The sequence below is a fragment of the Hoplias malabaricus genome, chromosome 13, assembly GCF_029633855.1.
Source record: "Hoplias malabaricus isolate fHopMal1 chromosome 13, fHopMal1.hap1, whole genome shotgun sequence".
Taxonomy (NCBI): Eukaryota; Metazoa; Chordata; class Actinopteri; order Characiformes; family Erythrinidae; genus Hoplias; species Hoplias malabaricus.
The window spans coordinates 21464079-21600911 of NC_089812.1; the positions used below are offsets into that span (position 1 = coordinate 21464079).

Consider the following 136833-nt stretch of genomic DNA (forward strand, 5'->3'; position numbering starts at 1 on the left):
TCTGTTTCTGTTTCTCTTTGAGTTTCTTTCTGTATCACCCTCGATTTTTTCACCACCTCTCTCTTCTTTCTTTCTTTCTTTCTTTCTTTCTTTCTTTTATCCCCTCTTTTTTCTTCCTTTTCAGTCTCTTTTCCTTTCTCCATTCCTCTTTTACTTGATGTGCTCTCTTCGTTCATTCATTTGTTCTTTTTATTTCATTTCTTTCATTCATTCTTGCTTTTTAATTTCTTTTACATTTTTTCTTTTATTCTTCCTTTCTTTCTTTCTATTTTTCATTCTTTTTTCTTTCTATCATTCATTCTTTCTTTCATTCTTTTTTGTTCTTTCTGTCTTTCATTCTTTCATTCTTTTTTTCATTCATTTTCTTTCTTTCTTCATTCTTTCATTCTTTCTTCCATTCATTCTTTCTATTTTTTTATTCTTTAATTCTTACCTGTACTCAGTGCCTACAAAAGGTACTTAAAACTTTGCACATGCCCAGTTTGGGTCCAGTTTGAGTACTATACTAGTCACAAACTACAACAAAGTTTTCTGGGTATGGACTGAGTTTTGATGTGAACACAGATCCCTTTGGGGCCAGATTCCCAGGTAAGGATTAGGTCCAGACTCGGACTACACCGGGGGATGGAGGTGCAGTGGGTTTGGGATCAGAACGAATCATCTATCATCAGCACCTCACAACACTGATGCTCTCATGGCTGCCATGATTCCACATCTAGTGTGAGCCCCTCTGTAATTGCCGCAAAGGAGGAAGTAGCTCCCAGCTGGTCTGTCCACTTCGGATGAACCTGCTCCTGCTGCTGCAGCAGCAGCCCACCACAGTGAACACACACGCATGCACATTTATCAGAGCAATTATGATGGAGCGGCAGCTCATTAGCAGCGCAGTCTACTCTCCCCTGAAGGCTGTTTGTGTTTTAAACACAGGCCCAGGAGACGGGTGGGGGCACAGTGCGGGTCGAGTGTGTTAATGAGGGAACCCCTGACCCTGACTGCTATTAAAAACTAATGCATAACAATAACATTCGCTCCTACTGTCAGCTACAACTGCTGTCACTCAAAAAGACACTGGAGGTGAATAAAGTCCCATCTACTGACTATTATTTAAACAAGTAACCACTGTGTGTGTGTGTGTGTGTGTGTGTGTGTGTGTGTGTGTTTGTGTGTGAGTGTGTGTGTGTGTGTGTGTTTGTGTGAGTGTGTGTGTGTGTGTGTGTGTGTGTGTGTGTGTGTGTGTGTTCGTGTGAGTGTGTGTGTCTTTGTGTGAGTGTGTGTGTGTGCGCGTGCGCACCAGGGCTGTGGGTTTGGAGCCTACCTGGAATGTGTGCACACACTCACCCAGTCACTCACACCTGTGGACAGTTTCACACACTCACCCAGTCACTCACACACTCACACCTGTGGACAGTTTCACACACTCACCCAGTCACTCACACACTCACACCTGTGGACAGTTTCACACACTCACCCAGTCACTCACACACTCACACCTGTGGACAGTTTCACACACTCACCCAGTCACTCACACACTCACACCTGTGGACAGTTACACACACTCACCCAGTCACTCACACACTCACACCTGTGGACAGTTTCACACACTCACCCAGTCACTCACACACTCACTCAGTCACTCACACCTGTGGACAGTTACACACACTCACCCAGTCACTCACACACTCACACCTGTGGACAGTTTCACACACTCACCCAGTCACTCACACACTCACCCAGTCACTCACACCTGTGGACAGTTACACACACTCACACACTCACACTTGTGGACTGTTTCACACACTCACCTAGTCACTCACACACACACCTGTGGACAGTTTCACCCAGTCACTCACACCCACACCTGTGGAAAGTTTCACCCAGTCACTCACACACACACCTGTGGACAGTTTCACACCCTCACCCAGTCACTCACACACACACCTGTGGACAGTTTCACACACTCACCCAGTCACTCACACACACACCTGTGGAAAGTTTCACCCAGTCACTCACACACATACCTGTGGACAGTTTCACACACTCACCCAGTCACTCACACCTGTGGACAGTTACACACACTCACCCAGTCACTCACACCTGTGGACTGTTTCACACACTCACCCAGTCACTCACATACTCACATCTGTGGACAGTTTCACACACTCACCCAGTCACTCACACACACCTGTGGAAAGTTTCACCCAGTCACTCACACACACACACACACCTGTGGAAAATTTCACCCAGTCTCTCTCACACACACACACACCTGTGGACAGTTTCACACACTCATCCAGTCACTCATACACACACCTGTGGACAGTTTCACACACTCACCCAGTCACTCATACACACACCTGTGGACAGTTTCACACACTCACCCAGTCACTCATACACACACGTGTGGACAGTTTCACACACTCACCCAGTCACTCATACACACACCTGTGGACAGTTTCACACACTCACCCAGTCACTCATTCACACACGTGTGGACAGTTTCACACACTCACCCAGTCACTCATACACACACCTGTGGACAGTTTCACACACTCACCCAGTCACTCATACACACACGTGTGGACAGTTTCACACACTCACCCAGTCACTCATACACACACCTGTGGACAGTTTCACACACTCATCCAGTCATTCATACACACACCTGTGGACAGTTTCACACACTCACCCAGACAGTGACCCGAGGTAAAGATCGTGCCCAGGACCCCGAGACCCTGCCCCTAACTTATCTATCACGATAAAATGGTGGGTGTCTTCATATAACATAATCAATCCAGATGTGACATGATGTTCTTATCAACTTCAAAACTATTTTAAAGGCTTCCTGCACTTGTTGTGTCCAATCACATTGCGAGGCTAATAATACACAAGGGGAGAGTTCAGTCCTTCACCATCATCTACTGCCACTGACTTTGACTGTGTAAGAGCTGTGTACAGGGCGAATGGTAACTAAAACAGGCCACCAGAGGGCGCTGTTAGATTGTACTGTACTGTTACAGTCATTGTTCCTCAGGGGGTCCATACAGAAAAGAATGGGCATGTCTCTCGCTTTCTCTCTCTGACACACACACACACACATACACACACAGTGTAGCAGTGGCCACACATGCTGCTGGAGATTTGCCCTTGTTCAGTTCTGATCTAACACACCTGGCTCTCATGCTCAGATACTCTGGAACACACGGGTTATTGGTCCGGACCCCTGTGTAATCCTGGGACACACTATGGGATAATCGGAGCAGTTTTAAAGCTGGAGTCCCCCCTGAGCCTCAAAACAGGAACCATGGGCAACTTCTGGATCCATTTTAAGGCTCATTTCTGCTCAATGTCAAATCCATATGTGGCATCTCCTCCGTGTTTTCTGACAGCTCATGGATGTGGTCAAAGCAGAGCAGTAACTCTGGATATTGTTGGAGCAAGGTCTGATTCTTATTTGGGGGGGGGGGGGTCTCTAGGCGGAGCAGGGTATGGAAAGCCCTTGTCTGAAAGAGCTAGACATTTTGAGGTCAGTCTCTCCAGGCCTCACAGACCACCGACTCCTCCACTGGCACCATGTTTTTGTCTGAAACTTTAGACTCTGAGCTGCGCCCTCTAGTGGATGTACTGCTCATCATCCATGCCAATGTACAGGGTGCATGGACCTACGTGGGCAGTGGTGTTTGAAACAGATGTCTTCCTTTTTTAACTGATGGGAGCAGACATTAGTGTAATTCACTTGTACAGCACTGTCCTGAAATCAAGACAGAGGGGGAGGTAAAGGAGGTGGTTTCCTACCCTCCTCCAGAAGTTACATAGTGCAGTTTATGCAGTGCTGAGCCCGGAGCAGCAATCACAGAGGCTTTGTCCTCCCTGTCACAGCTCAGCTGAGCATCACAGTCATTTTGAACTTGTGTTATTAAAGTAAAAATACTACCCAAAGTTCCTTTAAACAAAAAACCTTCTATGGTGCAGCTCGGGTCCAATTTGGACAGTCAGTGGTGTGGTTCTGGTTGAGTTGGATTCACATCTAAATGTTGATGATATGGTTGGGTCCAGTTTGTCAAGATAAAGCCTGATTCAGGTTCAGAACTCCGTCATACCCGATTTGGACTTGACCCTTTGTGGTGTGGTTGTGGACCAATCTGAATCAGGTCACATTCAGACCTGTGATGTTTCATGACGCTATTTAGACTCAGAGTTTGTGAACTGATTAGAGTCGGGTCAGGGTTAGACTCAAAACTCGATGGTGCTGTGTGGGTCAGGTTGGATTTGGACACAGTTCTTGCGGACTTGAAATGTAACAATGTAATTCAGGTCCGATTCAAACAGAATTTGGTGGGACTTTGGTCTAACTCGGACTGGAACTCTGAGGCTGAATATCAGGTACAGAGTTTATCTGGGATTCGATCCACGTTTCAGACCCAGTCACAGCTGTACAGCTGTAGAGTCTCGCTGTGTTGGGAACTCCATGCTGTAGAGTAAACACCCACAAGCCCCCGAGTGCATTTGTGTGTGTGTGTGTGTGTGTATGTGTGTGTGGTGTGTGTGTGTGTGTGTGTGTGCAGAGCCATGACTCACACCCTCCTCCACTGAGACTAAGAGCAGACAAACAGTTCACCAGCCTGTCAGTCATTCTGCAGTCTGTGTGTGTGTGTGTGAGCATGTGGGTGTGTGTAGGGGTGACAGTGAGGCAGATTGTGTGTGTGTGTGTGTGTGTTTTGGAGCAGATTCTGCATGTATTCTTATTTAAATTGTTATTTATGCCTTTTGATCTTGCACAAAGCCTAAAAACAAGTGCGCACCGTCTCTTTACGAGTGACCAAACCCTCCCACGATAATCGAAAAATAGAAGAGTCGGACTCTGAGTGGGCATTTATCTGCACCCATGAGGAACATGTGCAGTCGCTCTCATTCAAAAACACTGAAAGGTTTAAAAGACTCATATCATATGCTCTGCTTCACTCTAACTTTGTTAAGTTTAGATTTCCTGGAACAAAGCGGCTTTATTACTGTGCCTTTAGACCTGGACCTTTTCTCAAATGGAGGGAATTCATAAGTGTGTTGTTCTCTTTTTGGAGCAGTAACAGCTTCCACTCCTCTGGGAAGTCTGTTACACTAGATACCAGAACACTGCTGTGAGGATTGGATGGTATTCAGCCACAATAACTATAGTGAGATCAGGTGATGATGTTGAATGATTAGTTCAGACTTTTCCCAAAAGTAATACCAGAGAACACAGTTCCACTGCTCCACAGCCTTAAGCTCCATTAGTCAACACTGGCATTGGACGTGACGGCCGTAAACTCAAGTGAAGCTGCTCTAGAGTGTCAACAATGGGCAAGTGTTAAAAAAAAAGTAACTAAATTAATTCATTATGAAGGGTGTCTACAAACATTTGGACATCATCGTGGATAGTAGTACACACCCATCACTCATAAACAAATCTGAAATTAAAAATCTAAAATTTTAATTGTTTTATTGTTTCTGTCAACACTTGTAGTCCTCACTTAGACATAAAACAGGAAATATAAGCACAGATCCTTGCCCCATTTACCTGTTTGTCTTTGTCAGTAGAAGAGGAATTCGGGCCGTGTCCCAAACTAGCGCCATACTCCCTAACATAGTGCACATCACAAATAAATAAAACTAAAAATACTGAATACTAATTTGAATGCTAATTAATAGATTTTAATTAATATATTTCTTCTGTGCTTCTGAGTGCTGTGAAACTCTCTCCAGTGCAGGGAGAGGAGCTGTGTTTGAGATACGTTTATCCATCTTTCCAATCTGTTTACATTAGTGCTGTGCTCTGAATCCAGAAAATCATTCCCCAATATGGTGCCCACAAAATGAGCTTTTTTAATCAGTTGTGTCTTCCTGAAAAGGCAGCACACTCTGCAACACCCTAACATTAATATGAACAAATATGACTAAACTGCTGTTGGCCAATCAGATTAAATGAGTTTTGTGATGTCACAAAACATACTGAATGCCAATGTGGTGTTTGTATGTGGACTGTATGGACTGAGAAATGTGTTTTTAAATATGTTTTTATGTTTACGATGATTGAAAATATGTTTTTCTAAGATAAGAGTCTCATAAGGTTATGTTTAACTGTATGTGTGTGTTGTTAATAATGTTGTTTACTTCCCTATGACTCACAAAAGAGAGGAACATATAGGATAAAGAATGTGTATTATTATGTGTGCGCTAATCTCTAATGCTCCTAAGCCTCAATCTTTAATGCTGTGAATGAAGGTGCTACTGAATGCGGGGGAGAAGCAGCAGAGATGAAAGAAGTCTTACATTATAAACAGGAAACAGACTTCTGCTATCAGTTGAGCTCAACAGACTCCACTCTTGTGATCACAGAATACTTATAAATACTCCTCTATATATCAAAGCCCCAGCACAGATGAAGGGAAACTGCAACAGTCCCAGAAATCAAGGATTTTACCTTCACTACCGATGACATTATTATAAAGACTGTTATTCTGTTTGAATTGTTCAAGTTTTCTCTCTGCAAACTTTTTCCCTCATTAATAATGCATGATGTAACCAACTAATATTTATTTTGGTTTGTTTGGGTTCTTGTTTTAATGCTTTGTCTGCATTTTGCAGGTGTAACAACCGCAGTGAATAAAATGTTAACCGCAGTTAACAAAGAGTAAAATGCAAAACCAATATTTTAAAGCATAGTTAAAGCAACATTAGGTAGTGGTTTTACTTTTAAATTACAGCTTCAAAGTAATTAAAAGTAATTGTGATGCTTCACAGATCTATAAAAGGGTGAATCCTCTGTCTTTCGTAGTTTGGGCTCAGCACTGCAGAGACTGCATTATGTAGCTTTTGGAGGTGGTGCATGATTCTAGCCCGAACAAAACAAGACAAAAATTCTCCTAATATTGCTTTTAAAATGTTCAAGTAGAACTTGCTTTTTATCATTTTCTGTCATTTTGTCACTCTTGTTTAGCAGTTTGGAGATTCTCCAGAAGGGGGAGCTACTATTCCTCAAATTTGCTTTGTGTGCAACATTTTAAGAGAAGAAAATGTCAGGAACACACACCAGCAGGGCTCACAAAAAGTAATTTGTATGTGAAATAAAAGGGCTACAACACAATTTACATTAACACACAAACACTGACTACGAAGAAAGGACACATTCACTTGACCAGAGTGAACACATTTCAGCTGTGAATGTGATGAACAAATGATTCTTGACATCAGTGACATTGTCTTGGTTTTCCACTAAGTATTTTTTGAAAATTGCTAACTGGCTAAAATGAGATGGCACAGTGCAAAAACAGATGGATTGGTGACTCAAAAATGTAAATAGGTGTGAGTGTGTGAGTGAATGTGTGAGTGTGTGTCACCCTGCCAAGAACTGGTGCCCAACCAAGGCTGTGTTCCCGCCTTGTGCCCAGTGATTCCGGGTAGGCTCCAGACCTACTGCCGCCCTGAACTGGATAAGGGTTACAGACAATGAATGAATAAAAGTTTATTTTAAATTGCTAAAGGGATTTACATGCCTTAAATCCTAGAAGTTACTCAAAGTAGACATAAAACATTGATTAGCTAGATAACTAACATTAGAACACGGACATGCTCTTGTTTTTAGCTATGAAGGAAACTTATGTCTGTTTACAAAACACAGAAACTCATACAGTTTCTGAGTACAGTTTCATGGGGCAGCAGTGGCCTGGTGGTTAGGAATTGGGCTTGTAATCCGAGAGCTACCCACCGCTCCAGACATGTGTGCTCACTGCCCCCTAGTGTTCACTAATGTGTGTATAAATGTATGTTTCACTGCACAGATTGAGCAAAATGTGGAGAACAAATTCCTCTGTGTGCAGCACAGGGGCCAATAGAGTGATTCTGAGTCTGATTCCGAATTAGATACAGAGTCAGAAACTATTAGAAATGACTGAACATCTGAGTGTGTGATGATTTAGGCAAAGTGCTAACAAACAGTACATTAACTGCCACTACTTTTTAGCAACAATAGCCTCGTAGTGTAAATGCAAAGCTAAAACAATTATACTTCATACACTAAGCATGTGTGAGCTTTGAGGCAAATTGGATCATTTTCATTTTAAAAATAAAAGTTACAGTAATGTTTGACTACACTGCTCTTCAGAAACAACTCTGTTATCCTTCACTGGGGCCCATTTACACACTTCACTGCTCCTGCTTTGGGACACGCTCAGAAACAGTCGACTAGAGCTGTGAGAAACCAGGACGGGGCTTTGTGTTCTGCTCTAAAGTTACATCACTCTGAGACGATGTAACACACAACAGAGCGCTAGCTGAGAAACCGCAGCTCTGAACACAATCGCTTCCCTCTTAAACATCCCTGTAAGCAGAGAGTAGCATCGCCTGATGGAGGCTGTAAAATGCAAACTACACACCGGAGCAGTGCTAAAAATCTGATTTACTCCTCAAATCATTTCTGGTGCAGCAGAAGTAATAAAACTCACTGACGGCAGGGAAGACCAACAAGATCTACAACAAACTTCAAACCAAAAACTAGGGGCTGTGTCTAGAACATAGGCCTAGCTTAGAAAATAACTGATAATGAAATAATAATGACAATAATAAATATTTTCAACAATTTTTTTAACTTGGGTTGTGAGTGCACTCACAAATATGGATATATATTGCACAGCTAATCCACCTTAACGATGATATACACCCTAAGACTTATTTCTAATCAACAAAACCATAAATTTAAGACCCCCCCAATTCAGCCAATAGAAAAGTGTTTCACTGAATTCTCTCCCCATTTTTCCCCAAGTCACCTAGGTCTCCCCTAATCACACATGCTGCGATACTGAGAGAGAGGAGAGTTGTGCCCTCCTGGATCCAGTTTACAGATGGCTGTGGCATCACCAGGGATCGTGTTCCTGATCTGGTTATGATACGGTGTGTGTGTGTGTGTGTGTGTGTAAGGAAGATATCACACTGTGGAGACCAAAACCTGTTTATACTCATGTTACACTCAAGTTGTGGTTATTGCCTTCCCTGTGGGGAGAATGTAATACAGTACATTTTAAGGTGGACTGGTTTTAACGCTAGGGCCAGTGTTAAGTTTAAGGTACCATTAAGAAAATTTAATGGTAAGTCTCCACAAAATTAATGGAAGTTGATTTTGAACTACGGCATGTCCCCGTAATTCACAGGTACAGCATTTTGTGTGTGTGTGTGTGTGTGTGTGTGTGTGTAAATGACTATAAATGTAATGAAGGGAGATCCTGTTTCATCTGCTTTCTCAGTTTTTCATGTCAGACTCCAGAATATTGAGCAATCAAGAAAATGACTACACGAGCTTCTCAATTAGGCTAATTAAATAAGAGGCTGGCAGACTACTCTGACAGCTTAGAACACTAAGTGTGTGTGTGTGTGTGTGTGTGTGTGTGTGTGTGTGTGTGTGTGTGTGTGTGTCAGAATGTATCACTGTTGTTTACAAACTCACATTATGGGGACGTCTCTTCCTCGTGAGGACCACAAGCAAGTCCCCTGTGAATCCAAAGGTGTGTTTGTAAACAAGATTTGGGGTTAGGGTTCAAATTAAGGTTTAGATTAGGGTTAGGGTTACAGTTAGACAGTTAGCAGTATTTATGAATAAGGCAAGGATACATCGAATGGAAATGAATGGAAGTCTTTATAATGGTCCCACAATGCATAAAAACAAGTGTGTGTGTGTGTGTGTGTGTGTGCACGCCCCTTAGCCAGGCTTAAATGTAAGTATAAATATAGTCTCCTAATGTGTTCATATGCGTAAGTGCATGCAGTCGCCATAAGCCTCTGAACGTTTGTGTAGTCACAGACTATAAACATCTCCATCTCATTATCCTCAGGTATGAGAGAGAGAGAGAGAGAGAGAGAGAGAGAGAGGGAGAGAGAGAGAGAGAGTCTCTATCCTTCTTGCCTTCCATCCTTCATCCTCCATCCTCTTTCCTTCTCACACATCTCCATCCATTTCTTCATTATTTATCCTTCTTTTCCTCTACTCCATCCATGTATTCTCCTTCCCTCTGTCCCTCTATTCTCCATCCCTATGTCCTTACTCCCTCCTCTGTTCTCTACCCCCTCTCGTCTTTCGTGGTGTAGTAAAGCGCTGTCAGATTAGCGCTGAACGTTTTAATGCAGTGTGTTGGTGTAGTTCAGGAGGTGAACTGTCACTGAATCATTTCTAAATCCTCACACTCTCATCACGCAGCGCTGCTCCTAGTCAGGTGGCTTTACTCCAGCAGGGAAACACACCACAAAAAAATGTAAATATAAACAGAATGCAGTTATTTGAAAATAATTTACACCCTATATTTAACTGAAATAGCACAAAACAATATTTCAAATGTAGAAGCTGAGAAATTTCATGTTTTTAAAATAATTTTAAATAAATATTCAGATTTCTTTTTTTTTAATCTTGATACCAGTGTCCTATTCCAAAAAGTTTGGAATGGGGAACAAATGACTGGTGAGACTGTGTGATTCTACAAAAAAAAAATATATATATATTAATTGGCACAGGTCAGTAATATGCTTGGGTTTAAATGAGCATCACAGAGAGGCAGAGTCTTTCAGAGGAAAAGAATATATAGAGGTGTTCACAACTCTGTATAGTGCAACAATTCAAGAATAAAGTTACTTGACTTAAAAGAGGACAAAATGTGGGGATTTCATCATTTACGACACATAATATCATTGAAAGTTTCAGAGAATCTGAATCTCTAGGGACACGGGTCAAACCCAGTATTAGCTAGCTGTCCCAAAGACTTACAGAGTGTAATATTAAACATAGCGCAACAAAGATTTGCATATCATGTATTTATTTACATTTTGCCCAGCAAATTGTGTTTAAACATTCATTCATTCATTCTCTGTAACCAGTTCTTACAGTTTGCAAAGTAGGTGGGGTCAAAGCCAGGCCCGGAGGTATTCCACACTGCACTGAATTTTAGTTAGCCAGTTAACTTAAGCACAATAGGAACTGTCCAATAGGAACAGGGCTGAGGGAGATTCCTATTGGACAGTCCTTAAATTTGGGCTTAAGTTAACTGGCTAAACGGAGAAATCCTGCTTTGTGGAACCAAACAGACAAGTCAGTGCCACCTTAAGAAAGGCCTGGGTGTGGATGAGGAGGGTCAGAGGAGGTTTGGAGATGCACTTATGAACAAAGTGGTTGTCTATTGACGTATGGTGTCTGTTAGCAACGTTAGCTTGTAGCTGGAGTGCCAGTGCTAAGCTACAGAAGCTAACTATGTTCTGGCTGAACAAATACATCCAGGGTGAGTGGAAAAATGATCTTTGGATGAACTGTGGTTTTAAAAGAGACAATGGATGCACAGTGGAGATGGCTAGTGAGAAGTTGGAGAGAGAGAGAGAGAGGATTACTGTGTGAGTAGTGGGTATTATTCAGAGCTGTAGCACAGCAGGAGTTAATGATTACTGCAGCTTCACTTCCTCCACTGAGAGCCAGATGGTGAGAGCAGCTATAACAGAGGGACTCAGTACAGCACCCCCTGCTGGAGCAGTACATTCTCTCTCTCTCTCTCTCTCTCTCTCTCTCTCTCTCTCTCTCTCTCTCTCTCTCACACACACACACACGCACACACACACTTCACACCACTTCATTCTCATTTCTCTATTCTCCTTCCTCCAATTAATTCTCCATAGCGCCATCCTTCTATTCTCTAACAGAGACTTAGTACATCGCCCCCTGCTGGAGAACACTCACACACTCATACCCATTTATCACTCCTTTCTTGTCTTTCCATCCTGTATCACTTCATCTTTCATCCTCTATCACTGCTTCCTCCATCTTTCCCTTCTCTATCCATCATTCTCTACTCTATCTCTTCATTCTCTATCCTTCCATCATGTCCCCTCACTCTTCCATTCTGTATTCATTTATTCCTTCCCCTTTTTCTTTCTTCATACCTCCATCCTCATTCTTTTTGATTTCTCTTTTATATTTCTCTCCAACCCTTGCCTTTCCATCCGCTATCTCTCCACCCTCACTTCTTCAATCTCCCTCTTTCTCTTGCTCTTCTATCATCCCTCCATTCTCTATCATTTTACATTTCATCCCTAAATTCTCTATAGCTCCATCCTTCCATTCTTCATCCATCCATCCCACTCATACATGAGCATGAACCCACACACACACTCACATATGCATATGAATATGTGTGTGTATAGAACATACTGATGGCCAAAGGCAGACACATACACACACACACACGCATGCTTACACATGGGCAAACATGCATGCCTGCACACATACATGAACCCTGGCACATACAGTGGACACAGGTGCACACACGCACACACACACACACACAATCTCTCTCTCTCTCTCTCTCTATTTCTCCCTCTTCACATTGTGAGGCATCACACTTTACACACTGAGCAGTGCGTGTGTGTGTGTGTGTTTTGGCTCAGTTTCTGATTTGGACTGTCTGGGAGCTATGTCCAGCATACATACTGTTTCATAACTTTGAGTTTTTAAACCCTGTGTCCACTCACTGTCCACTATGTAGATGTACCTCTGCATATTTTGAGTCGGCAGTGACACTGATGTGTTTAAATCTCCAGCAGCACTTCTGTGTCTGATCCACTCACACCGCACAACACACACCACCACCACATCAGTGTCACTGCAGCACTGAGAATGATCCACCACCACAGTGTAGGAAAGGGGGGGGGGGGGGTAACAAAGTATGCAGAGCAACCGATGGACTACTGTCTGTAGCTTAGAATTACAGAGTGCTCCTGTAGTCAGCGGAGCTGAGAGAATGGCAAATATTTTTAATTACCTTAATTGTTTGATAAATTCAAAGCCCCTTTGTTCATACTGGGCATATCTAACATATACTGCATGCTCTGATTCCCTCTCTCTCTCTCTCTCTCTCTCTCTCTCTCTCTCTCTCTCTCTCTCAGTCTCTCGCCTGTTGTCTCAGTTTACACTCCACTGCTCGTGTTTAATTAGCAGATGTTTAATTCTTTCTCATTAATTTGTGAAGCCACAGCCACGGACACAACAAATAAACAGTTTTTCCTTTCAGTCCCAAAAGTTTCGCTCCTTCTATTCCTCTGCACCTGCTGACTCCCTCCTTTCATCTTCTTTTCTTATATCTACACAATTTCCAGCAGACTCTTCAATTATAATTTACTCTTTCACAGGGTATGGCTGGATTCAGATCAGTTCAAATGCAGTATGACTGGATTCAGTTCAGCTCAGTTGGAGTATGACTGGATTCAGATCAGTTCTGTTGGAGTATAACTTGATTCAGTTCAGTTCAGTTGGAGTATGACTGGATTCAGATCAGTTCAGTTGGAGTATGACTGGATTCAGTTCAGCTCAGTTGGAGTATGACTGGATTCAGATCAGTTCCGTTGGAGTATAACTTGATTCAGTTCAGTTCAGTTGGAGTATGACTGGATTCAGATCAGTTCAGTTCAGTTGGAGTATGACTGGATTCAGATCAGTTCAATTCAGTTGGAGTATGACTGGATTCAGATCAGTTCAGTTGGAGTATGACTGGATTCAGATCAGTTCAATTCAGTTGGAATATGACTGGATTCAGATCAGTTCCGTTGGAGTATAACTGGATTCAGTTCAGTTCAGTTGCAGTATGACTGGATTCAGATCAGTTCAGTTCAGTTGCAGTATGACTGGATTCAGATCAGTTCCGTTGGAGTATAACTGGATTCAGTTCAATTCAGTTGCAGTTGGAGTATAACTGGATTCAGATCAGTTCCGTTGGAGTATAACTGGATTCAGTTCAGTTCAGTTGCAGTTGGAGTATAACTGGATTCAGATCAGTTCCGTTGCAGTATAATTGGATTCAGTTCAATTCAGTTGGAGTATGACTGGATTCAGATCAGTTAAATTGCAGTATGACTGGATTCAGTTCAGCTGGAGTATGACTGGATTCAGACCATTTCAATTCAGTTGCAGTATGACTGGATTCAGATCAGTTCAGCTGCAGTATGACTGCATTTAGATCAGTTCAGTTCAGCTGGAGTATGACTGGATTCAGATCAGTTCAGTTTGGTGTCGTATAATAAAACTGTAGTAAAAGTTTAAATGATTCTGATGAGGTTTAAATCAAGTGAAGGGTTTGTTTAATAGTTATTTGCTGACAGAGAAAACCTGAGTGAACTCGATTCCCTCTCCCTGAGAAACAAAGATTTTTCAACAGTGTGGAGCTGAGCGCACTTTGGTTTGTTTGTTTGTTTGTTTATTGGTTTCCTTGAGCTAGTTTCATTTCCCTCTAATGTTGCTCTGAATATTTAATTTTCTGTTTGTGAATCCAGTCCCCCCCCCCCTCTCTCTCTCTCTCTTTCAATCACTACCACAGAAAGCTAAGAGCTCTTGATTTTCTCCTCTGAGCTTGCGGTTTTTTGCAAAGTGATTTCTATTTCTAAATGTGTGTGTGTGTGTGTGTGTATATATATATATATACAAACATGGCTAGAACCACATTACAAATTTGGGGACGAGGACTCATAGAGTCAATAATTCAAGGAATAAATAGCACCCCCTTGTGGAGCATCTTCTAAATGTGAGTGAGTGAGTGAGTGAGTGAGTGAGTGAGTGAGTGAGTTAAAGTCCGTTCAGTGAGGTGATTCACATGGAAAAATGTAAAACATGGGCCCTTTAAATGCATGGATTATCAGTTCTTTAAGAGATACATTATATTAGTAACTCATAGTCTGGATGTTAACTGCTTAAACATTGCAGTCCTCATGTGGGTGACCCACTCTATGGAGCATAAACTGGTTCATTCAGAGACTGCATGCAGTTTGATACATCATCTCCACTGAGCAGCACTTTATAGAAAAGTTATAAAATCATAAATAATGACCTTCATACCAAGAAATATTGTTCACTACTTTTTGGTGGTAAAAATGACTGATTGCTCATTTAAGTGCATTCTCTCTCTCTCTCTCTCTCTCTCTCTCTCTCTCTCTCTCTCTCTCTCTCTCTCTCTCTCTCTCGCTCTCGCTCTCCCTGCAGTTAGCACCTCCCACTTGGACCGTTCTCCTGCCTGTAATTCCTGTCCAAAAGTAGAGTGCTTTACGGGAGCGCCTGCCAAAGGCAAAGCTGTATCCAAGCAGTGCATCAGCTTTTCAGACGGACGTGAGCACGCCAGGTCGGCTCAGCTGAAGAGGCGTGATGTATAGCACACAGCATGTGATGGGGAAGGGAGGAAAGAGGGCTGAAAGAGGGAGGAAAGAGGGCAGGATGGAGAAGAGTGCATCAGAGCACCTGCCCTTGTGAACAACTGCCGAGAGAAACGTCAAAACACACACACACACACACACACACATGCTTTAGTTTTCTTGCATTGTGATGCCATTAAATAGAGTTGAGTTAATTCTGTGGAAGCAGGGTCCTGGGTTTGACACTCTCCTTGTTTCACTGTCTGTGAGGAGTTGGTGTGTTCTCCCCGTGTCCGCGTGGGTTTCCTCCGAATGCTCCAGTTCACGCCCACACTCCAAAAACACTCTTTGGTAGGTGGATTTGTGACTCAAAAGTGTCCGTAGATGTGAATGTGTGTGTGTGTGTGTGTGTGTTGCCCTGTGAAGGACTGGCGTCCCCTCCAGGGTGTGTTCCCACCTTGCACCCAGTGATTCTGGGCAGGCTCCGAACCCACCGCCGCCCAGAACAGTATAAGGGTAACAGACAATGAATGAATGAATGAATCAACACTTCATTTGCTACATGCTAACCATTTTTCTTTTTAAACTGTGAGTCATTTAAGGGCAGGTTGAGTCACAGACCTTATGAGATATGAGTCTGACACAAGTTATCTATTGGCTAATGCCTTTTTTTCCAGCAATTTTACAGTCACACACAAAGTTCCAGTGTTGGAATAAAACTGAGATTGTTTGTGGGTAAGAGGTCAGGAAAGCTATCTTACACCTGTCTTTTTCTGCTCTTGAAGTTCTGAGAGAGTATACAGTGTTTAATGTTGTTAAAATTAAGTTTTTATTCTTGGCTCATGCACCCTGCGAGATCTCCAGCCTATAGTCTGTGACTAAACAGTAACATTGTCTTTGGATGTGAGAGGGTGTCAGCTTTAGTTTTTTAAACGTCCTTTCGCTGCCTTTTCAAAGTCTTCTAGTGATTCAATCAAATAAGGTGGTGGTGCAGCTGGCAGTGAGTAGATATTTGATTTGAGATAAAGCTACTGTGAAAATGTCCAGTCCCTAGATAGTAAAGCACAGAGCATATGAAACAAGAACAGGGGCATAGTGTCTGAACTCAGACACATTATGATACACACACACACACACACACACACACAGACTCGCAAAGCCTTAAAGACTCCTCATGATCATCCCTAGCTATGGGCTGATAAGAAATAATCAGGTCATACTGGTGCGAGAGATTGAGGATCCAATTGCTGCTGCTGGAATGCAAATAGGATAAGGATAATGACAGTCCACAGCCTTACTGCATATCCAAACACACACACACACACACACACACTCACATGTACGGCACCTTTGCTCTCTTTGGAAGCAGCAGTTGTATCTCCCTGTCATGCCGAGGCTTTTCGCTTTGCCCACAGCAAGGAGAAGCTCATGGTTCGATGCTGATTTGGACAGTGTTTGATGTCTAATTTGTAGCGAACTCCATGCGACACTTGCTGGTTACTGATTTGCAGGGAGCTTTCCCATGAGCCTGAGCCACAGCTACAGAATCCCATTCTCCGAGAGCCGAGCCTGAGTCTGCCCAGAGTTATGATTGTTGAGTTATGTTGGCTCGTGTTCCAGGTGCTTTCCTGGGGAGTAATTGCTTCAAGGTAAAAAGGTTTGAAGGCAGAAAATCTGAGTGGGCCATACCGCCTCTGCAGAGTGGAAAACTCAGAGTCCAAGTCAGCACAAGTCAGTCCAGGTCAGCCATCCTGAAGATCCAAACACAAGTTAGTCCAAACCAAACTCTCCATTAGATCTGAGTTTGAATCCATTTGAGTCAAGCAACGCTATAGACACAGCTTTGACCCATCTGAGTCTAATCAGTCCACCTCCAGCAGTTCCACAGAGTCAAGACCATTCCACACATCCCCAGTGACAGACATAAAGTCAGTTTAGTTTGGGAGTCAGGGAGTCTTAGAAATCTCAGTCAGGCATCTACGGGGAATTGAGTCAGAGTCAGGCTACGTTACAAGTCTCATTCGGTTACGATTGTTGTTTAGATCGGATTTGTTTAGATCGTTCTTGACAGTTCATATTCAGTTCATGGTGCATCACATTTTGTTCAGGAGAACTGCAAACAGTTCCTTAATTGTACATGATCAAGTCGAGAAGGTGAAAAAAGTGAGGGCTGACTTGCTTTTACTGCTGCGCTGAGAGATACGCTGAATCACAAATATCTTCCTACACCCTTTAAGGTCATAACATAACAGCTTCTACATTCACTTAGTGCATTGGGTTTCGAATTATAACAGTATTTCAACACAGCTCTCTCCACTCATCCACTTCCTTTCTCTCCTTGATTCCTTCACACCATTCAGGGAAGGAGAGGAGCAGTAGGAAGGGAGTGGGAAGAGACGATAAGTAGCAAAAGTTTTTGGAAGCACCCACGGATAGAATGAGCAGTAACTGATTCCTGTTAGATATGATCTTGATACTGATGACCTGAACCAATCACAACGCTCGCTTTAAGTTTAACCCTAATACTCCAGAGCCAATCCGAGCTGCTGCACAGAGCCAGCAGTTATACTTGTGTGTAACTGTGTATGTTGTGTTTAAGATGTTTGACACCTGTTAATATTTGCTTATCTGCATATACCTGTTTCATATGTATGACTCTCTGGGCGGCGTGCAGTGATGTCACTCCTGAACATTTAAAATACTTCCTGGGTGGCATACTCTGGTGTATCCTCCACTGGAAGCCATTTAGAAGTGGCTTCTTTCACAGGGGGAGACACGGCATCACAAAATAAGTTTCCGGGTCACGAAAAAGCAGTAACTTTTAGGGTATTTGGACTCACCCCTGGACTCAGTACAAATCAGTGCAACTCAATAGACCACCGAGAACCAGTCCAAGAGAATTCACCTCAGTAGACCTCACATAGTGCTTTTCCACCAACGAAGAAAGGGAACAGTTCCTGTTTGCAAACTAAATTTGGAACCGTTCGGCACGTTTTCACCGACATAAACTGGTTCATGAAACAGAAAGCTTAATTCCTAGCTGGATCCAAAGAAGAGTTAGTTCTTCAGTGCAAGCTGTGATGTCATTTGTGGGCATGTCAAAGTTCGGTAACTCAAGAAAGAGGTCAGAGCCTCAAATACAGCGTTATCGCCCAGTGGAGATGGACGGGGTCAATTACAATGTTTTAAATAAATAAATAATAGGAAATAAACGCTCCCTTTGTATGTATTTCTGGGGCTGTGTTGGTTACATTTCGCCGCTGTTCACAAGCTCAGCAAGATGCCTCTGAACTCAACATTTACACAGTATTATATCTCATTCTGACTAGAAGATGTGTTGATGTGGTACAGTAGTAACACCATTGGCTCCCATGTAAGAGACCTGGGCTCGACTCCCGGTCTGGGCAAGCAGTCTGTGCTACACCAATAAGATTTCTTGGGTAAGACTCCTACCTGTACTACCAGTAAGCTTGTAAGTAGCTCTGGATAAGAGCGTCCGCCAAAATACCATAAATGTAAATGATCTGACTCCATGGTAAACAAAGAATAAACAATGACCTTGTCATGACTCTGACAGTTTATCTGTGACACTGGTGCTATATTCAGCCACAGCGATGCCCCCTGCTGATGACGTGTCCTCGAACCAAGGTTCCAAGAAACAGGAATGGAACCGGTTCAAGAGCCTGAATTCTTATGGTGCTGATAGACTCAATCCAAGTCTGTCTGACTCAGTAATTCACCTACACCCAATCCAAGTCTGTCTGACTCAGTAGATCACTTAGACCCAATCCAAGTCTGTCTGACTCAGTAATTCACCTAGACCCAATCCAAGTTGGTCTGACTCAGTAGATCACCTAGACCCAATCCAAGTTGGTCTGACTCAGTAGATCACCTAGACCCAGTCCAAGTCTCTCTGACTAAGCAGATTACCAAGACCCAACTCAAGTCTGTCTGACTCAGTAGATCACCTAGACCTAATCCAAGCCTGTCCACCTCAGGTTTTTTCATACACCCAAATGATCTTAATCTGATGTTCAAGTCACCACAGGAGAGTGATCTAAACTGAAGTCACTGTGTGTAAGATTGAGTTCTATTAATTCCAAGTTAAACAGCACATACAAACATGTCAGGAAGCCTTGGGAATCAGACTTTATGAGTCCAAGTCATTTCATTTCAGGCAGGCTCATAAACTCAAATCTGAGTCAATCCAGTTCAGGCAGTTCTAGACCCTGCAGTTTTCTCCAGGCAACTTTACTTTGGTTGGAGATTTCCATTTGAAATTGGGCATAAATATTTTACACCCAACTCTAATGAGGAAGGAAATGAGTCTGCTTCTCGTGCATCGACAAGTGGAAAGAAATAAAAGAGAAAGAGGAGAGAATCGGACTGAGAAAAAAACAAGAGACAGCTGCAGCTGAGCAAATGAGCGCAAGGAAGAAAACGAGAGCAGGTGGGGTGAGGGGGTGAGGCGTGTAGCAGGAGGGTTAAAAAAAGAGAGTCCCAGCAAGGAAACTGCAAAGAAACAAAACAGGAAAATGAACAGAGAGAGGTGTAGGCGACAGTCGTCATGGTAACAGGACGAAAAATGAAATGAAACCAACTGTTGCGGTTTCTGGAGAGGAATACGGTTGACCTGGACCAGCAGACTGTCGTCACGGTGATGCCTCTCTCAGCACCATCCTCTTCCCCCTCATGCCAGCTTCATTGGCCCAGAACTGCGTTACTCAACTCCACAGTCGCCCAGAAAACAGATCAGTCTGCTGGGGTCACAGGTCGTGGTCTGCTGTGGTCTGCAGACCCTGAGGATGCCAGAGAGAGGGAGTCATGCCAAAGAAGGTATACAGGCAAAAAGGCAACCATTTTGGGGGCCAAAGGGCAATATCCATGCTGGCCATAGGGCTCCCTCTCTCTCTTTCTCTCTCTCTCTCTCTCTCTCTCTCTCTCTCTCTCTCTCTCTCTCTCTCTCTCTCTCTCTATCTATCTATCTATCTATCTATCTATCTATCTATCTCTCACACACACACTCTCTCTATCCCTCTCTCACTCATTCTCATTTCTTTCATTTGCCCACTTGGTCATCTTTCTCTTCTGCCTTCTTTCCTCCCCATCCCCCACTCTCTTTATCCTTTATTTTCTACTTTTCTCTCTCACTTTGTACCCATGCTCAATGCCCTCATTCTGTCTCTGCACTTTTTTTGTTCTCCCTTCCTCTCTCCCTCTCTCTCTCTCTCTGCCCCATCATGCTCATTCTATAATTCTTCTCTTTCTCTGACTTCCTGCTACATCCCTCTGTCCCCTCCTGCACTCTCTCTCTCTCTCTCTCTCTCTCTCTCCTCTCTCTCTCTCTCTCTCTCTCTCTCTCTCTCTCTCTCTCTCTCTCTCTCTCTCTCTGCCCAATCCTCTTGTGTTTTCTCTCTGTTTCTTTCTCTGCCCTGTCCCCTTGTGTTCTCTCTCACGCGCTCCGTTGTGCTCTGCGGTGACAGTTAACAGAAGCAGCTGTTTGCACTCATTTATGTGTCAATCATTCCTCGCTCGCGGCAGCTCTCTGCTCCTCTGCTCTCTTTGTTTCTCCTCTTCTCTCTCGTTCGTCCTCCACTCCACACACCCACCAGCATTCATCAGCATCCACCGCCCTCCAAATGGCTTCCACCAGCACCCAACAGAGCATCAGCATCCAGCACCAACCCACCAGCAACCATTACCATACACCAACACCCACCAGCATCCAACACCCTCTAAATTACTTCCACTAGCAGTTCCAGAAGAATGCAGCATTCTCTAGCACCCAACAGAACCCATCAGAATCCACCAACATCCTCCACCATCCACCAGCATCCTCCACCATCTACCAGCATCCTCCACTATCCACCAGCATCCTCCACCATCCACCAGCATCCTCCACCATCCACCAGCATCCTCCACCATCCACCGGCGTCCTCCACCATCCACCGGCATCCTCTACCATCCACCGGCATCCTCCACCATCCACCAGCATCCTCCACCATCCACCAGCATCCTCCACTCTCCACCAGCATCCTCCACCATCCACCAGCATCCTCCACCATCCACCAGCATCCTCCACCATCCACCAGCATCCTCCACCATCCACCAGCATCTTCCACCATCCATCAGCACCCACCAGCATCCTCCACCATCCACCAGCACCCACCAGCACCCTCCACCATCCATCAGCATCCTCCACCATCCATCAGCATCCTCCACCACCCATCAGCACCGACCTGCATCCTCCACCATCCACCAGCATCCTCCACCATCCATCAGCATCTTCCACCATCCATCAGCACCCACCAGCATCCTCCACCATCCACCAGCATCCTCTACCATCTACCAGCATCCTCCACTATCCACCAGCATCCTCCACCATCCACCAGCACCCACCAGCATCCTCCACCATCCATCAGCACCCTCCACCATCCATCAGCATCCTCCACCATCCATCAGCATCCTCCACCACCCATCAGCACCGACCTGCATCCTCCACCATCCACCAGCATCCTCCACCATCCATCAGCATCTTCCACCATCCACCAGCATCCTCCACCAACCACCAGCACCCACCAGCATCCTCCACCATCTACCAGCATCCTCCACCATTCACCAGCACCCACCAGCATCCTCCACCATCCACCAGCACCTATTAGCATCCTCCACCATCCATCAGCACCTACCAACATACTCCACCATACATCAGCACCCATCAGCATCTTCCACCATCCATCAGCACCCATCAGCATCCTCCACCATCCATCAGTGTCCTTCACCATCCACCAGCACCCACCAGCATCCTCCACCATCCATCAGCACACATCAGCATCCTCCACCATCCATCAGCATCCTCCACCATCCACCAGCACCCACCTGCATCATCCACCATCCATCAGTCCCCACCAGAATCATCCACCAATACCAACAAGAATTCACCAGCAATAACCAGAACCAACCAGGGTCCAACAGCACTCACCAGCATCCATCAGCATGCACCAGCATCAAACAACATCCACTAATTTCCATCAACATCTCACACCACTTAATATCACTCATTAGTACTCAATGCCAACTTGTGCCAGCCACCATTAACACCTATCACCACCCTCCAGCACCACTAGCTAATACAGAGCACTGCACATCAGCACCATGGTAAAGCTGCACTGGTTTAAAAAGCAATCATTTGGTGAGTAATCATTTAGAGCACAGGGATTATTTTCAGTGACCTATTGCTTTAAATCCTTTGTTGTTCAGCTTTGACATCCTGTCAGTTTCGATAGGTTTATGTGCGTTATATAACATTCAAGACAGATATTTGGCAAAAGGAGAGTAGGAAAGAGCCTAGCGTCTGGAGCGGAGACAACAGTAGAGAGTCGATCAGCCTCAGGTGGATGAGAGAGAAAGCAGTAAAGCATGGAGGCAGACAGATGGAGGGGGCAAATCTGGCTGTGGGTGGTAACAGTGGGGGCCTGAATCATACAAAAGCAAATAGAGCAAAGTTAGTGAAGTGTATAAAAAGTCCAATCAATATGTGTGTACTAATTCTGTACAGGTATTCGGCCAAGATGTATGACTCACTACTATGAATTATTGAGTAACTACTATGAAATGTTCAGTATCTATTATTCAACACCACTATGGTGTTGGAGACAGTAAACTCAGGGTCTCAGTGTCTACAACACAAATAGAGCATTGTATTTAGTTTCCAAACCAATACAAAAGGGCTTCTAAGGTTTACACAGTATCATATAAATCTGATAATATATTTTCTTCACTTCAAAAAACCTTGCAAGCCTTAACAACCATCAGCACCTATCAGCTTCCTCCACCATCCATCAGCATCCATCACCTTTCCTATCACCACCACTCAACAATTCTGACTCTTTCATTTTCTCTAGAATGGAGCAATTCCCTCTGAACTATTCCGAGTGATTTTATTTGACATAATTAGTTGCGATTTGCATTGTGAACAATTGTTTTTACTTAAAGATGCACTATACAAAATTTTACACATTTATATATTTTTAAACGACTCATTTCATTGTAATGGTGCAGTGAACTTAAGGCATCATGAGCAGAGAAAGAAGCCATTTTTTTCCGTTTTGCTCTTCTCCAAGCTTTGTTTTCACCCTTGTGATGCCCTCGATCACCCTGCCCACTGGAAACTTGGGCCCTCCCCACGTTTGTTTTACCCTCCTCAATGAGAATGGCACCCGAAAAGCTAGCTCTTACTTACTAACATTCAGGGAGCTTTATTTAATTTTCTCAATTTTGAAACACAGTATTCATTAGCACCCTTTAAGGTGAGGCATAAAATTTGAATGAGATGCTAACTATTGCAAAAGAGCCTGAGTTCACTGTCGTGTTTTTTGCCCTGCTCCAGGCTTGTAGGATAAAACAAGAAATTGTACTAGGTGAACAGATTTTATTTTTCAGAAAATATTGAAAGGGAAACAAATGCATATATATATATATATATATATTCATTCATTATCTGTAACCGCTTATCCAATTCAGGGTCGTGGTGGGTCCAGAGCCTACCTGGAATCATCAGGCGCAAGGCGGGAATACACCCTGGAGTGGGCGCCAGTCCTTCACAGGGCAACACACACACAAACAAAAATATTCACCTATGGACACTTTTGAGTCGCCAATCCACCTGCAACGTGTGTTTTTGGACTGTGGGAGGAAACCGGAGCACCCGGAGGAAACCCATGCAGACACTGGGAGAACACACCAACTCCTCACAGACAGTCACCCGGAATCGAACCCACAACCTCCAGGTCCCTGGAGCTGTGTGACTGCGACACTACCTGCTGCACCACCGTATATATCGGAGGCAATTGCTCTGAGACTGCAAGGGAACCTCAGCTTCCCCTAAAATGTCAAAAAATAAGTGATCAAATATATACTGTTGTGTGTACATGTCAGTGAATAAATATGCACTACAATGCGCTCAACTTTTGTTTAGAATCAGTTTCTTATCACTGGTAAAGACGCGGCTTTCCTCTCAATCATTCCCGCAGCCTCACAGTGCTTTAAACAGCATCCACAGAGTTCAATAGCGAAGCAGCGAAGTGCGAGACGAGTCATTGGATAAATGCTTTGCTTTGTCCCGCCCATCAGACGCTCAGCGTCTCTGGGGGTCTATGGGGCAGTGGGCTGGACCCACCTGGCCCGGACACTCAGCTTCTGCCTGATGATTGGATGATCTGTCTGAGGCTGAATCCCTTTTTGATTGACAGCGAAATGAGTGAATCAACGATACTTTGGTGTAAAGATTCGTGGGAGCATTATATGTTCACTGAGTTGAACCAGACTTTCTTAATCCTCTTAGTGGCATTTTCTTTGTTAAAAACGACTAGTGACAAATCGAGCTTCTATTTCAGGTGGGTTTTTGTAGCTGCTTGTGTTTGGAGACTGACTTCTATCACTCTTTCTGACTTCTATTGCAGTTTCTGTTCAGCGGGTGCTGCTGAGCCCCTCCACCGTCACAAAGCACTCACAGGCGGACACACTTCACATGGGCCAAGGCCGTTTGAGCAGCCTAGCTCTGCTGGCCATTGAGAGGACACTAGTCAAGTCCCTGGAAAAGACGCGTTGTTGGTACGACAGGGTCACAGATCATTTTCTTGAAAAGGAACGGAGGGTAGAATTTACGTATAAATAAACTGAGACATTTTATGATGTAGGCCGAAACTGAGCTTCCCCTCCTTCAAAGACCCTTTATTCATAAACCATCATTATTTAAATGAAAGGGATCCTTTAAAGTTTCACTGTATCTGAAAGTGCTGAAATGACTTTCTCTGCAAAATCACTGCATCGTAAAAAATGATTTAATGTTTGAATTTGAGAATGAGAAACCGGGCTGGTTTAAAATCTGTATTTGAAATTCCAATAATAAGTTAGCAGAATGTCAGACACACATTATTGCTCTCTAAATTACTATTAGAGGCTCAATGAACTCAGAATGTGAAACGATCAGTGAACATTATTAAGGCCAAGGTTTAATGAACCTCATTGAGAAATTCATGTGGTTTTTTTTTTTAACTTTCTTTGTATTTCTTTTTACACAGCTCCAGGGACCTGGAGGTTGTGGGTTCGATTCCAGCTCTGGGTGACTGTCTGTGAGGAGTGTGGTGTGTTCTCCCTGTGTCCGCGTGGGTTTCCTCCGGGTGCTCCGGTTTCCTCCCACAGTCCAAAAACACACGTTGCAGGTGGATTGGCGACTCGAAAGTGTCCGTAGGTGTGAGTGTGTGAGTGAATGTGTGTGTGTGTGTGTTGCCCTGTGAAGGACTGGCGTCCCCTCCAGGGTGTATTCCCGCCTTGCGCCCGATGATTCCAGGTAGGCTCTGGACCCCCCGCGACCCTAAATTGGATAAGCGGTTACAGATAATGGATGGATGGATGGATTTCTTTTTATGTATTTACGTATTACGTATGTATATGGTTTGTTCAATATAGTAATATATAGTTTTTCCAAAATAGTATGTTGTGCATTAAATGTCACCAATAATTGCATTACACTATTCAATCACATAATTGTATATTTCACTTGACTGCTTGAACTCACATTGAATAAACATATTACTGCATCATTTAACTTCATTCATTCATTATCTGTAACCGCTTATCCATTTCAGGGTCGCGGTGGGTCCAGAGCCTACCTGGAATCATTGGGCGCAAGGTGGGAACAAACCCTGGAGGGGGCGCCAGTCCTTCACAGACACACACACACACACATTCACTCACACCTACCGACAATTTTGAGTCGCCAATCCACCTACCAACGTGTGTTTTTGGACTGTGGGAGGAAACCGGAGCACCCGGAGGAAACCCACGCGGACACAGGGAGAACACACCAACTCCTCACAGACAGTCACCCGGAGCGGGAATCGAACCCACAACCTCCAGGTCCTTGGAGCTGTGTGACTGCGACACTACTTGTCTAATATAATCCTGAGGTCAAAATTAGAGTTTGACAGTCAGAGCTAATTTTTTGTGCATGTGTGAGACATTTATAGCAGGAAATATATGAAATATTATTGGATGAATTATCACGAGAGAAAAGTCCTGCTCCTCTGAACAAACGACTGAGATGGAATCAAGTTTAAGTTTAATTTAAAACCAGCAGAAGAGCAGACCTGGTCAATAAAATGAGGTAAAACCATTTAAAATTTTGTATTCCTCTGACTAGTTCCTATTTATACATTATAATTGATAGTTTATGTTGTAAATGGAGCGTTATCTTTAGCCCCAACCGTCCGTTATATTCAGTTTTGCCTGGATTTCAAAATAAGAGCCTTATATTACCATAGACTTTTCCTGTATTTACAGTAAAATAGAATGAAAATAGTTTTGTAATTGATTGAATACTACCCGGACTTACATAAAGACTTACATACCATACAGACCGTACACACCTTTATTATGTTATTTTTTTCTCTTCTGTACAGCTCATTAATTCTGTATCTGTGTACAACATCAAACAGGGCAAAAAATACACTTTTAAGATTAATATTAAATGTTCTATAAAAACCTAAGGCAGCTCTATAAAATATAACTACACCTAAACAGTTTTGTAAATGGTCTAAAAATAATGAAAACATACTAAAAATGTCAAGATAAAAAATAAGCTGAGACCTGAGAATAAGAATAAAAATGTATTCATTTAAGGTACACACTTTAACACCAATGTCTAAAAAGACATTCTATCTGTGATTAATTGATTAAACTTTGTTGTTAAATAATTAAATGTATTTACAAATATGTGCTGAAGTTCATTATTCATTCGTTCATTGTCTGTAACAGCTTATCCAGTTCAGGGTCGCGGCAGGTCCTGAACCTGTGTGCTGAAGTTGACAGGTTTAAGTTGAAGTTGAAGCTGACTGATGGAGGAGACAAAGTAAGGTCAGTATCCGGCAAGATCTGAGGTTTAACAGTGTAGATGGATGTGGGCTCACTATTTGGCAAATAACAGGTCATGGTTGCCATTATATCTATGTGTTTTAACTGATAATTAATTATTTTAAATGTGTTTACAACCTAATTAATAATTATAAATGAACTCATTGTAAACCATTCATAAATCTTTATGCAAGTGCAGTCCTTATGATGTAGTGTCACACTCAGTATTGTAATAAAGTTATTCGTCAAAAAGGAAAATGAAAAAAGTCCCAAAAATATAATGTGCTATTATATTAGGTTTATTGCATTTTTGATATAACTATGTTGACCAGTGTTCTCAATATTTATTTCTACATTTGTGAGGCCTATATAATTATGTTTTTAGCACACCAATTAAATCAGTAAAATGTACGTAATTTGGATACTGTTGTGTTTAAAGAAATCTATTTGAGAATCACTTATAGCACAGTATTTCAGTGTGTGGTGAAGTTAAAGTAAAAAATGGATAAATAGTAAATTTATTTAAACAATGTATGCTTTTCCTCTGCCGTTTTTTAAAATACAGAATTTCATAAAATTTCTCAGAACATGTTTCTCCACAAATTCTGCAAGTTTCTTTTGTACTAGTCCAAATAGATAAATTCAGAACATAGCCTATAGATAGAAATTTGTCTGTTATCTTTGATGCTAGCTTTGCTAAATTGGACCAATATTTCTTGAACAATTAGAATATATAGTAATAATTTTCTGGAATTCAATTTAAAAAAATTGACAAACTGGTCGTCAGTTCTTGTATTTAACCCTGGATATTTCATTTTGCTTCCAACATATATTCCGCTGTGTGTGTGAAATATTCTTTTAGAAGGATGTCATGGTGAGTTGAGTCTTGAAGTTTCTGGATTAAATATGAAGCTGTTCTTTAAATCCATCTAAGAAGAAGGCAGCATTTCCGAAGCCGGAGCTCCTCGAGTGATGAAGGTGAAGTAGAAGTGAAATGGATCTTTTGTTCAGGTTCTGCTCTTTCATGTACAGAGTCTCGCTCTAAAAGCTCTGAGAGTAGGAAAGAACTTCAGACAAACAGCCCTAACATTAAAGCACAATTTTAACTGAAATCTTACTCTAAAGTAGTTTGTTTTTCTGTTTAGAAGAAGCAGTTTTGTGTATTAAAATCATAAAAACATTTATTTACATTATGGTTACATTTCTGAGCACTGCTAGTTTTCCAGAGTGTGTATGTACTTTATTGATTGGAGTAAAAATCTCTAAACACTGCACTGACATTCTTTGCCAACACACACTAACATTCGCACAAGCCTCTTCAGGGAACACATTTATATGGCATTTTTTTCTGCAAATATTTGTGTTACATTTCTATGTATTTAATATTAAGATGATACAATTTTCCACCAACAAATAAACTGAAGTTGTGCTTTAAACTCTGCAGAAGGATGTTCTGTGTTGTGATTGCCTTAGGTCTGACCTCACAGTTAAAGCAGATATAGCATTAGTATGTGATAATGTTAGTGCAGTGTTTAGAGTTTTTTAGACCCCAATCAATAAAGTACATTTCCCAAACAGGAAAACTAGCAGTGCTCTGAAACATAACGATAATGTAAATAAATGATTTTTATGATTTTAATGCAAGAAAACAGTAATGATTTCATGGGGGTGTTTTGAAGTGATGAGTGAAGATGGCAGCAGATTACGATTATGCTGAGGAATATATGCTGGGGAGCCCCCTGTGTTGTATAGGTGCTCTGAGCTGATGTGGGTGCGAGGGCTGACTGTATACTGGGTTTGTGACTGGAGTGGTCTCAGTGTGGCAGTGATGGGCAGTTATGGATATTATGAAGTTTACTGGGTGATATTGAGTTTTAAACATTTGCTTAACATTCATTCATTCAGTGTGTGACCCTTATCCAGTTCAGGGTCGCAGTGGGTCCGGAGCCTACCCGGAATCACTGGGCGCAAGGCGGGAACACACCCTGGAGGGGGCGCCAGTCCTTCACAGGGTGACACGTACTCACACATTCACTCACACACTTACACCTACAGACACTTTTGAGTCACCAATTCACCTACCAACATGTGTTTTTGAGCTCCTGGAAGAAACCCACGCAGACATGGGGAGAACACTAAATACACACATCCAAAAATTAAATACATATTTCTGTTGGAGAAAATCTCAAGACATGACTCAATGTCCCTGTTTTCTCTTCAAAGCACTGTGCTCCTTTCTGATATCACTCTGTATCCACTGGCTAAAATAATTAGTGCTCAATATAGCATCCCCTTTAGGCATTTTACAGCTGAACTGTAAGCTCTGAGCATGGCGAGCTGTTGTGGAAAGGAGCTTAAACAGTGGAAATCCAGACAGCACTCTTCTCTCGCCCCCCAAAAATATAAAGGTTGTTATTTTAAACGTAGGAGTTCTCTCATGACTGTGATGCATACTTCTGCTCCCTCACTAATGGATTACAGTAATTCCCCATACTCTAATTTAAGCAGCTCTATATCTCAGCTTCAGACACGCTAAAATTTCAGCAGCTTTCAACATGTAGAGGTGATCTCATCTTACTCCACTTCCACCGGCTCTCTGCTGGCTTCTCGTTTCATTTTGAATTATTCTTGTTTACGTATGAACTTTGCCTCGTTGTGCATATTTATAAAACAATGTAGCGACTGATTTTTGTGATAATTTTGATCAATCCTTTGCCTTTCAGGATGATAGAGGCTCATAGACACTTATTTTACACTAAATAGCCTTATTTAAGGCTTTTGTTTAGCTACTACCACTGTCATTAGCCTTTATATAACACAGTAGCATTTACACTTTTTATCAAATGATTCATTAAATACAATATGAAAAGGTTTACAGTATTCACCCCACACCGAACATCAGTAGGATGTAAGTTGGCTGATGAGTGTAAATCCAACTCTCAGAGTCAAGAAAATGTTTGGACAGCAACTATAAACATCTCTCTCTTGTACCAGCTTCAGACTTACAGGAGGGTGGCGCTGTACATTGTGGACCCACAGTGAACCTGAAAGACAATGAAAATGGAGGTGTTATGCTCTGTGTAATATTTAAAAACACACATGACACTGAATCCCAGACTGACCGTGTGAACCTACAGCCTGGTGTGTAGTGTATAGATAGGTAGACAGACAGATAGACAGGTCACTATAGTAACCCCAGAGGGAAAGTTGTGTATTACAGCAGCATAAATATGTTAAGAGCAAAACAAGATCAAACAAAAGCAAGAAGAACAATAAACAGAAAAAAAGTATATTACGTTTTACTAAAAGAGAAGGGAAAATGTACTAAATAAAATATTACTAAAATAAAATGAATAAAGTATTATCTACATATAATAACAATTATTTAACTAATATGAAAGTAAAATAGGTGGCATGGTGGCGCAGCAGGTGGCGCAGCAGGCGCCCCCTCCAGGGTGTATTCCCGCCTTGTGCCCAATGTTTCCAGGTAGGCTCTGGACCCACCGCGACCCTGAACTGGATAAGCGGTTACAGATAATGAATGGATGGATGGAAAGTAAATTATGAAAAATCAATGTTCTTGTCATAACCCTGTGAAGGACTGGTGCCCCCTCCAGGGTGTGTTCCTGCCCAGTGATTCCAGATAGGCTCCGGACCCAGGGCCGCCCTGAACTGGATAAGGACTACAGACAGTGATTGATGAATGATTGGATTTCACAGAAAAATTGCTAAATTATTGATCTCAAGTAATTTATTTATATGTTCTACAGTGGAACACAGTTCTGGTTCTTAAGGAAACGTCTTTGACCTGCTTTGGTCAAAACACCACAAGGATCAAACCCCACAGCAGCGTTCTCCCCCTGTCTAAACAGCCCTGTTCAGAATGCCCACTTTCAGCATCTTTTCCTTTATATGATAATGAGCCACTCGCTGTTCACTCTGACCCCGAGCGCACAGCAGTGAGGAGCAGACGCTCTAGATTTTAGCCGTTTTTGCTCAGTTCATTTTCTTCTCCATTCTTGTTTTCTCAGTTTTTACTCAGTGCTCTTATTTCTCTGCGCTCATTGTGTTTGTTTTGCTGCGTTTAACCTTGTCTTTTTCAACGTGGGTCCATCGCTGTGATTGGACAGACAGTTGAGGGGGCAGGGCCATTCTAATGTCTCTGCACTTGACGTCAAAAGCGGAGCAGAATCAGAACGACTCATTTTATCCCATGCACAGGAAACTGACTGGGTGACCTTGTTTCTCAGTGTGTGAGTTGGTGGCTTCCAGATCCTCATATTAATGTGAGCATATCCACTCGTCTCAATGCTAGACTAAGTGGGTCATATTATTAAAGCTTGTGTAATGAAAGTTAGCTTTTGGCTTATGTAACCTTACGTCTGCCTGCAGTCCCTCCAGTCTCATCCACTCTCCCCCTCAGATAACACCCATTTATCTCTTTTAAACAGGATTACTTCATTTCCTCTGATTAACCATCACAGGCTGCATAAGGACATCTCACATTATTTGCCCCACCCCCTCATTGCTTGGTTTTTCTGTCTCTTTACTTCATCAATCCATTGATTTCTCCCTGTTTCTATTCACCCTACCGTCCACATCTAATTTTACCCATTCCTCTTTCCTTCTGTACTTGCCCTTTTTGCCCCTTCTTCTACATGCCCTTTGTTACTACGGCTCATACTTTCTTCTTACTTGCCGTTCTCTACCCGCCACCTACGTCTTTCTCATTTGCCCTCTAATTATTTGCCCATTCTTGACTTGTCTACCCCTCTTCCAACATTCTCACTCCCTCTCATCGCATCTTATTTGCCCCTCCCATGTGATACTCCCCCTCCTTGTTTTGACTCCTCTTACTATATTGTGGCCTATTTTTGTACTAGACTTTCTTCTACATAACCCTCCCAGTCACAGTTTGTATTTGCCCTTTCCTCTAATAACTTGCCCCAGTTTGCCCAGCCACTCTATATTTGCTCCTCCCACCACATTTACACCTTGATATCTCTACCTGATTGTAAACTTACCCCTTCCTGTTCATTCTTACTCCCCCTCACTACATACTTGCCCCTCCTCCTCTACCAGCCCCTCCCACTGTCTGTTTACTCCTGTTTTGCCCCTTCTTTCCCCCCAGTTTTCCATCTGTTCTTACTGTCCCCTCCTATTCTTCAATCCTACTTACTTGCCCCTCCCCCTTCTCCACATGCCCCTCCCCCCATTTCTCTCTGATGAGCTCCTGTACACCATCAGTGTGTGTTTAGTGCTGGACGGCCCAGGCTCGTTTAATATTCAGCACACAAGGCAGAGAGAGAGAGAGAGAGAGAGAGAGAGAGAGAGAGAGCAGGAAAGAGAGAGAGAAGAAGAAGGGAGGAGGGAGGGAGGGGAGGCGGTGAGATCCAGAGGGGAAAAACCGAGGCTGTGAAGGCAGGGGAAACAGAGAGAGGAGAGACAGAGGAGAGCAGAGAGAGGGAAAGAGAGAGAGACACAGAGCCTACCTCCATCCTTTTTTCTGCCCCTCACTCCATCCTGTAGCATCCCAGGTACAGTATGAAGGCTTTTCTCTGCCTTTGCTTTGTGCTCGGGGGAAAGGGAAGGATACGCTCGGAGAGATAAGTGGGTTTGGCTGTAATAGCATTGGACGATGATTGTGTGAGTGTGTGTGTGTGTGTGTGTGTGTGTGTGAGAGTGCGTGTGTGTGTGTGTGGGTGTGTGTGTGTACAATTCAGTGTGTCCTGTGTCGTCGTGTAAATCTCTCTATGAGAGGTGTGTGGCCTTAATACTGTGCATGTGCCTTTTTTACAATGTATAATTAAATGAAGAAGTAGTCGAGATCGTGACTATGCTTTTTTGCAGACATGCATGTAGTGTGTGTGTGTATTTGTGTGTGTGTGCGTGTGCATTTTACATGTGCAACTATGCATAGTCTTGCTCCTTAGTGTATCCTCAGTTTTGTCAAAGTGGAGATGACAATGCAAATGAAAAAAAATCTTTTTGTGCCCCCCCACCAAAAAAAGGCATAGAAATTTTACAGAAGGTCCTCCTCTAACTCATCCGAAGGTGCATCCTCATACCCCACCCCTCTCTCTCTCTCTCTCTCTCTCTCTCTCTCTCTCTCTCTCTCTCTCTCTCTCTCTCTCTCTCTCTCTCTCTCTCTGCCTGCTTCAACCTCCAGAGGCATCCCTCCACAGGCTGCTACCAGGAGCACCATTATGTGAACATTAATGCATGTAATTTGTGGGGGATTTGATTCAGCGTTCGTACACAGCCGTTCTGAAAATGTGTGTGTGTTTGTTGGATGAGTGAGGCACAAGCGAAGAGCGGCTTATTCCCTCTTGATGTGATGGTGCTGGTGGTGTGACGTTGCTGAGCAGAGCAGCCCCCGTTTCTTCGGTTCGGTAGCTAAAAAATCCATGGGTTGCCTTAAAGCAGAACCCATAACCCAGACAGCTTTTTTTCTTTTGCCTCTCTCTCTCTCTCTCTCTCTCTCTCTCTCTCTCTCTCTCTGTCTCTCTCTCTGTTTCTCTGTGTTTGTTGTTATGGATAATTTAGATTGAGGGCTGGAGTAAAGGAAACACAAGAGAGACAGACAGAGGGAGAGAGAGACAGAGAGTGAGAGAGGGGGCTGGGTGGACTACTGAGACAGTGACAGAGAGAAAAGAAAGAGGGAGCAGGATTAGAAGAGTGAGGGGTAAAAAAAGAGAAAGACAAATAAAGGAAAGTGAGTGTGTGCTGTGTGGGATGCTTTAGAGTAATTGTGTGTGCAATGAGTGTCAACAGTGCAGTGTACATTAGAGAGAGTATGTGTTGAACACATTGCACAGAGGGCAGTAGATCTGGGGCAGTACGGCTGTACAGAGGTGTTTATACACTATAATCTGTGATTAGTTGAACTGTAGAATTTGGTGACAGTGGGGCTGTAGAACTGGGAACAGTGGGTGTGGGATACAGTACAGTTCAGGGTAGTAGAATTTGGGAGGGACTGTACAGTAGGGTATATGTTGTAGAGTTTTAGAATTTGTGGGACCACAGTAGAGCTGGGGGCAGTAGAGCTGTAGAGTTTAGGGGTAGTATAGAGATTGTGGACAGTACAGCCAGGGGGAATAGAGTTGTAGGGTTTGGGGTGGTAGAGATTGTGGACAATAGAGCTGGGGGCAGTAGAACTGTAGAGTTTAGGGGTAGTATAGAGATTGTGGACAGTAGAGCTGGGGGCAGTAGAGCTGTAGAGTTTAGGGGTAGTATAGAGATTGTGGACAGTAGAGCTGGGGGCAGTAGAGCTGTAGAGTTTGGGGTAGTATAGAGATTGTGGACAGTAGAGCTGGGGGCAGTAGAGATGTAGAGTTTAGGGTGTTAGAGATTGTGGACAGTAGAGCTGGGGGCAGTAGGGCTGTAGAGTTTAGGGGTAGTATAGAGATTGTGGACAGTAGAGCTGGAGGCAGTAGAGCTGTAGAGTTTAGGGTGGTAGAGATTGTGGACAGTAGAGCTGGGGGCAGTAGAGCTGTAGAGTTTAGGGGTAGTAGAGATTGTGGACAGTAGAGCTGGGGGCAGTAGAGCTGTAGAGTTTAGGGTGGTAGAGATTGTGGACAGTAGAGCTGGGGGCAGTAGGGCTGTAGAGTTTAGGGTGGTAGAGATTGTGGACAGTAGAGCTGGGGGCAGTAGAGCTGTAGAGTTTAGGGGTAGTAGAGATTGTGGACAGTAGAGCTGGGGGCAGTAGGGCTGTAGAGTTTAGGGGTAGTATAGAGATTGTTGACAGTAGAGCTGGGGGCAGTAGAGCTGTAGAGTTTAGGGGTAGTATAGAGATTGTGGACAGTAGAGCTGGGGGGCAGCAGAGCTGTAGAGTTTGGGGTGGTAGAGATTGTGGACAATAGAGCTGGGGGGAGTAGGGCTGTAGAGTTTGGGGTGGTAGAGATTTTGGACAATAGAGCTGGGGGGAGTAGGGCTGTAGAGTTTGGGGGTAGTATAGAGATTGTGGACAGTAGAGCTGGAGGCAGTAGAGCTGTAGAGTTTAGGGTGGTAGAGATTGTGGACAGTAGAGCTGGGGGCAGTAGAGCTGTAGAGTTGGGTGGTAGAGATTGTGGACAATAGAGCTGGGGGCAGTAGAGCTGTAGAGTTTAGGGTGGTAGAGATTGTGGACAGTAGAGCTGGGGGCAGTAGGGCTGTAGAGTTTAGGGTGGTAGAGATTGTGGACAGTAGAGCTGGGGGCAGTAGAGCTGTAGAGTTTAGGGTGGTAGAGATTGTGGACAGTAGAGCTGGGGGCAGTAGGGCTGTAGAGTTTAGGGGTAGTATAGAGATTGTGGACAGTAGAGCTGGAGGCAGTAGAGCTGTAGAGTTTAGGGTGGTAGAGATTGTGGACAGTACAGCTGGGGGCAGTAGAGCTGTAGAGTTTGGGTGGTAGAGATTGTGGACAGTAGAGCTGGGGGCAGTAGAGCTGTAGAGTTTGGGGTGGTAGAGATTGTGGACAGTAGAGCTGGGGGCAGTAGGGCTGTAGAGTTTAGGGTGGTAGAGATTGTGGACAGTAGAGCTGGGGGCAGTAGAGCTGTAGAGTTTAGGGGTAGTAGAGATTGTGGACAGTAGAGCTGGGGGCAGTAGGGCTGTAGAGTTTAGGGGTAGTATAGAGATTGTTGACAGTAGAGCTGGGGGCAGTAGAGCTGTAGAGTTTAGGGGTTATTATAGAGATTGTGGACAGTAGAGCTGGGGGGCTGCAGAGCTGTAGAGTTTGGGGTGGTAGAGATTGTGGACAGTAGAGCTGGGGGCAGTAGGGCTGTAGAGTTTAGGGGTAGTATAGAGATTGTGGACAGTAGAGCTGGAGGCAGTAGAGCTGTAGAGTTTAGGGTGGTAGAGATTGTGGACAGTACAGCTGGGGGCAGTAGGGCTGTAGAGTTTGGGTGGTAGAGATTGTGGACAGTAGAGCTGGGGGCAGTAGAGCTGTAGAGTTTAGGGTGGTAGAGATTGTGGACAGTAGAGCTGGGGGCAGTAGGGCTGTAGAGTTTAGGGTGGTAGAGATTGTGGACAGTAGAGCTGGGGGCAGTAGAGCTGTAGAGTTTAGGGTGGTAGAGATTGTGGACAGTAGAGCTGGGGGCAGTAGGGCTGTAGAGTTTAGGGTGGTAGAGATTGTGGACAATAGAGCTGGGGGCAGTAGGGCTGTAGAGTTTAGGGTGGTAGAGATTGTGGACAGTAGAGCTGGGGGCAGTAGGGCTGTAGAGTTTAGGGTGGTAGAGATTGTGGACAATAGAGCTGGGGGCAGTAGAGCTGTAGAGTTTAGGGTGGTAGAGATTGTGGACAATAGAGCTGGGGGCAGTAGGGCTGTAGAGTTTAGGGTGGTAGAGATTGTGGACAGTAGAGCTGGGGGCAGTAGGGCTGTAGAGTTTGGGTGGTAGAGATTGTGGACAGTAGAGCTGGGGGCAGTAGAGCTGTAGAGTTTAGGGTGGTAGAGATTGTGGACAGTAGAGCTGGGGGCAGTAGGGCTGTAGAGTTTAGGGTGGTAGAGATTGTGGACAATAGAGCTGGGGGCAGTAGGGCTGTAGAGTTTAGGGTGGTAGAGATTGTGGACAGTAGAGCTGGGGGCAGTAGAGCTGTAGAGTTTAGGGGTAGTAGAGATTGTGGACAGTAGAGCTGGGGGCAGTAGGGCTGTAGAGTTTAGGGGTAGTATAGAGATTGTTGACAGTAGAGCTGGGGGCAGTAGAGCTGTAGAGTTTAAGGGTAGTATAGAGATTGTGGACAGTAGAGCTGGGGGCAGCAGAGCTGTAGAGTTTGGGGTGGTAGAGATTGTGGACAATAGAGCTGGGGGGCAGCAGAGCTGTAGAGTTTGGGGTGGTAGAGATTGTGGACAATAGAGCTGGGAGGAGTAGAGCTATAGAATTTGGGGTGGTAGAGATTTTGGACAATAGAGCTGGGGGGAGTAGGGCTGTAGAGTTTGGGGTAGTTGAGATTGTGGACAGTAGAGCTGGGGGCAGTAGAGCTGTAGAGTTTAGGGGTAGTATAGAGATTGTGGACAGTAGAGCTGGGGGCAGTAGAGCTGTAGAGTTTAGGGGTAGTATAGAGATTGTGGACAGTAGAGCTGGGGGCAGTAGAGCTGTAGAGTTTAGGGGTTATTATAGAGATTGTGGACAGTAGAGCTGGGGGCAGTAGAGCTGTAGAGTTTAGGGGTAGTATAGAGATTGTGGACAGTAGAGCTGGGGGCAGTAGAGCTGTAGAGTTTAGGGGTAGTATAGAGATTGTGGACAGTAGAGCTGGGGGCAGTAGAGCTGTAGAGTTTAGGGGTAGTATAGAGATTGTGGACAGTAGAGCTGGGGGGCAGCAGAGCTGTAGAGTTTAGGGTGGTAGAGATTGTGGACAATAGAGCTGGGGGCAGTAGAGCTGTAGAGTTTAGGGGTAGTATAGAGATTGTGGACAGTAGAGCTGGGGGCAGTAGAGCTGTAGAGTTTAGGGTGGTAGAGATTGTGGACAATAGAGCTGGGGGCAGTAGAGCTGTAGAGTTTGGGGTGGTAGAGATTGTGGACAGTAGAGCTGGGGGCAGAAGGGCTCTAGAGTCGGCAGTACAACTGTAGAGTTTGTGGAGGTGCAGAGTTTGAGAATCTGTGCAGTTTTGAGTTGTTACCCTGGGGCAGGGGAACTTGGGACAGCAGCACTTGGAGCAGTAGGGCTGGAGGCAGTAGACTTTGGGGTAGATGGGATAAGGGCATGGAGTTTGAGAGGAGGAGCGCTGGGGGCGATATAGCTGTAGGGCTAGGGCAGCAGAAGTGGGGACAGCCGGGGCTGGGGGCAGTAGATCTGTAGAGCTTGTAGCATTGGAGTAGAGTTTTATTGGAATGTGGAATATGGAGGTAGAAAAGTAGTGGGTCTGGGGCTAGGTACAGTGTTAGGTGCTTAGAGGCTGAGGCAGGGAGCTGAAGCACCCGAGGATATAAGCTGAGTATGAGACAAGTCTGGGTACAAACACAATTACAAATCAGTCCGAATCTCAATGTCCCTGTGTCAGGTCAGTGTCCTCAGTTTGTTTAAGCAGATGTCTTCTCAGTGAACAGGTTCTTGTTCACTAAATGAGTCGGTATCGTAAGCTTGGATCTGTTGCCTGTGGTCACAGCGCTGGTCAGACGGAGTGTGATGCAAAGACATGAGCTCTGAGGCTCACCAAGCTGGAGGTGATGACTTATCTGAGTCACAGAGGTTTGTCAAAGGCTCCCGGTCTCCACACAGTCGCTCAGAGTTTGAGTGTAATGCAGTCACACAACAAAGAGCGGGAGGTCGGTGAGAAGCGGCACTGGCGCTAATGACAGTTCTTAATGAAAGTAGTGCTTTTTATTTATTTATTTACTTATTTTGAGTTGGATAAAGCTGTAATAGAACAAAAGCTATTTCTAATATTGGCTTTAAAGCTAGTTTTAGGATTATAAATATGTATGTAATGTAAATGAGTTTAAAATTCTAAAACTCCCTCTCTGCTGATGCTATAAGCATGGGGGGTGGTGGTGTAGGGGGTACATCGCAGAATGATTGACAGTGGCATCACCATGGCAACTTAAACACAAAAATCTGAGCTGTCCAATCAATAACATGTATCTCCATTTTCGTCAGTTCTTTGTTTAATACATCATTTGAACACAGCAGCTGTCCATCACACTGTGTGAAAATCTCATGTTGAATGAGCCAATAGAAATGCTCCAGAATTACTCCAAGTAAAGCTTTTTACATATATTTTCACTGAAATTTAAGAAGGATTTTTTTCCTTCTCCTGTGAAGTTGCTATTTTAAAGATACATGTTTTTCACTGGACAGCGACAATATGCATCAGTAAGGGTGTAATAGCGCTAGTGAGGAGCTAGCCTGGTTAGCCTGGGTTTGGACGCCCCTGCAGCGGACGAGAGCTGAGAGGCGGCTGGCGTCGACTTTGTGATAGTCATATTAGTGATATTGACATTTACATCTTTGGCATCAAGAGGCTCATATTTCGAGGAGGCCACTCTCTGATGCTTTGTTACACATTGGTATGTTGGTATGAATACAGAGATTATTTCTTGCTGATTGTTCTTATGTGTATCATGTCTGAGAATGGAGCGATATGAATCGAGTGAGACGGCAGGGCACAGTGAGCTACTGAGCCAGACACAGTTTAGCAGGGGGAGTCTGCAGCCAAGACATGGAGCAAAAAGGGCCTTGTTTTGAAATAAACCACAAGTTTTCTGTTGGATGTAATTTTCCAGTTTCATTTATTTTGCCCCATTTGATACTTAAACTTTATGTTAAGCACATTAAACACAAATCTGATTCTGTAAAATAAAAGACAGTTCCATCACAGTGCTTTTATTGGGTTCCCTTTGAATGCTCCTTCAATAAGAATGCACCCAAAACCATCTGATAAATATAGGGAAACTGAACGCAGAACAACCAACGTTACACAATGCTCTACCGCATGTTTTATGCAGTTACACATTTTCAACAGAGCTGCATTAATATTCATTCATTCATTCATTATCTGTAACTGCTTATCCAATTCAGGGTTGCGGTGGGTCCAGAGCCTACCTGGAATCATTGGGCGCAAGGCAGGAATACACCCTGGAGGGGGCACCAGTCCTTCACAGGACAACACAGACACACACATTCACTCACACCTACGGACACTTTTGAATCACCAATCCACCTACCCACGTGTGTTTTTGGACTGTGGGAGGAAACCGGAGCACCCAGAGGAAACCCACACGGACACAGGGAGAACACACTAACTCCTCACAGACAGTCACCCGGAGCGGGAATCGAACCCACAACCTCCAGTCCCCTGGAGCTGTGTGACTGTGACACTAACCTGCTGCGCCACCGTGCTGCCCGCTGCATTAATAATATTTATAATAAGAAAAAGTGTTCAAAACTTCCAAAACATAGCTTTGAAATAGTCGCAAATATAAAATAGGTGTAATACTGAATATATATATATATATATATATATATATGTGTGTGTGTGTGTGTGTGTGTGTGTGTGTGTGTGTGTGTGTGTATAAATACTACATCAGTTTATCAGTTTAAAGTAGTATATACATCTTAACCCCACCCATTCTTACTGAGGTTATTATGAGTGTTTCAGCCTGGACTACTTAATTAATGAGGTGCAATATAGGGCAGCCAATAAGAACAAAGGTCAGTTACATATATCATCCATAAAGGGGCAGTAGCAAAAAAAACAGTTTATTCCTGATGAATATATAGTGCTTGCAAAATGGAAATATCAAAATGAATATCCAATGCTTTTGGTACATAAAATCAAACACAGCTCATTAGCAGATGCCTGAGGACAAATCAAATGCAGGAATAATGGGATATGTGCCCTTTAAATGGTCGTCTGTGTGCCCCTGGAAATCAGCCATTGCTGTTTGTGATGAATGTGTTTTGCTGAGGGAGGGGCCTCTGTTTGTCCACAGCAACATGAGGCTTTAATACGACCCTATATTATACCATAATGATTTCCCACCAGCAGCACTGTAGTGCCTTTGTGACCAAAAGAGGGCTTTACGACTGGGTTGTGATTTAGTCTTGGGGTTAAAATCTCACCAATAGGAGGACGGCTTGGGCTGAAGCATAACCCACACCAACTGTAAGTGGCAAGCTGATGGATGACCCTAACAGAATGAGGTCATTTTGCTTCATCACAGGCTGGTCAGGGCCATTTCTGAGCATGTGGAGGTCCTAAGAGGGGTCATATTGATCCAGCTGTATTATTTCGTAAACAAGAGGTAAAATAAAGAAATTGTGTCATTAGGATAAAAGTACAAACGTGCTTAATGACACGTATGATATTAAAGGACACATGTTACGATAAAAAGTTACTTATTCGGTGCATGTTCACATTCATTTGTGGATCTGGAGCGCACTAACCCAAACACTGTGAAACAAGATCACCCAGTCCCTTTTTAGAAGAGCCCCACCCCCTTGTCTGAGTCTGTCCAATCACAGCATGTTGTGTGAGAGCGCAAAGATGAGGTTAAATGCAACAAAAGAGACACAACGAGCGCTGAGAAATAAGAGCACTGAGTAAAAACTGAGAAAACGAGAAAGAGAATGGAGTGGAAACGACTAAAAGCCAGAGCTTCTGCTCCTCACTGCTGTGCACTCAGGGTCGGGGTGAACAGCGAGTGGCTCTTTATCATTTAAAGGAACAGGCGCTGAAAGCGGGCGTTCTGAACAGGGCTGTTTACACAGGGGGAGAACACTGCTGTGGAGCTTGTGGGTTTGGACAAAATCAGGTCACAGACGTTTTATTAAGAACCAGAACTGTGGAAAAAGACGAAAATATTTTTCTTAGGCCTTAAATAATCATATAGCTGAGAATGTTTAGGTGTAAAATGGGTGACTGCAGAGAAACAAAGATCCAGAGTTATTTTCACTGGTGGTGAATGGAACCATGTGTCTCTATGGCTACAAAACAAGTCCAGTATTTATTTCTTCTTCTCCACCACCCGATAAAGAGCTTTAACCAGAATGATGATGATGATGAGAGGGAGGTTAATAGTGTTCCTTTTGAAAATAATACATTTCTTTGGCCTCTCTGATAGAAAAATTAAAGATTTCCTCTTTAAGAACACGAATAAACAAGGATCAATACATCCTTAAGGGCCCTGTTGTGACTCAGGGCCCCTGAGAGACATTAACTAAATCACTTGAAGCTGATGGTCAGAATCTCTTTGAGGTATAACCTCCCGTGTACCACCCATGAACACAAAGGGTGTAGTCCAGTGTGTACAGAACCTGCCTGTGATTCTATTGGCACTGATCTCGTGGCAGTGCAGCATGCAATAAACTCCTAAAGGCCTCTCTTATCACCCCGCACGCAGCGGGCTTTACGCTAGCCTGTTCTGCAAAAGCAAGCGTGGAAAAATGCCATGCTTTATTTTTGCGAGGCTGTCTGGGACGAGCCTCACGATAAGATTTGGCGATTGGTGCTTAGGGGGAAAGAAAGGGAGAGAGAGAGAGAGAGAGAGAGAGAGAGAGAGAGAGAGAGAGAGAGAGAGACAGAAAGAGAAATTAAGGTAATCCTCAGACAGGTAGAAAAAAAAAACAGCTAAACAGAGCAAAACGACGGAGACGTAAAACAACCCCACGCAAAACAAAAAACAGATTAGAGACACGATGACAATGCAGATAAGACGAGAGAGATAGAGAGAGAGAGAGAGAGAGAGAGAGTGAGAGTGAGAGAGAGAGAGAGAGAGAGAGAGAGAGGAGAGAAGGATCCGAGAGTTTGAGAAAGAGCACAACGCCTGCATTAAGATATTGCAGGAACATCCCATTAGATATACTCTAATGGATTACCGTCCTTTTGTCAATACGAGTGTTCAAATTCATAACATCACACTGAAGAAAGGGATTAGCCCTCGTTGCTAATTTGCAATTAGTCTCAGCCACGTGTGTCATTATTTTGCAGAAGAATGAGAGGAAGTTGAGATGGATTTTTTTCTCCAGAATGATGATAATAATAATAGCAAACTATGAAAGCGAGACCCACATCAAGTTCAAGACTGCAGCCTTCAGAGACATGTAGGTGAAATATATCTGGTGAAATCCTGTGTGCGCACACTGTGGGGATGATTGATTTGTATTTTGTAAAAAGCGGCCATGCGTGGCCGAAAATGTGTCAGTGAAGCATCCTCAAAATATCCTAATGGTTCCCCCAGCTGCTAAAAGCTCCCTAAGCCGATCCGCTGTGGAGAATAACGTTTAGCCACAAAAACACACATCGCAAAGCACACCATTACTGCCTCTACAGCAGGGGCATTCAGTTCCAATTAACCAAGCTCCAGTTGTTGAAATGTCCTCCCAGCAAAGGTCCAGACTCCATATTTAAAAGCTAAACCACGTCTTACAGCCACACCTACATCCATCAATTAAAATCAACAATATTTCATATCATTTTAATTTTATTTATTGTCAGTTTTCAAAGTAGAAGGCTGTTAAACACACACACACCTTGAAAACACAAAGAACCATTTATAAAAAATTTTATTTTTATGTATTTTTTTTTTCAGCACACTTTCATGCATCAGCTTTCTTTATAATGGAGCAAGCCACACTGTGCTCACTCTCACAACCCTCTCGCTCTCTCTAGTGACCTGGCCATGCAGGCTAAACAAAAGATTTGATTCAAGCAACTGCTGTATGAACTGGATTAGCTGCACACATTGTCCTTCTGAAAAAATGCTCTGTGAATTGTAATATTAATTTTCATTCATTTTTTAAATAGTGCGTCACGGTGGTGCAGCAGGTAGTGTCGCTGTCACAGGGTTCGAGTCGAGTTGTGGGTTCGAGTCCGGCTCCGGGTGACTGTCTGTGAGGAGTGTGGTGTGTTCTCCCTGTGTCTGCGTGGGTTTTCTCCGGGTGCTCCGGTTTTCTCCCACGCTCCAAAAACACACGTTGGTGGAGGTGGATTGGTGACTCAAAAGTGACCGTAGGTGTCGCCCTGTGTCCCACCTTGTGCCCAGTGATTCCGGGTAGACTCTGGACCCACCACGACCCTGTTACAGACAATGAATGAATGAATGACGATATATAATGTGACACGCTTTAATGCATTAAGGCCTATAACTTACAGGCCCATGTTTGTAGCCACCTGCTTATTCTGCGGTAACAGCCTGTACTATTTCAGGAAGCATGAATGATTTACTCTAGATGTTGGAACATTTTGTGAGGGTTTTATGGCATTCAGCCATGAGAACATTAGCGAGGTCATGTGCTGATGTTGGACGATTAGTTCTGGATCATGAACACCACTCCAACTCATCCCAAAGGTATTGGATGGGGCTCCATCACTCTGGAGACCACAGACGCCCTTTGATCAACAATCCAATTTGTCTAGCTGACACTAGACATAGGTATGGTGATCTTAAGCCCGTGTGGCTGCTCAAGAGCATCCCATGCTATCGATCAGTGCTATTCTATGTGAATTGTACAAGCTGTTGTGCAGCTGAACACCTGGGTTAGCATTGGGTGAACCTTATAGATAGAGGAACTCACTAATTGTTCTATTTTGGACATATACATATGGCATACAGGAAGCTCTGTAGAAATAAACATGTGAATATTATTAATACTCACAGTAAGGTTGTGATCTTCTTCCATGCACTTCAGGATCTTTCTCACTCTCTATGTGTCTTTTGTCCTCTCCAAAATGGAGAGGTAACTCAGTGCAGTGGACAGCAGCTTCAGGGCTGTTTACTAATCACCTCCATTCATCACTGGCTCAAAGACGTCCTCCCAGAGAACCAGGTCCAGGCCTCAGACCTGCCATCAAGCAGGGCTCTGAGCTAAAACACAGCTGAAACACCGCTAGCTGCTTGTCAGCCGAACTGATGGACAGCTGCTGAGCAGGTTATGGATGTTTAGATTCCTCACTCCGTGCTCAAAGAGCTAGTTTACTGAAGATGTACTCAGTTTCCACCCAGACTCGACATGTAGTTGTAGGCTGAGACACGTTTACTGTCTGAAATAAGCTTCATTAGCTTTTCACTGGAGCTGTAAAGCTAATATAGCTAACAGGTCATGGGATAAAAAGTACATTATAAGCATATGTTGAACTAGTATTAGTACTATTGTTTTAGCATCATGGATAAAGTTCTAGGAAAAATATTTGATCTCAAGAGTCAGAATTTGTTCTGAAGTGCCTCAGACTTGCATAAAATATAACATAGTAACATGGGTTGTGCAGTGCAGACTAACTCCCACAAGGGTTTTGCAAGGTGGTTGCTATGGTGTTGCTAGGTTGTAGCTATGGAATCCCAGGTGGTTGCCAAATAGCTTAGTTAAAAAGCTAGCCTAGCAGCAATATTCAGACAACAATGCTAGCCTCAAGTGAAGAGTTTGGTCAAATTCCCCTTTTTTACATTGGAGTCTTTCCTAAAAGGGAAATATTTTCTGCCTGTTTCTACAAAGGAACAGGTATGGGGAATTAAAGGCAACACAGACTATTCTGGAGCTACTCACTGTTTTCACAGCAAAACGAATAATAAATAAATTACACTTCCATTTGTGTTCATTCAGAAGCTCTGCATCTTTTGAGCTGGAACAGAATATTTGAGTAAAAACTTGACTGTAACTTGTTGGTGGCTGTAAGTATTTATTGAATGTTTAAATTACCACAGAAAATCTTTTGTAAATTGGGTTCTTTAGTTGTAGCACTTTTGCTCTGCGTTTACTTTCATGCAGTTAGTGGTTTCCTGAATTTAGAGTCAGTTCCTCCTTACATAAGTGTAACAAACAGCAAAAATAAGCCAATGTAATAAGCCCACCTATGCAGAAATAATATAACAACTTGAGATGTTTTTTCATGCTTTTCCACACCTCCAAATGCCATTTCACTGCCATGTCTCAGTCAGCGACTCAGTGAGAGAATGCCTGAGACAGATTGGACAGAGACACTGCATTCAAACACCAGACATTTTTCCAGTGCACAAACAGAGCAGAGAGCTAGTGCATGGTGAGGAAACATTCTCTGAATTTTATATAAAGTGTACTTCATTAGAATCACAAACACTGCCTTTAATGTAAGGTCTGTGACCTGGTCAAATTGAATATAGTTGCTTTTTCTGGAGTGGAAAATTCCGGTTGTGTGTGCAATGGAACACTCTCCTGCCAAGTGTTTCTGTGCGATCAGAATAGTCTGCTATTGCTCTGTAAGATGTCAGTGTCTCTGTTCAATCTGCATGGAGCTCAGACTACTTTCATCCTCTCAGGGCTTCCTCAGGCTTTCCAAGAGTTTCTCCTTCTGAAGTCTTGGTTCCTCTGCGTCTTCCCTGTCGTCATACACACACAGCATTTTTCCTTTTGAGTTGTTTTTTTTTTTTTTTTTGAGTTCCCTCTTAGTGGGTGTTCCTCACGTTTTTGACTCTGAGGAGAAAACATGCTAAACACATGAAGAAGAAACACTAATGGGAGAGTCTTGATTCCTCCCAGTTGTTGATCCTCATGCTTTTGGAGAGTTTGCTTCTCTTTGGAGTCTTTGGTCCTCTCATGCAGCTAGGATTCATTTTTTTTTTTAGTCTTGGTTCCTCTCAGTGGTACTTCTTCATGCATTTTGAGAGGTTTTTGAGAAGTCTTGTTTATTCTCAGTGGTTCTTCTTCATTCTTCTTTTGAGTCTTGGAGGAAACCCACATGGACACGGGGAAAACACCACACCCTTCACAGACAGTCACCTGGAGTGTGACTCAAACCCACAACCTCCAGGTCCCTGGAGCTGTGTGACAGAGACACTACCTGCTGCGCCTAATATTTGCCTAAATTTTCACAGTAATTATTTGAGATACTTATTTATTTTGATCTACCTGAGCATATAGACGCTGAGGTAGATGTAATGCACTTTCAGTGAAATAGTGGCTTAAGTGAAAGGGAAAGTGCTCTGCAGTGCAAGTTCTTAGAACAAACAACATCTAACAGTACGGAAACCAAAGTGTAGTCCGTTCAGTTCCACAATTTTAGACTATTCCAGGAATGCAATGATATGAGAATTCTGTGCAGATTTCGTTGTTCGATATTATGCATGTACATATCTGCCCATGCCGATATACACATTTATAAAGTACAGAAAGATAAGATATCCTGGATTAACATTATTAACACACATACTACTTATTTGTATAACATTTGAACTTTCAAGCAACTACACGCAAACAATAAAATGAAAGGTGTCTCCTGAGAAAATTGCAGTCACATTTATTTAGCCAAGTGTTCCTTACAGAGACTGGTCACAGCTTTAAAAGCTTTTTAATTTAACAAGTTAAATAAATTACAGATCTCCTTTAACCAATAAAATATTAATAATAAATAAATTAACATTAAGGCGGCACGGTGGCGCAGCAGGTAGTGTCGCAGTCACACAGTTTCCAGGGGCCTGGAGGTTGTGGGTTCGATTCCCGCTCCGGGTGACTGTCTGTGAGGAGTTGGTGTGTTCTCCCCGTGTCAGCGTGGGTTTCCTCTGGGTGCTCCGGTTTCCTCCCACAGTCCAAAAACACACAATGATAGGTGGATTGGCGACTTAAAAAGTGTCCGTAGGTGTGAATGTGTGTGTGTGTGTGTGTGTTGCCCTGTGAAGGACTGGCGCCCCCTCCAGGGTGTATTCCCACCTTGCGCCCAATGATTCCAGGTAGGCTCTGGACCCCCCGCGACCCTGAACTGGATAAGGGTTACAGGTAATGAATGAACGAATGAAATTAACATTAACATAAAGCAAAGGATTAAGTACAAATAAATGGCAGTAGACCCATGGCAATGTAACTATTGTACTGTACAGTAATACAGAAATAAGAGCTTCAGCACGGCCTTTGTACATTTCCACACAGAAGGGTGAAGAGGGGGAATCTGAGCCAATTTTTTTTATCTACACATTCAGTCCATTATTTTGTTTTGTCACCAAAGTCTTTTTCTGGCATAAAATAAGTGTCAGCAATTATCAGTTTGAAATATCGGTAAAATTAATGCACCAGACCAATGCTGATAAACAGAATGAAAAATAGGAGGAACTGTGCAACAAGTTTTTGTTGCTGTTCTTAATCTTGCCAGAGGTTTTTACACCGTCTTTCCTGATGTAAACCTCCCATTCCACCTGGTCTTGGGCTTGTAAATAGGAGCGCGTTGATCATCACTTTCCAAGGCAAGACAGAACTCTCCCAGGCTTCTCAAAAACTGGCAGTGCGGGGCTCCAGAGGGAAAAGCTTGAAAAAATCTTCATTCCAAAATCTTCCAAAAACTCACGTTGGTAGTTGGATTGGTGACTCAAAAGTGTCCGTAGGTGTGAGTGTGTGTCACCCTGTGAAGGCCTGGCGCCCCCTCCAGGGTGTGTTCCTGCCTTGCGCCCAGTGATTCCAGGTAGGCTCCAGACCCATTTCCACCCTGAACTGGATAAGGGTTTCAGACAATGAATGGATTCTGGATGAAGCCTTTAGGCACATTTTCAGGGGGAGGCTCATTCTCTTATATGTGCCTCTTTAGAACATCCTCCTATTATAATCACAGGAAATACATATTCATTGGATGTTCTAAAGATATTTATATGGAAAATGGACCCAGTACTACATTATTTAATGGATTATTTTATGTCAAGCCAAGCTGGCCCAATAATGACTGTCTTTGGATGTCTGTGGTCTGACTGTGCTCACTGGGTTTAGACGAGTGGAGGTCAGCTGGTGGTGAAGAGGAAATTAAATGTTGTGTTTGTCTTGAAGACACAGATGTCTGATTCCATTCACCAGTTCTGGAAAGAAACCTGATTCTGTGCAATGAACCACATGCAGAGTCGTGTGTCAGCCACATCACCATCGCACCCCAGGACCCGAGGAAAATGTAGATGCTGTAAAAGTATCATTATCTGAAAGCACTCCCAAAATACTCTACATAGCCAAATGTTAGTGTGCTAGAGACCACCCAGTAAACATCATAATGTCCATAATGACCCCATCCACTCACACTCAGACAGAGAGATTCGGACTGACCAGAAATCCACACGCTGTCATCTGAAATTGCCCATCACTGCCACACTGTGAGACTCCAATCACAAACCCAATATTAGCAAACACAAAGGCCACCACTGTCCAGTCAGCCCACACACACACACACATCAGAGCATCTTTGCAACACAGGGGGCTCCCTGGTTTCTACACCGGCAAAAGCAATATTCTTCAAATTCTATTCTTCACCCCTGTTCCATTCAGCTTTTCGGTACACTCTCTGCCCCAAAACAACTTGTCCTGAAATATGTGTACCATGCAAAAGCAATATTCCTCATGACGGTGTAATGTCCTTCACACCAGAGGTGGTCAAAATGTGGAGTGGGCCCCAGGAATTGCAGCGGGGTCATGGGTGAGAGATGAAATTTCAAATAAATATTTAAAGACTGCTGACAGAGCCCTGAATGAGGAGAGGAAGTCTTGCCGAGTCGAGCAGGAGTTCACATGAGCCGGAGTTCTGTTCACATGAGCAGAAAAGAAAAGAGAAGGCGCTGTTATCATCATGTGCTGCATTTAATTACATTTTATTTTGTAGCCAGTAACTAACACACAATAGAATAACAATTCATATGAAAATCCACCTTTTATGAGCAGAGGAAATACATATGTGCTAGACATTGCAATGAAACTGTGCCAACAACGTCTTCATATGGACTAGTTCTAGTCACGCCAAGTCGGCCCAGTGATGACCAACTCTGGACGTCTCCAATCTATCCAGGATCACTGGGTTTAGACAAGTGGAGGTCGGCAGCGCTGCTGGTGAAGAGGAAGTAAAATGTTGCGTAAGTCTTGTAGACACTGAGACGTCTGGTTCCATTCACCAACACTAGGAAGAGATCAGTGTCTGCAATGATACAATTCCATCCAAACTGTCTCCTATCACTGGATTATGCGGGAATGTTGGGAAATGCTTGAAGTTACTATTCACTTTTGGAGTCAAGTGTTCGCTGGTCTGTTCGGGATTTTAAACAAGCTCCAGACAACATCTGTCCTTGCAGACTGCGTCCTGGTTGTGCTGTTTTATCTCTCGCTTTGAGAAATCATTCCTCCTCCACGGTGAGTATAATTACAGCTGCTCGATATTTCCAATATGATTTGCTAATGACTCCACCGTTAGCGCTTGTCGTGTGCTGTTATTGATTAGCCAGCCTTGCTCCAGCTCCTGTTCAGAGTTCTCCATCATGATGCATGATTGGACGGTGACGGAGCGGATGAGAGGTTGCTGTTGTTTGATTGGATATTGACCTCGCTGCCACTGTGGTCTGTGATGGCGTGATTGGACGGTGGAGGTTCCTGCCTGCAGATTGGACGCTGACCTTCCTGGTTGAGGGGGCTCAGCTGTGGTGTATTGCTTTTCCTGCGGATATCGATCCGGCGCCGGACAGCAGTCAATGGAATGTCTCAGAGAGGTTTTGTATCCCTTTGTGGCGCGGCGTGTGTCTCAATGTCCGTGTCAATGTCACTTGTGTCCCTTTCTGAAACGTGAAGTCGTGTCTGGTTTGTCTTTACCATCTCAATGTCTTGCAGTAACTGAGCATATGACATCGTTCATGTCCATCTGCTAAGGCCAAATTCCATTTCTTATTTTAGGTGTAGTGGTTAAAACCTTCCTCTATGAAAGGGGATAATGCTTCAAGAGCCAGATACATCATCAGTAGGCAGCTCTGCCAGTCTGCAGTGATATCAGAGTAGCTGCTGGACATTGGTTAAATTTAGGGCCTCGTTTGCCTTCAGAACAGTTCCACAATCATATATTATCACCCTCTCTTCACGCTTCTGGGATATGAAGCTGAATTCAGATCCTTATTTAGTAGCTACCATGTCATCAGCTACTACTACTAGTGATGTGTTCTGCTTGTAATGCAGTAAAGGGCCATGATTCACTAAAACTAATGTCACTTTTTTACTGTATGAAACCCACTTTGCTCTTTTGCTTTTCCACTAACCAAATCTGGTGCCTGGTCCCTGGAACCGAGTACTCTTTTAGTCCCTGGTACACAACGAGCCGAGCGGGTACTAAATGTGGCGTGTAAACCTTGCAGAGTGCTGATTGGCCAGAGAGACTTGTTTACACTGTGAAATGCAGACATCCAGCACTAACCTGCCGCTTGTAAAATCTCCAGCTGCAGCAGAGATCACATTTGTTTTTGTCCGTCTCACAATGGCAGCTCATAAAATTACACAGTGGTCTTTTGATGCTTTTGAAGCTGGATGTGCAATAAGGAAAACTTTGCTGTGTTCAGTCCAAAAAACAAACAAAATAAAACAACACCAAGTGAATACATAACGAGTAAACTGCGCCTAATGTTACTGCTGCCCTTGTTGTAGTTTTCAAAGCATGGGGTTCCCATTAGAGATGGGGTTTGGCAATATTACTGACTCCATTTCATGAGCGAGCTGTGCTAGTGAAAAAACAAGCAGGGAAAAGCGAGTCGAGTCGAGCCAATGCCATTCAGTGGAAATGCACCATAAGATAATACACTGATTAACTATTTTTTAAAGGAGAAAATACTGACATTTGTCTAACGTTTCTTTGTCCGTTGCGCTGGCTTCTCACCAGTGATTCATAAGACGTGTTAAGAGTGTGACTCAGTTTGAAAGTCTGTGTCACCTTAACACTCCATCCTACCCCTTAATCCCAACACCAACTGAGTCTTCTTACCCCCAGGGCAAAATAAACAGGTAGGGCTTAGTGGTAGGAGCATGGGGAAATGGAATTGACCCTTGTAATATATTCAGTTATACTACAGTAGGCACTGAAAGCGGTCATCCTGAACAGGGCTGTTTAGACAGGGGGAGAATGCTGCTGTGGGGTTTGATCCTTGTAGGGTTTTGACCAAAACAGGCCACAGGCATATTGTTAAAAACCAGAGCTGCATTCCCTTGAGGAAAAGGGAGATATTTTGTCATAAGTGACTAAATTACAGGAATGTTGTCAGCCATCGTTTCACATGGTGTGAGGGGGAAGCGATGTCTGATTAACTGCCCAAACGAGCAGTTAATGAGCGGTCAGACATATATGTGGATTTCTGACAGGTCAGAAATGCTGGAGGCTGGTTTTTTTGCAGTTTGAGCATCTCAGGAGTCGAATTACTCACCTCACCATCTCGCACACAGCTGTCTGTGAGAAATAACACTCACAATAACACACACATAGCAAGACACAGGGTGTTGGTCAGTGCCAAGCAAAAACAGAGCGTAACTCCATATAATATATGGCCAATAGTTTTGAGATGTTTGTTTATTCAACATATATTGTGAAAACGGTGGTGTGAGTGACTGGGTGAGTGTGTAAAACTGTCCACAGGTGTGAGTGTGTGAGTCACTGAGTGAGTGTGTGAAACTGTCCACAGGTGTGAGTGTGTGAGTGACTGGGTGAGTGTGTAAAACTGTCCACAGGTGTGAGTGTGTGAGTGACTGGCTGAGTGTGTGAAATGGTCCACAGGTGTGAGTGTGTGAGTGACTGGGTGAGTGTGTGAAATGGTCCACAGGTGTGAGTGTGTGAGTGACTGGGTGAGTGTGTGAAATGGTCCACAGGTGTGAGTGTGTGAGTGACTGGGTGAGTGTGTGAAACTGTCCACAGGTGTGAGTGTGTGAGTGACTCGGTGAGTGTGTGAAATGGTCCACAGGTGTGAGTGTGTGAGTGACTGGGTGAGTGTGTGAAACTGTCCACAGGTGTGAGTGTGTGAGTGACTGGGTGAGTGTGTGAAACTGTCCACAGGTGTGAGTGTGTGAGTAACTGAGTGAGTGTGTGAAACTGTCCACAGGTGTGAGTGTGTGAATGACTGGGTGAGTGTGTGAAACTGTCTATAGGTGTAAGTGTGTGAGTGACTGGGTGAGTGTGTGAAATGGTCCACAGGTGTGATTGTGTGAGTGACTGGGTGAGTGTGTGAAACTGTCCACAGGTGTGAGTGTGTGAGTGACTGGGTGAGTGTGTGAAACTGTCCACTGCTGTGAGTGTGTGAGTGACTGGGTGAGTGTGTGAAACTGTCCACAGGTGTGAGTGTGTGAAACTGTCTACAGGTGTGAGTGTGTGAGTGACAGGGTGAGTGTGTGAAACTGTCCACAGGTGTGAGTGTGTGAGTGACTGGGTGAGTGTGTGAAACTGTCCACAGGTGTGAGTGTGTGAGTGACTGGGTGAGTGTGTGAAACTGTCCACAGGTGTGAGTGTGTGAAACTGTCCACAGGTGTGAGTGTGTGAGTGACTGGGTGAGTGTGTGAAGCTGTCCACAGGTGTGAGTGTGTGAGTGACTCGGTGAGTGTGTGAAATAGTCCACAGGTGTGAGTGTGTGAGTGACTGGGTGAGTGTGTGAAACTGTCCACAGGTGTGAGTGTGTGAGTGACTGGGTGAGTGTGTGAAACTGTCCACAGGTGTGAGTGTGTGAGTGACTGGGTGAGTGTGTGAAACTGTCCACAGGTGTGAGTGTGTGAAACTGTCCACAGGTGTGAGTGTGTGAGTGACTGGGTGAGTGTGTGAAGCTGTCCACAGGTGTGAGTGTGTGAGTGACTCGGTGAGTGTGTGAAATAGTCCACAGGTGTGAGTGTGTGAGTGACTGGGTGAGTGTGTGAAACTGTCCACAGGTGTGAGTGTGTGAGTGACTGGGTGAGTGTGTGAAACTGTCCACAGGTGTGAGTGTGTGAGTGACTGGGTGAGTGTGTGAAACTGTCCACAGGTGTGAGTGTGTGAGTGACTGGATGAAGATGTGATGCCCTGTTCAGAGAGTGTTCCTGTCTTGCATCCAGTGAGTCCAGTTAGGCTCCACATCAAATGCAACCCTGAACAATATGAAGTGGTTACACAAAATGAATTAATGTTAAATATAAGCAAGCTACCTCTGGATCCTGTGCTTTAATTTCTGTATGTCATTAATGCCATTAAAGAGGAGGGCAGATGAGTCCTCTCCTGGGACTTTTATTGATGTAGCGTGATGTGTTTATTCTGCATGGGATTGAACCCTGGCCTTCTGAGTTTAAGTCAGTGGTGTTTCTTACTTCACTACTATTTCATGAGGATTACTTAAGGAAAGAGAACAGCTGGACTGAATTTCAGCGATGGACCCTAATGGATTTGGGTGGTGTTCATTGCTCTTTATGTTAATAAAAACAATTATTATTTCATTATATAGGAACTTAAAGCAACTATCAAAGAAAATCAGCCCAAGCGTTTATCAGTGAGTCAACACTGGAGAAGTCCTTACATTTAAGATTTAAGGCTCTGAAACCAAACGCTGTGTGATGTAGTATCAAGTCTCTCTCTTGCTCTCTCTCTCTCTCTCTCTCTCTCTCACTCTCTCTCTGTTACTTCTCCCTTCTTATGACTGTCTTCTCTTCTCATCTCACCATCTCTCTGTCTCTCAAAAGCATCCACTTCTCACTTCTCTTCTTCTCTAACCCCCCCTCACCTCTCTGTGGTATTTCTGGGCAGTCGCTCTTCAGTTTGCTGCCAGAAGGCCATCTTTCAGATTGAGATACGCAGCGTTTTAAAGTCGGACACCAGACTGATTTACTGATGGGGGACGCAGAGAGATGGTGAAGGAGGAGGCCTCTTTTTGTAATGCACTAATCTCAGACTCATTTTTACAATGGAGCAACGATCTGTGATGGACAGATAAATGGACAATAGATCGGCCACTGCTCTGATAAAGCAGCTTTTAGAGAGAGAGAGAGAGAGAGAGAGAGTACGAAGGAAGGAAAGAAGAAGTGATGTAAGAGTGAGAGAGAGATATGACCCCCAGGAGACAGATAGGGAGAGAGATAAAAGAAAAGGAAGAGTGTGAGAGGATAGAGGACAAGTAGGGAGAGAGGGAGGAGAGTGAAGGAGAGAGAGTCCTGACCCTAATCTTGTCCTAAATGACTTATAGCTGTACTTAAGGTTGTGATAGATTGATTGATAAATCAGGAGGGGTGGGAGATAACCGGAAAGAAACACTTCAGCAAAGAGAGAGAAAGAGAGAGAGAGAGAAAGAGAGAGAGAGAGAGAAAGAGAGAGAGAGAGAGAGGCAAAAGAAAAAAAGCTGTCTGTAAAGGCAGAGTACATTAAAAGACTGATGACATTGTGCACACCTAACCAGCATGAAGCGATGTCCTCAGGGTGACCGATCAGGACACGCTGCTCAGTAATAAGTGATCCTATTGGTCAGAGAGGAGTACGCCTGAGTGTACAGTGATTCTATTGGTGTGTTAGAAACTGTGGACCACCATTTCAGCACATGTACCTCTCCGTAAACAACTGAACCATAGACAGAGCTGAAACGGGCAGCTGCTGAATTTGGGAACACATGGGCAGATTGGAACTAGGGCAGATCATGTCACTGCCCCACAGCTGCAGGTGGGATCCTCTCCTCGGGTCACTGTCTGTGAGGAATGTGGTGTGTTCTCCTGGTGTCTGTGTGGGTTTCCACCCATAGCCAGAACGCATTTTGGCTGGTATGTGTGCAAATTTGTCCACAGGTATGAGTGTGTGAGAGTAACGGTGTGTGTGTGACATTGTCCACAGGTGTGAGTGATTGGGTCCTGATCAGGATTGCAATGAGTCACTCACACACACCTGTGGACAGTGTGAGGGCGGTGTGGGGTTGCTTTGTTCCAGCGTCGTTGTGGCTGAATTCAGCACCAGAGCCATAGATGAACAGATAGAGTCAAGAGAGTCATGGTTTATCCACGGTTTACAATGCGTTCAGATCAGAGTGAGATATGATACACATGTGGAAATGTGGAAAAGTTCAGAGTCATGTTGCTGAGCTTGTGAACAGCAAAGAAAAGGAGCCAATGTGTCCCGAGACACACTGAAAACACACAAACGGAACATTTTTTCCTGTTTTTTTCCCCTTTTATTTATTTATATAACACTGTTGTTGTAAGTGACCCCATCAGCCTCCACTGCATGGTAGTGCTTTATTTGAGGCTCTGAGTTCTTTCTGGAGATTCTTTATCTCGACACGAATACCATCACAGATCTGGTTCTCAAACAAGAACCGAACTGGTTCCACTTGTGTGACATTCTGTGTGTTCAATGGAAAAGGGCAAGGGCAAACATAGAAGTGAAACAAAGGGCACCTTTCCATAGGTTATTTAGAAAAATAGTCAGCACTTCTGAATTCAGTGGTATCAACAAGGAGTTCTCCCCCCTCTTGTTCTCCTGCGGTAACAACATCCACTCCTCTGGGAAGGCTTTACCCTAGATGTAGGAACAGTGTTGTGGTATTGGAAAGTGCTGCATCACTCCACAGAGCACACCTCTACCGCTGAAAAACCCAATGCTGGGGGAACTGTCTAATCAACACTTGGACGTCGGCATGGTCAATGTCGCCGAATGTGTGGATGCTATAGAGTGTGTTCTTGTATTCGATTGTGTTGAACTTGTTGTTCATGGTTCTCCACTGCAAGCAGCCGAGGTTGAGAAAGGCTGGAGTATTCCTTTAAGCCAACAGTGGTCTCACAGTTTGAAGCGAGGCAGGGAGCGAAAGGAGGAGAGAGGGAGGGGCGAGGCGGGAGCGAGTGAATGAAGGAGAGGAGACACAAAGTGGAAGGGAAGAGCGGAGAGGTAGGTGGGGCGTTGACCTGTTTTTTTTTCAGACAGAATGAGCTCAGAACAAAGAGGGAATGCTAAAGAGGTGTTTTAGATCCAGCCGGAGTCCCGCGCTGACACCCAGACAAATTATACACACCACCTCTCGGCAGCTCCAGCATCTCCTGACAATGTCGCCTCCGTTCCTCCTCACTGGCTCAAAAGTATCGGGACGGAGAGATCACAGACGACTACTCAGCACGTCTACATGCTTCTTCTCTGTGCCTTTGTTGCTGTAACCATATGCGTCACATTTCTTTCTCTTTTCTTTTCCTCTCTCTTTCTCTCCCTCTCTCTCACAGGCAATGTCAAACATTCCTTCCAATCTGCCTGTGAATCGCAAACAACATTAAAGATTGAATGGAAAAAACCCAGAAGAGCTTCTGCAGCCCCCGGCGTCCCCCCAGGAACTACATAACCCAGAATTCAACTCTGCTCTGACTTTGGTTTTAAGGACCAAACTGTGAAAGCACAGTCTGTCTGAATGTTACAAGCAAGAAAGGTCCATGCTACGTCTTTCTGAGTGACTGATCTAAACACAACCCCGCTGATAATAAGCGGAAGGATATTCCACACGACTGCAGTGATTTGGCTTTGACCATTTCACCATGACGAGGACGGTAGGGTCTCAGAAGCATAGTTTATGAACACATAAAAGTATGTGAGAGAATACAGTCACTACAGTTTGCCTTCGTCTCTACGTCTGGTGCTTCATCCCTGCCTCGGGCCCCAGGGGGATGGATGTGGCTTACAAATCTTTGGGTGTGGAAGTCATTAAATGTTCTAATTAAATCAGTAAGCAGTCCTCTAGAGAGACCCTCGACTCCCTATTGGCCCAATTTCTCAGACACATAAACAAAGCCTCTCGTCTGATTGGGTCCTTGAGGGAATTCGATAAAATAAATAGATAAATAAATAAAACGAGAGGAAGGTGGCCATTCCCACCCTTCTCCGCTGAGTCTCCGTCCGATCGGTGAGGGGCGGTGAGGGCCGCGCCACCACTGGCCGAGGTTTTGGGGATCTGCAGAGTGCGATGCGGATTGGAGGATGTCGGGGGACTGGGATGAAGACATGTGCAAGAAGGCGCTGGTGCTGGTGGAGGAGCTGTGCTTCCGCTCCGGAGGGTACAGCCAGAGCGCCAGCTGCCAGGAGTTCAGCTACATGATAAGGGGACACAACAAACAGATGGACTCAGGTAACTGCCTTCTTCTACAATAGCTGCTTCAATACACACATGTAGGATTTCTTCAGTTGTCCAGATCAAGTAAGCACAAAGTTAGTTCTGTCCAGTAGCTTTGGGCTTAAATTACCTGGCTGAGAAAAAAACGTACTTTTACCACATCTATGGCAGGGAACGCCCGTACGCTAGTGCACGAGGGACAGTAAGTACACACACACACACAGAGTAGTGGGTAACAATCCCTGCAACTGGGGAGCATTTGGGGTTAGGGAACCTCAGCCATGGATGTCGAGGGAGGAGACAGTACGGTTCTTTTGTTCTTTTACTCCCCCAATCCCCAATTCCCTGCCTTTTGTGGCAATTAAACCAGTGACCTTCCATTCTAAACCCACTTCTTTAAACATTAGACTCCCAGATGAAGAATGCCTGCTTAGTAAAATGATCCCTTGTTACTATGAGGTGTAACAGCTTAGAGCTGAATAGACTTACATACTGTATTGTCTGTCCACTCTCTGTAGCCAAGCTTATTGTAACCAAGCCAGCCTCTCCCAAAAGGCACTCTACACCCTGTGGTCAACCTCCAAGTCTGCAATCCTGTGACGTCAACACTGTGCGGACAAAGAGAACAAAAGGCTCTATATTCTAGGGCAAGTTAATATTGATTCCTGCTGTGTCTGAGGGATTTTTAGGCCACGTTCTGGACTTGTTAAGGACGGGCTTTGAATGGCACCATAAATAGGACACCCTGTGTAGTCTTGCTTCATACAGATATTCAAGCTATGTCTGCAAACATACAGTGCACATGAAGCTGTGGTAAATCCCCAGAGAGCAGTCAATGTTTGGCCTATGCGCTGTTTTCTTTTGGCCCATATTTATGGTGCTTTTCCACTGCACGGTACATACTCGACTCTACTCTAGGCAGATCAAGTACGTGGAACCAGGGACTTTTTCAGTCCCTGCTTGGTCATGGTTCCAAGTGAGCCAGGTAGTGACTAAATGTAAACCCTGCAGAGCGCTGATTGAAAATGCAGGCACCCAGCACAAACTAGGTGTTTGTAAAAGTCCAAAAAAGTCCAAGCTACAAGAACTCACATTTGTTTTCATCTGCCTCACAGCAGCAGCTCGTAAAATTATGCAGTGGTTTTTGAAGAGGCCTTTCCCTCTGATTATTGGCTGGTGAAAGTGTCCAGCGAGAGCCGGATGGTGCAACAAGGAAGAAAAAACTGTACTGATCTGTCTAAACTGATGCATGGTGCTGTGCTCAGTCCCAAAATACCACAACACAATAAATAAACAATGCTTACCACTGCTGTTGTTGTGGTTTCCAAAGCGATAGCGACAGTGTTTTGAGACGTGTACCTTTCGTTAATTGGTTTTCCATTTCTAATCCTGCAGTAGAAAACGGAGAATGACCCACTTCCCTGTTTTGTAGTGTATCAACAGTACCGGAGAATGTAGATTTTATTTGTTTTTTTTCTTTTCTTCCAACGCATCAGAACACAAACACAGGGAGCATTAGAATCAGAAATGTTTTGATTTTAGTTTAGTTTTCCCTAACAGGAGGACAACAGATAAACAGCTATGTGTCACATAAACGTCACTGCGTTAATGTAATAAATGTGCTGCGATTTTGCAAACTAACTTAATATAAGCCTTAGAACACCCACTCCCGACACCCACGTCCCCAGTGTGTACAGAAATCTCAGCAGATGTTCCCCGTCCTTGACCATATTTTTAATTAAATTGTGAAATGGGTCAAGTTTGTTCATCTTTAATCTACCACCCGAATATGTTCCTCCGACTCAAAATATATGGTGTTATTAGTGTTAAAAACCTCCGGTTCTGGCTGAAATATGCAGCACAACCCATAATTAGCTACAAGCATGTACCATAGAGTGGAAAAGCATCATTGGACTTGAATTACGGCGTTAACTCAGAGTGAGTCTGACTGCCTCAACTCAACTGCCACATGTGAACCTTACTGTATATAGGCCACATGTCAGGTGTGTTGTGGAACAAATCTGGGACAAATGTAGATTTGTGTGGCCCATACATTTGCCAGTGCAGTAACTGAACCTTAAGTGCCAAACGAGAGACTAATTTGGCCCAAATATGTCTGCTACCTGGGACTAGACATTTGAATGTCATGGTCAATATTTATTCTGTTAACCCACGTATCATCTACCTCACCAATGTACACAGTCAAAATCACACTGAAAAAGATATATACCCTCTAATCCAACCTGCGAATAGATTGAGCTACAGGCTGCCATGCATTTATGCACCATTTTATAATTAGATCAGAATGTAAATATGTTAATAACACAAAGACTTTCATACTTACACACTTCCTCAGTTTTGGATCTACAGTACTGCTGTACAAAACCCCGCCTCTTCAGGGTCACCACTGCCAAAGCTGATGTGAATTTCCATTTCAAAATTGAAGTTTTGTTTGTGAAATTTATTTGCCCTGGACATTTGATGAGCAAAATTTCTAATGGGATTTTAGTAATTAACTAATTAGTTTACTGACTAAAGTCTATTGTGAACGCAGCTTTAAATTCCTCCCTTTCGATGACGCACACCAAAGTTACCTGAGTGATAACAGCCCCTCCTTTTGGGGAGTTTTCAGCCTGGTCAAAATGTGTGTGCAACTGGTCAGGTCCTTTTAAAAAAGCACTAAATTAAACAGTCTGATGCTAAACTACATGACTAAGCTCTTCAAAACCACAGCTTCAATTTCCTCAGGTTGAATAAATGGTTATCTGTTGTCTGTCCATTTATCTTCACCCAAACACATGACCCGAGCTAATAAGAAGCAAAGGTTAATAGGGGCCAGCTGACATTTTTGCAAATACATCCGTGCTAACATACCCTTTCTGCCTTTTGTAATGATTAAAGAATTATACTAATAATGATCTGGGGACTTTGCAAATCAGGGAGAACGGGCAAGAGCGTAGATGCCGCAGTGGAGAACGTTAAATCGCTCAAAGCAAGCAGTTCCTTGATTAAGTTGAAGGATGTGTTTGCATTGGCAGGTTGAGTGCTACAGGTATTTAAGGCTTTCCTGTTTACAGAGATGAAGATTAAGTCAGCACAAAATGGTCTGCAACTTAAATATGTAGTGTGTGCGCAGTGGAACAGCAGGAGAGAAAGCAAGGCGCGCTTCCATTTTGTGTTCTGAACCTCAGCTAAGGCCAGAAACAGGCTGCTGTAATGAAAATAATTCAATCAAAGCAGGGGCAGTCATGGCCAACTGAGCAGAGGCCAGGGCTATATAGGCCACGATCACTGGGAAACCAATGCTTCAATAGAGAGAAAGCAGCCGGGCTACAATAAAAGACTGATGACATTTTACACACCTAAACGGCATGACGAAACGTCCTCGGGGTGACTGATAGAGAAGCAATCTTATTGGACAGAGAGGCAGAAATCTGATGGCAAAATGATCTGGCTGTGAATCAGAATGGGTTTAGTAGTCCAGTAAGATAGCACTTATAAAGAATCAGCGTTGGCAGTACATCAGTTTAAGGCAGACACAGTACCAAGCACATCCATTAAACTGAGCCCGAAGTGAAGACTAAGAAAATGATCAAAAATATTGCAAATTATAAAACCGCTCTAGTGACAATCAGGGGTTAGCCTTGTTAACGTGCCTTTGTGGTGGTCTTTGTACACTTGAGAACATTTCATGAGTGGAATACATGGTCAGGGCCGTGGTTGAGCATTTCTGCTTTGAAACTGCAGCATTCCAAAGAGAGTTTCAAAAACATAGTTTCAGACAAACAGGGTATCTGATGTCACACACCTAGGGAACCAATCGCATCAACTTGCAGGGTGGGGCTTTCCAGCTATAGGCAATATATGGAAGAGCGGTTAGGGAAAGAGGTTGAGACAAATTGCATTTTCTTAGATCTGTGTGTACTGCGTGAAGGAGAAATTGTAGTGTTACATCTTGCAAGCCACTTATAAGGCATTATGGGAATACTTGGAAACGTTGGAAATAACTAAATATGTCATTCTGCAGAAGAAAGATGACTGAACAATCCAAATAAAATGGTACATGAAGTGAGGACTGATTAAAACCCCACAGCAGTGTTCTTGCCCTGTCTAAACAGCCCTGTGCCGATTAGCCATTTTCAGCGCCTGTTCCTTTAAATGACAACGAGCCACTCACTCGACATTCACCCCAAACTGCTAAAAAAATTTCCCCGCCCCCTTGTCTGAGTCTGTCCAACCACATTGCTGGACCTGCATTTATGTGAGAGCACAAAGACGAGGTTTAACACAATGAGCATGGAGAATTAGGAGCACTGGGTTAAAACGGCTAATAACCAGAGCTTCTGCTCCTTGCTCCTCACTGCTGAGTGCTCTGGGTCGGGGTGAACAGTGAGCGGCTCACTATCGTTTAAAGGAACAAGAGCTGAAAGCACAGGGCTGTTTAGACAGGGGGAGAATGTTGCTATGGGGTTTGATCCTTGTGGGTTTTTGATCAAAGCAGGTCACAGACGTTTCATTAAGACCCAGAACTGTGTTCAAGGTGGAGAATATTTCCACTTTAAGCTACAGAAGCAGAATCAGGTCACCAGACGCGTCTCGGCTGATCGCCTGTATCTGGGGTAATGGTAAATTGGGTAAATGGGATTGGCGCGGTTTCTTTCAGCAGGTTTCAGCTGAAAGCCCTGTATTAAGACAGCACTTGTAGTTAGCAGTGTATCTGGAAAGGGAGGGCTGTGCTAATTAGGCGGAAAGAGGGTAAAAGCAGGTGGAGACTCTTTCATATTCACAGTGCTGCCCCATATGTGCTGTGTTTTGCTGCGAGGCACTAGCAGCGTCAAACACGGCGTAATGAGGACAGGAAAGACACAGTGATTTTGCTGAGTCTCTTAATCAGCCAGGGTGAGCTTCATCAACCTTGCTTCAGTCTCAAACCTAACACTGAGAAAGGAGAGATATCGAAGCTAATGTGGCTAACAAGATTACTTAACAAGTCGACACGGTTCGGGACCAGAAAGATGATATAGGCTACAGTTTACATGATGCTAATTGCTAATTGCTGTGGCATATGCTGTGGGTAATACCGTAATGACGAGATGAGTGTGCATTCACAACACTACAGTGTCATATACTAGTAAAAAAATGGTTTTCTGAGTTAGGGGTGTGTCGATGTCTCTAACAAATCGTCTTGGCACCAAAACCCTGAGAGGGGGGAAAGCTGCAGTGGGCGGGGTTTGAGGGGCAGTATTTATGATAGTGATTACTCACTGTTTTAACACAAGGCGCATGAGCTGGCACTGAGTTGCTGGCACACAACCACAGGGTCTCAGGGACAGTTCACTGTCTGTGAGGAGTGTGGTGTGTTCTCCCTGTGTCTGTGTGGGTTTCCTCCCTCAGTCCAAACAAGCGTAGGTGGATTGACTGTGTCACATTGTCCAAAGCTGTGACCGCATGAGTGTGTGAGTGTTTGGGGCCCTGTTCACATGTATCTGGATATTTTTAAGGTTCGTCTCTGTGTTTTTGGCCTCAGGTCTCAGCTTTTCATAAACGCAGGTGCCCCTTGGCTACTCCTCATTCCCTGTATTGTAAAATATATAATTCATTAAACTACACTATACAGATACAGGGTTTCAGATTCACACACACACACATACACATATAAAATCTGTTTATTAATAGTTTTAATTATATTGTTAATGCATTAATAGTCATTTATAATCAGTTATAACTGACAGGGAAAGGGCAGTGGTGACCTGTTGTTTGCCAAATAGTGGACCCGCATCCTTCTACACCAGATCTTGCCAGATAGTGACCTCATTCTCTCCTCCTCCTCTTTGGGACAGACCCTAGGTGTTACTGACATGTACTTCTAGAAGTGTAGCTAGTTATTATTCACAATGAGTCAGGAAGGGAGCGTCACTACATCTGGGATAAAGCTGTGTTGTAGCTCCAGAAGATTTGAGTGGATCCTTGTGGATCTGGCCGGCTCAGAGGGGTGATTGGATGAGGCAGAATCTGTACTTGGATCTCTTTGGATGAGTAAATCACAATCTGTGAACATCTGTTGCATGTTTCCGGGTGGGAAAAGTGTCTACACATAGCTTGTATATGTCATGGAACAAAACGGTACAGTGTAGCAGCTGCACATGAGTCTAAGCTCACCATGGAGCACAGGACCCTGACCCTTGTTCTCTGGAGAGATGGAGCGCCATCCAGTGTCTTTAGGATGAGTTGCAATGTTCTGTAAGACAAGAGAAGTGCACTAGAACAGCTAGGCTTGAGGATGGAACTACGGATGGTCTGAAGGGTCAATCTAGGTAAGCGTGGCATTAATATGTTGTGTATGCAAATTAAATTGATTCAGCTTTTCCATTATATTGATGATATATTGATCATAAGTCCCCCCTCTCTTTCTCTTTCTCTCTTCTGTCTCTCTCTTGCTACCATCTATCTCGCTCCCTCCCTCCCTATCTCCATCTCTCTCCCCTCCCCTTTTCTCTCTCTTAATATCTCACTCTCTCCTTCCCCAAATACCTCTCTCTCTCTCTCTCTCTCTCTCCTGCTGTCTTTATTTCCCTCTCCATCACTGTCCACTTGTTTTTTCCTGCCATTTGCTTCCTGTCTTGCAGGCTGCCTTTATTAACCCCTCGACTGCTCTATCTCTCTTTTCCTCTTTTCGCTGTGTGCAGTAAATGTGTTATCTTGACCAGTCAGCCAATGTGTCTGATTCTACATGTTCACCAATCTGTTAGCGCTCTCTCTCTCTCTCTCTCTCTCTCTCTCTCTCTCTCTCTCTCTCTCTCTCTCTCTCTCTCTCTGTCCCTATTTCTCCTCTTATCTCTCTTTCTCTTTATTTATTTATTTCCTCTCTTCAACTCTTTTACTTTCTCCTTTCCCATCTCTCCCTCTCTCCATCATCTGCCTCTCTCTTCAGTCCTCCCTCAATTCCTCTTTTCCCTCACTCATTCCTCCTACTCCTCTTTTCCACACATTTCCCTTGCTCGCTCTGTTGGCGTCTGCTTTCACGCCGTGACAGATCAGTCCCTTCCCCCCTCTTACTTTCCTCATTGCCTCCGTTCTCTCCATCCCTCCATCCTCACGCTCTGATCATATCTTTTGAACAAGTGCTGATTAATGACATACACAGTGTAATGAATAATTCACCAAAGAGCAGAGCAGAGGAGGGAGGGTGTAGAGGCAGAGAGAGAGAGAGAGAGAGAGAGAGAGAGAGAGAGAGAGAGAAATGATGATGATGAAGGGGAGAAAAAGGAAATAAAAACAACTTTTTTCTGTCTCCTTTGATTTTTCCTTCACTTATGTTCTTTTTTGCACAGTTACTTTTCTGATTTCTCTCAGAGAGGGAGAGAGAGAGAGAGAGAAAGAGAGCGAGAGAGAGAAAAAGTGAGAGAGAGAAAGAGAGTTAGCATGTTTTGGACTGTGTGGAAACCACCCACAGGGCAGATGAAGCCCAGTGTGTTGATGACCGCTGCTGTGTCCAGCTGCTGCTGCTCTCTCAGTGTTTCAGAAAAAGATGTGGGTTATGTGAGAGTGAACGTGTACTCCAGTACTCCAGGAGCGACGCCCAAACTGAAGGCACTGTGCTTTTAGCCGTTCTAAATATCCCACTTTTTTAAATTGTTGTTTAGGCGGCCGTGCTTATAAAAGTACATTACGGTAGAATATTTGGACAAGGTAATACTCCACAGAACAAGAATGACAAAACTGAACATTTGTTAATTTGTAAAAAGTTTGTTAGCCAGTGAGCTATCCAAATCAGTAGCCCGAGGCTTCAAACTTCACTAGCATCAATGCTAATCCCCCTGTGTAAGAAACTGCTGAGGAAACACTCGACACTTCCTTTAAACTCAGCCAGATTAAGTTACCTCAGTAGGCATGTAAGAATTAGGACAGCCTATGTGTCAGGAGCACACATATGAAGTAGACAGCTTGCTAGGTTTTAGGATAGAGCCCCTGGTTATTTGTGGCATGTGGCCTTTTTTTTTCCGTGTACACGTTTAATTACCCATATGGCTGTATGTGTTTGGACCAAGAGTCCTGTTTACATTTGCCGTTAACGTCCAATCAGTGTGATTATTGTAAGGGCAGCTGTGGTCTACAACTTTGGAACCAGGCTTGGGACGGGTTCGTCCCACGGCATAAAAAATGGTGGAGGGGGGAGCAAAGCACCTAACCCCTAACAACATCTCTTGCCTGCAGCCTTTGTGTGTGTGTGTGTGTGTGTGTGTGTGTATGCTCACTGTCCCTAGTCATGACCCAGTGAATCTTCTGTCTGCAGATAATGATCAGATCTCATTTTCCCCAGATCTAAGTTTGTCTCCATAAACTGAAGCTCACTTCTTAGTGGACACATAAAGCTCTTGCTCTTGAAGACACTGAATCATTGAGTCGCTGATTCGGAAGTCAACTTCCATTTACAAAATACATGGAATTGCATTTACGCCAGATTTCTCTCACTTTATCATTTGGGCCAAAAGTCACAAGCTGGGCTTGACTTAGATCTGCAACACATCTGACATCTGGCCCAAAAAAGGTGGAGCTGTGGCTGAGTTGAAGCAGTCAGACTCAACCTGAGTCAACGCCGCCGTTTCAGGCCAAATGTGGTCTATAAAAGACCTGCAGACATGCCATATTTTTAACAAACATTGTGTTCTCAGCTGTTAAAACAACACTAGATATTATATTTACATTAAAATTACAACTTTAAAATACATCTACTGGTCCTGCTCAGTTCAGTGAATCAATGATTCAGGATCGCCAAAATCAAGAGCTCTATGTGTCCTACGCACTAAGAGTTTAGTGTCAGTTTACTAAGAAATTCTTAGGCCAGGAAAATGAGATCTGATCAGTCTCTGGTCAAGACTGGGTTTTGAGAACATTTACCGGATGAAGTTGATCTGATTTTAAAGACAAATGTAAACAGGACTCAAGGTCTAAACACGTTTCAATCCCAAACACAGTTACACTTTTAATTGTAAAGTAAAGTTGCTGAGGGTAACTCCAAGGCAGACCCTAGTTCAGTGAACCTTCTCAGAGTGTGACATCACCAGTCAGTGAGCACCCAGTGCGCCCCCTCCCTGTGGCTCTCCTAAATGCACATGAATCAACTTCTTAGCCGTGTTCTTAAAGACACAGAACAGAAGTTTGACACACCACACAGTCTTAAATACCACCTACGTTTTTGAGAGGTACAAGGTATTACCCATTAACAGCCCAACCCTAGGCCCATGAGTGTTTGTTGAAGGGTGAGTGTTTCTAATATAGTGACCAGTGAGTTGAAAGTCATGTGGACTTGGTTATAACCTGAAGACTGTTGCTCTGTTCTTTTAAACGGACATATCTGTCTTTACCTTCAGGGAATCTAAAGCTGAGCCAGACGTCTCCAGACCTGCCTCCAGCTTTGGACGGAGGGTCTGCTGCCAAAGGGATGACCAATGCCCATACGTGGCAAAGTAAAGTAAAGTTGCTGAGGGTAACTCTAAGGTAGACCCGAGTTCAGTGAATTGCTGAATCCCAGAGTCACTGACTCACTGAACTGTGTGGCTCAGTAACTGTGGACAGGTTCTTATTTCTTTGTTTTCTGAAGTGCAGCGCTGTAGTCAGTGAGTGAGGGTGACTAGAGCTCTAACAGATGGACAGGCACGGAGACAGACGACTACGTGGATGGACGAGTGTGTTGTTAGTTTGATTGACAGCTACCTCTCTGTCCCTGGGCTCAGAATGGAGCTGTTGGCCTCAGAGTGAAGCTGAAACAGAGGAGCCTGCGAGACATTTTCCTTTTCTCTTTTTCCTCTTTTTCAGCGATGACTCACTCGTTCTCCCCCAACAGCACCCCATCAACCCCCTCAAACGGTCATTAACATCTCTCTGATTGAAAGCTCATATTCACCGACACAAACTACTTCTCTCTCTCTCTCTCTCTCTCTCTCTCTCTCTCTCTCTCTCTCTCTCTCTGAGCTGAGCTGAGGATTCACACTGGGGGGATATTGTGTGCGTCGGGTGGTTCTGTCATTTCCACTCACAATGTGCTGCTTTTCTTTCCCTCTCTCTCTCTCTCTCTCTCTCTCTCTCTCTCTCTCTCTCCTGTCTTCTCTGTACCCACCTTTCCCTCTGTTTCATTCCTTTCATTCCTTCTCATTTCTTTCTTTCTTTCTTTCTTTCTTTCTTTACCTAAAGTTTCCAATTCCCTTTGGTTCTCTCTGTCATCTCTCTATCACTCCATGTTTTGTTACAATCTCATTATCTTCTCTTTCCATTTTGGCACTGTATCCCTCTATTTCTCTCTCTGTCTCTTTGTATCTTCATCCTTCTTTTTGATCTTTTCATCCTTTTTACTCTCTTTCTATTTTTTCTTTCAATGTTCTTTATTTCTTTATATAAATAGTATAAATAAATAGTTATCTGTATCTTTCTCTGTGCCTTAACATTTATCCCTCTGTCTCTCTCTATCTCTCACTCTCTTTCTCTCTCTCTCTCTCTCTCAGAGATCTCGGTCAGTCTTCTCTCGGTGATCGTGACGTTCTGTGGGATCGTCCTTCTCTCCGTCTCTCTTTTCGTCTCCTGGAAGCTCTGCTGGTTGCCATGGCGAGATAAAGAGGGCGGTGGCTTGAGTCTGACAGCGGGGCTCCTTCCTGGAGGGGCGGGGCTTACTGGGCTTGGAGGGGGTGGGGCGTCATCCTTGCTACCCCCTCTGCTGCAGAGGAAGGACACACACTCCTCCTCCTCCCTCTATCCCTCGCTGTCTCAGCCTGGCCAGCACCACCCTCACTTCTCGGAGCTGATGGGGGTGGAGGGTGGAGGAGGCCTGATGGTAGGGGGAGTGGTAGGGGGTCCCCAGGAGACGCAGGAGCACTCCTACCTGGACATGGACTCATACCCTAATAATGCAGGTCTGCACCCTGAGTACACACTCACTGCCCACTGCCCTGTCACCTGAGAGTTTTTACCATCTTTATTCTTAAATTATAATGAGTTTATTTTTTTAATATTAAGAATTTTTTCTCAAAATATTGTATTTTATATATTTTCTAATAAGGAGAGTTGGTAGAAACTGTTCAGCTGTATTTTCTTCATAGAGTCAACAGCAAAACAAGCCTTGTTTTTAAGTGTTAGCCAGCTAATCTATTAGCTAATATATCCATACTGTTCATACAGGCTTTGTAGAGGTTTCTAATAAAGTGGTCCATATATAGAGATGGGCTGTATCTACATTTTGCATACTGTTGAACAGTCTCAAAATATTATCTCTGTATAAAGTATTACTGTGGGTATTACTGGGGTGTGTGGTTGTGGGGGATGAGGAAGGTGCACGTTCGTGCCACACTGAGTCTTATATCTGTAAGCACAAATTTGAGTGAAGGGTTTTCAGCGCTGTATACCACCTACGTTTTTGAGATACCGTCCACATTTTTAAATACTATGGTACAAGGTATTACCGATTAACAGCCCAACCCTAGGCCCATGAGTGTTTGTTGAAGGGTGAGTGTTTCTAATATAGTGACCAGTGAGTTGAAAGTCATGTGGACTTGGTTATAACCTGAAGACTGCTGCTTTGTTCTTTTAAACGGACATATCTGTCTTTACCTTCAGGGAATCTAAAGCTGAGCCAGACATCTCCAGAACTGCCTCCAGCCTTGGACGGAGGGTCTGCTGCCAAAGAGATGACCAATGCCCACACGCAGCAGACTACCACCAGGTCACACACTCGTTTGCATAATTGTGAAGTTGTTTGTTTGACCTTTTTCTGTTTGTAAGTTGTTTGTAAGGCTTTTTTTGGTGTTTGAATAGAAAGGATTAGCTTCAGTGAATAACAGGCTTGAATACTGTAATGATATAGAGGGGGAAGGAGGGATGTGTCTGTTTGCATTCATTAGCTCTTAGAAACCTGTAGTATTTTGTAGTTTTGCTGTGTCTTGGATCTGTGTTGCATCAAGGTTTAGACGGATCTCAAAGTATGAATTTAAAATTTGAACCTGCATAATTCTTAGTAAAATACCGTCACTGTCCAAAAACCCTGCTATATATTATCTAATATTTATTTTTCTGGATCGTTGGACCACAGTCAGTGTACTTCATCATGAATAGTCCAATGAATATGCTCCAAATTTAGAGAATTTACAAAAAAGTTTTTCTTGCCTTCTATAAGTCTGCCAATATGTGATTTTATTTGGACAGCGACGGTATCTTCTACCCTTTAGGATCTTCTCTTTCTAAAGGCATTACTCTGCCTGCTTCTGTGGGCTACATGTGAGAAATAACTCAGCAGACTGACTGTGTGTGAAGGCCCAGGGCTTGCCAGGAGGGCTGAAGCGTTTCTGTCCTCTCACCAGGCCCAAGCCCATGACTCATCAGCTCTCCAGTCCAGATTTCCACGGCGAGGAGAAGAGTGATCAGGTGACAAGTATCGGTCAGATCAAGCCAGAGCTGTACCGGCCGCGGCAGGGCGAGCAGGGTGATGGCAAGCTGGGCGACACCTGCGGCAAAATCAGCTTCCTGCTGCGCTATGCCTTCAAGTGAGACAGCCATGACCACACCTTCCTCACAAGAACCCAAAATAACCTACTTACCCTCCTTCCATTCATAACCCAAAGATAACCCAGCCATGTCATTATTTCAAACTTGAATTAATTCCTAAACTCATTCAAAACATCTATTAACCTTTGCCCATAATCTCACAACTTTCAGACAATGTAAAATCACATACTAAACCCTTCCAAAACCCATTTAAAACCCCACAATAACATCTGACCCCAATTTAAAATTCCATAATACCCTCCCAACCTCATCTAAAATCACATAATACCCTCTCAACCTCATCAAAAACCCCATAATACCCCCCAACCTCATTTAAAATCCCATAATACCCTCCCAACTTCATCTAAAATCCCATAATACACTCCCAACCTCATCTAAAATCCCATAATACCCTCCAAACCTCATCTAAAATCCCATAATACTCTCCCAACTTCATCTAAAATCCCATAATACCCTCCCAACCTCATCTAAACCCCATAAAACCCCACAACCTCATCAAAAACCCCATAATACCCCCCAACCTCATCTAAAATCCCATAATACTCTCCCAACTTCATCTAAAATCCCATAATACCCTCCCAACCTCATCTAAACCCCATAAAACCCCCCAACCTTATCAAAAACCCCATAATACCCCCAACCTCATCTAAAATCCCATAATACTCTCCCAACTTTATCTAAAATCCCATAATACCCTCCCAACCTCATCTAAACCCCATAAAACCCCCCAACCTTATCAAAAACCCCATAATACCCCCAACCTCATCTAAAATCCCATAATACTCTCCCAACTTTATCTAAAATCCCATAATACACTCCCAACATCATCGTAAATCCCATGATACACTCCCAACCTAATCTAAAACCCCATAATACCTTCCCAACCTCATCTAAAACCCCATAATACCCCCCCAACCTCATCGAAAACCCCATAATAACATCTGACACCAATCTAAAACCCCATAATACCTAAACCTCCTCTGAAACCCCATACTAACCTCCAAACACCACAAACTATCTAGATGCCCACACCCCCACCCAAAAAAACCCATAGAACCCAAACTTTGTCCAAATATCATAACAACATCTGAAGCGCATCCAATCCCCCAAAATACATCTAACCCTGATCTAAACTCCCATAAAAACCTCCAACACCTTCAAACCCAATAATAACATACAAAGCCAGTGAATAAACTGGCAGTCACGCAAGCGCATATGAATATTATAAATCATTAAGTAAGAATCAATCATAATCGTGATTACAATACTAATAACAACAACAAAAACAACAACATGAATCTGTATCATTTCTTACACAGCTCCTGATACAGAATTCTGTTTTAAATTCTCATGGTTGTGACATTTCTTTTAGAGCCATGTGGAGTGTGGTCCCTGAGCACTGGAGCAGAGTAGCCCAGGGCAGCCAATCGGTACAGAGCTGATTTACATATATCGGTCTTAAAGGCACAGTGACAACAACAGCCAGTGTCATTCTGACAGACTGACTGGTGATAGGAAAATGAATTGTGACTGTTTTTTGTGTGTGGGGGAGTTAACCAAGACAAAAGATAGAACTATAGGGCCTTTATAGGATTCAGATTGGATTGAAGAGTGGATGGGGACATCCCTACTGTCTCCATGCGTTATCAGAGCGTTTCAAATTGCCACACAGAGCAAATCCATACGTCTCTCTACATGAAAGGCTTATAAATAGATTTGGCTGGGCACAGAGCATTAAGGCTTAAAGAGAGGCAGGCGGCACTGGGTGAGCCTCAGTGAGTTATAGGCCGCCTTTAGGTGAGACAGCCCTGCTCCTTTATTTCACACAGAGAGACATTAGAGCGCCTGAAAGTGCTGATGTTTGAGAAATGAGCGAGAGAGAGGCAGAGGCTGCTGTGGCCATGAATTATAAATGTCCAGCGCCTTTAAACAGGGCCGGTCCGTCAACACGTAACAACACAAAGCCCTGTTAGACCCAGACTTATAGACAGCGGCTAGCAAAGACGGAGGAGCGGAGAGTGGAGAGAGAGCGACTGAAGGGATTGTTCAAGATATATCGTGATGAAGGAATGCAGGAGCAGAGGAGTTTGTGTGCAAATAGATGATCTGGCAGACGCTCCTTGTTCATCACACGTCGGGAGCTGGTGTCATTACTCTAGTGTTACGAGTGCGAGGGAGATAGACACAAAGAAAATACAGCGCTGAATAATAAAACACTGTTGGCTAATACAGGAATTATGTCTAGTGGGTCTGTTTTGTTTACAGCTCTAAAACCACTGGTAGAGAGATTATGGATGTAGACCACCCAGCATTATTTACTTTCCAGTCAAAGCTGTCACTGACTCTTTCTCCAAGAGTCATACGAGACATAAGATAATCCAGCATTCAAAGGTAAAAAGTAAATAAATCAATTAAAAAAAACTGCTGAATGCAGTAAAGTCCAGACGCATTTAAGGCTGGACGATGTAAAGACTGAACAGTGTAAAGTTTGGACACAGTTAAGGCTGGACAGTGTAAAAATTGGACACAGTTAAGGCTGGACAGTGTAAAGGCTGGACACCGTTAAGGCCAGACTCTGTAAAGGCCGGACAGTGTAAAGGCTGGACACCATTAAGGCCAGACGCTGTAAAGGCTGGACAGTGTAAAGGCTGGACACTGTTACGGCCAGACACTGTAAAGACTGGTCACTGTTACGGCCAGATGCCGTAAAGGCTGGACACCGTTAAGGCCAGACGCTGTAAAGGCCAGACGCTGTAAAGGCTGGACAGTGTAAAGTCTGGACACCGTTAAGGCCAGACTCTGTAAAGACCGGACAGTGTAAAGGCTGGACACCATTAAGGCCAGACGCTGTAAAGGCTGGACAGTGTAAAGGCTGGACACTGTTACGGCCAGACACTGTAAAGACTGGTCACTGTTACGGCCAGATGCCGTAAAGGCTGGACACCGTTAAGGCCAGACGCTGTAAAGGCCAGACTCTGTAAAGGCTGGACAGTGTAAAGGCTGGACACCATTACGGCCAGACGCTGTAAAGGCTGGACAGTGTAAAGGCTGGACACCGTTAAGGCCAGACTCTGTAAAGGCCGGACAGTGTAAAGGCTGGACACCATTAAGGCCAGACGCTGTAAAAGCTGGACAGTGTAAAGGGTGGACATCGTTAAGGCCGGATGCTATAAAGGCTGGCCAGTGTAAAGGCCAGACACTGTAAAAGCTGGACAGTGTAAAGGGTGGACATCGTTAAGGCCGGATACTATAAAGGCTGGCCAGTGTAAAGGCCAGACACTGTAAAAGCTGGACAGTGTAAAGGGTGGACATCGTTAAGGCCGGATACTATAAAGGCTGGACAGTGTAAAGGCCAGACACTGTAAAGGCTGAACAATGTAAAGGCTGGACAGTGTAAAAGCTAGACACCGTTAAGGCCAGACACTGTAAAGGCTGGACACAGTTAAGGCTGGAAAATCTGATTTTAAGTTCAAGTTCTTGAGGCATGTGTGTAGCTCTCTGTTAAATATGTGTGTACTTGGACTTAATGGCCATTAAATAAATGAAGGGGGTTCTCAGATGTTTGCCCGCTGCTGTAAGAAGATAAACATCTGGACAGACAGACGATTACAGAAGTCACGATTTTGCTTCTATCAGAGCTCAGGCTCCCACAGTGTTGTCTCTAACCGATCCATCTCCACTGTGCCTCTGAGAGCTATATTTAGAGCCTGTGTTCCCTTTGGTGTTGGTGAGGCGGTACATGTGGTGCTCCCCTGTTATTCAGAGCTGTGCTTCTCCTTGCTGGGTTTGCTGTTGTGCTTTTTCCTGCTTACCTGTTTTCTCCACTCTTACCCCTTAGATCTGTAGTGTTACTCTGAAAAACACGATGTAAAGCTGCGTCTGGTTTTGGTTCAGGTCTGACTTGTTAATGCCCAGTTCAGGATTTGGCATGAGAACATTAATGAGGTCAGATGCTGTACGGTGAGTTCTGATTCACAAGCACAGCACCAGCTCGTCTCAAAGGTCTTTACCGGAGCTCTTTCAGTCTAGAATCACAGATGCACATATCTTCTCCCCCTCGGTTTACACACCTCTAGCCCACACTGGGCATGTTCACCTAAGGCTCACATGTAGCTGGTCCAAACCTTCCTATGCGTTTTCATTTCATTTCAAACTGTGTGAGTGCAGCTGAACATTTGTGTCCACAGTTGCAGCTCCTTCAGGAAGCTGAACTCATTAATCAATAAAGAATGTCTACATACATTTGGACATACGGTGTATCTGTGCCAACATGACATCATTAGCTCATAGTTTTCTCTTCAAAGAAACCCCTCGTCTGGTTACCATCTCCTTTTTTTACCTGCAGAGTGTTTAACCATTGTTACTCTTTGTGTGTGTGTGTGTGTGTGTGTGTTGGGGGTGCGTTGATGTGTCAGAGCGAGAGGCGATGAGAGTATCGTGGGACAGGACATTCTTTCTCTCTCTCTCTCTCTCTCTCTCTCTCTCTCTCTCTCTCTCTCTCACTCTCTCTCACACACACACACACAAACACACACTCACACACACACATACACAGTGAGACACTGTGGGAAGCACCATTCGATTGACACTGCCGTTATCACCTGACACACACACTCCAGGGGAATAGCACATTTTACTGACTTGTCTACATGGACCGAGGTGCTGTCGCTGTTTATCTATTTATTCCTCACACTTTGACTGAGCGGCAGCAGGTGTGGTTACTGACGCTGAGTGTGTGTGTGTGTGTGTGCATGTGTGTGGGATTGTGTGAACTGGGATTTTTAATAATAATTAATAAATGAATAAATAATTGGCATTCTTGTGTAAAAATGATGGCAGCGGTAATAATAGTAATAATAATAATAACAATAATAATAATAATAATAATAAGAGAAGGGACTTCATTCGTTCACATTCTTTAACCCCTTCATCCTGATCAGGGTTTCAGGGGATTCAAAGCCTACCCAGTATCATTAGGAATGATTCATCATGAACACGCCCTGGATAGGGCTCCAGTCACATTACTTCACACACTCACTCAGTCACACCTTTGGCCCATTTCTGACACTTACACAATCACTCACACACTCACTCCTGTGGACAAAAAGAGGACATTCTCTCTTTTCCGCAAGGGAACGCAGTTCTGGTTCTTAGTGCTTGTGACCAAAACACCACAAAGATCAGTCCCCACAGCAGTGTTCTCCCCCTGTGTAAACAGCCCTGTTCAGAACGACCGCTTTCAGCGTACGTCCTTTAAATGATAACGCGCCGCTCGCTGTTCACCCCCCGACCCCGAGCACACAGCAGTGAGGAGTGAGGAGCAGAAACCCTGGTTTTTAGCTGTTTTCACTCGGTTCTCTTTCTTCTCCGTTCTTGTTTTCTCTGTTTTTACTCAGTGCTCTTATTTCTCCTGCGTTTAACCTGTGTTTAACCTCGTCTTTGTGCTCTCACATAAACACGGGGCCAGCGCTGTGATTGTAGTGATCAGATTTTTGATCGCACTGAGTGATGGTGGAGAGGGAGGGCCATGCTATGAACAGAGAGTGGGGAGGTTCTCCCAGCTACGGATGGCTGGGGTTTGAAGTGTCAGTGTTAGAATAATGTGGAACATTGGTCGGATTATTTCTTGCGTGGCATAGTGACAGACTGTGGTTAGTAGGTGAAATGTTTTGAGATCTGTTCTTTTTGTGAAAGTTGGGGTTTTGTTGTATGAGTTTGTTTCAGGGCGTCACTCCCACATTGATTAATATAGAAGAGTTAGTGCTGTGTGACAGCGGGTTGTTCAAAAGCCCACTTCAGTGTGTAGAAGACAGAGCTTGTCATTTGTTATTACAGCCCCAAGGAGCCGTGAGCAGCCAGCATTTATGAAGACGAATCTGATTTGAAGCTGAGTTTTTTTTTTTTCTGGAATATTTTGGCTCACACTACTCCTATCAGTAACGTCACTTGACTGTCAGATACAGCACTAATGCCCTCAGACAAGCACCAAGCAGCCGTGATACGAGCAATAGTTTTTTTGTCTTGTTTCGTTTTAAGCAATCGTTGGCAGAATTGTTTTGTTTAGACAGATTCACACCAATCACAAATTTTATAACCAGCCAAGGCATGGTTTGAGGATCATGCCTAATGCCCAGCATGATCTAGAGGGCTGAAAAGCTCGCCCCATCCTACACACCGATGTGGGGCCCAAATGGGCAGCCCAGCTGATTACCAGCCAGTTATGTCCACACGTCCAATGTGATATATGGATGCCCTTCAATATGTGGCAATATGGGCAGCCCACATGAGAACACAGCATCCCCTTAAAGACATTGTTCAAGACTGTAATCAAAAAGCACTTTTTATAAAATTCAGAAAATGTTTCCTCCCCATGTGTTGCTCTGTTTATGTGCTGGAGACCAGTCTGATGTGTTTATGAAGCCCCAGTGTAAATGTGTGAAAAGACAGGCTGTCTCAGTCTAGTGTACTAGGCTTTCTCTTTCTCTCCAAACTCAGGAGACGGCTAACTGTATTAGCAACAGTGCTACAAAACTAAACAACTCGAGTTACAAATGAGTTTCATACAGTGAATAAAAAAGCTTACAGACAAGTTACACTTTGTACGCAAGTTACACCACATACAAAGCAACAGTCATTATGTTAAATAATGTCTTAAAAGACACTTAGCACTGGAATGTAAACAACCTGTGCTTAGCCACAATCGTAGACGTTCCCTTTAAAATGTAGTCTACTCATTATGGACATATTAGCCATATTTATCTTATATAGTCAGTCCACCCACAGTTCATGCCCATCCCACCATTTTTCTCTGTCCAGACAAATATGAAAATAATTGCTTTTTCATGCCAGTCCGGTAGAGGGTCATAGTAGCTCTTAAAAATGGACATTGAATCACCACGAAGCATGAAAGGAACACAGATGTTAAATCTCAAATCACTCCATATGTAGTGCACTACGCAAGTCATGAATTACTGACTCTAGATCTTAACAATACAACATCATTTATATTTATTCATATGTTGGAATTTGAAATCTAGGGATATCTGCATATGTAAATTGTAGCTTAAAAACGTATGTAATCCATTAAATAGGGAAAGAGCTGCTATTTGAGATTCAGACAGAGACAGACACGCTTAATTGTGCCATAACCACAGCACCACTGACAACGTTTTCAAAATACCTCAGTTTTCAGTGATTTAAGCTCCGTATTCATGTGGACAGGAGGTCAAAACAAAGACAAAAATTACCTGGATATATGTGGACACGCTCTGAAAGCAGTTTGATCCTCACAGCAGTGTTTCTCTAGAAACGATTGTCTGCAAACATTTGGTTATATGGCTCCAACCTTGAATAACCATGACTGAACATTCGGAAGACAGAACTGAATGAAATTCATCCTCCTCCTGCTTGAGAGACAGCTGGGACTATCACTGTAATCACTCTAAAACAGCTAATGTGGCTAATTGCTAATCCTGGCTAATGGTATTGCAAGTTTAGCAGCTGATATGACACAATACACGGCTCGTATCTGCGCTTACTAAAATGTAAACCCACTAAAATGTCTACATTTAAAAAGGATCATGTGAGAAACCAAGCAACGATCCAGCTTTTTGTTCGTTTTTTAAATTTTGATATTATGTTATCGTGCTAAATACAGTTATATGTATTTACAAGAGAATATATAATTCAGAAGTGTAGAATAAATTAAGAGTTGTTCTTTGGAGGCTAGTATTACTGTTAGCTTCCGACCGAGCTCTTAACAGAGAGTTCTAGAAATAGCAGTCAACACAGGACTGGTTTATGTTCTAATATTCTTATTGTTTCGAGGATACTCTTTACCTGGAGAAGTAAAAAACTTTCTCTAACTTGTTGTTAGCCTTAGCAGCTGTTAGCAACAAAAAGGAGAATGCCCTCGAGAGCCATTAGCTCCTTTAGCATGTACCAAAATCAGGTGGTGGACAGAAAGCCAATGGAAAGAGCAGAGTTACAGTTTGCTGTGAAGCATTTACTAAACAACAGCCTGAGAAGAGTATAGAAAAGCTTGTGTCTCTTGCACAAATGCAACTTATTTCTTTAATACACTCACAATTACTTCATTTAGTGCCATTTTATGTTTATGGTTATTTTGTAGCTTTTAGCTTTAACATTTGATGTTTATTCATAGCAGTCTGGAGGCAGGGTGGCACTCATGGGTTCCTCTGTAATGTCTCAGGAGACAATGGTGATTCTTATAAAGATGAAAAGGGAAAAAGATAATGCTAAAAATCTTATTGTTGCAGAGGAGAAACTACAGAGGCATTTAGAATTCCTTTTTGAATTTTATCTCCTCTGGGTGTTGAACTACAGGGTCTCAGGGTCCAGGATTCACACTCTACCTCGGGTTACTGTCTGTGAGGAGTGTGGTGTGTTCTTCCTGTGTCTGTGAGTGTGTGAAACTGTCCACAGGTGTGAGTGTGTGAGTGACTGGGTGAGTGTGTGAAACTGTCCACAGGTGTGAGTGTGTGAGTGACTGGGTGAGTGTGTGAAATTGTCCTCAGGTATGAGTGTGTGAATGACTGGGTGAGTGTGTGAGTGACTGGGTGAGTGTGTGAGTGACTGGGTGAGTGTGTGTAACTGTCCACAGGTGTGAGTGACTGGGTGAGTGTGTGAAATTGTCCACAGGTGTGAGTGTGTGAGTGACTGGGTGAGTGTGTGTAACTGTCCACAGGTGTGAGTGACTGGGTGAGTGTGTGAAATTGTCCACAGGTGTGAGTGTGTGAGTGACTGGGTGAGTGTGTTAGTGACTGGGTGAGTGTGTGAAATTGTCCACAGGTATGAGTGTGTGAGTGACTGGGTGAGTGTGTGAGTGACTGGGTGAGTGTGTGTAACTGTCCACAGGTGTGAGTGACTGGGTGAGTGTGTGAAATTGTCCACAGGTGTGAGTGTGTGAGTGACTGGGTGAGTGTGTGTAACTGTCCACAGGTGTGAGTGACTGGGTGAGTGTGTGAAATTGTCCACAGGTGTGAGTGTGTGAGTGACTGGGTGAGTGTGTGAAACTGTCCACAGGTGTGAAACTGTCCACAGGTGTGAGTGTGTGAGTGACTGGGTGAGTGTGTGAAATTGTCCACAGTTGTGAGTGTGTGAAATTGTCCACAGTTGTGAGTGTGTGAGTGACTGGGTGAGTGTGTGTAAATGTCCACAGGTGTGAGTGACTGGGTGAGTGTGTGAAATTGTCCACAGGTGTGAGTGTGTGAGTGACTGGGTGAGTGTGTGAAATTGTCCACAGGTGTGAGTGTGTGAGTGACTGGGTGAGTGTGTGTAACTGTCCACAGGTGTGAGTGACTGGGTGAGTGTGTGAAACTGTCCACAGTTGTGAGTGTGTGAAATTGTCCACAGGAGCTGTCTACACTGTGTTTGTAAGGTGTGTGTGTGTGTGATGATTTCCACATTTGTAATTCATATGTATTTCTGTTACTTGTTAGCATGTTAGCCTTGTAGCTTCAGTGCAAAACTAAAACAGCAACCTCCAGATTTCAAAGTAGGTCTTGGCTTCTGGGATCAGGATTTTCACTTCCAGACGTCAGCTGTGTGTTAATGCGAGCTGATTTTCTAATTACTGTGTGTATCTTAATCCCTGGCTGGACGTGATTGGATTTGTCATGTATATCTGACTTTTGTAATTGGATGAGATTGCTGGATTAGCATGTTTACCCCCTCCTCTCCTGATTGGCTGTGACTGTGGCCTTGTCAGATCAGAGCTGGCCTGCTCCGTGATTGGACGCTCGTCCTGACTGACGTGTTTATCCGGCTGCTGACTGGATTTCCCGTCATCTGTCCCTCCTCCGGGGCTCCCGCTGTGTTTGTAAGAGCTATAATGAAGTGGTGGCACGCTTGTTAACAGCCTGAGACACTTTCTAACGAGCTCTGATTAGAGGCCGGAGAGATTAGTGCTCTCTTTCTTAATTAAACCCTTACAGAAACACAGCGGTCAGACTGCGGTTACGTCCACTCCATCGCGCGCCACGCTGTAAGCCTGCAGTGACCAATAACCGTGTTTCTAATAAGGTATAGATTATTTATAAAAGCCTTGTGCTCCAGGCACTTCCCAATTCCCTCACACACACACACACACACAAACACATTTACATTAAATATTTAAGTATATATGTTTACATCTAAGATCTGTTGCCTCATGTATAGTGTTGTGGAATAGACTGACCCCAGAAAGGTGAACTCCATAGCCATCTTTCTCAGCACAAAATGCATTTACTTTAAATAAAATGCCACATAAGGTTAGACCAGAGGTATTCAAACTTCACAGGTGAGAGGTGAGATCCCAACAAATAAATAAACTATTCTGCCTAAATATTTTGTACTTTCAAACTTATTTTCCACTAATTTTGTGATGCTGTTTTATTTTATTTTTATAAAAGACAAAACAAAATACAATTCTGGGTAGGCTCCGGACCCTGCAATGGATAAGCGCTTACAGGCAATGAGTGAATGAATGAATGAATAAAACAAAATACAGTGGGAGCAAGGCGGCACGATGGCTCCAGGGTCCTGGAGGTTGTGGGTTCGAGTCCTGCTCCGGGTGACTCTCTGGGAGGAGTGTGGTGTGTGTGAGAGTGTGTGTCGCCCTGTGAAGGACTGGCGCCCCCTCCAGGATGTGTTCCCACCTTGCGCACAGTGATTCTGGGTGGGCTCTGGACCCACCGCCGCCCTGAACTGGGTTACAGACAATGAATGAATGAATGAAAAGTGGCAGCTGTAGCATCATGGAGTTTGGGCTGTGGCTGGACCCCTGGATGAAAAGAGGAAGCCCCCAGAGCAGTGTGTGTTCTTTTCATAAGAGAAGAAAGTCCTATCATCAGGTTTTGCTTTTAATTTAGGCTGTAGTCAGTTAATAATACACAATAAAAGTCCTGGACAAATGGGATGATTTGGGAAGACTGTTGTAGACGGATGCTGCAGTACTTTACATATAAACAAGATTGTTTTTGTTGATGTGGGCGGGCACAAGTTCTCGAAAAACTGGGCAGTGTGGGTCTCTGGAAAATCATTTGAATAACTGGGTTGAAGGAAATACAAATAATCACAAATATAGTTAAATTGAATAGCTTATGAATTCCTAATTAGCTCAGTTTTGTTTTGTTTGCTGCCAGAGATAGTCACAGTCTGTAATTGTGTTTTTATTTCTGGTTTTATTCTTTGTTTCTTTTTTTTTTTTTAAACAGCGTTTGTGTATTTTTCATAAACAACAGCATTCATTCATTTTTCATGATAATTTTCCAACCACTGTTTATACTTAAAAATCAGGATTATTTTTGTTTCTGTGCCTTTAAAGCAACAGCAGGTAGTATTTTACCTTGGTATTTCAGCCTCAGAATCACTGCTATGCTCCACTGAGCTGTAACTTGGGAAAATAGAGGCTCTGTTTTTGCCACTCCAGGCTCAGTACTGCAGAAACCGCATTATGTAACTTTTGGAGGGGCAGGTAAATTGTGCAAACTACTTCCTCTGTTTTACCTTGATTTCAGGTCAGTGCTGTAAATGTGAATCACACACTGCAACTGTAGAATTGTAGGACTGAGGTGATACTATTCCTTTCTGACAGCCATGAACAGCACAACATTAAATACGTTTTCCTTCGTTTTTTTTTTTCACAAGTTCCTCTCTAATAGCCCATGAGTGGGCGGGGCTAAGCTGCTATGGGCTGAGTGGATGGAGCTAAATTTCTTTAGGACGAATGGAAGGGGCTAGACTATTGTGGAATGAAAGGATAAACAAATATAGGCTGCTGTGACCTCACAACCATGAGTTCATAATGAAGTGTTTATGCAGTTTAACTAGTGTATGAACTAGGTCTGTGGCACATCTGTGGCAATAATGATTTAAAAAACTATATTGTGATATTAGTGATATTCTGACTTGTTTATGTAATGATGTCATGCTGTAACTCGTAATATGGCGTACGTTCACGTTTCATGAGACAAAGTGACAGGAATGGTGGAAATTGTTGGAAGAATTTATTCCGACACAATAGTGATTTCAGTCGTGTGGACGTGGTTTGGTGACAGAATGTCAGATGTACATCAACCACGGTAATTGTAAGAAATGAAAGCAGCCTGTAACAACAAAATGGGGAAACACAACTAATCTGTTTCACCACCTCGGGCAGAAGCACCCAGTTGAGTGTGAGAAAAATAAAAAATGCAGAGGGGAGAGCTCAACAGACAGTGTGAGCTCTAAACCAAGCAGACCACCCTGGCTCAGCACAGCCACTATTCTGTGTTTTGTTATTTACAGTGAAGATTTAAGGGTTTTTGGGTTTTCTGTTTATATGCACACTTCATTTTCTGCAGTTTGGTTGTGTGGTAGATTTATATGTTTTTATTTATTATTTATTTTCTACAGAGTTAGAATCTTGGTAATTTAAGATTGTTTACTAAAATAAGCAAATGTTTACACATTTTTGTTGCTTCTTCTGAATGTTTGAAAGTGTTATGTACTAAAATAGAAGTTTATTTATTATAGTTAATACAGTGGAACCTCTACCTACGAACTTGATCCGTTCCGTGACCCGGTTCGTAAGTGGAAAAGTTTGTTTCTCGAGTCAATTTTCCCCATTTAAAATAATGGAAAAGCAATTAATGTGTTCCAGCCTCCACCCCGAAAGTCACCCATTTTGCACTGATATATGTTTACAAAACTCTCAAATTAGTTAAAAATAGAAATACATGTATCATTACTAAAAATAAAAAAAGAAATACAGTGGTAACAGTAATAAAAAAGAAATAAAAAAGCCTTAAGTGGTTACATATCGCTACCTTGAAGATGTGACGACTGGCTGTAAGAGTAACACAGGCACTGTCTGTATGACGGGAGGTGGGGGGGTGGGTGGAATAACGGAGAGTAGGCGGTGAATGTGGGGAGACGAAGCGTAGATACGGCTTAACTTAGCACGAATTTCGATGTCTGCTATCTACACTAATGCTAAATTGCTAAAACTACAATTTGCTAATCTTAAAAGCTCACTCCAGTCTGGGCGCTGGGAGACTTGCCTATTGGGGTCAGTGGCCATTTCCAGCCACCGACTCGGCAGAGGCTCAGGTTCGTTTCTAGAGTCATGGTTCACTGGTGGAGGCAAAAAGTATTCAAATGCCCGGTTCGTATCTTGGAAAGTTCGTTAGTATAGGCGTTCATTAGTAGAGGTTCCACTGTATATTTCAAATTAAATATTTTATTGATTGAATATAATATATATTCATTTTTAATTAACTTTGTATCAACAGTGTGTTCTTGATATTAACAAAAGTATTTTTCAGTATGGGTGGCACAGTGGTGTCACAGTCACACAGCTCCAGGGACCTGGAGGTTGTGGGGGGTCGATTCCCGCTCCGGGTGACTGTCTGTGAGGAGTTGGTGTGTTCTCCCCGTGTCCGTGTGGGTTTCCTCTGGGTGCTCCGGTTTCCTCCCACAGTCCAAAAACACACGTTGGTAGGTGGATTGGTGACTCAAAATTGTCTGTAGGTGTGAATGTGAGTGTGTGTGTGTTGCCCTGTGAAGGACTGCCACCCCCTCCAGGGTGTATTCCCACCTTGCGCCCAATGATTCTAGGTAGGCTCTGGACTCACTGCGACCCTGAACTGGATAAGCAGTTACAGATAATGAATGATTTTTCAGTATTTCAACAAGAATATCGTTATTGCCAAAATACCCTGAAATATCATGATATTATTTTAGGGACATATCGCCCACCCCTCATATGGACTTTAATGATGTAAATGCAAATCGTGTAATATTTCCCTTTAAAACATTTGTTTATGATCAGTTAAATGTCCTCATTCAGAGCTTCCACAGGTGGACGGAGCCGTGGTTAGGTATTATATCCGCTCCCTACCGCTGACCCCGCGGTGTGTTGTGAATAGATTGAGCTCCTGACCAGGCCTCTTTGCTCTCGGCCTCTCTGTCAGCCTCTGTCAGTGTTACAGAGCCGTGATGTCGCTGTGGTTTAGGTAGAGTTCCGGGCGGACGAGCTCGGAGGCCACGGAGCCGTGGAAATCTTAGGAATGTTTGGGAAGTGAGTTACAGTGACGCTGACGTGTGTCTCTCCTGCAGCACCGAGCAGCTGGTGGTCAAAATCCTGAAAGCCTTGGACCTGCCGGCCAAAGACGCCAACGGTTTCTCTGACCCGTACGTCAAAATCTACCTGCTGCCTGACAGGAAGAAGAAATATCAGACCAAGGTGGGTCTCCTTTCCCTACGTCAGCCTGTCCTCTCAACTCCAGGCATTTATTTCTTTTTTTGTTCACTCCTTTATGATTTTTTAATGATGTTAGGCTTTTGGAGGCAAGGTTTCCTTAGACCTGTGTATGATTTACAAACCACGTTAACATATCTAAAGAGTGGCCAGGACACACACACGCATGCACGTTGTGTACACTATATATGTCAGAACTTTCCTCACTCTAAAAGTGAACATATAGGGCAACTCTTGCAAAAATGTGTTCTCCAAAGAGGAGGACAGGAGAGCTTTCCCATAGACACCACCGATATGAAACTGATAAAGACATAGTGAGAAATGAGCTCCCATGAAAAATTCCCATGAGTTTAGTTTTCACATAAAAACATTATGAACCCTGTTATATTTACATTAATATTACAGCTTCAAAGCTGTTATGATGCTTTACTGAGCTGTAATAAGGAGAACTGAGCCTCTGTTGTTGCTACTCTGTGCTCAGCACTGCAGAAAATGCACTATGTAACTGGTGGCATGCAGCCTCCAGTGGCCCCTAGAGAAAATCGACTGCAGAATACAGAGAGCAGGTGTTCAGAAGTGAAAGGGTTAACTCGACTGGTTCTCTCAGGCTTTATTAAGCTGTGCTTGTGCTGTTTTTCCTCCTCCGTCTCCTGCTCTGAAACTCTGCCTCTAATAAACCCCCTGTTACAGCTCCCTCAGTGTCCCTGCACTGCTCATCTCTCTCTGTTCACATCTTTCTCTCTCTCTCTCTCTCTCTGTATTCTCTGTTGACCGGTTGTTTACTCATTTTTACCTCTCTTTCTCTCTCTCCCTCTTCTCCCTCCCCAACTCCCCTCAGGTTCACAGGAAGACTCTGAACCCTGTGTTTAATGAGACGTTTCAGTTCGGCGTGCCGCTGGCGGAGCTTCACTCCAGGAAGCTGCACTTCTCCATCTACGACTTCGACCGCTTCTCCAGACACGACCTGATCGGCCAGGTGGTGGTGGACAACCTGCTGGACTTCAGCGAGGGCACCGGGGAAAAACCCATCTGGAGGGACATCGTGGAGGGGACGGCGGTGAGAATGAGGCCCGAGTCACTTCACACACACACACACACACACACACACACACAGGCGTCTGCTCAGCTTTATGTAAACTGAGTTACATCTGTTTTGCTCAGCGCCAGATGAAATAGAATTAGCTCTTTGTCTGTAGATTGTTGTCTGCAGAAATATTGTTTATGTGAAAACATTCTCCACGGCATTAAGTCATTTTCACACTCACAGATTACAGACAGATTCCAGGGGTCCCGCAAAAGCTCAAGAGGGAAATAACTCAGGACTGTGGCCTCCCAGCTGTCGTCGTTTGGATGATAGGATTACAACAAAAAGTTCATCTGAAATAGATTACACCGCTGATATATGGCTCAGAGGCTTGCCCAGGTTTCCATGGTTACTTTTCTCTCACTCCCATGATTTAACTACACTCTTTTTCATGGTTACCCTACTCTTATTCCCATGGTTACCCAATTCTTACTTCCACGTATTCCCATGGTTACACTACACTAATTTATTTCCAAGGTAACATCACAATAATTTCCATAGTTACCTTACTTTTATTTCCATGGTTACGCTCCATCAATTTGCATGGTTATCCTACACAGATTTCCATGGTTACCCTACATTCAATGTCTTTTTGCTCACTTTAGATTCCAAATCGCTAGAGAGAGAGAGAGAGAGAGAGAGAGAGAGAGAGAGAGAGAGAGAGAGAGAGAGAGAAAGGATGGACAGGGATGTGTTCAGGTGAAGGAGACTTGATGAAGTCCTAAACTTGAGAGTTTTATGTGGGTGAGACTCTCTCTTCTCATCTACTTTTTTACCGCACACTGTGATTCACTTGCTCTGAAGATAAGATGAGCCAGTGCAGGAAGAGAGAGAGAAAGAGAGAGCGAGAGACTATATGGGGTTCCATTGCTCACGATGCTTACAATTCAGAGCGTTCTCCACCCGCTTCAACCTTCATTAATTAATCTGGGTTTTTTATAACCCACAGGTTTTCCTTTTAAGGTTTTCCTTTTTATGATTTGATTCCCTCTCAGCTTTCCGGGAAGCTTTTCTGGAAGTTTCCCCAAGGACCCATCAGCGTCAGCAGCGGCTGCACGCCCACAGATCTGTCACTGCACCATCCACAGCCTTTCAGACCTCCACACAGAGAATACGGGATCAGTCTTACATAATCCCATTGTCTTTATACATGCAATTGAGTAGGATAAATGAAAAGTGAATTATGTAATATATAGGACTGCAATCTTTTCTCCAGGCATGAAACCTTATTTCCAGCCACGTCTAAACAATAAGGCTCAAATTTCACATACAATAAACCCTACAAATTAATGTTCTTCACATGGAGCTGTAATATTTCCTTCCACAGTGTTGTCTTTATCGTGTACGCCATCAGCAGAATTATCGTCCATTTTACTGCACTGTTTTGTGTTCAGAGTGAAACATGGTAACACTTATAAAACTTGTATTCACAAGGCTTTTGTAAAACCTTATAAATGGCGTACTTTGGTACGGAGCTGGACCAAGTGAAGATGTCATTTTTGGGGGCTGTGATACACTGCGGTTCCACAACACTGGAAGACCAAAATGGAGACCATAAATCCCAAATAAGAAAAGCATCAGCGGTCAGTCAGAATTATTTGTACGTGCCCAAAACTAACAGATCCACAGTAGATCACTCCATACAATCCTCGCGGTAGAAGAGAAACATCTACACCCAATCAGACACAAGCTCCCTATTTAGGAACCGCCCACCGATGACTTCCCCCATAACATCCAGCTGTTTCTAAAATGCAACCAATACAGATTGATCCACACAAATCCTTCTGTGTTAATGGAGTACAGAGCACGCCTAGCAATGGGAACCAGCAGCATTCCCTACAGCGCTCCCTAAATTGACTCCTGTCTCTTGCTGCTGTAGAAACATGTGGAGATAGTGGGGTTTATGAGGAATGGTGATTGGTTGGAGGGTGCATGCGGGAGGACCGTGGTCCAGATCGCATTGATATAGTTTGTACAGAAACATTCTTTTGTCTTATAGAAACATGTCGAGACACCCAAGAATCTCTGGGTTAGGAGATATAGCCACATTAGCATCGAGACGTGAGGAACATTGACATACCTTATTCAGCCGAACTGTCCCTTTAATTCATTAATTCTGCAGTGAAAAAGAGGAAGTTTCTGTGAATGTTAATGGTAACTGCGTCCTCTGGGGTCAAGGAGCTGAGTCCAAACTCTCTCAGAGTCCAGAGACTCTGTCTTTTTAGTTAAAAAAGAATAAAACATCATTCAAATACTGCAAGACCAAGACCAAGAAAGCATACAAAAGTAAGAATACCAACATGAATTATTACTGAGAGAGAGAAAGAGAGAGAGAGAGAGAGAGAGAGAGAGAGAGAGAGAGAGAGAATAAGAAAGAAGAGCAGGCAGAGCCAAAGGCAATGAGAATTAGATAGAATATAGAAAGAGAGAGACTAAGAAGGACAGACAATGGAAGAGAAAAAAGAGAGAGGAAGAAGAGAAAGAACACAATGTGGAAGAGAAAAGGAAAAACAGTGAGAAGTAAAATAACAAAGTGGGAGAGAAGACAAAATGTGAGAAACATAGAGCAAGAGGTCAAAGGTTTAGAGGAGAGAGAAATCTGAAGAGAAGAAAGACCAACTGAAGTGTGAGAGAGAAAATGAAAGATAGAGAAAAAAGAACACAATGTGAGAAATAAGAAACATCAGCGCATTGAGGAGAGACAGAGAGGGAGAAAGAGAGAGAGGAAGAGAGAGAGGGAAGGAGAAAGAGAGAGAGAGAAAGAGAGATGCTCTGACACAAAGTTACCTGTGCTCTGTTAAGTCAGCAGAACTGTAAGTGTTTGATGGGCTTTGTCTCTAGTACATTAACCTGTGTGTGTGTGTGTGTGTGTGTGTGTGTGTGTGTGTGTGTGTGTGTGTGTGTGTGTGTGTGTGTTCTGTGCAGGAGAAAGCTGATCTCGGGGAGCTGAACTTCTCACTGTGTTACTTGCCAACAGCTGGACGGCTGACTGCCACTATCATCAAGGCCACCAACCTCAAAGCCATGGACCTGACAGGCTTCTCAGGTACACACACAAACACACACACACACACACACACACTCACACACACAGAGTTTGTTTTATACCCTGTCAGCACATCAGCACATGAGGTCATACGTGTCTTCATGTGTCCTCTATATGTTCTGTCATATACCTGTCCACAGCAGTCACCCTTTGTTTATTAATTTCTAGTGCAGAGTTATTCATTACTCAGCGTCAGGAGAAAAAGAAGAAACAACTCAACACACCAGAGCAGGACATGTTTCAGAACCCTGAAAACTACACTCACATTGAGACCTAGCCCACAGTAACACTGGTGTTTTTAAAACAGGTGTTTTCCTCCTCTGTTATTTAAAATATTAATTAAATTAAAGACATATTCTCCCCCTTTTCCTCAAGGGAACACAGTTCTGGTTCTTAGTAAAACATCAGTGACCTGCTTTAGTCAAAGTCCCACAGGAGTGTTCTCCCCCTGTCTACACAGCCCTGTTCAGAACACTGCTTTCAGCACTTGCTCCTTTAAACAATAACGAGCCACTCGCTGTTCACCCCGACCCCGAGTGCACAGCAGTGAGGAACGAGGAAAAGAAGCTCTGTTTTTTAGCTGTTTTTGTTTGATTTTCTTTTCCGTTATTGTTTTCTCAGTTTTTACTCATTTTACTCATTATTTCTCCGCACTCGTTTTATCTGTTTTGCTGCATTTAATCTCGTCTTTGAACTCGCACATAAAAGCGTGTCCAGCACTGTGATTGGACAGACTCAGACGAGCGGGCAGGGCCATTCTAAAGTCTCTGCACTTGATTCAGAAGAGGAGCAGAATCAGAATGGCTCGCTTTATCCCGTGTTTACAGACTTTCATAAACACAGATGACTGACTGGGTGGGTCTTGCTTCACAGTGTGTGGGCTGGTGGGCTCTAGATCCACACATTGATGTGCAAATTAACTGAACAAGGGAATTTTCCTAATATGTTCCATTTTAAACCCCTAACAACTGCTCAAGACCAGGGGATATTCCATAAAGCAGGATCTCTCCGTTTAGCCAGTTAACTTAAGCCCAAAGTCAAGCCTGTCCAAAAGGAACAGGTCTGAGGGATGGATGTTCCTGTTGGACAGTCTTTATATTTGGGATTAAGTTAACTGGCTAGCTGAGATTCCTGCTGTGTGAAATACCCCCCTGGTCTTGCGCGGTCTGAGCATAACCCTTACACTCCGTGTTAATCTTAATCTTAATTCTAATCCTAATCTTAACCTTGGGAACCAGACAGGTATGATTATGTAGTTTATTTTACAGTTTTAAAAAATTAAACATGGACATGAGCATTTTACCAAGTTAGAACCATTCTGTGTTGGTTCTGGAGCTTAGTCCTGGTTTTCTGTGCTTTTTTAACAAACTCCGGACACACACACACACACACACGCCTCCTAATGAATCCACAGCCTCATTACTATCCCAGACATCATTAAGAGCCCAGACGTGCTACAGCCTTAGATCATTACCATCCTAACACCAGCCCACACTCCGAATAACAGAAATTAAGCACAAGAATAACACTGAAGGTCAAAGAGATAATAACATCTAAAGTCTGTGTATGGTGAGGACGGACCTCCACCCTCCCGAGCAAGGGGCTACATGTTCAGAAACACTGCATCATAGCATTAACACAGGAGTGTGTGATGGGCGAGAGACAATTGCAATCAGTGTGGGATAATTTAATTATAGCAGCCTAAGTCTAATGAAATAATGAATTCTCTCACAGGACACAATTATGCAGCATTCTCTCTCTCTCTCTCTCTCTCTCTCTCTCTCTCTCTCTGACTCTCACTCTCTTCCATTAGCATAATTATCCACACCATTATTAACATTAACATTAGTTTTATTGCCATATTGTGTGCAATCGTCTGTTTCCTCCATTTCCTTCTCTCTCACCCCCTTCCCTCTCCTTAGCTCTTACTCTCTCTTTCTCCCTCTTTCTCTTTTATTCTCTGTAGCTCTAACCCTTGCTTTCTTTCCTTCTTTCTCAGGCTTTTTTAAATCTCTCTTTTCCCTCTCTGAATATTTCCCCTCACAATTTCTTACTTCTTCTTTTTATTTCTCTCTCTCTCTCTCTCTCTCTCTCTCTCTCTCTCTCTCTCTCTCTCTCTCTCTCTCTCTCTCTCTCTCTCTTTCTCTCTCTCTCTCAGACCCTTATGTGAAAGCATCTCTAGTGTGTGAGGGCCGGAGGTTGAAGAAGAGGAAAACCTCCATTAAGAAGAATACTCTGAATCCCACGTATAATGAGGCTCTGGTGTTCGACATTCCTAATGAGAACATCGAGAACGTGTCCGTCATCATCGCTGTCATGGACTACGACTGGTACAATCCCTTTCCCTTTACAGTTTACACTGCGTCTGAACACTCAGACACAACAGCATGGTACTGTAAATATACAGCAGACTGCCACTGCACATTAATCCCACAGTGAATATGTGTACACGCTACAGAAAACTCCTCTAATTAATCATTTTCACTAATTGTTTCCAATAATTTGGCCAGTGAGTGAAATGCTTAGGTATTTCCAGTGCTGAGTAGCTTATCTAGCTACAAGGTTTATATTAAAGTGTCCAGTGAATGGAAATAGGGTGTGTAGGTCTCTTGTGTAGAGTGTGTAAGTCAGTGTTTCTAATAACGTGGCTATAATGTGAGTAAATATGTGTTTCTGATCAAATGACCAATGGGAGAAATGTCAAGAAAAAGTGGCCATATTGTGGAACTAGAAGGTATATATTTTTCGAAAAGTAGACAGTGATTGTAAGGTAGGTGTTTATAATAAAGTGGCCAGTTATTCGAAAATATGGATGTTTTCAAACAAGTGACGACATCCAGCTGGCCACCAATATCAAGAAGTCCTTTCAATGTCTGTTGATATTGGTGGCCATCAGGGCTGAGATGAAACAGAAGAGAGGTGTTTCTAATAAAGTGGCTAGTTAGGTGCCCAGAGGAAAAATATATTGCTCATAGGTTGCTCTGTAATGGCTCAGGAGACATAATGTTATCCTAAAATTCCTTAGGAGAAATAAATGAGACAGAAAGGAGACCATAGACACAGCTGAGAGAAAGGAGTTATAAAGGAGAGTGCTGAGTTTAGTTCAAATCTGAGCAGTATGTGACTTTACTGAGATCTCCATTAAAACTCAAAAGGAGACCCGTGTGTTTTAGCCTCATGAGACACGTTTGAGCAGCAGATTTTTCCATCTGACCTCATTCTACTCTAGAAATTACAGAGACACTAAGAAAAGCTCCTTTTTGATATTTTTTTCCTCTGGGTGTTTTTATTAAAGTGGCCACTGTATGTGTTTCTAATAATGTGGCCAGAAAGTGCTGAGCCTTGTGCTCCGGTTCTGTCTGTTCAGTGGGGGCAGTTGTAGGGTGAGGAGAGTGGAGTAGTCATACGGCTGCTGCAGACTTCTTGTTGTCAGGAATAATCAACGGCATTAGCGTCATTAGCATCATTAGCATGGATGGTTTGGGTTGGCAGCAGATTGCGTTGGTGCCTGGTTAGAATTCCTTGTGAAGGATTGTGTGTGTGTGTGTGTCTGTTGTGCTATGTTGAACACGCTCCCTGTGCCCCTTGAGTCACTTTCTTCCTCTGAACGTCTGCACTGTTTTGCATAGGGACCTACGCCTCATGAATAAACATGACTTATGCTAATGCTAATGGAAGTAATGTCTGTGGTGAGACACTGTGTAACCCTGCCAGTGTTTTCTTGTCCTAAGGGACCACCTTAAGTCCGAGAGTCACCGTGTGTGTGTGTGTGTGTGTATTTCCAGAATAAATGTGTCCTGACTGTAGAGAATCCAGAGAAAAATGAGTAACCCGACTTGTCAGGAACAGAGAAAAAGCTAAAGTGCTTTTTGCAAAAGCTCCATGTTTGGTTTTTAAAATTGAATGAACAAACCATTTCCTTTTGCTTCCTGAGGTTAAGATTAGCTTCAGAATTAAAAAAGTGGTGTTACTTAGATACGTACATCTCGTCACGGTTGAAGCAAGTCTCCAAAATGGTTCCCTTACCGGAGAAGTAAATGTGTTTTTAAGCTTCTTGGACCTTATCCAAAAATGTTTCATTCCAAGTCATTTTTATCATGAATATTTGAAGATGGTAAAGGGCAGCTCTCCTTTTTAAATATATACATAAAAAAATCCTAAACTGTAAGAAATGTGAGTAAACACTAAGTCTTATTTGTATTTAAAGATTTGTGAACAGATGTTTCCTAATGATTTCATTAAAATATATATTGGTTTATTATTATTTTTCCCTGATTGTTTTCCACAGTTGCTATGCAGACAGTTAGTCTAGCAGATGCTAACACTAGCAGCTAAGCTAGATTTCAGAAACTAAAGAAACAAACAATATGCAGTGCTTTTGCTTTGTTTATTTTCAGTGTAGAGACAACTTTTAGGTAGACAATGATATTTTATTTAAATATAAAAGTAAACCAATTACCTGGAGTTGTGTGCATATGCCAATATTTAACCTCTTTTTATATGTGTGTGTGTGTGTGTGTGTGTTTACCTGTCACTTCATTCCAACATTCCAAAAACAAAACTTTTATATGATTATTCAGTATATGTATAATAATCGGATTATTATTACATTATATTATTATTATTATTATTATTATTATTATTATTATTATTATTATTATTATATACAAGTATACATTTTTATTATTAATATATATATATATATATTTTTTTTGTAAAGTAGTTGTTACTGCAACTGTCTAACTATATCTGAATATGATACCTGACTAAAATACAGATGAATTTGTCCTGTCGTATGTAATTGTACATTAAAAACGTAGATGTATTTTATTATTGCCTACAGGTCCTTATACAGCAAACCTGTGTGAATATTTGTTATAATTCTTCTTAAGTGTTTTTGTGTTCTTTGTTTCTGTTGTGAAGTTAACAGTGTGTGTGTGTGTGTGTGTGTGTGTGTGTGTGTGTGTGTGTAATCTCAGCACAATTGCCCTTTCGTCTCTATTTGTGTTTTTTGTTTTCTTTGTTTTCAGTGGATTTATTGAAGGAAAAGCATCTGCCGTTCTCGGAGCTCGTATACGAATCATCAAATCAGCTGCTATTTTCAGCCGTGCCTCCATTAGAGGGGAAATACAGCCCTAGCTCCTGAGGCGTTTGTGTGTGTCTGAGAGAGAGAGAGAGAGAGAGAGAGAGAGAGAGAGAGAGAGAGAGAGAGAGAGAGAGAGAGAGATTAGTTTTGGCCTCCTCTAATGAAGCCATCTTCTGTAGCCCACAGATAAATACTGATGAATTGCTTGGAACATTAACACGAGACTCTGGTGGTAAGAGATCTGCTTCTGACACATCCTACACACTGGAGATACGCGCCAGCAGATTCAGTGAAGGAATATGATATTTAAAGACAAGACAAGAATGAATATGACACCAGGAAAAAAAACCTGTTGGTGGTCCTTTGGGGGTCCTGACCATTGAAGAACAGGGTGAACGTGGGCAAACAAAATATACAGAGCAACAGATGGACTACAGTCTGTTATTGTAGAACTACAAGGTCCTTCTGTCTGGTCAGTGGAGCTGAGAGAGGGGACAATGAATGTACAAATAAGATTCATTAATTAATTCATTCATTGTCTGTAACCCTTATCCAGTTCAGGGCGGCGGTGGGTCCAGAGCCTAACAGGAATCACTGGCCGCAAGGCGGGAACACACCCTAGAGGTCCTTCACAGGGCGAGACTCACACACTCACACCTACGGACATTTTGAGTCGCCAAACCACCTACCAACGTGTGTTTTTGGAGCGTGGGAGGAAACCGGAGCACCCGGAAGAAACCCACATGGACACAGGGAGAACACACCACACTCCTCACAGACAGTCACCCGGAGCGGGACTCAAACCCACAACCTCCAGGACCCTGGAGCTGTGACAGAGACACTACCTGCTGCGCCACCTTGCCGCCCAAAAACAACATTTTAATGTTTTTTTTCTGATCTGTGTATAAAGATGTGGACAAATTTTTGATTCAAGAGAATATTATGAATAATAACTCCAGTGAAAATGGCATGGACAGATTTTTATTCTAATATTGGGGTGCACACACTTTAGAAGAAATATAATAATAAGAAGAAACACATTTATTGATCCCTTGGGGAAACTGCTTCTCTGCATTTGACCCAACCGTGGCAGTGACCACACAAACACACACTAGTGAGTAATTCTTCACACACACTAGGGGCAGTGATCACACACACAGCCAGAGCAGGGGGCTGTGACCTTTGAGCACTTTGGGGTTGGGGCTTGTTTCTCTAACCTCAAGACCATGACTGCCCCATGAAAAACACTCACAGTTTAGAGGCGATCACTGAGACTTCTGCACCTGTCGACAGGCAATCTGGCACCCCCTTCCTGAGCAGACCACTTCAGCATTCTCATGTTTGAAGGCCACTTCAGAATAGTCCAGTGTTTTGTTCTTACCTGTTCTTGAGTGTTCTTCACGGTGTGTTTTGTGGCAGTATCCTGATGAAAGAGATGGAGCTTTCTGACACTGCACACTGTACTTCACTCCAAAATGCCTTGAGAGTCTTGAGATAACATTGTGCCATGCACAGCTTCACGGCGCCCCCTGCCAGACACAGTAAAGCAGCCCTTAAACATAACCATGCTTCCTCCATGTTTCACAGTAGGTATGGTGTGCTCTTCTTTGAAAGCTTCACTGTTGTCATCTGTGAACATAGAGCTGATGTGATTCCAGTTTTGTCTCAGCTGTCTCCCAGGGTCATTTTGGTTTGTCAATATGCATTTAAGCAAATTGCAGTCTTTTTTTTTAATGTTTTTTCTTTGAACAGCCCTCCTGGGTCTTCCTCAGTGGAGCCCGCTGTCACTCAGAAAGTGTTTTGATGTACCTTGACCTTGATATAAGCAGTGCAGCTTATATCTCTCTGGAAGTTTTCCTCTGCTCTTTTTCTACCATTTGCACCGTCCTTCTGTCAATGTGGGGTTGATTTTCCTCGTGCGGCTACGGCCAGGGAGGATGACTACAATCCCAAGGGCCTCAATCTTCTCAATAACACTTGCAGCTGTGGAGACAGGAGCCCCAAGCTGCTTAGAGATGGTTTTATACCCTTTACTTGTCTACAGTCTTCTTTCTGATCTCCCATGGCAACTTTCTCTGGTTGAGGTTTAGTGTGGTGCACACGGTGAAGACACCAAACTGCAGAGTGACCACTTCATTTAATTAGGCTGCGCAGCTGAAGAAGTGTGTGATACTATGTAAAGAAAACAGCTTGAAATATTACTATAATCCATTTATATATATAATCTTTTTCTAAGGGCGGCACGGTGGCGCAGCAGGTAGTGTCGCAGTCACACAGCTCCAGGGGCCTGGAGGTTGTGGGTTCGATTCCAGCTCCGGGTGACTGTCTGTGAGGAGTTGGTGTGTTCTCCCCGTGTCCGCGTGGGTTTCCTCCGGGTGCTCCGGTTTCCTCCCACAGTCCAAAAACACACGTTGCAGGTGGATTGGCAACTCGAAAGTGTCCGTAGGTGTGAGTGTGTGAGTGAATGTGTGTGTGTCTGTGTTGCTCTGTGAAGGACTGGCATCCCCTCCAGGGTGTATTCCCGCCTTGCGCCCGATGATTCCAGGTAGGCTCTGGACCCCCCGCGACCCTAAATTGGATAAGCGGTTACAGATAATGGATGGATGGATGGATCTTTTTCTAAGTTTTCATATATTTGTAGTAGAAGTGGTGATTTATCTCAGTTCGCACTTGCTTTGTTTTATTCGGAGACATAAAAAGACATGCAGTTGATGAGAACATTGCTATGGATTTCATATGTCCACATCTGTATAAGGATTGTACATAAGACACTACTTTAGACCCTTGGCTCAAGTGCATCATAAATGTCATGTGTTCTTTCATTCTGTTTTTAATAATCTCCATCTGCTATATTATCTCCATCTCAGAACAGTCATGTGTATAGTAATGTACAGCCTGAGAGTCTGCCAGGCTGCTTCATCTCTAACATCTGCATCTGCATATTACTATGACGGAATGATGAAAGCAGTATTTATTTAGCCATTGTTTAAATGACATGTTATGGTCTGGTCTTGCTCTTTTTCCTGTTGTTTTCTTGTTCTGGTTCCCTGCTGTAGCTATGCCCTGCTTAAACACAATGGTGGGTCATTAGCCCACTTCACAGCATGGTGGCGCTGCAGACGGGGTCGCTGACACACAACTCCAGGGTTTTGGGGTCCTGGCTTCAAACCTGGTCACGGTGTGCAAGGACTATGCTTCTGTTATCCCCATGTCTGCGTAGGTTTCCTCCCACAGTGGTTGTGAGCCCCCTCCAGGGTGTGTACCTGCCTCGTATCACACCATCGTAATGGCGTTCAGAGTAGTATCAGGCCATCGAAATGGTGTTCATAATACTGTACGTCAGTTATATCAGTGTTTGATTAACCAATCACAGCAGAGTTCCTAATGCTATTAGCCAATCAGAACATTGACTGTTAGCAGTCAAGTACAGCAGTGATTTGAATATTTTTAGCATATAAGAACATTCAGAGTATAATCAGCCAATTATAGCAGTGTTCATAGTATAATCAGCCAATCACGGCAGACCATGCGAGTGCATTAATGTCAGTGGCAGTACTATAATAATAAGCCAGTGTCAGTGACTGCAGTGAGGGAAGGGTGATGATAATAAAGTGAGAATCACGTGTTTTGGCGCTGAATACTGCGTGATATTAATGACCTCCACCTGCTGTTTTTCTTCTGCTCTGCGCAGTCGCATGAAGCCTCGTTTCCAGCGGACCCCAGGCATGCAGCTGCTTTATCTCTAATAGCATTTACATTAAAATTGAGCACATATGGGAGGGAGCAGATTATTTGACCAGAAAATCTCTGCAGTGCTCAGCCAGCGTTCGCCTCTCTTATACAGTAGTTAGTCCCAGTCACGCAATCTGATTTGTGGAGAAGGATTCTCACTGTCTTTTGCTCAATCTCTGTATCATTCGGCTGAACTCTGCTTCTGAGTAACAGCTGCTTCGGCTTTCTTTCTCAATACATTTTTGACCAGTAAATAACCTTCAGCTCATGTTTTACACCATTCATTCATTCAGTCATTGTCTGTAACCCTTATCCAGTTCAGGGCGGGGGTGGGTCCGGAGCCTACCCGGAATCACTGGGCGCAAGGCAGGAACACACCCTGGAGGGGGCGCCAGTCCTACACAGGGCAACACACACTCACACATTCACTCACACACTCACACCTACGGACACTTTTGAGTCTCCAATCCACCTCCCAACGTGTGTTTTTGGAGTGTGGGAGGAAACCGGAGCACCCGGAGGAAACCCACACGGAACTGGTTCTGTTTAAGAGCGGCGCAGGAGCTAAACGCCGCTTCCCCGTGTTTAGTTTTCACCTGAGGCAGGTTCTGTGTGAGGGTAACAGTGACCAGACTGGGGGCCGGAACTGTCAGGAGTGTGATGTGGCTCTACACGGCTGGAGAGCAACCCGTATTTGTACTGTAGTTATTAACATTCAAATCACTTCCTTACATTGTGTGGACCCCCCTTTTGCCACCCAAACAGCCATGAATGTCCTGAAATTAAGTTGGAAGAGTGCAGCTCCCTACCTTCCTCCAAAAGTTACATAGTGCAGTTTCTGCAGCGTCACAGTGATTTTGAAGCTGTAATTATAAGGTTAAAATACTACCTAGTGTTGCTTTAAGTACTGAAATAAAGCCCACCCGTGTCAAACTAATGCATGACTGAATGAAGCTGATCCATGGGGAAGTGTAACTAACTACAGTCAAGAAGCAAAGTAAAGGAAGGTGTGTGTGAGGAACCTGTGGAACTTTGCTGAGGGGTAGAACCGGGAGAACAGTCTGTATCTTCATCACATCACACCACAAACACAACTGCTGTATTATTATCATTTACTACATTGAGCACGCAGACTCTTCTACTTCTGCATGTGTGTGTGTGTGTCTGTGTGTGTTCTGGTTTTTGCACCTTATCCAATCTGCTTTGCCATAGATAATTACCTGATGGAAATCTCTCTCTCTCTCTCTCTCTCTCTCTCTCTATCTCTATCTCTCTCTCTCTCTCTCTTGCTCTAATTATTCCTCTCTGTCCTCTGTGAAGGATTTTCGTGGTAATTATGAGGCTGGGACACAATATTTGTCCTCTCTCGCTCTGTCTTCTCCTCTCTCTCTTTTCTCTCCCTGTGTTTGTCTGGGTAATTCAGTAATTGGGAGACACCTCCATCCCTCTCTCCCTCCCTCTGCTGTCTCTTTCTGCTCTGTTGGCTCTCGTCTGTTTGTCTGTGTAATTATGTGATCTCTCAGCCCCTGTCCGTGTAATTACATGATTCTGAAGCTCTCTCTCCTTGTCTTTATTTTTTCTTTCTTTCTTTCTTTCTTTCTTTCTTTCTTTCTTTCTTTCTTTTTCTTATCTATCTCACTCCCTCTCTCCTTTTCTCTTATTTTCTCCTGCTACCTCACTTTTTCCCTTCCCCTCTTTTTTTTCTTCTCTCTTCAATCACTCTCAATTTTTCTCTCCCATTCTCTTCCCCTCATTCTCTACCTTTTTCTCACCCTCTCTCACTTCTCTTCTTCTTTTCTTTTTGCCCTTCTTTCGTCATCTTCTCCCCGTCTCTCATTTTCTTGTTCTCTTCTTTCACTCTTTCGATCCTCTCTCTATTTTTCCACAACCTTCCTCCCTACCCCATCCCTTCCACCCCTCCCACTCTCTCTCCCCCTCTCTCTCTCTCTCTCTCTCTCTCTCTCTCTCTCTCTCTCCCTCTCTCTCTCTCTCTCTCTCTCTCTCGCTCTCTCTCTCTCTCTCTCTCTCTCTCTCTCTCTCAGTATTGGTCATAATGAGGTGATAGGGATGTGTCGTGTGGGGAGTGACGCTGAGGGTCCGGGGAGAGAGCACTGGATGTCGATGTTGGCCAATCCTCGTAAGCCCATTGAGCATTGGCACCAGCTGGTGGAGGTACACATCCTCTCCACATTTCTACGTCCTGAACCATGTGAACTCACTGACCCCTGTCAGTCGTAATCTACAATTAGTGACACACAATGATAGTGGGATTACAGTGCGTCCAGAAAGTACTCACAGCGCTTCACTTTTTCCACATTGTGTTATGTTACAGCCTTATTCCAAAATGGTTTCAACTCATTATTTCCCTCATCATTCTACACACAGTACCCGACAATGACAAAGTAAGAAAGGTTTGTTTTTTGTTTTTAATTTTTAATAAACATCCTTTTCTCACTTTGTCATTGAATCCATTCTGGAATAAGGCAGTAACATAACACAAGGTGGAAAAAGTCAAGTGCTGTGAGTATTTTCCGGACGCACTGTATATCTGTATCGGCAGAAAATTGCTTTTATTATTATTATTATTATTATTTCTGCTAATAGATATTTATATCTACAGCATATCTTATATTTTGTATTTTGTACAATGTGCCCCGTTGTCCACTTACTGCTCTTTATTTACTTATTTTATACTCTGCTGCTGTAACGATGCAGATTTACACCCGTGGGATAATAAAAGACTTTCCTAAAGATTATCAGCATCAGCCCAAAGCTTTGCTCCACTTTCTGAGCTGAAACACTCTGATTTCTGTTTTACTGTTCTGCACATCTGTTTAGTTTAAACCTCTGTAAGAGCTGGCTAAATAAACGTGGCTAACCTTTTTCCCAGGAGACACCTGAGTTAATGTTAGCCATTAGGATAGATGTTGAGATGTTAAGTGTTGTTTAGGACGTTTGGTTTTCACAGCTGTTCACTGTCTCAGTGTGTGTGTGTGTGTGTGTGTGTGTGTGTGTGTATCATATTATAGTCATTAATTAGCTTTTTTTCATTTGTGCTATATTTCAGGAGAAATCTATCAACACGTTCTCAAAGAGCGCCACACCTTCACCCAAACCACACATCGTGGTGGATAGTCCACACTCCGAATAGAGATGTGAGTATTCACACAGACTCTGTTTAACATGAATAACCTAGTATTGGATACACACGTTCTTTGAGAGGGTATGTGGTACCAGAAAATTGGCAAAAGCAGTAAATATATGTGGTACCAGAAAATTGGCAAAAGCAGTAAATATCATCAGGTTTCACGTTGGTTATCACATGTAAACTAGTCCTCCAACCAAAACTGACTTTCTTCAGTCACAAGATCATCGCTGTAGTCATATTAGGTATAGTTTATCATAATACGTTACTTAATATAATAATACATCATTTGAAGTATGGTGACCTAAATATCTTCATTTTGATGACATCACTGTGCTCCCACCACCTGCATGTATCATGGAGAGAAAAGGTCCAGCTGATTCAGACCCTCTACGAAACCCCTCAGGGGCTGAACCTGTGGAAGATTTGACCACTACTGTTATGGTAGAGATTTTCTTGGCCTTGTAACAACCGTCTGCATTGTGAACGTAACTGTTCACATACTCACCTATGTGCTACGCTTGTAACTGGAGGCTTCCACTAGAGGGCAGACCAGAGAAAGATGTGGGTAATTGCAGACTGGGCTCTGACACAGCCTTCTTCCAAACTTTCTTCCATAGTGATGCAGTTTTCATCTGCACTGCCCCCTACTGTGTACACGTGTACTGCACCTTGCATACGCCTGGCGTTTATTTTCATTTTATTTTTATTGAGGACGTGCACAACGACGCACACAAGACATACGCAGTGTATGTGAGGAAGCCATGATGCGCACACGAACAGTTACTTAACAGCAAGTTCATTTGGTTGAAAACAGCTAAGACCGACTGTAGTGCACTAGAGGCATCGAGCACACAAACGCACACACACACACACACACACACACACATATGAAGAAGATGACAGCCATCCCAGCCCCCAGGAAGCAGTTGGGAGTTAGGTGTCTTGCTCAAGGACACCTCAGCTGTGGATACTGAGGGAGGAGACAGTACTGTGTTTTCACTCGCTCTCAACCAATCTTCCTGATGGTCTTAGGGCTCTATCCTGTGACCCTCCTGTCCCAAGTCTGCTTCTCTAACCATTAGCCCACTGCTATCTTTAGGCAATGGCTGACACTGATGACAGAATGACAGTGTGACTTTAATGCTCTATGACAAAGCTTACATGGCTGCATGGTACTGTCAGTCAGGCACTGTCACCGTTTTCAACACAAGTTTTTTTGTAAACGCAGCATTACTCCAGTCTAGAGCATCCTGACTCAGTTTAACCGCTTCACACACAAACACACACCACAGACAGAGCGCTATTTACAGGCGTTTGACTTGTGAGTGGGAGGCTGGACAGCCGTGTGAAAGTGGAGCAGTTTTGGCTCCATTCATGTGAGCGTAGAGCTGGCGAAGAAAGGAACATCTGTTCATTCTCCTTGAGATTTCCAGTGTTCTGGTGTTAGCCAATGTGTTTTATTCGTCTCCTATCTTGTTCTCTCTTTCTCTCGCTCTCTTTCCTATGTTCTCAGGTCAGCATCCTGTTTCTAGCTCCAGGCGTACATTCTTTCTTCTCATCTGTGAATAAATCTCTCCATCAACGAAAAGAAGCAGAGGACGAAAGACAGTGCTAGCTGTTCTGCTGTGGCAAAAAAAAAAAAAAATCAAAACACGACTATAGGGAACACACCAAGTAGAATAGACCAAACACGGACCACACACACACACACACACACACACACACACACACACACACTCACTAAACACACTAAACACTCCCATTGAAAGGCATGGTTGCTGGTTGCTGTGTATAACAGGTATGACCTAAGAGACATTATATATATATATACATATATATAAGAATATATATATATATAAATTTAAAAACATATTGGTTTATTCAGGGGAAATATGATGCACATTCCCAATCTCTAAAATCTAAAAATAAAAAAACAAAAACAACAAAAAAATAATAGAATAACTTTATTTAGTTATTTAAAACTGAGCCTGAAAATCTCAAAAAGATTTTTAAAACCTTGCTAATGTAATCAGGAGGACGATCCAAGACGCCTCACTCTGGACCATTAGGATGTGTTTGTGGATTGTGTGTGTGTATGTGTGGGTGTGAGTGTGAGTGTGTAAAAAAAAAAAAGGCTGTTGTAGAACCTCATTCAAATGGGACGAGCGAGCGAGGTGGCGAAGGAGAAGTCTTCGTCGCTCTTTCCTCTCGAGAGAGGCGGACTACTTTGTCTCTGCTGTTTGGGATCAGGAGAGAGAAAAATGAGGACGGACCCATTGGCCAAAGCATGTTGCGCAACCTTGAAATGTGTCCTTCCTGCCTACTACATTTTGACCACGTTTCATCGTTGTTTTCTTCCTCTGCTGGAAGCTCATCCAGATTCAGATTTGGATTAAGATTCATTTTTATTTTTCTATTTTCTTCTTGTTCATAGAATCAACCCATTTTGTTTATGTTTCTATTGATTTTTTTAAGCCAATCATAAGCGATGACTGTTCTCGGAGATGGGAAGCAGACTACCTTGTTGTGTGTGTGCCGGGGGGGAAACCATCCTGGTGGACTCTCACCCTCTGGAGGACTCTCTCCAGAAGAGTTGGGCTGGATTTAAAACTGCGAACTGAGACGGACCGAGTGCACTCTCTGGAAGTGTATCCTTCAGAGGAACGGATTCAGCCATAATGATTTTATTTTTGTACCATTCCAGGATGATTTTTGTTGTTGTTGTTATTTCCTTCTCTCAGGCCTTTTTGTTTTTGTTGGAATTGAAAAAAAAACCTAAACAAAAGTTAAAAAAACAAAAAACAAAGAGGAGATCATCTTCATCTTGGGAAGGACACACGCATCCGTGCTCCTTTTACTTTTCCGTGTACCTACGTGTTTGTGGGAGTGCTCTTTTTTGTACTGATATGCATTTGTTTGTTTCCTTTGTGCGTGTTTTTGTTTATTTGTTTGTTTGTTTGTGCGTATGCCTGTACGTCTGTGTCCGCCAATGTGATCCTGTGTATGACATGTTTTGGCACCTCCCCCAGAATCCTGAAACCCTTGATATAAGGCTGCTTGTCGCTAGTCGTTCGGTTCGCTAGTGCCACTCTCATGGCTGCTTGACCTTGGAGCTTTTGAAGGAGACGTGATCTGTTCTTCTGATAATCATTAATTATTTATTACAATAAGATGTCCATGCACCAAACTTTTGTGGCGAAAACCTAGCTCACATTTAGGTTTTAGCTAGTGATAAACCATACCAAGGAGTAATTTACCAAGTAACTAGCTGTTATTTAGCTGAAGTTTTTACGTGTGACCTATTTTTATGAGGAAATGTTAAAGACAGCTCAGATTTGATTGGATTTGCCTTGGCTAAGATTTTTGATCAAATTAAAATGAGTTAATATTAGATGGTTTTTTTTTATATATATATATATTGGTTGTGGCTAATGCTCCATTAGCTTGCATTACTCTTACATTAGCTAACATTAATGTCAGATAACTGTAAGTCATCTGCAAATTTACTGAGAGGCTGTGATCTTGGCTGTTCTTTGTGTTTAATTTTAATTCAGAATGACTTTGGAGCTCTAAGAATATATTATTTTTATGCTGGAACAATAAATGTATGTAAATAACAACATTGATAGCTAATTAAACCTAACAAGCAAACATAAGCTAGATAATGTTGGTAATGAAAAGTTTAAATTAGCAGTCTAGCATTTTCATATTTTTACAACATTCATATTAATCCTGGTCCTATTTTGACCAGAGTTTAAATGATTCGAATCAGTGCTATGAACGTTGAGCTTCAAATATACATACAATTAGCATTTATAGCATTTTAGATATAGCTATCATGTGATATTGAAGCTAGTGAGTTAGATATATCAGTTGCAAAGCCACAAAAACATGCTAAAACCATTAATGTTTGGCATATATATTTAATTCAGATTAGGTCACTCTTTTACATAAGTGTTAAGGAGAGCACGAGAGTGGCAGAACGGTCCGACGACGGCTGATGGAAACATTAAACGCAGCCATCTTATCTTCCTCAGTCTTTGACCTCACTCTCCTCTCCCTCCCATGATGCACTGCAACTCTCGTTAAAGCGAAACGTGTCTCCTGTGCTGTGTGTGTTAGAGAAGCGTTTCTCCAGTAGGACTTTTCCTCCCACTCTTCACGGACGGAATTGAAGTGAAGATGACGCTAATGCACTGCCCCCCCCCCCCCCCCCTCCGCACCCCGACTCCCGATCAGCTGTCTGTCCACTCGTCCGTCCTTCCGTCTCTGGAAAAGCGCTGTTAGCTTTGCTCCGTGCTCCTGTGTCGGGTGTGTTCTCCTTCTCCTAAATGTGCTGTGTACGTCAGGAAGGGGTTAAAAAATTGTGGGATGTTATAGGACGAAAAATGTTGGGACAGATGTTTTTTATAACTGTTTGAGGAACAAGTAAAAAAAGAAAGAAAAAACAAACAAGAAAAACAGCTTAGCTACATTTCTTTAGCCTGAATGTGATTCCTTTCCTTGTCCAAACATTCCTAACTAACGGAGACAGAGATGAAGTTTTTCTTCATTTGCATTGGTCCACTGTTGATGTCAATGTCATTGTTAAAATTACAGATGGTTTACAAAATATTCAGGTATTGAATCGATTAATGTTATGCACACTGATAGAGCAACGATTGCTAGGACTTTACAGAATATTAGTGGAAAATTCTTGTTAGATTAACCAGCTTTTTATCAAAATATTGAAAGTTGGAGTGATAGAGAATGATGTTTATTTTGCATACATGTGAATTTTATGTATCTTCCCAGACTTGCGTAGTTATGGATAACATGTGTTGTTCAAAATGCAAGAGTAAAGACAGGAATCCAATTGCAGAAACATAAATATGAGGTGATTACAAGCATGACTATATTAAAACCACTTCTACATAGCCTTTCTGTTGATTTTAACATTCAAATAGTGTATTCTCCACTAGTATAGTGGAGAGAATAGTCCTTCAGTAAATACTGAAACCTACAGTCTAAACAGAGCCTGTTTCCTCCCTTTCAGTGATGCACACAAATCTTTGAATCACAAGAGCCTTAGGCAGAATTGTTCATTTGGGGGTTAATTCTGAGCCCTCGTCCGAGTCTTCAATCACAGCACTGGACCCATTTGCGTCTCTCCAATCACAGCCCTGGAACCATGTTTATTTGAAAGAGTAAAGTTACAGAGATGAGTTTTATGGAGTAAAACAAACACAGTGATTTTGGAGAAATCAGAACACTGATTAAATATGGAGAAAAAAAAAGAAGAAAGAGAGCAAAGTGAATGTGACTAAAAGCCAGTGTTTCTGCTCCTTGCTACTCATCGCTGGGCATCATCTCAACCTCATTAGAGACTGAAACAAGTCGTTTTAAACAGAGCTGTATTGACAGGGTAAGAAAAATCCTGCGGTGTTTCATCCATGTAGTATTTTAACCAAAGCAGGTCACAGACATTTTATTAAGACCCCAGAACTGTGTTCACTTGTGGAAGAAGTGGGTGTGACGTGTCTCCTTGAATATACTATCAGTTCACCTGCAGAATAATAACTTTCACTATAAATATTCCCATGTATTGCTCCACTTCTGTGTGAAATGAGATCGCTGACACAAATTAAGCTTCCCTTACATGCTTTTCATATAATTATAGGTTAAATATTTTCATTGTATTTATTTTATTATTATTATTATTATTTGTTTCCACACATGCCTTATTTAATTGCCCAATTAACTCATCACAATTCAAGTCAAACCTATGCTTAGGAGTATACAATAATTTCAACTATAAAATATTATTTTTCATAAAAACTTAGTTTCCTAATTTGCATTATATTTGTCTTTATTTAATTATAATTATAATGACTGTGCATTAAAAACAATAATCAGATTGTGTTGCATTAATGTAGTCATTTGGGTGAAGTGACACATGCTTAATTTACAGAAGACAGCTTAATAATTTTAATCAATTTTTATTAAATGTAAAGCAAAAAACCTCATGGAACTGGCTTGTAACTCACTCATATACATGTCCACAGTGCTTCGAATCAGAGACACCATGCGTCTACGTACTGTGTTCTGAGTGTTTTACCTCATCACTCATTCACCACAGAGTTTGCTACATAGTGCACTGACCAGGGAACAAACATGGAACGCCCCCCCATTTTTCAGACACTGCATTAAACACTATTACTTTATGAAATTGTTCTTTCTGATACATAAATAAATACAGCACTCGGAACTACAAGACACCTGCACACTCAGTCACTGCCCAAAGAAAAACATGGATGTATTTCCTAAACAGCAACTTTACAGGAGAAGGAAAAATCATTCTTACCTTTCAATGGAAGTCAGTGTAAACAGATTTTATTCAGAGTAATTTTGGAGCATTTCTATTGGTTCATTCATGAAATTTTCACAGTTTGAAGGACACGTGCTAATGAGGTCATTTGTAATCCCATCACATTTTGATAGAATAGGTAATGTGTAGTTTTTTTGAGTAATTGCCCCAGATCCGGTTATAGCCGAAAACTATATAGAAATTTGTTAACGCTTAAAGAACATTTCAGTTTAATCTATTAATTGTATATTCATTATTTTCATTAAATAATCAAAAGCCCATTTTCAAAAAAATGTGGGACATTTTGTAAAATTCAAGAATCTGCCCCCAGTCCCCCAAGAATCTGTGATGTGTTCATTCTCTTGATGCTTTATTTAATGACCAAAGCACAAACAAAATAGGACACACGGTTGTCCCTGACCAACTTTAATAGTCATTCATTATCTGTAACCCTTATCCAGTTCAGGGCGGAGCCTACCCAGAATCATTGGGCACAAGGTGGGAATTCACCCTGGAGGGGGCGCCAGTCCTTCACAGGGCAACACACACTCACACATTCACTCACACACTCACACCTACGGACACTTTTGAGTCGCCAATCCACCTACCAGTGTGTGTTTTTGGAGCGTGGGAGGAAACCGGAGCACCCGGGGGAAACCCATGCAGACACGGGGAGAACACACCACACTCCTCACAGACAGTCACCACAGGACTCAAAAGCTGTGACTGCAACACTTCCTGCTGCACCACCGTGCTGCCCCTAACTTGAAAATATCTTGTAAATATAAACACATTTGGAAATTGACGTCTGTAACCATTCTTGCTTGATAAAGGACAGATTTTTAAAAGTCTGATTCTCCTCTTCGTGATGTGTCATAGGTCTGGACGGCAGACAGGTCGGTCAAGTGTATAAATTGTGTCTCTGAAGGCATGCAGTTATAGCATGTGCAAAATTGTCTTGCTGAAATAACCCTGGACTTCCCAGGAAAAGACGTCACCCTGATGGCAGCATATGTCTTTAAAATTCCAACATACAGCTCCACATCAATGCTGCCTTCACACACATGCGGGTCACCCATGTCCTGGGCACTGATGCACACCCTCAACTTCCAGGTCATACTCCTCATGCAGTGCTGTCTGAGGTCTCAAAGGTCACATACAAAACCTTTAGGAGTGAGAAATGTTCTCTTTGCTGCAGGGACTGCTTAAAGTGAATGCTGGAGTGTTACAAAAAGTGGAACTTGAAGAATCTATAACTCTTTATGAACTCTTCGCTCTTATTTTGCGTCAGAGTTTTTGGAGTGTGTTGCAGGCGTCAGATTCGAAATGTGTTTAAATTTACAAAATATATTCCTGTTGCTCAGTGTCAAATTTCATTGGAAATCTGCTCTGTTCCTGTCATTATATAAAGCTTCAGGAAAGTTAACACATCACAGATCCCTGTTTTTACAGCTTTCTAAGAAATATTAATTTAATAACCCAACCTCCATCTTCAAACACATTTTAAAAAGCCAACAGCAGAGCCACTGCCACTGAAAGCTAAAGCAGACCACCTTAAAGAGAGGAAACAAATCATATGTGTGTTTGTGTAACACACACACACACACACACAAACAGAGTTCTGTCTCTCCGATACTAAAATGTTTAACATCCATTTCTCTCTCCCTCTTTCTGGCCTTGATTTATTTTTACATAGACAACACTACAGTACACACACACACACACACACACACACTGAGTGGACGCTGTGTGTGAGTGTGTGTGATATCGTATATCAGCTCTTGTTGTTTTCTGAGAGCTCATTGATTCTAGCACACACACAGTGTTTATGAGTGTGTATCGACCCCTTGGCCACTCACACTCAACTGGTCAGAGACTGACCGAGCACTTTTTCTGCTTCTCCTTCTCTTGTTCTCTTTCCCTCTTTTATCTCTCACTCTCATCCTCCCTCTCTCTCTCTCTCTCTCTCTCTCTCTCTCTCTCTCTCGCCTTCTCGTCTTTTCTGCTATTGCTCTTTCTCATTCTTTGTCTTTCACTATCTCACTCTTTTCTCTTATCTTCCTCTTGCTCCTCTCTCCTTCTCTCATTCTTTCCTTTTTTCTTTTTCCTTTCTTTCTCTGTTCTTATTTTCTTATCCCTCTCTTATCATCCTCTCTTTATCTCTGCTTGTCTTTAACCTGTAGTGTTGTCGCTTTCTTTTTGTCATCTTCTTTTTTGTTTTCTCTCTGATTCATTCTCCCCTTTTTTCTCTTATTGCTTTCATTCTCGTCTCTCTCTCTCTTTCTCTTTCCCCTTTCATTATCCCTCTCTCTCTCTTTCTCTTTTCCCCTTTCATTCTCCCACTCTCTTTCTCTTTTCCCCTTTCTCATTTTCTCATTCTCCTGGCCTCTTTCCTTTTTAGACTGTAACTAATGGCGTTCCTGACTGTAACTAACGGCGTTCCTGACTGTAACTATCAACGTTTCTGAGTGTAACTAACGATGTTCCTGACTGTAACTAACAACGTTCCAGACTGTAACTAACTGTGTTCCTGACTGTAACTAACGACATTTCTGAGTGTAACTAACGATGTTCCTGACTGTAACTAACGGCGTTCCTGACTGTAACTAACGGCGTTCCTGACTGTAACTAACAACGTTCCAGACTGTAACTAACTGTGTTCCTGACTGTAACTAACGACATTTCTGAGTGTAACTAACGACGTTTCTGACTGTAACTAACGGCGTTCCTGACTGTAACTAACAACGTTCCAGACTGTAACTAACTGTGTTCCTGACTGTAACTAACGACATTTCTGAGTGTAACTAACGACGTTTCTGACTGTAACTAACGATGTTCCTGACTGTAACTAACGCCGTTCCTGACTGTAACTAACGCGTTCCTGACTGTAACTAACGATGTTCCTGACTTTAACTAACGATGTTCCTGACCTTAACTAACGATGTTCCTGACTGTAACTAACGATGTTCCTGACCTTAACTAACGATGTTCCTGACCTTAACTAACGATGTTCCTGACTGTAAATAACGCCGTTCCTGACTGTAACTAACAATGTTCCTGACTGTAACTAACGCCGTTCCTGACTGTAACTAACAGCATTCCTGACTGTAACTAACAGCATTCCTGACTGTAACTAACTGTGTTCCTGACTGTAACTAATTGTGTTCCTGACTGTAACTAACGACGTTTCTGAGCGTAACTAACGACGTTTCTGACTGTAACTAACAATGTTCCTGACTGTAACTAACAACGTTTCTGAGTGTAACTAACGACGTTCCTGACTGTAACTAACGCCGTTCCTGACTGTAACTAACGCGTTCTTGACTGTAACTAACGATGTTCCTGACCTTAACTAACGATGTTCCTGACTGTAACTAACGATGTTCCTGACTGTAACTAATGCCGTTCCTGACTGTAACTAACGATGTTCCTGACTGTAACTAACGATGTTCCTGACTGTAACTAACGCCGTTCCTGACTGTAACTAACGATGTTCCTGACTGTAACTAACGACGTTCCTGACTGTGACTAACGACGTTCCTGACTGTACCTAACGCCGTTCCTGACTGTAACTAACGCCGTTCCTGACTGTAACTAACAATGTTCCTGACTGTAACTAATGATGTTCCTGACTGTAACTAATGACGTTCCTGACTGTAACTAACAGTGTTCCTGACTGTAACTAACGACGTTCCTGACTGTGACTAATGATGTTCCTGACTGTAATTAACGAATTTAAAATTGTATCTGCTCCTTCAACCCACAAGGAGATGTTTGTTTATTTGCTTCTTTGTTTTCTTTCATAATGTTTACGTAATGTTTAGATACGGAGCTAGATGTTTAGATAATGTTTAGATACGGAGCAGAACTAGAAAGAGATGAATTTTCATCTAAAAAAGAAAGAATATGAAGCCTCTGAAGATGATGAAAGTGGTTGAAATTAAAGATATGTACCAAAAGCAGCATGTGTTGTTTATTTGTGAAATCAAAATCTGTAATTTTTCTGTTTATCCTTCACTCTCTCTTCTTCCATCTCTTCTTTGTCACTCTTTTCCCTATTTTCATGTCATTAATTTCCTTATGTAATTTCTTATTCTTTAATACCTTTCTTCTCCCTCATTCACCCTTCACTCTCACTCTATCGTCTTCCCTTTTCTGATTTTTACTCTCCCTTTCTTACCCCCCCCACACACTCTCTCTCTCTCTGCTGTGCATTAAATGTGTAATTATTTAGTGCTCTTCATAAATTCTTTATGTCTAAGTCCATTTTATAGAATCACACAGAAAAACTGCAGCTCTTGGTGTGTGTGCATGTGCAGATATGTGTGTTTGCATGTGCAGTGTGTGTGTGTGTGAAAGAGAGAGCGTGCATGCACATATATGTGTGTGTTTCTGTGCATGTGCAGTGTGTGTGTGTGTGTGTGTGTGTGAAAGAGAGAGTGTGCATGCACATATATGTGTGTGTTTCTGTGCATGTGCAGTGTGTGTGTGTGTGTGTGTGTGTGAAAGAGAGAGTGTGCATGCACATATATGTGTGTGTTTGTGTGCATGTGCAGTGTGTGTGTTTGCCACAGCATCATTCCTTTATAGCACATTTCTCCCTGTTTCAGCCCTTGTCTTTGTTTCTGTTTTTCTCTCTCTAACTCTGTGTCAGTGCTCTCTAAAGTTCACTTGTCCAAAGAGAGAGAGAGAGAGATTGGGAGAGGAAGGGACCGACTGAAAGAAAGAAATAAGAGGAGGACAGAAATTAGGTTAAGAAATATGAAAGTGAAAAGAAGGGAGGTAAATGAGTGGAAATGTAAAAGTCAAAAACAAGAGTTTATGAAGTGTACAAGAGATTAAAAGAGAAAGAGGGAAGAGATGGATGAGAGAGGAAAGCAAAGAAATGGGGAGGAGAGGAAAAACAGAAAAGCAAAATGCACACGCTGCACTGAGGTGAAGGAATTGCACTGATCTTCCTCACTCTCACATGAACGCTTACCTCACACTCACGTGCACGTTCACACGCATGTGCACACTCACAGGAGGAGCTGCCCAGTCTCCATGGCAACCGTGCAAAAAAATAATTTAGTCAGGAAGACATTACCCTCAGTTCAGTGAGCGAGAGAGTGAGAGAGAGAGAGCTTAGAGTAGAGAAAATGAGAAATGAGATGCGAAGGAGGGAGAGAGAAACAGAAAGAGATAGAGAGGAGTGAGGGAGCTGAGAGAAGAGCGATAGACTGAGAGAGAATGAGATGCAGAGTGTGAGGGAGAGAGAAAGTGAAGGTACAGAGAGAGAGAGATGAGTTTATTAACTGGACTTTATTCACCATCAGATCAACAAATAAAAACACAAAATAGTAATAAATGATTAAATATATTTGATCATTGGCAGACAGCTCCTCTTCCTGCCCCCTCCCTGCTCCCACTCACTCTCAAAACCTGATTTCTTATCTGTTTATAAAACAATCCACCGTTTATCCCCACCTGGTTTCACCTTAAAAACGGCCCTGACACGTGCAGTTTTTCCTTCCTGCTGAAACAAGCAGCAATCAGAGCTTGACTTGATGAGAATCAGAAGGCGGTTTGAGTGGGTCTAGTTCTAGTGCTGGTCCACCTTCAGCTCCAAACGCATGTTTCACACAAGAGTCTGACGTGTCAGTAACCGGGGGAATCAGTCAGTCATGTGGGTCCAGACGGGATTGAGAGTCGTGGATGATGTCCTGTGATTCCAGCAATAGCAAGAATCATGTGATCTATGTGATGTTTTATGCAACATTTCATGTGGCGCTGTCTTATAAAGGACACACCTTTTCTAACAGTGTTTAAATGACATGCAGGAAATATGCGGTCATCTGAAGGCCATTCATATCCAGCTGTGTTTGAGTTTAAACTAATCAAATCAAATCAAATTTATTTGTATAATGCTTTTTACAACAGATGTTGTCACAAAGCAGCTTCACAGAATTACGGTAAAGACAAAGTTTTGACATGAAATGTCAAAATGTAAGGAATGTAAAGATGTAAGGTCAGCTGAGGAAGAAACCCTGGGAGGAACCAAGGCTCACACAGGGGGGTGACCTATCCTCCTCTGGTCAATCTAGTGGTGATAATAGTTAGGAGTCTGTGAAAACTTCAGTGTAGGGGCAGCTCCGAGGCACTTAGTGGTGGCTGGAGCGTGGGCAGCTGGTCTGAAGCGTGGAGGAGGATCTCGACAGTCAACCATCAGTGTCCAGACGGACAGGTGGGCTGAGAATGTGAACATTTCCAGAGTGTGGCTAATGACTCCGGCAGATCTGACTATGACAGCTTTAACTAAAAGGAGAGAACCAGAAGAACACACAGACACGGGAGCATCCTGAAACACTGGCATCCCTCCGCTCCACCGTCAACAAACCTGAGTGATCGCGAGAAGCAGCGGACGACCCCCTGTCCATGGACCCTCTGGATCAGCCTTTTTCTATTGGGGAGCATTAACTACCAAAAGATAAACTAAACTAATGAGTTTTTAGCCTAGATTTGAAGATTGTGACTGTGTCTGAGTCCCAAACATTTTCTGGAAGATCATTCCAGAGTTGAGGGGCTTTATAAGGGAACTATTAAAAGTCCAGTACTCTGTGATCTGAGTAAATGCGGAGGCTCATAATAGGAAATAGTATCTTGAAGGTAAAACTAAAACACTGTCATTCATATTTTAGAAGAATATAACTGTAAATACCAAACTAACCCTGAGGTATGAACACGGAGGTCAGAGGCTGTCACTGCTGCAAAACACAACATGCTCCTCTTTAGAAATAATGAAGGATGAGCATGTGTCCACAAACCTTTGACCATCTAGTGCACTGTTATAGTCCTGCTTTTGGAGAGAAATCCACTGATGTGGTCATGTCCACATTTTAGCTCCAGTGACCCAGTTAATTATGTGTGTGTGTGTGTGTGATGTCCAGATGGTTGTTGTCTCAGTGTCAGACTGGTGTGTTTAAGGCAGAACCACCTGGAAAAACATTCTCCAGAGAGAACTACAGACAAATTACAACACACATACACACACACACAAATTCAGTCATTCATTGAATTATTAATTCATTCATAGAATAAAGAAAGTAAAGGGACAGATACAGCATTGAATACAGAGCCTTAAATACAACTCAACACATTACACTCAGCTCAGTGAACTGAGAGAGGAGGGAGAGAGAGGGAGAGAGAGAGAGAGAGAGAGAGAGAGAGAGAGAGAGAGAGAGAGAGAGAGAGAGAGAGAGAGAGGGAGAGCTAGAGGGGGAAGAGAAAGAGACCAAAGAAGAGAGAGAATTATAAGAGAATGAGCGAGTCAGCTGAGAAAGAGAAGAGAGCAATACTGGAGACAGAGGGAGAGGAAGAAAGGGAGAGACAAACTGAGACAGCCCTTAGAAGAAAGAGTGAGAGGGAGAGAGAGAGAGAGAGAGAGAGAGAGAGAGAGAGAGAGAGAGAGAGAGGGAGAGGGAGGGCTAGAGGGGGAAGAGAGAGAGACCAAAGAAGAGAGAGAGTTATAAGAGAATGAGCGAGTCAGCTGAAAAAGAGAAAAGAGCAATACTGGAGACAGAGGGAGAGACAAACTGAGAGAGCCCTTAGAAGAAAGAGTGAGAGGGAGAGAGAGAGAGAGAGAGAGAGAGAGAGAGAGAGAGAGACCTCAGGGAAGAGAGTGATATAAATATGTTTGTTGATGTTATTTCAGGCAGAAGTGATAGTCTTTCTTTAAACAAGCCATGATTTAAACAAACAGCAGAGGCACTGACCACAGACAGTGACCCAGAGAAACCTATAAAGATAATGTGTTTGGTTAATATCACTATTGTTTGAACAAACAGGGCAGCTGGGCAGTGCATACACAGTCATGGGTAAAGTTCCCATCAACCATCAGAGCGGGAAAAACGCACGATTCCTCTACATTTAATGTGAACCAAGGATACATTCGATCTCTGGGTGCTGAGTTGTGTTTCTAAGCTCAGCAGAGATCGTATGTGGAACCTTGGGTCACGCCTTGGTTCTGTCATCTGTCTGTTTTTCCCATCATGGCCCTGTTTGTTATTGTTACTGTCTCCGCCCTAGTCCTGCCCTCTCGTTATCTGTCCCAGATGTTCCTTGTCTGTAGTCTGCATTTAAGACCCTTGTCTCTGCGAGTGGTTGTTGGACATTCCACATTTGCTCGTCTGTCTCTGGTCTGTTTGTCTTGTCTGTTCCTCAGTCTCATCTCTATCAAGTCAGTTTGTGTCTCTCTAGTCTGTTTCCCTGCGTATATCTGTCTGGTCTGTCTGTTTCTTCCAGAAGAAAAAAAGTCTTATTTTGGCATGACGTGTAGAAGTAGATGATTCATGTTGGACCAATACCAGAGCCAGTACAAAACGATACACGAAAGTGCATATACCCAGACGTACAGAGAGCCAATCAGAACACAACTGGCAGAATCCTGACAGTGAGGTCAGGTTAGTGTAGTGAAAGTATCAATGGCTGAGTCTAGGGAAAATCTAATCAGACGCGATGAAGCAGAATTGAGTGACTACAATGTTTTCTTTGACCAACAACGGGCCAATTAATACCAATCAATCACAGCGTGAGTGGCACAGCCTGTCTGAGAATTACTGCTGATGGCAACAATCTCCCATCTTCTAACACTTACTTCCACTTGATAACGCACCATGTCTCAAAGCCAATGTCAAAAATGATGATGATGAGGATGATGATCATGATGATGAGTTCAGTGTTCTTCTTTGGCTTTGCTTATGAACAGTTCTGAATCAGTAGAACACCTTGGGGATGTGGTAAAGTAGAGATGAAAGTGCACCTGGATCTGCAGGAACAGACAGGTCCGGAATAAGTCTGCCCAGTTCCTGCAGTTTAGGGTTTGGCAGTGTGTAATGCATTCCCTCGTATAAGGGCAAGGCTGCCCTGTTCTTCCGGGTTGGAGTTTCCTTTCATAGAGTAGTTCCTTTCTGGTTCCAGAGTTCCTCAGGGACCAGGGGTCTAGATCTGTGGTAGTACAAGTAGATCAGTGCTCTACTTGCTCATCATGGTATAATCAGGACTTGAAGAAAATACAACACACTACAGAATCTTCACTGAAGCAGTTATGATTCTGATGCTCCGGATGTTCTTGATGCTTCTGATGTTCCTGCTCTGTACAGTGTTGACCACTACCTACTTTGAGTCCCCAAAAAATCCAGATTATGTCCATGCTGTCGTTTTATGTAGTTATTAACGACCCAGTCACACTCCAGTGATACAGCTTGTCTTTGTATATGTATTTGTATAACTCCACAAGGAAGTGAATGTAAACAGTTTTTTCTGATCATTGTTTGTTTAATTACTCATTAAAAAATACGTTTAATAAAAGTGTTACCTTTTTTCTGGGGGTTCACATCCAGATTATATATCTCCATGTGCTGAAAGACTGCTCAAAAGTGTCCATAGTGTCCAAGTGGCCCTCTCCAGTGTGTGTTCTTGCCTTGTTCCAATAGATTCCGGGTAGACTCCGGACTCACCGCAGCCCTGAACTGGATAAGGACTCGCAGACAATGAATAAATGAATGTGCTGAATATTTTAACAAGTGTAAAAGGGGCTCATAGCCCCATGAGTCTGGACATATGCTCGTGAGAGCTGAGACCATATACACACACGCTTCACGTATAAATCTGTTTGTGTTCACACCTGGTAGTGCTCACATTAGTTCACACAGAGTGCATTGGATCCATATTCACTCCAACTTTACCAGTGCCATATGAATGGTGCTGTCACTAGCGACTATTGTCCACTGGGTCCGCGGCTGCTTGCTCTCATAATCCATTTTTCCACCTGTTTATAGGTGGACGTGTGGCTAGTGAGGTACCCACCACACGCTCTATTTAAACTATATTGACATTCAAACTACCACTGTTAAATCTTACACTCACACTGAGGCCGGCTTTTCCCACTTCCCCATCCATCCATTATTAGGGAACAGGTAGAAATACGCATGCTTCTCTTATTGGCCTGTTTGTTTTAGTCTGTTTTAGAGCGAGGGGTGTAAGTTATCACTAACATTACTGTTGTATTTACATTATAAAGGTTTTAATTTCTCAGTTAAAGATTAGGAATAATTTGCTGTATTTTGTGCTTGGTGTCATACTGAAGGGATGAAGGGTGATGTTTTCTTTCCTCTAGAAGAGGTGAGGAGGAAAATTTGGCTTGTGGAGAGGCGGCACCCAAATTAGCTCAAGAATGTATGTGGTCTTTGTTTTGTCTTTGCTTATGCTATATGTGGGTATTGATAATTTTTTCCAATAAAACAAAAACCCTACGCTGCAGTGATTGTGCCTCTGGCAGTTCTTTGCCCAACCATCATCTTCACAACCAGTCAAGCTCGAATGTTTAAAAACAAGAACAGAAACGTCAAAAATCACATAGTATTTCTATATGAAGTAAATAGTGCCACTAAGCTTTTAAAATTTTTATTTCTTGAGCTTATTCCAGGCAAACACACACACACAGCCATCAAAACACAGACATGTGAGACTAAATCCTCTTGAAATGACAAAAAGGGGAAATTGCAGTTGTTACAGTTGCAACTGTTTATGTAAAGAATAAACACTCTAATAATAGTTTAAAACAAAAGAGACATTTGACATTTGTACAAATTTACATTAATTAAAATACCATAAAGTGGCTGTGATAATAGATATAAAATATACTGTATAAATAACTGCACCTCTGAACACGCTAAGAGAAATTAATTACATTATTATTGTTGTTGTGAACAGTATATGAACAGTATAATTTAGTATTAAGTATTGCACGGATGAACCATGGTGTCACACACTGAGGGAGGAGTTTGATGGCCACAGGTAGGAATGACCTCCTATTGCGCTCTGTAGTGCATTTTGGTGGAATGAGTCTTGCGCTGAATGTGCTTCTGTGTTTCGTCACTGTGTCGTAGAGTGGGTGGAAGCCATTGTCCATAACGCCTGCAGATTAGATAGCATCCTCCTCTCCGACACTGCCACCAGCGAGTCCAGCTCCACACCCACAACAACACCTGCCTTGCCGATCAATTTATTAAGTCTGTTGGCATCTGCTACTCTCAGTCTGCTGCAACAGCATATAGGATAGTACTCGCCACCACAGACTCATAGAAGATCCTGATCACAGTCCAGCAGATTTTGAAGGACCTTAGGTGCCTCCGAAAATAATGCCCTTCCTGTAGAGGGCATCAGTGTTCTTAGCCCAGTCCAGTTTATTGTCAATGTGCACTGCAGCAGAACGAGCTAAAGAAATTAAACTAATGTATACACCAGTCAGCCAAAACATTAATAGGACCATTTTGTTTGTACACACACTGTTTATTCTTAGCTCCACTGACCACACAGGAGCACTTTGTAGTTCTACAGTTACAGACTTTAGTCCGTCTGTTGCTCTTTGTTACCCCCCTTTCTTTCTGTTGTTCAGAGGTCAGGACCACTACAAAGAATATGATTTAGCTGGTGGATCATTCTCTTAACTGTATGAATGGATAACTCTATGTGTTTTCAAGAGAGCAGGGAGAAAAACACCAACGTGTGATTTTATATCCAGACAGAAATAGAATCACAGATGAGTTCCTGTTAAAAAAGACCCTGTGTACATTTAATCCAGTAGAAAAAGGACTGTAGCTGTGGACTGAGTTTCTCTGGTGAGAGGCAGAGCTCATGCTGCTGCACAGTTAAATGTGAATCTGAAGATATCTTTCACAATCTACTGGGAAACTAAAGGTTTTCATGTAGTAACACATCTGAAGTGATCAGCACATGGCAGGCCAGGTCTACTGAGGCTCACAGTAAATTAGAGGCTAAGTGTAAATGGACTGTTAGAGAGAAGCTCGTTTAACAACACAAATAAAAAAGATGGAGTGGGCAAACATCCCTAGTCTGAGTCAGTGAGGAGCCATAATGCAATGCTTTAGACCCTGAAGCCTGGAGAGGAAAAATAAATGTAAAAGCTTTTTCACGTGTCCTTGTCCTTAGCTGCTGGAGAAGACCCCATTTCTAAAATATCTGTGCCACCACACAAAAGCCTGCTCCTCAGAGGCAGGACAGAGCCGGACCACTGCCAATAAAGCCCACATTCAGGACACCAAGCTTAAAGCTGGACACCTTTATTCTCAGTGAGGTCACTGCAGGAGCGCTCTCTGTTCACCCACTGATAAACAAAATAGAATGAGCTACAGAGTGGCAGTCAGCCCACTACAAAACAAGACCTTAAAGGAGAACTCCACACATTTCTCAACATTTTTGCATCATCAAAGCAAGGCTAGGTTGTATTTTTAACTTAACATTACATTTTCAAACTCATTATGACAGTGCACTAATTTGTAACAGGGAGAACAGTGCCTCTGTCGTTGCTACTCCAGAATCAGCACGGCAGAAACTGCACTAAGTAACTTTTGGAGAAGGGTAGGAAACCAGTGAATATCAGGGTGAAAGGGGCAAACAAAGTATAAAAACCAACAGTCTGTAATTGTACTACAAAATGTTCCTGTGTGGACAGTGGAGCTGAGAGAATGGACAATGAGTGAAAAAACCTGGAGGTGGTCATAATGTTATCGCTGATCCATGTACAGGAGGCTATTTAAAAGATTAATGTCATTAAAAATAACCTGAGAAATAACCTTTGCATTTTAAAGCATTCCTGAAACACACACACACACACACACACACACACACGCACACACACACACACACACACACACACTGCTGTATTTATTTTCATGTGACTGTGCTGACCCCTACTGTTCACTGATGTCTTTCAGAATCAACAGAATGTTTTCCTGAGCTGAGATTTTGTGTTTTGGAATTACTGTCTGTTTTGATTTATCCACAGCTCAACTCAGGATGTCAATCATTAAAAAAAAAAAAAAAAAAAAATACAGTTAGAGAAAGACTTGTAAATTGTAGAAGCACAAAAAGCACCTGTGTCCCCAAATTAAGAAAGAGTTCCACTGATTCATATTATATTCCGAAATTTCAAAGAAACTGAAAGAATTTTGTAGAATTTTCTGTGTATAGGATGGTTTAGTAATCTGTAGCCTCCATTTAGCAAAATCGTACTCTCAACTTTGTAAACATTACCCTCAGTTTAGCGAAACATGATCATGGATTTGTACAAAATAGTTTAAAATTGGATGATTTATGTTTTTATATTTATTATTTCTTATATATTAACAAATCCTACCATCACTTACTTTAACAGCCCAGAGAGCTTGTAGTCTTGTAACTAGGGATATATTTAACTGCTGGATACAATCTCACCAAACATCTATCTATCACACACACACACACACACACACATATGAATGGTTTGCAATATAGTTAGCTAACAGATTAAACTGAGGGCACAGTTATAAACTGAGAGCATGTATTACTAAATGGTGGGTACAGATTTTGTGTAATAATTTTATTTATTTTTTTAATAGAGTGATATGCTAGTATAATCTCAAAATGAAGGAATGACTTAATGAAGAGTGGTGGGGTGAGAACAACATAATAAGTCATGGAAATGACATAAAGGAACACTAAGTCAAATTTTTACCTCTAAGTAACAGCTTAAAAATTACTGTGATGCTTCACTAAGCTGTAATAGGGAAAATAGAGTCTCTGTCACTGATACTTTGGGCGCAGCACTGAAGAAACTGCATTATGTAGTGATAGCTTTTGGGAAAGGGTAGGAAACGACCACTTCCCCCTTGATTTCAGGACAATGCTGTAAATGTGAATTACGCAAATGTGGGGAGAGCCCTGGAGCAAAAGTACCAAATCTTAACTAGTTTTCATTTAAGCTAATTAGGTTGAGATATTAAATGCGTGGGAACAATGTTATATGTATCTCGTTCCCACGCATTAAATATGTCTTCCTCCTTCCTTATTAAATCGTTCCCACGCCTGTGTTTTGAAGGCATGTCCACAGCAGGACTCCGTACTTGAGTCAATAAACCGCTGTAAACATCATCGATCATTTAGTCGCTCGGTTATAGACTCTCTCTCCCTGCCCTGCCTTTTTCTACCCCTTCCAGTCCGCTGTGTCGATAGCCGAGTGGAATCTGTAACTGTTGTGGTTGCGGAGCGCAAGAGTTCAGAATAAAAACCTGAATTAAGATGAGGATTAAACACATCCGAGTGTAAAGTACACTCTAAACCTGACCCGAAAACCTTATTAAAGGGCTGCGTTCGGCTGTGGTGTTAACAGCAGCCGCGGGTAAGCTGCATTTTAAACACGAAAACGGAGCTGAAATGGGCTTCTTGGTGAAATGATTCTTTCCACCTTAAATTCTACAGCGGCCTGCAGTAGGTGCGGTACTGTTTAAGGTGGAACGGAAAAGTTCCAATAAAAAGTTGACGCGTTCGGTGCCAACATTTACTGAATTTCAAAGCACAGTGGATAATTTCTTTATTTCGTCAGTTTATTTCCGTTGCTGGATTATTACCTGTCCTTTTAGACATCGGTTTTATTGCGAATATGCTTATTTATTACGTAGTTTGGTGTTTTGATCCAGTTAGGTGCAGTCGAGTGTTGCTTTAAAAAACTATTGCCCTTAGTCTGTCAGGATATCTTAAATTATAGAAGAGATAATAATAGTGATAAAACCTTATTCATGCACTACTTCACACATTTTCTATGTATTATTCGTTTTTATTTGTATTTTTATTAAGACATTTTCAATATCATCGAACAATAAAATTTCAATGAAAATTTTCAATGAAAGATGCAAATAAGAAACGCTCAGAAGATACCGAAAGGTGTATCAGACGTATAGTAGATGGTTTTTTCTAAATTGAAACATCATTGTCATTTTCCAGAGCTATGGTGACCCATATGGACTCTGCTCCCAAAATTGGGGCCAATCAAGTTTCTGATGTGGTGTTCGTTATAGAGGGAACAGCCAACCTTGGCCCTTACTTTGAATCCCTGCGGAAGAACTATATATTGCCAGCTATCGAGTGAGTTCTGTCACCATATTTGCAAACTTTGCTCCCTTTTTGCAATATCTTAATAACTGCTTATGTTATTTTTGCAGGTATTTTAATGGGGGCCCACCTGCTGAAACAGACTTTGGAGGAGATGTGAGTTTGGGATTGTTTAAACCGTTTATGTTGCGAATCATTGCTATTCCAAAGACATCACTGTCCCAATACTAAAGTGAACTGTTTGTTTTGGGCGTCAGTATGGTGGAACTCAGTATGGACTGGTCGTGTTCAACACAGTGGACTGTGCTCCAGAATCCTACGTCCAGTGCCACGCTCCCACCAGCTCGGCCTTCGAGTTTGTGTCATGGATTGACAGCATCCAGTAAGTCGTTAATATAAGCTGTCACTAAAGAAGCTGCAGGCTTTAAATATGCCTAACAGAGCAATAAAAAAATTCTCCAGTCATAGTTCTTCATATTATGAAACAGAACCCTACTGGCCTATGTATCAATACAGTATACTGCCCCAAGTGGAAGACCCCAACCTATGGAGAATAAATTTAAAAAAAAAGTTTATTCTCTAAAGTTTATTTAGAGAATAAATCTATATAAATATATGTATAAAATCTATATAAATGTGAATTTGTCACTCGGGATTGTCAGCATTTGCTGTCATGCTTAAATCCATTTTTTTAAATCAGTTTATTAAAAGAGTATAAAAATGAGAAGCAGTGTTGTAAAACATAACTGGGGGCTGTGCTCTGTTCTCAGGTTTATGGGCGGTGGAGCGGAGAGCTGCAGTTTAATTGCTGAAGGTCTGGCAGTGGCTCTGCAACTCTTTGACGACTTTAAGAAAATGAGGGAGCAAATGTGAGTGTTGTTCCTGCATTAAATACGGAAACAGTTTAAAACCATTGGAGTGTTCGGGGGTCCCTTCACAATATCTTTTGGCATATCTCTCTCAATGCCACCAACACTGGGAGGGTGAGAAAAAGCAGGTGGTTCCTCTCAGAGGTGTGATCTCAGCCACCACTTCTTTTTTTGCACCACTTGTTCTCACTGGACAGCCCAATAGAGGGGAGCACTCACTGCCCAATTCCATCATATCAGCCAACTATTGCCTGCTCCTAGCTGGCACCATGCTGTGTGAATTCTTGAGGCATCTGCTGAGTCATAGGCTGCTGAGCCACTTGGGAGCCCATTTCTAGTCTCCTACATTGTAAACCATGAAGTCGGGGACAGATCCATTTCCAAAATAAAAGCAGCAACACTGAGCAATAAGTGTTGAACAAAGCCCAAGGGGCGTTTTCAACCTGCTATTTCTGTGTTTGCAGTGGTCAGACTCATAAGGTGTGTGTTCTGCTGTGTAACTCTCCTCCGTACCTGCTGCCAGCTGTGGAGAGCGTTAGTTACACCGGCTGCAACACGGACAGCCTCGTCCAGATCATACGAGATGTGAGACACCCTGTCACTCATTTACTCTTCTCACTGTCTTTTCCTGCCTCTGTCTTAACTCTGTCTTAAGTAGTTAACTAAGCAGCGTATGATACACTCTATATCTAAACGTTTGTATACACTACTGTTAGTTGGTGAATTGTTCTTCCTTAAGGTCCACTGTGCTGATGCTTACTGTAGTTACTTAAACTGATTTGATGTTCATGTGCTTTGAAGCACACAGTTGTACCCTATGGTGTTAAGTCTACTGTAAATGATTCCTAACGAGTGCAGCTGCTATTATTCTGAAACGTCCAGTGTGATTAACATATTTCTGTGTATGTATCTATCTATCTGTAACAAACATTCTGTTGTTCTGCAGAGAGGAATCAATTTCTCAGTGGTTGCTCCTCGGAAGCTCCCAGCTCTGAGGGCTCTGTTTGAGCGTGCCTCTCCGGTCGGATCAGCAGCTGAATCAGGTCATCCGGACTACAGCCAAGATCCATTTCACATGGTGCTTATCCGTGGGATTGCTCTCCCGGGTAATAGACCAGTCAGAAAATCAGAGTGTGTGTGTGAATGTGAATGTGTTTGGAGGTTGCATCCAAAAACTGGCTGATGAAAATGCTCTAAAATTTTTGGTTTTCAGCAAGGGCTGGACAATAATTCAATATATTTTTCAATAGCAATGATATGATTTTTAAACATATTATTACACATTATTTACACCCGTTGTTCATTACAGGGCACTGTCGTCACTCGCTTTAAAATCTAGATTAAAAATATTAAAATTGACAAAGCCAGTAGGTTTATGTTTGACAGTGATGTCATGTTTCTGGTTTGTTCTTGGTAGTTTTTCAGTGGGTTTTATACTGTTCACGTCCATATCAGAATTATATCGTATCGACCGAAATTAAGAAATATATTATGATATACGTTTTGGTGGTATCGTCCAGTTCTGTTTTTAGCTGCAGATTTTGACTAAAAGTGACAAAGATTAAATGGACTTAGAGCATGTAAGGTTTTATTGCCTTGGCTGCTCTTCGTGTATGTACAAGCTCATCAACATAAACCTTGCAAAATATCTGCATGACACGCCCTTCCATAGCCAGCAGGGGGCCTAGGTGCCGCTGTAGGTTGGCAGAGCTTGGGGAACACCATTTTCCAGATTTCTTCAGGCTGAACAATGGTAATGCTGCTGAATTCTCAGTAATTAAAGCCACAGCAGCCCATCTTCATAGATTTGTGGCCAGTGCGGCATCTCAGACAGTTGTTTCTGAAAAGAGAACAACAACAGAAAAGAGAATAAAAGAGTTAAAAAAATAATAAGGAGAAATGAGAAAAGAACATAAAACCGAAAAATTAGCTAAAAAAAGAGGAGAAACAGCTCTGCAGAAAAGGAAAGAGTGAATAAACCTGTTAATGAAGATAACAAAAGAGAACAGTGAGAAAAGAGATATATCCATTTTGGTCTATTGTAAAATAATAATGAATAATTCCATGTTCATTCATAATTCACTTGTGTTTTTCTGTTTGTAGTGGCCCCTGGAGGAGGTTCTGGTCCAGTTCCCCTTAAACCTGTCTTACCCCCACAGTCCATGCCAGTCACTCAGCCTCCTCCCATTGGTGCTGCACCTCAGGGTCCACAAATCAGCAACACTCACCCATACCAGGTATTTCTGTGATGTTTATTGGTTTTCATTCTTCATGTTTCAAAGTCACAACTGTCTGAGATTTTGTGTTTTCTCTCTCTGTCTCACTCTGTTTCTCAGGCTCAGCCGTCTCTAAATGCAGCAGCAGCTGCAGCAGCGATGGCTGTGGAAGCAGCAAATAATCAGAAGAGTCGCTGTGAGTCCACTCTGTGTCTTCTTTAGCTCCTGGTTGTGTTTTCATTTGAATTAACCATGAGATCCGTTTCAGAAATGATACATTTCACTTGTATCCTTTGAGTCTTCCAGCACAAAACAAACAGTCAGCCTCTGAAGCCATTTACAGTTATGATGAGACACTGTCCATGTATCCTCAGCATGGACCTCCTGACTCTGCTACACCCCCTGCCTTACCACTAGTATTCAAGTCTGATGATGAATACATATCATTGCTGTCCAAAGACAAACATGAATCTCCAAAACAGTAACTTTTCACAGAGTGAAGGACAGCTAACTCTGTCCTTCACTCTGAAATCCTCCCACATGCAGGGAATAAGCGTTAGTGAGCAGAAGATGAAACAATTCAAATGGGAAAAGCTGTTAAAACAGCTGTGAAATCTCAGTCAACACAGAGCATCTGGTCAGAGCTGCTGACGTTTACAGGCTCCAGAGAAACTGTGGATCAAAACTGGTGTGATATAAGCTGGAAAAACACACTGTGACCAACAGCACAAGAAAACAGCAATAAGTAACAGGTTTTTAGCCTGTAATCTGAGCTGTAAAAGCTAAAATGTACATTATATTACATTTAAATAAATGTGTTGTAACATAACCTTAAAACCTGCGTGGCTTGGAATAAAGAAAATTGGTTTATTTTTAGGAGGTGTCACATTTATTTAGTTATATATCAAATTATCAATTAATGTAAGTCGTAATAATTTCATTGTTTACTACAATAACAAGTTATTGATGCTTTTTTTAAATTATTAAATTAACTTTTTTTGTGTGGAATTTAAAAGCTAACAAAATTATTATTTAAAGATTTATTTATTTCCTTTAAGTATTATTTCCATTATTTTTTTCATCATTTATTTCCTAGCTCTATGATTCATTCATTCATTCATTCATTCATTTGTGTATTCATCTTTTATTAAGACAGACATTTTTATTGTGTGTCTGTCAGTCCCAGGGATGGTGAATCCAGGGCCACCCTTCACTCCTTCAGTTAAATTAACCTCTCCCAATCAGCCCAGTCTCTCCACCGTCACCACCGTCTCCACACCTTTGCTACAACAACAACAAGCCCCGCCTCAGCAGCAACAGCAACCCTCACAAGTACCGCCCCCTGGCCAGCCCACTGCCAATCAGCAGGCTCCTCAGCCTCCCCAGCAGCAACAATCGGGCAATCAACAGGCTCCACCCTCCGCTCAGCAAGGCATGGTGAGCAGGAGGGTGACGCTGTGACATCACAAGTATTCAGTTACAACTCTTAAGGGAATGATTTCTCGGTTCAGTTCCGTTATGTTCCTATGATTTAGAATTGTTTTTAAAATTGTTCTAGTCATTAGATGTTAACAACACTTCAGCACAGGGGCAGGAACTTCATGATATTCCTAAATTTATAAGAAGTCAAATTATATTTCATTTACTATTTGGTCCATCATAAGTCATATGTTATGAGGCTCATATCTGCTCAATGTTATTATGTGTACTGATACAGATGGAGCCTTCTGTTCATGTGCGGCATTCATTTTCTCCACACATTTTCTGAAAGCTAACTGATGCAGACACAACAGAGCAGCAGCACTGGACATCTTGGGGACCATGCAGCCAATACAGTACAAATGAGCAGGACATGAATTGGTGCTAGTTTCTTTGCTTAATCTGGGAAGTCTCTCAGTGGAGCAGATTATGGGACCCCTGGCAGACATCCGAAAGCCCTGAATATGACTTTCGCTATCAATTTCTCTCATTTTTATTAGTGAGAAGATTTCTCTGTCCACACATCAGTGTATTTAATGACTTTAGTGCACTGCCTCTGTGTTTGTTGTTGTCAGAAACTGTAGAGTCTGAGCTGTTCCCACTAGTGGTACTACTTAACAAACCCTTGCAATGTAAGGGATGCATAAATATGTGGGCAATGGTCTTCATTTTTGTTCGTGAAGGGAGCCGAAGTGAGCCTTTACTGTTAGGGTTTTCCTTGTTCTTCTGTTACATATGTTTACACATTTATTTTATGAAATTTATAATGGTTTTGTTTTTTCTTTCTTTTTTTTAGCCTGGTGTTTCTTCTTCACCAGCAAATCCCATCGGTGGGCAGCAGGGAGTGCCCAATAAAGTTGTGGCATGGAGTGGCGTTCTGGAGTGGCAGGAGGTGAGAATCTATTTCAGTGTACAGAATAATTTGCTCTTTGCACACATTAAACATTAAGTCCTGTGACAAAGGCAATGTAAGTGTAAAAATGTTATGTTCGACCACTTTAACCAAGGCAGTGTAACTGCGGAAAAGCAACTGTTTCTATTTAGGTTTGCAAACAGAGCAGAGTGAAGTGAAGTAACTTTAATTAAAGATCAGTGTATAATAGGGCTTTATGGGTACTGTAATTGTGCCTGCCTTAGATTAAGAAATTTGGAAATGTTTTCTAAGGTGTTGTTCTGCCAAAGAAACTATTAAAATGGCATACAATAATCATAAACCTCAACACACATCAAGAATGCAAAGTTACTCAAATTGTAATTGTCCCCCTTGCCTCTTATTTCCAAACCTTGCCCTCTCTGCTTCTGGCAAACGGGATATAAAGTCTTCTGTGTGAACAGACTGAGCAGAAGACATGACGAAAGTAAAATAAGTATCTACTATAATATTAATAATTACATTTAATTTTATTTGAAGACAAAACACTGCAGATTTACAGATTTCAGTCCAAGCAACAAATGAGGGTCACAGAGGTGACAGTAGTAAGGAAACAGGGACCCATCCTCCTAAGGTTGACATTGGAGCAAAACATATAAAGAAAGAGAAGTATGAATGAAGACTAATGGATGTAGAGTAAGGTCTCTGAGAATATAAAGTGTTGGCATACTGTGCATGCACACCGTAAGAGACAAAAGCGACACGGTGACCAGAAGTCATTCATTCACACTGGGCGACATTGAGCAATGTGAAGTGGGCAAAGCTCAACTCTGCACAATTATGCAAATGAGCAGTGACACGGGCCAGCAACTACCAATCAGAAAGCAGTCTTAACGTTCCCTCGGAATTGGCCTGTGATTGGTTCAAGCTTTTTTGTGATGTATATATCAGAGCTTCTATGTAGCACTCCACAAATCACTACAGATGTCTGCAGTGGCAAAAAATAAAAATCTCACACATTTGCTGTAGATATCAGTCTGTATCATCCTCATATGCCAATCAGATCATCCCTACTCTACTTCTTTGTCTTTGATTTGAGAGACTGTGTCTCTCTGGTGATGTACTGACCACAGTCTGTCCAGGAGGGGGTCATGCAGGACTGTGTCTGGAGGCTGAGGGATCATTCTCCAACACAAACAGCTACTGACACAATCTCTGACACCACAACACAAATGATTAGGAAATACATACACATAAACACACCACGCACGGTGGTCATTATCGCCATCTGGACGGTGATTTTACGAGCCAGCACACTAACAGGCCATTGCTGTGGCCGGTCACCTCGTCACCATCTGGAGGAGAGGGACTGAACATGCTTCACTGTGTCACTGAGCGGCATCAGCTGGGCTCTGGTTTAAAGATCTGAACCTAAAACAAACTTGAGATCGCTACCTCTGTCTGGACTGATCAGTTATTGATCGCTGATTTATTTGTTATTGATTAGGGTGAGGAAGAGGAGCTGGGAGTTAGACTGACATTCATCTGCAATACTTTCTGTGGCCATCTGGATGTGTGCTCCTCCTTCGCTGTATTATTCTTCTTAGTCCATTTCTGTGAGACTTTGATGGCAACCCTGAGAGATACCGTTCTAGCTGATGCTTGGCATTAAGCTCACTTACTTTAATCTCACGTGGCGCGTCTGTTCCGGAGTGTCCCGTTCTGTTGGTCAGGTTTTATTTGTTGAGAATTTATCTGCACAAACATCTGGATATATAGTGCAACTGTGTTCATGTTTACACCCATCGGCCAAATCATTAAAATGACCCCCTTGTTTCTAAACCCACTGTCTATTCTCTCAGCTCCACTGACCACACAGGAGCACTTTGTGGTTGTACTATTGCAGATCTGTTGCTTCGCATACTTTCTTATCCCCCTTTCAGCCCATTCTTCGTAGATCACCACAGAGCAGGTGTGATGTGGTGGTGGATTGTTCTCAGTGCTGCAGTGACACTGATCTGGTGGTGGTGTGTTAGTGTGTGTTGTGCTGGTGCGAGTGGATCAGACACAGCAGTGCTGCTGGAGTTTTAAACTGTAATAGAACGACAAACTGTTCATGTATGGACAGTGGAGCTGAGAGAATGGAGAGTGAATGTAGAAACAAAGAAGTTGTTTTATAGTTTTCATTTTTTGAAGAGCTGTAGTTGGTCAGAGATTTAGGGCTGCATTTTGTTTGTTTTGCCTTGTGGGTTGTGATGGACTGTTGATCTGGATTGTGATGTCCATCTCTTTCGTCTCTCTTGTTCCGGAAAGTTCACACTAAGACCGTGAAGATGAGCCGCCTGGAGCCGAATCATATATCTCTGTCAGAGAGCCCTGTTCAGTGTGTGTGTGTGTGTGTGTGCTTGTGTGTGTTTTAACCTCTACTTGTGTTTTTGGCCTCCCTGCCCTCTCTCTCCCTCTTCATAAATCACCACAGAAGCCCAAAGCATCCTCCATGGACTCCAACACTAAACTCACCCGCTCGCTGCCCTGCCAAGTGCAAGTCAACCAAGGAGAGAACCTGTGAGTGCAACTACATTACCCATAATACACTGCTTTCCTTGACATCACTCTGTGCCATTGGCTCCTTTGCTGGCTTCCAGGGCTGTTACAGATAATGAGAACTGTTACTAAAACAAGAACAAATAAATAAACTATAATTACTTGTTGTAGAGCTGGACGATACGGCCAAAATTGGTATCACAATATATTTCTTAATTTTGGTCGATACGATATAATTCTTATATTGATATGAACAATAAAAAAGCCACAGGAAAACTGCCAGGAACTGAAAGCAACATGGCATCACCTCTTGTCAATCATAATATTTTTAAACTAGCTTTAAAATCGAGTGCAGTGAACTGATGGCTGTGCCCTGAAATGACCGTGGGTCAATGACAGATGTAAATAAATAATCTGTAGAACTGTAACTGTAGAAAATTTAATTTAAAATCAATTCCCACTCCAGTAGTGAATTAATATGTTAAAGGGAAAAGAGAACCAGACGGTAAGTCTTGATGTTTGTGGTGTATATGGATGGTTTAGAAGCAGAGCCTGTCTCTATCAGACTTTAAATGCACGTCTTGGTCAAGTAGCCCGTGTTTTTGAGCAGTCTAGCAGAGGTCCTGCTGTTGTACATTCAACTCTTCACCGTCTCACCATCAGCTTTTTATTTTGTTTCTGCTTTCTTCTGAAACCATAACCACAGCCATTAACAATTTAATTGAACCCTTCCAAGGAAAAACCTTTCCCTGTATCAGCCATATCCTCTTTCTGGTAGCACTGCTGGCTTATCAAGCCTTGGAATTGGAGATAAACCGTTTGTATGAATGAGACTATGTTTAAATGGAGAAGTACAGCCTATTGAAGAGATGAAATGCTTTAGTGACTGCTTTGTTTTACAGAGGGATTCACTAATATTTTCATTTAGTGGAAAAGAAGGAAATGTCAGAGTATGGAATTAAAGACTGGTTTATGACAGTCATTTAATTATCTATTTTTATTTTTATTTTTGCAATCTCACCTCTACACCCCCTGCATTTTTTTGGGTGCCCCTTCGGTTTACATCCCTCTGCTTTAGAGGCATACATTAACATTAGTGCATTTTACAAAGTAATAACTGCAAACGTATAAATTAGTATCATATCCTTTATAGTTAATGTTTTGATGATTTTATTGGTGCTGTGACAGTAAGGGGTGACTTTCTCTCTCTTCTTTATTTAAAAAAATAAAGAAATTGCTAAGTAGTTGTTGGCTTCAGTTGGACAGTTCACTACCAGATCAATGACGAATAGAAAAAGAGCACAGATCTTATTTTTCCAGTGAAGAGAGATCTAACTGAATTAACGTTTTTACTGATACTCTTCTAACCAATATATCACCAGCTTTATTAAAAACAAACTTGTATGGCTCTGTTATGTTTCCCTGTGTATATTCCAATGTTATACTGTGCATTGACTGGTAAAGACAGACTGTATCTCTTTATATACGAGGAGTGTTCGGTAAATTCTGCGTCTACAGATCCTGCAGGTCATTTCATAATGATTCTAAAAACTGAGTCTGTCTGAGAGGACATGAAGAAAACATCAGCTCATTTCCATCATTAGTTTTGTTGCAGTTGCTAAGAAAACTGAACCATTCTGAGTAACACAAGTGTGTTGAGGAAATTGAGCCTGGTGCTGTGTGTGACTGTGGATACTCCACTCTACCTCAAGGACACAGCCCCGAGGGATTTTCTACCTGTCCCCGAATCTGAATAAATATCCCTTTGCTTGATCTAACAAATGTATACAGGGATGATTATAGAGAAAAATCCAGATATAATAAGTTTGATGTGTGTTTTGCTTCATACTCATACTGAGATCTTATTGAACACCCCACATATTTAAATGTTATAGATGTGTGTTTTATACACGTATGATTTGTGTGACTCATCTTTCTCTTCACTGCAGAAATGCAGAGCAGTGGCCACAGAAACTCATCATGCAGCTGATCCCACAGCAGCTGCTGGTAAGTGCGAGGCAGCAGCCAGAATTCTCTTTCAGACGGAGAAGGGAAGCCCGCCCGACTTTAAGCCGCTCAGTTGGAGTCTATTAGCCGGCGCTGTGTGTGTTTTTGTGAGCTGGCTTTTGTGGCAGGTGGTTTTTAAATGGCAGCACTTTCATGATTATGAGCTCTGTGAAGTCAATGATATACAGTTTTAGCTGAATTTGGCTGGAGGTGTTCTGCACAAAGAATAACTAACTCTGAGTTTCTGCCAGAGCGTTTTACATTTAAACGGACTCTAATTGAACACTCAGGAGAAAAGTGGGGCATTTCTGCTCTGTAGTCTTCTCTGAAAGTGAAATTGAAAATCAACTGGAGACGCACTGAAAGCTGATGATTTTACGTTTCTGTCTGTCCTCATTAGAAAGCTCTGATTCATAGCTAGTGTTTACCATCAGAAAAGTACATACTGTGCCCTATAGACTTTGGGAACATACAGCCTTGAAATGGTCATAATTTTTATCATTGAAATATAATTGAAATGTATATTATTCTTGTATAAAATAGACTCTCTCTCTCTCTCTCTCTCTCTCTCTCTAGACTACTCTTGGTCCTCTGTTCAGAAACTCTCGGATGGTTCAGTTTCTCTTCACCAACAAAGACGTGGAGTCTCTGAAGGGTCTCTATCGCATCATGGCCAACGGCTTTGTGAGTGAATCCACACGTACACACTCATTGCTTCACCAGCTTGAGGCTAACCACTGTCTGGGGGGGTTACATGAGGGGAACATTAGGAAGGTTGGTCAGTGTAGTGGGTAGCACCGCTTCCCTCAGTGCAGCACTTTGTGTTTCGATTCCCTGTTTGGGTGAGTGTATGACATTAGGTCTTTCCCAAACCCTCGTGAGCTCCCTAAGTAGGCACTGACTCCATAGGCGGCTGTTTAAGTCGGCAGTGTTCTAATGGTCATCTGTGTTTACTTCCCTCAACGGCTAGCGACTAGCAGCATATTTAAGGTTTCTAACAGTTGGGACAGTCTACGTATTGAGAGCGCACACACTATGATGTAAAATGCTCTTGTCAACAGCTCACTGTGTTTTTGGACAGACCCATTGTCCACAGGTAGGAGTGAATGGGCGAGTGTGTGAAACTGTCCACAGGTGTGTGTGTGTGGCTGTGTTCCCATGTCACACCCAATGACTATGGGATTTCAGACGAACTGTGGCACAGCTGATCAGGATGAAGGGGTTACAAAGTCAGTCAGAGACTGTGCCTCTCGTTGTTGTCCACTAGAGGCCAGTATTTAACCTGAATATTTTGTAGCTGTTTTTCATCAAGAGGTGATATTCACTTCATTTTGACTTTCACTTTGAGGGCACAGAGTTCTCTCTTCAGGAGATTTTCTGACATTTTTGGATGAAAATCATCTGAATATCATGCTGAGTTCCTCAGGAATTACACATTATTAAAATAGTGTCTGGGGTGTGAGAGGGTTTTCACATTCACTTTGAAAACCATGGAATTGAATCTGTAATATATGCTGCATATATATATATATATATATATATATATATATATATATATATATATATATATATATATATGTATGTATGTGTGTGTGTGTGTGTAGGCTGGATGTGTGCACTTCCCCCACAGTGCTCCATGTGAAGTGCGGGTTCTCATGCTGCTCTACTCCTCGAAGAAGCGAATCTTCATGGGTCTCATCCCCAACGACCAGAGCGGCTTCGTTAACGGCATCCGGCAGGTCATCACCAACCACAAACAAGTTCAGCAGCACCGCACGGTGAGAGACACACACACACACACGCACACTTATAATAAAACAGCATGAAACTAACACGTATATTGAAGTGCCCATATCACGCAAGACAATGGGGAAGAGAAAAAAACATGGTATTGTATGTTAACCTGTGTTCACAGAAATGTGTTTTATACAGAAATCAAGCTGCAGAAATGCCCTGTCTTTTTTTAGTTCATTGCTTTTTGGATTTCACAAAAACCCTCATACGTCTGCCTCTTCAGTCCAGAGTGGTTTTATGAAAAAATGTTACCCTAAATGAAGGTTACATTTTGTTTCCTAATTTCCTAATTATTTACAGTGAATTGATCAAATGAGATTTATTTACTTTTCATCCTAAATACACATGCACACATGAGGCATCTGGGGTTAGAGAAAAGGGCTTGAGTCACAAGTTTTATTCCCTCGCCTGGCTTTAACGTTTGGGGTCAGAGGGAGGGAAGGAACAGTACTTTCTCCTCTCTCAACATCCACAATGAGCAAGGCACCTAACCTGCTCTGGGTGTGTGTGTGTGTGTGTGTGTGACCTACGGATGGGCAGTATCCACATTTCTCACACCGTAATACCATCTCAAAATATTATTGCCGTATACGGTATTACCGTGAGGAGGGGGTGCTCTGGCAGGCTGCGCTGAGCCTCATATCTTTGAGCACAAAGTGAAGTGAATTTAGCTAAACACATCCCGATAGTGTGCACCGACACATGTTTCTGTGAGAGCACATTTCAGCAACTGGTGCTGAAGGAACAGAAAAGTTCAAAAATATGCTAAATAAGATGGTGTACACTGTTTAGAAGCACAGCTTGCGCTAACGGGACCTTGTGGTTTAGCACAGCACAGCAGATTTTTCAGCGAATTGAGGCTCAACACACACACATTTAGTGGATAAAGCCATATACCTGTGAGCGCAAAGTCAAGTGAAGGATTTTCTGACAATTACCTGTTCACAGCTTTCTTCCTCTCTCTTTTAACTCAAACTCACCGCTAAACTTACAGCTGTGTTTGGGCTTGTGTTTGTCTCCACCCGTTTTAAGAACGCGTCAACAGTCATTGAGCTCCCACTGCGCCCCCCTTAAAGGCACATGATCATTTTAGCTGACACAGAACCGAAGTTTGACACACAACACACGCCCACGCCCTCATTTTAAGATACTATGGTATACCACCCAACCCAAGTGTGAGCCATAAATAAGTTATAGCAGAGACACAGTTTATTTTAAAGCCGTACAATGACATTTAAAGCAGGTTTATTTAAAATTTTTAGATTATTTTAACCAAAATACATCCACTGACTTGAATTTCTTCTGTCCTCAGATAGGGGCAGCGGGTCAGATGCAGCCCGGTCAGGTCCCGCCCAATCAGAACTTCCTCAACAGGCCGCCAGGTCCAATCCCAGTCACCCACGGCAATGTCCAGCAGCAGGTAACCAATCAGCAGCCCGTGTTTGTGTGTGTCTGCGCACACATACTGTGGGCACTTTTCTGCACTGCTGAGTCTTCACACTGCTCAGAATGCATTTCAATCTGAAAACCGCATGCTGTTCTGTCCCCCTACACTTCCCCTCTCACCTTCTGTTTTTCCTTCTTTTCCTTTTCCTTTTCTGCTCTTTTTCTTCACCACCCCAACCCCATTCTCTCTGCCTGAAGTCTGTGGTGGTGGGCATGGCTCCGGTTAGTCAGGTCACAATGATGGAGGACCAGCAGAGACAAAATAACATGGTGAGAGACTCTCGTTCACACTCATATAACCACATAATCCTCTTTTTTTTTTGAGATATTTAATCTGTTTTTCTCAGTTTAAGTGTACTCACATAAGCGCATGTCCATCACTGTGATTGGAGAGAGTCAGGCGATGGGGCGGGACAACTCTGTAGTGCCTGCACTCTATTTGTACACAGCACTTAACCAGAAGGACTCGTTTCCAAACTTAGGCTAAGATCACAAAGCGCCGACTGTGTTGTTTTATTTCACAGAGTGTGTATCAGATAAACACATTCACTATTTATATGTGTATGTGCCCTTTAAGACAATAAAACAAGGGCATTTAAGACATTTGATATTATTTAACACTTTTTTATATATATATATTTATTGTCTAGGTTTATAAAACTTAAACTTGAAAAAGCACATCTTCCAGTAAACTTTGTTTAAATGTTGGTGTGTATTTTCGCAGCAGTTAAATAACAAACTTTTTCAACACCTTCCTATCAATGTCAGTGACACTGTTCATACCGTGTGAGCTCCAATTCAGACTTTTCCTCTTCCAAGAACATCCCTGCCTTTGTTTGTTTTGCTTGTTTCAGCTGCCTTGAATTTATTCTGCATGCAGCCCCTAAAAGCCCCTAAACCACTCCCACTCCAAACACCAGCTCTCCTAAAAACAGAGTCTTATACTCCAGTCCTCTTACACTCCTGTTTTTATGAATTAATTCATGTAAAGTCATTTTCTTTTTGGTTATTAGTCATCTTCAGTTCAATTTCTCCTCCAAACACACACCTTTTCCACCAACTAGGAACCAGTTTGGCTCCCGTTTGCAGAACTAATTTGGATGGATTTCCACCTAAATAAATTGGTTCCTGAACCAGAGAACTGGACCCAAAAGAATAGTAGGTCCTTCAGCGTGAACTGTGACAGCATCTGCGTACATGTTGAGATAAAGAAGTTCCAGAAAGAGCTCAGAGCCTCAAATAAAGCATTATGGAGCAGTGAAACGACAGGGTCATTGAAATTGTGTTATATTCTCCACTATGTTGTTGTGGGTAAAACACCAGCGAGCCAGATGAGTCTGCGTAATGTTTCGTTCTGAAATAGTGAAAAGGAAAACAGGAAATAACACGGGTTTCTGATTTGGAAAGAAAGTATAAGGATATAAAACAGGAAAATGCCGCATGTGTGTGTGTTTTCTGTGGCTGTGGTCAGCGTGACTTGATGTGTGTTGGGTACATTTTTCTGCTTTTCTCACATATCCTTGGTTCCCATCAAAACCAAGATGGTGTAAGAGGTGGTGTGGGCAGTTCACCGGATAAAACCAGCGTTCCAGGAACCTTGAACAGAACTGGTTTAAGATGCAAAGTTCTTTAGTTAGGAAGGGGCTGACAGTGCCACCCGCCTTGAAAAGATGGAGGCGAATACGTGCTCCCTCAGAGGCACATGAGGATGACCCTGTGCTTCTTTTGAAACTCCTGCTGATGAAAATTCACTGAACAGTTTATTGCATCTCAGGAGAATGCAAACTGTCCAGATCTGTCACAACAGCAGAGGGACATCCTTTGCTAGCACTGATGAGGAGGGGGGTCATCCTACCTTCCCAGAGAGCGAGGCCAATTGGGCTCTCTAGGACTCCCAGTCTCAGATGGCTGAGACATCACTTGCATTTGAACCACTGAGCTCCAGCCGATGGGAACAACGTGGACCACTTTGTCTAATCTTTCAGGAGACAGTTTGGTTGTATTTTGCATTTTCTCTGATATGCTGTGAAACTTTTTTGATTATTTAGATTTTTTTCACACTACATTTTTCAACATTGCAGAGGGTTTGATGGCAGCCACAGACACTTTAATGAAGTCAAGTATAGATGCTGAATGACAGCTTGCTTTTGTTT

At 42.8% G+C, this 136833-nt stretch overlaps 2 protein-coding genes across 5 annotated transcripts in view; both read left to right on the forward strand.

The window, feature by feature from the left end:
* Positions 1–32480: 32480 nt before the first annotated feature.
* Positions 32481–104403, forward strand: syt3 (synaptotagmin III). 2 transcript variants are annotated; one of them, XM_066642845.1, is made up of 12 exons: positions 32481–32618; positions 56419–57311; positions 67796–68200; positions 68901–69006; positions 69641–69823; positions 83946–84072; positions 84926–85144; positions 88097–88217; positions 90376–90547; positions 99078–99207; positions 100103–100190; positions 101697–104403. In XM_066642845.1, the coding sequence occupies exons 2-11, from the start codon at positions 57164–57166 to the stop codon at positions 100184–100186; spliced, it is 1695 nt and encodes a 564-aa protein (XP_066498942.1). In that variant the 5' UTR covers positions 32481–32618; positions 56419–57163; the 3' UTR covers positions 100187–100190; positions 101697–104403. The 2 variants fall into 2 exon arrangements, with proteins under 2 accessions (XP_066498942.1, XP_066498943.1); XM_066642846.1 differs by having other exon boundaries at positions 88100–88217.
* Positions 104404–120525: 16122 nt separating this feature from the next.
* Positions 120526–136833, forward strand: part of med25 (mediator complex subunit 25) — a 19391-nt gene continuing 3083 nt past the window's right edge. For 2 of the 3 annotated variants that reach the window (XM_066642072.1, XM_066642073.1), the window contains exons 1-17: positions 120526–120744; positions 121347–121487; positions 121565–121610; positions 121712–121836; positions 122225–122323; positions 122788–122908; positions 123270–123429; positions 124427–124560; positions 124660–124735; positions 125720–125976; positions 126815–126910; positions 129369–129454; positions 131383–131440; positions 132017–132124; positions 133045–133218; positions 134547–134654; positions 134879–134950. In XM_066642072.1, coding sequence (XP_066498169.1) covers positions 121351–121487; positions 121565–121610; positions 121712–121836; positions 122225–122323; positions 122788–122908; positions 123270–123429; positions 124427–124560; positions 124660–124735; positions 125720–125976; positions 126815–126910; positions 129369–129454; positions 131383–131440; positions 132017–132124; positions 133045–133218; positions 134547–134654; positions 134879–134950 — 1857 coding nt within the window. In that variant the 5' untranslated portion in view covers positions 120526–120744; positions 121347–121350. The remainder of the gene's footprint in view (positions 120745–121346; positions 121488–121564; positions 121611–121711; positions 121837–122224; positions 122324–122787; positions 122909–123269; positions 123430–124426; positions 124561–124659; positions 124736–125719; positions 125977–126814; positions 126911–129368; positions 129455–131382; positions 131441–132016; positions 132125–133044; positions 133219–134546; positions 134655–134878; positions 134951–136833) is intronic. The other variant, XM_066642074.1, reaches the window with a different exon arrangement.

What these genes read in the sequence shown, in the direction of transcription:
- syt3 (XM_066642845.1), top strand. Translation starts at nt 57,164, where the DNA reads ATGTCGGGGGACTGGGATGAAGACATGTGCAAGAAGGCGCTGGTGCTG. An exon ending in CTCATACCCTAATAATGCAG is followed by an intron (nt 68,201 to 68,900) that starts GTCTGCACCCTG and finishes CTTTACCTTCAG; the next exon opens with GGAATCTAAAGCTGAGCCAG. An exon ending in ACGCAGCAGACTACCACCAG is followed by an intron (nt 69,007 to 69,640) that starts GTCACACACTCG and finishes TCCTCTCACCAG; the next exon opens with GCCCAAGCCCATGACTCATC.